At 33.7% G+C, this 114,052-nt stretch overlaps 8 protein-coding genes, 2 non-coding genes and 4 pseudogenes across 21 annotated transcripts; 5 read left to right on the top strand and 9 right to left on the bottom strand.

Moving 5' to 3' along the window:
* Positions 1-12,037: 12,037 nt before the first annotated feature.
* On the bottom strand, positions 12,038-15,783 carry LOC107936757 (uncharacterized). Of its 5 annotated transcripts, none has more exons than XM_016869519.2 (5): positions 14,997-15,783; positions 14,544-14,902; positions 14,420-14,467; positions 13,708-13,737; positions 12,038-13,072 (listed from the first exon to the last, which is right to left on the bottom strand). In XM_016869519.2, exons 2-5 carry the CDS (start codon positions 14,862-14,864, stop codon positions 12,278-12,280), a joined length of 1,194 nt encoding a protein of 397 aa, XP_016725008.1. In that variant the 5' UTR covers positions 14,865-14,902; positions 14,997-15,783; the 3' UTR covers positions 12,038-12,277. The 5 variants fall into 5 exon arrangements, with proteins under 5 accessions (XP_016725008.1, XP_016725007.1, XP_016725010.1 ...); XM_016869518.2 differs by having other exon boundaries at positions 14,544-14,889; XM_016869521.2 differs by having other exon boundaries at positions 15,421-15,783.
* A 1,746-nt stretch (positions 15,784-17,529) lies between these two features.
* LOC107936777 (cell division protein FtsZ homolog 2-1, chloroplastic) lies at positions 17,530-41,917 on the top strand. 3 transcript variants are annotated; one of them, XM_041080292.1, is made up of 8 exons: positions 17,530-17,793; positions 18,127-18,838; positions 19,496-19,795; positions 20,492-20,582; positions 20,848-20,972; positions 21,250-21,342; positions 22,359-22,399; positions 22,470-22,881. In XM_041080292.1, exons 2-8 carry the CDS (start codon positions 18,218-18,220, stop codon positions 22,480-22,482), a joined length of 1,284 nt encoding a protein of 427 aa, XP_040936226.1. In that variant the 5' UTR covers positions 17,530-17,793; positions 18,127-18,217; the 3' UTR covers positions 22,483-22,881. The 3 variants fall into 3 exon arrangements, with proteins under 3 accessions (XP_040936226.1, XP_016725023.1, XP_016725024.1); XM_016869534.2 differs by having other exon boundaries at positions 22,334-22,399; XM_016869535.2 differs by lacking the exons at positions 21,250-21,342; positions 22,359-22,399; positions 22,470-22,881 and adding exons at positions 40,783-40,875; positions 41,852-41,917 and having other exon boundaries at positions 17,568-17,793.
* LOC107936782 (replication protein A 14 kDa subunit B) lies at positions 25,724-28,028 on the bottom strand. The gene is made up of 4 exons (XM_016869541.2): positions 27,818-28,028; positions 27,662-27,726; positions 26,718-26,975; positions 25,724-25,930 (listed from the first exon to the last, which is right to left on the bottom strand). The coding sequence occupies exons 3-4, from the start codon at positions 26,971-26,973 to the stop codon at positions 25,866-25,868; spliced, it is 321 nt and encodes a 106-aa protein (XP_016725030.1). The 5' UTR covers positions 26,974-26,975; positions 27,662-27,726; positions 27,818-28,028; the 3' UTR covers positions 25,724-25,865.
* TRNAP-CGG (transfer RNA proline (anticodon CGG)) lies at positions 28,019-28,090 on the bottom strand. The gene has a single exon. It is a non-coding gene; the product is annotated as a tRNA-Pro (tRNA).
* Positions 28,720-31,873, bottom strand: LOC107936779 (ubiquitin-60S ribosomal protein L40). The gene is made up of 5 exons (XM_016869536.2): positions 31,654-31,873; positions 31,464-31,550; positions 31,263-31,365; positions 29,158-29,224; positions 28,720-29,078 (listed from the first exon to the last, which is right to left on the bottom strand). Exons 1-5 carry the CDS (start codon positions 31,754-31,756, stop codon positions 29,052-29,054), a joined length of 387 nt encoding a protein of 128 aa, XP_016725025.1. The 5' UTR covers positions 31,757-31,873; the 3' UTR covers positions 28,720-29,051.
* LOC107936776 (40S ribosomal protein S14-2-like) lies at positions 32,871-35,422 on the bottom strand (annotated as a pseudogene).
* LOC121209514 (probable endo-1,3(4)-beta-glucanase ARB_01444) lies at positions 35,437-37,598 on the bottom strand (annotated as a pseudogene).
* Positions 41,918-43,679: 1,762 nt separating the features above from the next.
* Positions 43,680-53,302, bottom strand: LOC107936781 (ubiquitin). Of its 5 annotated transcripts, XR_005904639.1 has the most exons (6): positions 52,944-53,301; positions 52,711-52,813; positions 52,520-52,606; positions 52,307-52,409; positions 44,541-44,661; positions 43,680-43,972 (listed from the first exon to the last, which is right to left on the bottom strand). XR_005904639.1 is itself a non-coding variant. In XM_016869539.2 (5 exons), the coding sequence occupies exons 2-5, from the start codon at positions 52,811-52,813 to the stop codon at positions 43,957-43,959; spliced, it is 309 nt and encodes a 102-aa protein (XP_016725028.1). In that variant the 5' UTR covers positions 52,944-53,287; the 3' UTR covers positions 43,680-43,956. The 5 variants fall into 5 exon arrangements, 4 of the variants coding, with proteins under 4 accessions (XP_016725028.1, XP_040936227.1, XP_016725026.1 ...); XM_016869539.2 differs by lacking the exon at positions 44,541-44,661 and having other exon boundaries at positions 52,944-53,287; XM_016869537.2 differs by lacking the exon at positions 43,680-43,972 and having other exon boundaries at positions 44,132-44,661; positions 52,944-53,300.
* Positions 53,303-53,460: 158 nt separating this feature from the next.
* Positions 53,461-55,670, bottom strand: LOC107936773 (probable endo-1,3(4)-beta-glucanase ARB_01444; annotated as a pseudogene).
* A 2,854-nt stretch (positions 55,671-58,524) lies between these two features.
* Positions 58,525-58,639, bottom strand: LOC121210255 (small nucleolar RNA Z266). The gene has a single exon (XR_005905376.1). It is a non-coding gene; the product is annotated as a small nucleolar RNA Z266 (small nucleolar RNA).
* A 691-nt stretch (positions 58,640-59,330) lies between these two features.
* On the top strand, positions 59,331-67,790 carry LOC107936788 (probable UDP-N-acetylglucosamine--peptide N-acetylglucosaminyltransferase SPINDLY). Of its 2 annotated transcripts, none has more exons than XM_016869555.2 (18): positions 59,331-59,647; positions 60,143-60,550; positions 60,648-60,809; positions 60,952-61,127; positions 61,246-61,321; positions 62,096-62,224; positions 62,660-62,779; positions 62,865-62,933; positions 63,014-63,095; positions 63,417-63,511; positions 63,603-63,664; positions 64,045-64,243; positions 64,573-64,767; positions 65,436-65,530; positions 65,624-65,759; positions 65,849-66,066; positions 66,252-66,379; positions 66,955-67,790. In XM_016869555.2, the coding sequence occupies exons 2-18, from the start codon at positions 60,143-60,145 to the stop codon at positions 67,383-67,385; spliced, it is 2,781 nt and encodes a 926-aa protein (XP_016725044.1). In that variant the 5' UTR covers positions 59,331-59,647; the 3' UTR covers positions 67,386-67,790. The 2 variants fall into 2 exon arrangements, with proteins under 2 accessions (XP_016725044.1, XP_016725045.1); XM_016869556.2 differs by having other exon boundaries at positions 60,115-60,550.
* Positions 67,791-71,161: 3,371 nt separating this feature from the next.
* Positions 71,162-73,246, top strand: LOC107936775 (casparian strip membrane protein 1). The gene is made up of 3 exons (XM_016869532.2): positions 71,162-71,497; positions 72,597-72,720; positions 72,825-73,246. The coding sequence occupies exons 1-3, from the start codon at positions 71,235-71,237 to the stop codon at positions 73,044-73,046; spliced, it is 609 nt and encodes a 202-aa protein (XP_016725021.2). The 5' UTR covers positions 71,162-71,234; the 3' UTR covers positions 73,047-73,246.
* A 2,066-nt stretch (positions 73,247-75,312) lies between these two features.
* Positions 75,313-79,871, top strand: LOC107936789 (mRNA-decapping enzyme-like protein). Its single transcript, XM_016869557.2, has 8 exons — positions 75,313-75,643; positions 75,762-75,802; positions 75,943-75,992; positions 76,086-76,230; positions 76,799-76,855; positions 77,724-77,847; positions 77,936-78,397; positions 78,961-79,871. The coding sequence occupies exons 1-8, from the start codon at positions 75,485-75,487 to the stop codon at positions 79,015-79,017; spliced, it is 1,095 nt and encodes a 364-aa protein (XP_016725046.1). The 5' UTR covers positions 75,313-75,484; the 3' UTR covers positions 79,018-79,871.
* LOC107936769 (NDR1/HIN1-like protein 1) lies at positions 79,327-82,786 on the top strand (annotated as a pseudogene).
* The last annotated feature ends 31,266 nt before the right edge of the window (positions 82,787-114,052 follow it).

Genomic DNA, 114,052 nt, shown 5'->3' with positions numbered 1-114,052 from the left:
CATATATTACAAGAAATCTCAAAGGTCTTATTCTAAACCAATGTTCAAACATGTGTCCAACACTAATGTTTCAAGCAAAATGAAGAGTTTGAATAACATAGATTTCAGTATGATCAGACCAGAAAATCTAATGTTTGGTATTCTCTCCCATGGTTATTTGCATTAAAAACGATATATACAGTGTTATTTTCTAAGCTTTGAAGATACTATAAGTGGTTGAAGCTATACATTTGGTATATACTTGGAAAGAAAAAAATTGCATACCTTTCTTGATTAATTTGTTCTATATTTGTATATCTCAGGTTTTTTTTTTACATGAACTCTAGGTGGTGAACAGTAACAATTCATCCGAATTGCATTTGAAAACTTAAATTTCAAAAATAGTGTAATATATAAATGTAACTATTTCTCAATTCTATAATATGATTTTATTAAATAGTTGTTTAGAGATGAATTTAAAATTTCATGTTTTATATTTTTCAAGTACAAAATCTCATATTAAATCTCAGTCAATTCTTAGATAATTATATAAACAACAATATTATGACAATTTATATAGTTATTGGAACCCACCCATTGTTTGAAAAGTCAAAAAGGGTGGGCACCGAAAGTAGAAAGTAAAATTGGTTGGCAAGTTGGGTTAAAAGTTGGCATGGGATAATTGCAATTTTGGTCCCTAATTGTATAGGGACATTGCAAGTTGATCCTTGAACCTCAACTATAAATAGGCCTAACCATTTCTTACTTTCTTCATCCCACACTTGCCATTCTCTACTTAAGGCAATTGTTCTCTCTCCCTATTTGTAAACTTTCACTTGTATTTTTGGAGTGAAATATATTTGGTAGTGCCCGAGGACGTAGGCAAAATTTGCTGAACCTCGTTAAAATTCTAGTGTTCTTTATTTTTTTGTTCTGCATATTTTGCAAGTGTCATTGTAGTAATTTATTGTGCTATTAAATTACGATAGAGGGATATTCTGGCTAGGAAAGATCTGGTATGTAAGCGATCCTCGTGATCCACCTCTCTTTCCTGGGAATTGAACTTAGTGTGATTTTTCAGTACAATAATTTTACTCTTTCACACGCTTCCGCGCAACAATTGGTACCAGAGCCAGGTTCGTACTTGGGGAATACGACCGTTTACGGCACTATTCACGTATACGGCACTATTCACGTATATAGTACTATTCACGTATACATCACTATTCACGTATACAGTACTGTTCACGTATACAGTAGTTGGGATTGAGGAGAAAAATGGCAGCAGCATCGTCATCAGCAAGGACTACTGTGACAAATGCAAAATTTGAAGTAGAGAAATTTGACGGTACCAATAATTTTGGTATGTGGCAGTGTGAGATCCTGGATGTCTTATGTCAGCAAGAGCTGGATATAGCCCTTGAAGAAAAACCTGACAAGATGGATGACAAGGAGTGGGCCAAGATCAATAGACAAGCGTGTGGTACAATCCGCCTATGTTTGGCCAAAGAGCAGAAGTACTCCGTCATGAGGGAGACATCAGCGAAGAAGCCGTGGGATACATTGGAAGAAAAGTTTCTAACGAAAAGTCTTGAAAATAGGCTTTATATGAAAAAGAAACTTTTTCGGTTCACGTATGCACCCGGTATGTCGATGAATGACCATGTGAACTCATTCAATAAAATTTTAGCAGACTTGCTAAATTTGGATGAGAAATTTGAAGATGAAGACAAGGCATTATTGTTGTTGAATTCCCTTCCTGATGAATATGATCATCTTACCACCACATTGCTTCATGGGAAAGATTCAATCACATTTGATGCAGTCTGTAGTGCGTTGTATAGATCTGAGACTCGAAAGAAAGATAAAAGAGATCACAGAGATACAACTGCAGAAGTCTTAACAGTAAGAGGTCGTTCACACAGCAGCAAACCTGGTAGAAGGGGTAAGTCCAAAGGGAGACCCGCCAAAGATGAATGTGCCTTTTGTCGTGAGAAAGGGCATTGGAAAAAGAATTGTCCTAAGTTACAAAAGGGCAAGTCTATTTCTAATGCATGTGTAGCGGAGCATGATGAGGAGTCAGACTTTAGCTTGGTTGGCATGGCAATGGCATGTCAAACGGATGAGTGGATATTGGATTCGGGATGTACTTACCATATGTGTCCTAATAAGGACTGGTTTTCTAGTCTTGAAGAACTAGAAGGTGGAGTTGTTTTTATGGGCAATGATAGTGCCTGTAAGACAATGGGTGTAGGTACAATCCAATTGAAGAACCATGACGGCTCAATCCAAGTTCTGACAGATGTTCGCTATGTACCCAGCTTGAAGAAAAATCTCATCTCATTAGGGGCCCTAGAATCTAAAGGGCTCACAATCACTTTGAGAGATGGATTACTAAAGGTAGTAGCTGGGGTATTGACGGTGATGAAAGGCACTAGAAGAAATAACTTGTACTATTTAAATGGAAGTACAGTTATTGGATTAACATCAACAGCTTCTGCGAAAGATGCAGATTCAGAGGCTACCAGGTTATGGCATAGGCGATTGGGACATGCTGGTGAAAAAGCTTTGCAGACTTTGGCGAAGCAAGGCTTGTTGAAAGGTGCAAATTCTTGCAAATTGGAATTCTGTGAACATTGTGTTCTGGGCAAGCAGACGAGGGTAAAATTTGGTTCAGCAATTCACAATACGAAAGGAATTCTGGACTATGTTCACAGTGATGTGTGGGGACCTACCAAAGTGGCTTCTTTGGGAGGTATGCACTATTTTGTCACTTTTCTTGATGATTATTCAAGAAAAGTATGGGTGTATCTAATGAAAAGAAAAAATGAAGTCTTGGATGCATTTCTGAAGTGGAAGAAGATGGTGGAGACTCAGACAGGTCGAAAGGTCAAACGACTTCGATCAGATAATGGTACTGAGTACAAAAATGATCCATTTCTACAAGTATGTCAAGATGAGGGCATTGTGCGACACTTCACTGTTCGAGATACACCACAGCAGAATGGGATGGCAGAACGCATGAATCGGACTATACTGGAGAAAGTTCGATGTATGTTGTCCAATGCTGGATTGGGCAAGGAATTTTGGGCTGAGGCAGTTACATATGCGTGCCATCTAATTAACCGATTGCCATCAGCTGCAATAAATGGAAAAACTCCTATGGAGATGTGGAATGGTAAACCTGCTACTGATTATGATTCTTTACATGTTTTTGGTTCCACTGCATATTATCATGTAAAAGAATCTAAGTTAGACCCAAGAGCAAAGAAAGCATTATTCATGGGTATAACTGGTGGTGTAAAAGGATACCGTCTCTGGTGTCCTGATACAAGGAAGATTGTTTTCAGTAGAGATGTAACTTTTGATGAATCAACCATGATGAAGAACGAGGATTCACAAAAGGATGACAAAACCAGTAGTACTTTGCAGCAGGTGGAGTTTGAAAAGGTTAATGATGATCCAACTAATATTGAAAGAACAAATGATGAAGAAGTTTCGACCCAAGAACTTCTACAGCAACAAGATTCAATTGCATATAGGAGGCCAAGAAGAGAGATTCGTAAGCCTGCTCGCTTTGACGATATGGTGGCCTATGCACTTCCAATTGCAGATGATGATGTTCCTTCCACTTACACAGAAGCAATAAGTAACTCTGATGGTGTAAAGTGGAAGCAAGCTATGAATGAAGAAATGCAGTCTCTTCATAAAAATAGGACTTGGGAGTTGGTGAGACTGCCCAAGGGAAAGAAGGCAATTGGATGCAAATGGATATATGCAAAGAAGGAAGGATTTCCTGGAAAAAATGAAATTCGATACAAGGCTAGATTGGTAGCAAAGGGTTACGCTCAGAAAGAAGGAATAGACTATAATGAAGTGTTTTCTCCAGTTGTAAAGCATTCGTCTATTCGGATTTTGCTAGCCTTGGTTGCGCAATATGATCTTGAACTAGTTCAGCTTGATGTGAAAACCGCGTTTTTACACGGTGATTTGGAAGAGGAAATCTATATGACTCAGCCAGATGGATTCAAGGTTGCTGGAAAAGAAAATTAGGTTTGCAAACTGACAAAGTCGCTTTATGGATTGAAGCAATCTCCGAGGCAGTGGTACAAGCGATTTGATCAGTTCATGAAAGGGCAAAGGTACACAAGAAGTAAATTTGATCATTGCGTATATTTTCAGAAGCTACAAGAAGGAACTTTCATATACTTGCTCTTATATGTTGATGATATGCTGATAGCATCTAAGAGCAAAGTTGAGATTGAGAGATTGAAGACTCAACTCAATCTCGAGTTTGAGATGAAAGATCTAGGAGAAGCTAAAAAGATTCTCGGCATGGAAATATGTAGAGATAGAGCTCATGGCAGAGTTAGCTTGTCTCAGAAGCAGTATTTGAAGAAAGTACTACAGCAGTTTGGCATGAACGAGCAGACCAAACCTGTAAGTACCCCGTTGGCTTCTCATTTCAAGCTTTCTGCACAACTATCTCCTTCGACGAATACGGAACGAGAATACATGTTGCAAGTTCCGTATTCTAATGCAGTGGGTAGCTTGATGTATGCAATGGTGTGTACAAGACCCGACATTTCACAGGCAGTTAGTATAGTGAGCAGGTATATGCATAATCCTGGAAAAGGACATTGGCAAGCTGTGAAATGGATTCTACGGTATATTCAGAAGACCGTGGATGTTGGATTACTGTTCAAGCAGGATAATACACTTGGTAAAGGTGTTATTGGGTACGTTGATTCTGACTATGCCGGTGATTTGGACAAGCGAAGATCAACCACCGGTTATGTGTTTACACTTGCTGGAGGACCAATAAGTTGGAAGTCTACACTACAGTCTACAGTTGCATTGTCAACCACAGAAGCCGAGTACATGGCTGTAACAGAGGCTGTAAAGGAGGCTATTTGGTTACAAGGTATGGCTAAAACCTTGGGGTTGGTTCAGGAGCATATTAACGTGTATTGTGATAGTCAAAGTGCTATTCATTTAGCAAAGAATCAAGTCTATCATGCACGTACAAAACATATCGACGTACGATTCCATTTTGTGCGGGAAATTATTGAAGAGGGGAAAATTTGTCTTCAGAAGATCAAGACTGCAGATAATCCCGCAGATATGATGACCAAGGTGGTAACATCAACCAAGTTCGAACATTGTTTGAACTTGATTAATATCCTGCAAGTTTAACAGTTGAAGAAGGCACTATCAAGTATTGTTGTCAAAGGTAGAAAGAATTGTGTGAAGATAAGATTATCCTAATCAAATCTTCAAGGTGGAGATTATTGGAACCCACCCATTGTTTGAAAAGTCAAAAAGGGTGGGCACCGAAAGTAGAAAGTAAAATTGGTTGGCAAGTTGGGTTAAAAGTTGGCATGGGATAATTGCAATTTTGGTCCCTAATTGTATAGGGACATTGCAAGTTGATCCTTGAACCTCAACTATAAATAGGCCTAACCATTTCTTACTTTCTTCATCCCACACTTGCCATTCTCTACTTAAGGCAATTGTTCTCTCTCCCTATTTGTAAACTTTCACTTGTATTTTTGGAGTGAAATATATTTGGTAGTGCCCGAGGACGTAGGCAAAATTTGCTGAACCTCGTTAAAATTCTAGTGTTCTTTATTTTTTTGTTCTGCATATTTTGCAAGTGTCATTGTAGTAATTTATTGTGCTATTAAATTACGATAGAGGGATATTCTGGCTAGGAAAGATCTGGTATGTAAGCGATCCTCGTGATCCACCTCTCTTTCCTGGGAATTGAACTTAGTGTGATTTTTCAGTACAATAATTTTACTCTTTCACACGCTTCCGCGCAACAATAGTAAATGAAATCGAAACTTCAAAATCCATGTTTTGAAAAGATAGCACTAATATTATTGTATTTCTCAAATTTTGACTTTGTTTTTCTTGTTTGTTGTTTTAGCTTTATTCTGCGGTGCCATGTGAGAGTGAGATGTTTGAAACACAATACAGTGCGAACCGACTACCATGTTTGCTCAATGATGATCAGATGGGAGAATTGGTTTTTGGTAACTTTTCAAAAGTCGGAGGACAATGTACTGAAATGAATGATGTTACTATTCCTGTTGATCAAGACGACGGAAGTTTGCTGGCTAAGGCGATGTTGGAGTGTAATTATAATTCCTGGCAATCCATACTTTTTAACAAAGACAACAACAGTGTGGAAGTTGCACACTTCCATGGCTTACAAGAAGCATTGGACAAAGCTCGCTATGGGGAAACACCAGACTACCTCAAACGTATCGCGACCCTAATCGAAGTGGATCGTGGGAAAGCTACTAAGTTTGGCCATAAAAATATTGAAGTTCTGGTTTGTGCCGCAATCAAAGAGATGGAAGACTGGCGTACACTTAAGGACTCCGGCTGTAACCAGTTGAAAAAGTGGGCCACGACGCTCAATATGGGTAAGGAACAAGATTTTGAAGTGAAATTTGCTGATGACATGTTGAACAATATTTGTCTTGCCTGTTTTGCTTACTCAATGATTTTTGGAGAGGATGGTTCAGCTCATAAGGTTGCGAGTGGAAGGGTGTGATGCTCATATGGTATTTGGTATTTAAACTCAGTGAATGGTTTGGGTATTTCAACTTGATGAATTTATATGGTTATTTTTCTATATTTGGTTTTAGTCTTTGAACTCAGTAAATCGTTTTAGTATTTGGTATTTGAATCATATGTTTTGATATTTGGTATTTGAACTCAGTGAGTTTTTATTGTGTCAGGAATGTTGTCTTTTATATGAATTTTGATGAATTGGTATGTTTTATGTTTGTGTTATTTCCTCTATCTGGTTTAGGTTAGAAAATTTGAATGGTTGATTATAAAATTTATCATTTCCATTGGATCTGTAAGCATTGATAGCATGTTTGATCTTGGATTGTAACATTTGCTTTCTGGCACAATGGGTCAATATTTTGTCACAGAATTTATGGTGAAAGGTTTATAAACAACAACAAAATTACATAAAAAAAACTAAATTACACGATGAATAAATGTTGAATGTGAGATTTTTCAAAATCAAGACTAAATTGACATAATGTATAAATATTGAGGGTTAAAATTGCTATTATGTCAATTTTAAAAGTTGTCACCAAACAAGATAAAATGAATAGGTGAATGACCATTTTGTAAATTTTCATAATTAGGTGATCAAAAAAAGAAATTTACTAATAGTCGGGTGATAATGTTGTAACTTTTTATAGCTATCCTACAAAAAAGAACTACTAATAGTTGGATAACTACTAGTGTAGTTTACCTAATTTCAAAATTCCAAAAGCACATGACTAATCCATTTAAAAAGTCGAGAATTAAAATTAATGAAATTAAAGCATAAAGACTAAAGTCATAATTTTTACAAAGTACAAGGACTAATAACAGAGCTTTTACAAAGTCATAGTTGGATAACTACTAGTTTAGTCCACATGTACATATAGTGTGGAAAAAAAATTATGTGTCGTCTTTTAATTGAACGGGACCATGAATGATGTGGTGAAAAAGGTTCGTAAAATAATTTCTTAAAGAAAAGACTCCTCATTTGTTTTTAAGTTTTGAAGAGTTAATATAGATAAAAAATAATGTTTTGTTCAAATCTAATATAGCTTTGTTTGAAAAAAATCGATTAAACTTCCAAATTTAAAAAATTTAATTTAATTTTTAAAAATAATAGATAAAAACATTTATGTTGAAAAAAAATCTAAAAAAATATTTGAAATATTCAAACAACAGATTTAAAACTGACAAAAAAAATGAAATGAAAATTTGCTCAAATAATTTAAAAGAAAAATTATGCAAAATCAAAGCAAGATACGATCATGAATTAGTAATGCAGTAGTACTCACTATCACAGAACTCAGATCAAACTCAGATCAAAAGAAATTATTGAGCTGAAACGGTGAAACCTATCAAGAAAACACTAAAGAAAAAAAGAAAAAAAAGGAGAAAGTCAACGCTATATAGAACTTACAAAACTACATGAAAACGAAAATTTCCTCGTGTAACTAAAGAAAAAGAAACCTGCGTTATTAAATGAAACCTGTATATATATATATATAAAATCAAAGTAAGATATGATCATGAACTCACAAGTAAAGAACAGAAGAGAAGCGCCGCCAGCGTTAAACTGGAAGAAATGAAGGCATCATTTGCGGTGTGAGTTCATTATAAAGAGAAAAAAAAAAAAAAAACTAGCTGGTTTTCATCGACAAATACTCGAGCTTGCTGGAGTGAGATTGAGTGTGGCTGAACCAGTTTAAAAAACTGAATTAAATTTAACCAGGATTTAAGCAATTAAGCTACTGTTTGGTGGTGTTAAAATTTTAAGGATAAACTACGTAAAGTTGACCCAATTTTGGTTTTTTTCTTTTTTAGTTACCTCAACTATGAAAAATTATAAAATTGTCACCTAACTATTAGTAATTTGTTTTTGGTCATCAACTATAAAAAGTTACAAAATAGTCATCCAATAATTCAATTTTATCTTTTTGGTCACCAGTTGGTAGGGGTGTAAACGAGAAACTGATATTAACAAGCTACTTGAGTTCGACTAAAAAAAAATTCAAACTCGATTTGGTAATTTTCGAACAGCTCAAGTTCTTGATCAAACCGAATTTGAGCTTAATAATACTTTACTCAAATGACTCGTGAGCCTTATTAAACTTTTTATTTTTTTATATTATAAAATTATGTATATATTATTTCCCTTAATATATATTATTAACTTTAAGCTTAATTATTGAACCGAGCTCAAATTTGAGTTCAAGCATGAGTACAAAAATTGGTAATCGAGCTCGAGCTCGAGAAGCTCGATTATATCTTAAGCGAAGCTTAAGCTTAAAAATAGATGTTCGATCAAGCTTGAGTCGAGTATCGAGCTCCGAATTTCAAGTTCAGCTTGAGCTTGACAGTATTTGGAATCAGCTCAATTACTTCGTTACCAATTAGCTAACGTAAAAATGGAAACACCTAAAAATACAATATGACTGGGTGACAAAAAAGATAAAATTTAATAATTGACTAATCATTTTGTAACTTTTTATAGTTGGGTGACAAAAAAGAAAAAGAAAAACCATAGTTGGGTGATTACTAAAGTAGTTTACCCAAATTTTAAAATTCAAAAGGTATGGAGATTAAAATTGATCAATTGGAAAATTTAGGGACTAACCTGATCAAATTAAAGTAGAGTAAATTACACTAATAGTTATCCAATTATTAGTAAATTTCTTTTTTAGTCACTCAATTATGAAAAGTTGCACAATGATTACCCAACTATTAGTAAATTTCTTTTTTAGCCACCCAATTATGAAAAGTTGCACAATGATTACCCAACTATTAATTAATTTCTTTTTTGATCAATAGCGAGCTAACAGTGACATCTTTTAAAATTGACATGACAGTTTTAGCTATCAATATTTATAAATTAAGTCAATTTAGTCTTGCTTTTAAAAAATTTAACGCTCAACATTTACTCATTGTGCAATTTTATCCTTTTATAATAGTTATTTTTCTTTGTGATATTGAAGGTTAATTTTAAAAGTACGAGAAAAGATGAAAATTATTATCTTAGACTTTTGGGTGTTTCTATTTTTGTATATTTTCAAACATATTTAGTTGATATTTTTTTTTAACTTTTTAGGTGAAAGAGTTACAAAGTATCACAAAACTATATTAAGAAAAACTAAATTACACAATGAGTAAATGTTGAATGTGAGATTTTTCAAAATCAAGACTAAATTGACACAATGTATAAATATTGAGAGTTAAAATTGCTATTATGTCAATTTTAAACGTTGTCACCAAAAAATATAAAATTGAATAGGTGAATAACCATTTTGTAAATTTTCATAATTAGGTGATCAAAAAAAAAGAAATTTACTAATTGTCAAATAACAATATTGTAACTTTTTATAGTTGTCTGAAAAAAAAACTATTAATAGTTGGATAACTACTAGTGTAGTTTACTTAATTTCAAAATTCAAAAAGTATAAGGCTAACCCATTTGAAAAGTCGAGAATTAAAATTGATGAAATTAAAGCATAGAGACTAAAGTCATAATTTGAAAAGTCAAATAACAGAACTTTTACAAAGTCATAGTTGGATAACTACTAGTTTAGTCCAAATGTACATATGATATGGAAAAAAAAATTATGTGTCCTCTTTTAATTAGATAGGACCATGAATGATACGATGAAAAAAATTTATAAAATAATTTCTCAAAGACTCTTAATTTATTTTTAAGTTTTGGAGAATTCATATAGATAAAAAACAAGGTTTAGTTCAAATCTAACATAGCTTTGATTTTAAAAAATGTTAACCATTTAAAAAAAATCGATTAAACTTCCAAATTTTTAAAATTAAAACCAAAATTTAAAAATAATAGATAAAAACATTTATGTTAGAAAAAAAATCTATAAAAATATTTTTTTAAAAATATTTAAACACTGAAATAAAAAATTCACATTCATGATGTATTTTTAATATATTTATATTATGGTAGGTTAAGTTGAGTAACTGAGTGAACTGATCGAATTAAATTTGATTCAGTTATATCGATTATTTAACTCTAATTTAGTTGAGTCGAAATTTGTATATTATGATGGGTTAAGTTGGCTTAATAAAAAAAATCAATCGATTATTTTGATTTCGATTTAGTGGGGTGGAGCAGGTTGATTGGTTTCAACCTCGATTTAATTGGTTTGTCGATTGATTCTCGTTTTTTGAATCCTAAAACCAAACCGTAAAAAAAAACTCAATTATTTTATATCAATTTTCAATTATTTAAAATATATTTAGTTTTTAAATATATTACTGTATAAACACTAAACTCAACTTAAAAAATTTGGATTGATTAACTGAAAAAACCGGCCAAATCAATGTCGGTTCAGTTTGGTCTAACTTTTTACTTAAAAACGAGGAATTGATTTTTTTCATTTTAAAGTTAATTAAATCGGTTCAAGAAAAAAATAACCCATTAAACTAATTGCTCTGTTCAACTTCCAGCTTTCATCCATTGTTTCATGTTAGTCTTTTGATTTGAAGGGATAAGAATGGTCACAGGGTTGAGAAATGATTGGCAACCATTTGTTTATCATTCTTATGTGCAAGACAAACGAATATTGAAGAACAACAATCAGGCAGTAAACTCAGGTCGAATCTTGTACTTGAAAACAGTGACGAAGTCGAAAAATCTTTTAACGGTCAAAATTAAATTATAATTTTTAGGATATTAAAAACATAATTTTACTATTTAAATAATTTATATTTTTATAATTTTTAAAAGTTAAAATAAAAATTTTATTGTTTTTAGGGGAGACCATAGTATAATTTTACTTATACTAATTTGAATAGCCTATCAATTTTTTATTATTTTTAGAAGGATCAAAGTGTAATTTTACCTTTATTAATTTAAAACTTTAAAAAATTTAAAGAACATAAATGAAAATTTTTTTATTTTAAGGGAAGTTAGGCCCCTGCCAGCCCCCCTGACTATGCCCATGACGGAGGTCTTTGTACCTGAAGTTAGATTACATTTTGTCTTATTTACTTAAAAAATAGGTAAATTAATCTATATACGTTAAATTAAAAAGTAAATTAGCCATTCTGTTAAAAAATTTCATTCATTTTTTACTGTTAAAAAGTAGTCACTATAAGTTAATACGAGGTACACTTGGCACATCACATGTAATTGTCTGATTATTCCATCGTTATGTCAGTTTTTAATAATAAAAATAAATAGTTTTTTTATAGAAATGAGTAATTTATTTTTTGATCTAACTTATAAGTATTAATTTACTCATTTTTCGAGTAAAAATCACCGAGATACATTTACCCCCAAATAGCAATAGAGGTTTAGGAGTTGGTTGAAACAAGGATGGAAGTTCTGTGACAAAATAATTACCCATTGTGGGGTGACGAGCATCAAAGCCAGAACGCAAATGTTACAATCCAAGATCAAACATGCTATCAATGCTTGGAAATGATAAATTTTATAATCAACCATTCAAAATTTCTAATCTAAACCAGATAAAAGAAATAACACAAACATAAAACATACCAATTCATTAATACAACATACCTGACACAATACAAACTCACTGAGTTCGAACACCAAAACTATTCACTGAGTTCAAATAATATAACAAAATATAGAGATATAACCGTAGAAACCCCAAGTTCTTTGACTGAGTTCAAATACCAAATACCAAACCATATGAGTTGAAATACCAAATACCAAAACGATTCACTGAGTTTAAATACACTGAGCATATGAGCATCACACCCTTCCATTCGCAAACTTATGAGCTGAACCATCCTCTCCAAAAATCATTGAGTAAGCAAAACAGGCAAGAGAAATATTCATCAACATATCATCAGCAAATTTCACTTCAAAATCTTGTTCCTTACTCATATTGAGCATCGTGGCCCACTTTTTCAACTGCTTCCAGCCGGAATCCTTAGGTGTACGCCAGTCATACATCTCTTTAATTGCGGCACAAACCAGAACTTCAATATTTTTATGGCCAAACTTAGTAGCTTTTCCACGATCCACTTCGATTAGGGTCGCGATATGTTTGAGATAGTCTGGTGTTTCCCCATAGCAAGTTTTGTCCAATGCTTCTTGTAAGCCATGGAACTGTGCAACTTCCACACTGTTGTTGTCTTTGTTAAAAAGTCCGGATTGCCAGGAATTATAATTACACTTCAACATCTCCCTAGCCAGCAAACTTCCGTGGTCTTGATCAACAGTAATTTCAGTACCTTGTACTCCAGCGTCTGTAACCCCATCCCTTTTGTTGCTTCCACTGAGCATTAAGCTCATCTGATTATCACCGTGCAACAATGGTGGTGCATTCTTGTTGTATTGTGCTTCAGAAGCCTCACCCCCACCCTGTTGAAGCATGCCATTGGTAATAGTGTTCCCCAATGGTATGCCATGGAGACCTTTCTCGTTGTCATAAATTTGGAAATCCAAATCACTAGAAGTAGGGGGTAATGCTTCACGAGATGGCAAACGTGCATGATCATAAGTTGCAGCAACTTCTTTCATACCTGGCACTGCAGAATAAAGCTAAAACAGCAAACATGGAAAATAAATCAAAATTTCAAAGATATGATAATATTAATACTAAACTTTTCAAAACATGGATTTTGAAGTTTCAGATTCCATTTACTACATAAATTGTCATAAAGTTGTTGTGGATATGATTATGTAGAAATCAACTGAGATTCAATGTGTGATTGTGTACTTGAAAAAAAAAAAAGAAATATGAAATTTTAAATTCATTACTAAACAACCATTCTATAAATTCATATTATGGATTTGTTAAATAATTAAATTTATAGTGAAATAATTAAATTTATACTTGTGTGTAGAAACTCCTTACTTAAAACACAAATGTTTGTTTAAAAATAATATACAATAAATAACGAAATGTGTAGATATTAAAATGGAAAAAAGTAAATTAATTTGTGAGTAATTATTATTGGTTTTTTATTAATTTAGCGGTAAAATTAATATTTTATTGATTCTAATAGCATAGGATCAAATCCAACCACATTCATATATTTTGTTGTTTTTTTAAGTAAAAAAAACTAAAATATTCTCAAATAATATTACTTATTTTAATTACAAAAAGATATTTTTGTAATTTCTCTATTTGAGTAGTATCATATATATATATACACACACACACATATACATACCTCTTTTTCTAGAGTCACCGTGCTGAATTCCTGAAATTTAAGAAAAACATAAACAAATGATCAAAGATGTAAACAAGGGCAAGTCTAAGAATGACTTCAGACATTGAGACTTGAAAAAAAAATATGCATTTTGTTTCCTTAAAAGATGTAAACAAGGGCAAGTCTAAGAAATATTGTTTTCAATGCAAACGGCCATAGGAGAGATTCCTAAATATTAGGTTTTACTGGCTCCAGCTCTTCATTTTGCTTTTAAGTGTTCATGTTTGACATATGTTTGGACAGGCCTTTGAGGTTTCTTGAAATACATGAAAAACTTATTGAAAGTTGAATTTATTCGTGTTAGACATGTACGCACACCCGACACTCATACCCAAATCCAATTAACATAGTTGAAAATGGGCTTCTCGGTTGGTCTAAGAAAAAGTCTAGTGCATGAGAAAATACATTATATTGTGATTTATAAATGAGTAATGCACCGACACATATTTGAATATAATTATGCATATACCATCTAAGCTTCTTCCAAAATTGAGAGAACTTAAAAAAGTTTAAAATACTTGTGTTGGACACAACCACAAACCGGTATCAGGCTTTTTGCTATGTCTAAAAGCAAGTGTCTATTGCATCATAACAGACATTGTAATTATAATAATGTAATTTGCAAATGAGAAATGTTTAGTTGCTTAATATCAATGATAAGAAATCTGTGTACCTCATTTTTAAGGAAGATTTGATCAAGCTTTCTTGTTTTTTCACGGACCTGAAAAACCGAGTTAGATTAGAGATTTATATCAAGAAATCAAACTTAGTAATTAGATTAGTAAGAGTTGGCGTACCTCTGATTGTTGTCGGCGTACCTCCGATAGTTGTTGTTTGCATTCCTCCAAGTCCATTTCTACTTGGAGCAGTTTCTGCCTAGCCTCTAGTTCTGGCAAATTCGGGATAATTTTGATGTCTTCCTTTATAATTTTGAGTTTAGATTCCCTTGACTTTAGCTTTTCAATTTGCTCGGGCAAGCCATTAGCCTCTAGAAGCACCCTCGTAAGAGACTGTATGGCTACTAATTGTCTCAAGGTTCGATTCCTTAAAAGACTCACACCATACCTCACATTTTCCACCTCCGACATATTAACCTTTCTTTTCTTGCCCGTATCCATACCAGAAAGCCAACTGTTAATGAGGCTGAGAGGAAAATCTTTAAAAATGTTAGTAAAAACTGTCAACATATAAACCTGCATTAAAAGGAAACTATACAAAATCAAAGAAATTAGTGATTCAGTAGCACTCACTGGTAGAGAATTCAGATCAGAAGAAATCATTGAACCAAAAACAGTAAAAAAGCACAAACTAGTTTTTCCATTTCAGAACAAAAATATCCAAACAACAGACATAAAACTGACAAAAAAGAAATCAAATTTTGGATCAAGTAATTAAAGAAACCTGCGTTAAAAGGGAAACTATACAAAATCAGAGTAATCAGTGATTCAATAGCACTGATTGGTACAGAACTCAGACCAGAAGAAATCTTTGAACTGAAAACAGTCAAAAAGAACTAACCAGTTTTCCCAATTCCAAACAAAAATATTCAAACAACAGATATAAAACTGACAAAAAGAAAAAAGAAATGAAATTTTGCTCAAGTAATTAAAAGGAAAACAGTATGCAAAATCAAATCAAGATACCATCATCGATTAGTAATTCAGTAGTACTCACTAGTAAAGAACTCAGATCAAAAGAAATTTTTGAGCCGAAACCTATAAAAGACACTAACTAGTTTTCCGAACTCAGAACAATAAATAGAAAAAACCGACAATTTCCTCATGTAACTAAAGAAAAAGAAACCAGCATTATTGAAGGAACTGATACATGTGTGTGTATATATATATATATGCAAAATCAAAGTAAGATATAATCACAAATATAAAATAGAGAGAAGCCTCGTTTGTATCGAAGCTTTAAGTGGCAAGAATGAAGGAATGATCTGTTGTGAGAGTTCATATAAAGAAGAAAAAAACTCGAGCTGATTTCATCGACAAATGCTCGAGCTTGTGCGAGTGTGGCTGAACCAGTAAACAAAACTCCATTAAATTTAACCAGACGATTTAAGCTAATGGTTAAAATTTTAAGGATAAATTGCGTAGAGTTGACCCTGATTTTTTTTTCTTTCTTTTTTATCACCTCTATGAACAATTATAAAATTGCTTCGTAATTATTAATATTTTTTTCATTCAATCTAAAAAATTCAATTTTATCTTTTTGGTTATCAGTTGATAGGGTTATAAATGAAACATTAGTGCTTGCAAGTTATTCGAGTTTAACTTAAACAAAATTTAAATTTACTTCGATAATTTTCGAGCAGCTCGAGCTATTAATCAAATTGAATTCGAGCATAATAATACTCAACTCGAATGAATTGTGAGCCTAATTAAAATTTTTAATTTATTAAATTATGTATATGTACTTTTGCCATTAATATATATTATTAACCTTAAGCTTAATTACTGAACCAAGCTCAAGTTCGAGTTCAAGCATGAGTACAAAAATTGGTAATCGAGTAATCGAGCTTGAGCTCAATTATATCTTGAGTAGAGATCAAGTAAAAAAATAGATGTTCAATCAAGTTCAAGTCAAGTATCGAGCTCCAAATTTCAAGTTGAGCTCGAACTTGACAATACTGGGGCTCAACTCAATTACTCGTTGGCTAATGTAGAAATGGAAACACCTAAAAATACAATATAGACGAGTGACAAAAAAAAAGTTGAGTGACAATTTTATAACTTTTTATAGTTCAATGACAAAAAAAATCAAAGTAAAGTGACTACGGAGTTTACCCAATTTTAAAAATAAAAAAGTAGCATAATTAAAATTGATCAATTGAAAATTTTGGACTAAAATTGATCAACTTATAATAGAGTAAACTACACTAGTAGTCTTCCAATTATTAATAAATTTCTTTTTTAGTCACCTAAATATGAAAAGTTATAAAGTAATTACTCAACTATTAGTAAATTACTTTTTTATCACCAACAAGCTAACGTTGGCATCTTTTAAAATTGGCATAACAACTTTAACTCTCAATATTTATAAATTCAGTTAATTTAGTATTGGTTCTAAAGAATTTATTGCTCAACATTTACTCAATGTGTAATTTTTTCCTCTTTTTTTTTATAGTTTTTTTATATTGAAGATTAATTTTAAAATTTTGAGAAAAGGAGAAAACTATTATCTTTCACTTTTGAGTGTTTCTATTTTTTGTATTTTTCAATCAAATTTAGTTGATAAATTTATTTTTTTAGTTGTTTAGGTTAAAGGATAATAAAAAAAACAAAACTGGAAAAAAAACAAAGAGACTAAATTACACAATAAGTAAATGTTGAAGGTTAAATTTTTTTAAAATGAAGACTAAATTGACACAATGTATATATATTGACGATTAAATTACTATTATGTTAATTTTAAAAGCTACCACTAGTCAAAATGTCAAATTGTGACAAAAAAGAACCAAATTTGAATAGATGGATGATCATTTTATAACTTTTCATAATTAGGTAATAAAAAGAAATAGTTGAATGACGATGTTGTAGCTTTTTCAAGTTATATGACCAAAAAAAGTACTAATTGTTGGATAACTACTACTGTAGTTTATGCAATTTCACAATTCAAAAAGTCAAGGATTAAAATTGATGAAACTAAAGTATAGAGACTAAAGTCATCATTTTTACAAAGTACAAGGATTAATAACAGAATTTAACCAAAAATTTAAAGGGCCAGAAATTCACACCCAGGCTTAAACCCTGGTACTATTCCTAAATCTCATAAATTCAGTTTTCTTGAGTTTCTTTTTTATTTTCCGAAATACAACTTTATTTATTTTTATTTTTTTACTTTATTTATTTTTATCAACTACAACCTGACAAAGGAATTTCACCGGAGCTAAAGCCAAAAAGAGCTTCAATTTAAGCCCTGAAATATAAAAATTACAAAATAAAATTATATAAATATAAAAGAAAAACCCCTTTCCCCTTTCTCCCATTTCCAGTGGTAACTTCGTTTTTTCTATTATCTTGGACTTTGCATCTCTTTCAGGTATTTTCCTTTTCTTTTCCTCTTTCTCTTTTAAGACCCAGATTCCATTTTTTTTTCTAATTTCTATTTGCATTTCATGTAATTTATACATTTTTTTTTAATTTTCTTGTTCTGGGTTTTAGCTGCAATTTTTTATAAGCTCTTTTTGCTCTTCAATTTAGAGAAGTATAGCCTTTTTAGAATTTATCTTTGGGTTTAAGGTTTATTTTTTTATTTTAAGTTTGTAGTTTTAAGCTGATACTGCTAAGTGAGTTACAATTTGCGCTAATGGGTCTTTTTTTATTATGAATCTTTTTGAATATAGTTGTTTCTTTTATTCTATGTTTTATGCAGGCACTGAAAAGAGGACTTGACTGTGAAAAATTGAACTTCAAGCTATTTAGGACTCTTTAAATTTTCTAGTTTGTGTCATAGTGCTGGGAAAATGGCGAATGCTATATCGATATCGCCATATTTTAGACCTTCAGATACGAGATCAATGGGGGTACTTAATGTTCTTGGTGGGAGAATATTAATGGAGAATCCTTTAGGGAAACTTAGATGCGGGTCTTCGAGTCCGAGCCAAAGGTCTAATATGCCTCATTTTAGATGTTCCAACAACTCCCATAGCGTTAGTCCATATCAAAATAAGGACCCTTTTCTGAATATGCACCCAGAAGTTTCGATGCTTAGAGGTGAAGGGAATCCTATAGTAACAAACCCAAGAAAGGATAGCTCTAGTCCCGAGAGCTTAGGGGGCATGACGGGTTCAAGTAATTATAATGAGGCTAAGATCAAAGTCATTGGTGTCGGAGGCGGTGGGTCAAATGCTGTTAACCGTATGATAGAGAGTGCTTTGAAGGGTGTAGAGTTCTGGATTGTTAACACTGATATTCAAGCCATGAAATTGTCACCTGTCTTTCCTGAGCACCGTTTGCAAATTGGTCAGGAGCTAACTCGGGGTCTTGGTGCTGGTGGAAACCCAGAGATTGGTATGAATGCTGCCAAAGAAAGCAAGGAGTCAATAGAATCAGCTCTTTATGGTGCTGATATGGTTTTTGTTACTGTAAGTCTGCATCCTTATCATTTAGTTAGAATTTTAATTATTACTTGGACTGTTACAGTCTGATTTCATGAGTGGTTTCAATTTAAATTACCTCTTTTTTTAGGCTTTTAAAGAACTTACCATGAACTAGACCCCACTATGAAACTGGTCAAGAATATGTGTCAATGAAAATGTTTCAAGCTTCTTATTTATGGTGAATATTCATTGATCATATGGTAAATAAAACTAATCTTGCTACTTATATGCAATTTCTTGTTTCATAGAACTTATTCAATTGACTGAAATCTTAATGAAAGTCATGTCTTATCTCTGCAACTGCAAACTGTTATTACATGCTAAGCATCAGGTGTATGTTTATAGCCATATAAGTTAGCATTGTTTTATCTAATCATACCATTTCCTGGAATTTGATTCGTCTCGTATTTTGATGGTTCTTGAACTAATTTAATCCATGATTCATTCTTGCTTCTGATACTTTCATTCTTTAAATTGCCATTGGAAAATCCTTTTGTTCTGGTACTATTGCATGTGGCGTTTTCATAGATTGATATTTGCTGAGCTAAAAATTATGATGAACACATAACATCTTGTTGTTCTTTTGTCTTCTAGTGTCTTTCTTTAACATTTTTACTTAGGACTTAAAGCTTGCATTTGCAGGCCGGAATGGGCGGAGGGACTGGTACTGGTGGAGCTCCCGTAATAGCAGGGGTGGCAAAGTCCATGGGTATATTAACTATTGGTATTGTCACTACCCCTTTTTCTTTCGAGGGAAGAAGGAGGGCCGTTCAAGCACAGGAAGGCATTGCAGCTCTGAGAGAAAACGTTGACACACTAATTGTTATCCCGAACGACAAGTTGTTGACTGCAGTTTCACCGTCTACTCCAGTAACAGAAGCATTTAATCTGGCTGATGATATTCTTCGTCAAGGTGTTCGTGGAATTTCAGATATAATTACGGTATGGAATGCTTCAAGAAACTATTAAAAACCTCCTAATCTAACTATATAGTTTCGTGATAGAGATGAAACCCAAATTTTTAGATGAAAGCAACATAAATGTAATGCCATTTCTTCCTTTCTCCTGACTTGGTGCTTGAAAATCAAGACTGTCCTTCCATTTTTGTTGATGATCATATAGGAACGTTCTTATGATATATTACAATCAATTAGTGGAAAATTAGTGCACCTCCAAATTTGCGGCTAAATTTGTTTTAATTTAGTTACTGCCCTAGTTTATTAGATGGCGAGGATGAATTAGTAGTTTGGGGCTGATTTTTCCATAGGCTTTGGGGGGTTATACTTGTAGCGTGCACTTTTTGATGAAATATCTCGCGCTCTTTTTTCCAGTAAATAATTACTATGATTCGTTATCAAGCTCTTTATTCTAAGGTTACCGATATCTTCCGGTGTCTATATGTTATCACAACACAGCGGTAGTAAGTGTCTTTGTGTGTTATTTACTCATTGGTAATGCTAAATGTATCGATTCCCGAGTTCTAGAATGGAATCTCAGAGCCTGTAAAGTTCAGTATATCATCATTACTACCCATTCATATCTGTGATGTTGTGGACAGTAAATAACTTGAAGCATTATGAGCTCTGGGGGGGACCGTAATTCTGCGCTTTAATTTGGTTATGTGTTTCCTTATTGCAGATTCCGGGGCTAGTCAATGTGGATTTTGCTGATGTGCGAACTATAATGGCAAACGCAGGTTCTTCATTAATGGGGATCGGAACTGCAACTGGTAATCAAAGAGACGTTAGCATTTATATTTGAGGCTTTGACTTGGAACGCATAAAGTTTCTACCTCGTTTTTTTTTCTCCAACAGAAATAGAAATGATTGCAGTCTGTCTATTTTCTTTCCTTATATTGGAATTAAATATTGATGTTTTTTCTCGAAATAAAGAAATTTATACATGTCATATGGGCTTTTGATATCTTCTCATTGTTGAGAACTTGGTTCTGAAACGGTTATTATGTTCTAATTGTTTTTTTTTCTGATTTTCAGGGAAAACACGGGCAAGAGATGCTGCGCTAAATGCTATCCAGTCACCTTTGTTAGATCTTGGTATAGAAAGGGCTACCGGAATTGTTTGGAACATAACTGGTGGAAGTGATTTAACCTTGTTTGAGGTAACACGCCATCTCCGACTCTCTCAGTGTATAGTATCTTGATATTGAGCGTAAAATTGTTGATTATTCGAAAATGGAGCACTTCCCTATAGGAGAAGAGTTATTGAAGCCCGAGCGGCCCCACCATATCTGATATGTGCATTCTTGAGTAACAGACAAGTGAATAATTGGAAATAGTATAGTAATGAATACTACTTTGTCATTGAAATGTTATACATAGGAGACCTTTATTTCTCTTTTTGATATGCATGATTTGACATCTGATATTTTTGTGTAGGTTAATACTGCAGCTGAGGTTATATATGATCTTGTGGATCCAACTGCCAATTTAATATTTGGAGCAGTGATCGATCCGTCAATTAGTGGCCAAGTAAGTTAGTTTTTGTTCTAATGTTCTCGTGCCAAAGTTTAGACTCACAGTCATCCTCATACCCCTTATCCAAGGATGTTTGAACCGGACCGTTGGACTGGGAACCGGCTGGGGTACCGGTCTGGAGAAGGGCATTGAACTGGTTGGACCTAGAACCGGTACGGATCGGTTGAACCATTGGTTTTTTTGAATTTTTAATAATTTTTTAATAGAACCAGTCAGAGCAATGAACTGGTGGCCTGACCGGTTCGATCAACGGTCCAGTTCTAAAAACATTGCCCATATCTCGATTACCATACTTTTAATGGGCCTGGTATTTAACTGGAGTTTTAATCAACCATGTATTATAACATTCTGTGGATCATATATTCTGAAAAGTAGGATTAATACCTTCAATAGATGGACTTCATGAATGAACTTTACCATCTAGGCTACATGTTGGTCCGATAAGAGATGGTTTTGTGTTTATATTAGTGGATGGTTCTCGTGTATCAAATTTGTGGTATGGGATAAGCATCTGAGCTTTGTCTAGCAATGAGATTGGCGACGGGATCGTGTCTCTGCTTCGTATAGGCTTATTTTTGTTGTTCTTGAGTTCTTGGTATGGATAAAAATATGCCTATGTAGAATTAGGTCGAATTTAGATGAAGAATTCACATTGGTATTAATGATAACTTTTGAATTGATGATAAAAGCTTATGTTACTCGGACTCGGATGTGAGTCTTCGGTAAGGGTATGTATTTGATATAACATGCTCATTTTTTAATAAATTATTCCATATATTTAAAGAATCAAACTCCCATTCCCATGTCTGAATATAAGTAGGATATGGGTATTCAACACATACACTTTTATGGAGAATGAAGTCATTGCGATATAGCTGAAAGCCATATGGACCAGTCTTCTCTGTTGTATTTTTTCATTCACCAAAGGTCATGGTCCTCAATATGAAACATTAATTTGATGAAATCATTTTTGATCTTTATATAGGTAAGTATAACCCTAATTGCAACAGGATTTAAACGTCAAGAAGAAACCGAAGGAAGGCACCTTCAGGTATCGCCTCAACTCTCTCTTCCTCTCTCGTTCATACACCGATTTATACCAAATTCCGTTAAAAATGCAGGCAGGTCAGCTAGCACAGGGAGATACCGGTCTTGGAATCAATCAGCGACCTTCTTTCAACGAAGGCAGTTCATTTGACATCCCGGAGTTCTTGAAGAAGAAAGGACGTTCACGCTATCCGAGAGCTTAAATACTTCTCTGCATAGCGTCTCGGTTCCTGCTTGGTTCCCTTGTGGTTCTCTTTTCCGTTTCTTCCGTTCTGGGCTATTAACGTGTACAGAATATAGCATGTTAGTAGTTGGTTCCATAACAACTATCGTTGTCTTCTTTCAATAAGTTGGGAGTAAATTTTCTTGAAGTTTAGGTTAGTGAATGCTTTTTAAGTGACATGTTTGAATAAAACCTAAAGTAGCTTTGTATAGGGTGAAAATTTAATGAAAAAAGCAAAGATGAGATTATTCAGTGTGATTTAATCAGTGAAATACATCATATATTCGGGTTATTTCGAATTTAGATAAGACCATTTACTTTTAGTTCAACTGATTTGACCATTGATACAATAATAAATTTAAAAACATTTAAAAAAATTATAAATCGGTTTAATTGTTGATTTTTTTACAGTTTTGAATAATTCATATAAAGATTAATTTGATCCTTTTTTATTGATACCAATTAATTTATGGTCGAATAAGGAAAACATGGGTGGGAAGGGTTTCCATTAGCATTCAGCATAGGAAACTCTTAAGTACTCTATTATTTCAGCACTCTCAAACATTTGCACCCCCAGTGTTTGGATCTTCTAAATAAGGTACCTGTAATTGTCAAACAATGAATGTTAGAAAATTTGTTATGAAAAGTAGTAATCTACCTGAAAATGTCCGGCTTTCTCGTAAAGGATACGCCGTTTCGGGCTGCCTTGAGGACAACTGATAGAACATGGAAGAAGAATGGTTAGTAAGTGTCTCAGTTGCATGTCTTGGTGAGCCCCTTGAAACTCGAGTGAGCAAATGAAGACCGATAATGGCACACCGATGAATCAGATCACTGCAAAAAATGATGGAAATCGAACATGACGAAATGATCACAATTCATATTGCAAACAGTTGATACATCTAATCTTTCACAACTTCTTTTAGTGCATATGCAAATACTAGAGACTACGATGAGGATGACGATGATCATGGTTTCACATTTGCATGGATTTTCTTTTAACCTGAAGCATTTGTCGAACTAATGGCTCAAACTAGATTTGATTATTTAGACTATTTACCTGTGTTGATTGTGCAGTAACTCTAATTCAACCAGTACTTCTTGCACAATCCTACAGCACGGAGAGCCCTAAAATATAAAACTAAACATTTTAAGGTCGAAACTTGTATCTATATTCAAACTATAACAATACTTTTGTACATATATCATTGGGAAATCATAGTTGACTCGGATTTTGAAGAAGGAATCTAAATTGCTAAACATAAATATCTTTAAAATTCGAGATTTTTAATACTTTCGCACATATATCCTTGAAAAATCATAGTTGACTCGGATTTTGGAAAAAAAATCTAAAATGCTGAACATAAATATCTTTAAAAATCAAGATTTTTATTACTTCACTACCTCGAATTCCCATATCCCAAGTGGTTTGGGAGGCAATTTTGATGAAGTGTAGGAAGTTCCCTGCAAAAAAACATAAGCAAATATATGGAGTAAAACTCAGCACAATTGCTTTAGGTATAAACAAGCATTCTCAGATTCATTCAGGTGTGAGGTGTTGGATATGGATGTAACCCAACACGAGTATGTTATTTCTTTTTCTCTAAAAATTTTTCCATGCACAGGTGTAAATGAGACAATAGATGGAGTTTGAATAAAAAATTTTCAAACTTGATTTGACCAATTATCAAACCAAATTCGAACTTAGTAATATTTAACTTAAACAATTCACAAGTTTTATTAAATTTTTCATATTTTTATATTATTAAATTACATTATTATTCTTAATATATATTATTAAGTCTACACTTAATTATCGAGCCATGCTTAATTTTGAAAACAACAATTGATAAATAAGCTCGAGTGAAGTTCAAGCTTAAAAACAAATATTCAGTCGAATTCAAGTAAAGTAACAAGCTCCAAATTTCGAGTTGAGCTCGAGCTTGACAATTCTCGAGCTTAATTTAACTCGATTACACTCTTATCTATACATATGAAAAATCATATTTTCATACTCATAATTTGGAAACAATATCTTTGAAATTTAACAAAATAAGAATTTCGACGTCTGTTTTACCTCTCCCAAGCGAGCAATCATGGCAATAGCTTCGATCAATGTCTACAATAACTCACCTTACCATTAAAAGGTTAACATCACATGCACTCAAACTTAAAAAATTTTTACGAGTAAACATCCTTTAACCATCAAACCAATCATTAGAATTCTTAAAATATATTTTTAAAATTTAAAATTTCAACCTTATGATTTAAAAATTTGTTAACTTCATTACACTAAATTAAAATATTTTTAAAATTTTACATGACAAATAAATTATCAAATAAAAATATCACATCAAGTTACTTTTTCACATTTTACTTCCAAAAATAACCATTAATAAGATATAACAATTATCATTGAATAACATAAATTAAACCTATAATTTTACATAAAGTACAAAGTTAATAACCTATTATTATTAAAATTTTAAAATCCAAAAATTATTAAAATTAAAATTCATCAATTTAAAAAAATACAAAATTTAAAACTAATCAAATTAAAGAAAAAAAATTAAAATTTTTACATAACTAACAATACTCAGTATCCTATCTAATTAACCCGACCAATTAGCTAGCTAAGCCCAAATCAGAAAACATAAAATTTTAATATATTCTTTTTAATACTGAAACATGTTACAAGCTTCCAAACTTAACCTAGATTTAGGCTTCGTTTGGATGGGCGATTGACTGCGGTACGATGCGTTTAACTTACTTTTTGTCTCACGCTACAGTGTCGCTACAATATCTAATCTCACCGCCACTGCTGTTTTTATACTAGCCGCATCTAAATGCACCGCCCATCCAAACTCACCCTTAGGCAAAAAAAATTAAAGAAAACTCAAAGCACTACTCAATATGAGTCTGATTCAAAACCACACCTTTGAATAACAAGCACCATGAAATAACAAAAATAAAAAACCACATCAAATGAATATTTAACCACAAATTTGTTATGGCCAAATGTTCAATTCCACCTGTTGTTTATTTTAAAATATTCGACGTATAATTTAACACAAGTGTAATAAGATATTAAAATAGAGACATAACTCTTCAAAGATCCATTAAATATATATATAAAAAATTTAATATTTAAACATACCCGTATTAGAAACACACTAATGTCTGGTGCCATATAATACCTAGTACATTGTTAGCTAAAAGCACTTTGATAAAGACTATGTGAAAGAAACTACAGGAATAGGTGTTTCAACTCCCCATTTGCCAGCTGACAGAGCTGATCATAGTTGGATGCATCTGCCATTGTTGAAAATGTAACGGAAATATTTTTCAGAGACAAAAAATAAATTAAAAAACCACTAAAATGAATTGAAGGTTAAAAAAAATAAGGAACAATTAGCAAGATCATTTGCATAGTAAAACAATTATAAACAATTCAACTTCCACTGCTTCAAATAGACACAATGTAAACTTTCATTATAATACTTATCCATCGAACAGTTCATTTCCTGGCTAAAAATAACAGATTTTGTCAAGCAATGAAAACTTGGTATTTTAGTTCAGCATATTAGCTCTAAACCCATTTTCATGTTAATCAGCAAGCATTTACATTTTTGCAAGTTTACTATTTGGCTTAATACTTGTTTTGACCCCTTTACAATAGTGAAACTCTCACTTTGGCCTTTTTTACTATTTTTTTGGACTTTGCCCTTCTACTTTCATTCCATTCTATCACATTAGCCCACTGACCATGCGGGAATTTTCTTTAAAAAAAAATGATCAAGAGACTAATGTGATGGACAAAATGAAAATAGAGGGGGCAAAATGACCAAAAAAATAGTAAAAAGACCAAAGTGAAAGTTTCACTATAGTACAAGGGTCAAAACAAGTATCAAGCACTAGTATTTTGTTCTTCTAAATTGCATAGATAATAAATCCCATCAACATCGTGAAAAACAGGCAACTTTTGTCAGAAAGCTGAAGCAGAGACCTTTATGTAACACCCAAATCACAAAGTTTAAAACCTAAAATGCGTTGTTCAAAAAGATAATTAATTATTTTCATATGGAGTAGAAAGGCTTACCAAATGAGTCACCAAAGTTGGTCCATAGTTCAGCTCGGATGGAATTTTCATTCTCAGCAACACCAATAACCTCAACATAACTTGTAAGAGGAGCAGGAGGAGAGCCTCTTACAACAAGTTGGCAACCATCAGTAGACTTCCCCATCACAGATCCGGCATCAGATCGAGTAACCTGAATCACCGTTCGCACCTTACGTCCAACATGCATGCGTAGCAACCCTCCATTGACAAAAGCTGCAGGACTTGAAGTATCCATATCTTGCATAACAAATAAGAGAGCATCCAAAATACATTTATTTTACCAATGTGAAAAGTAATTTCCAATCACAATTGTTCTTTTTTCTAGATATAATAGCAAACCAGAAAACAAACAACTTTAATCCAAACCAAAAGCTAAAAACATGGATTTCTAATTGAAAGATGACCAAATTGTTATCACTGATTAAAAGGAGAAAAGTCAAAACATGATAGGCAATCTACAATCCTCTCACATTACAACCATTCGCAAATAGGGGCAAAGCAAGAAAATATTTTTAGGGACTGAGATAAAAATATAAATTGTCTGAGACAAAAATCAGAAACTTTATACTCAAAGGGTTTTAATTGAATTATAAATTTTAACGAGGCCAAAAGTGATATTTCACCATTTTCTACAAAAATGAAATACCCAGAAAGTTCATCGAAGGTCAAAGAAATCAAGGAAGGAAGCTAATTAACCATAACCTAAGGATGCTCAACAAAATCGACTCTTCATAAAACAATTTATAGGAAATAAAAAATAATTTAAATAATCTAAATATTAGTCAACGTTGGTGCGGATCTATTCATTTCATATAATCATAAGCGGGTATGAAAATTCTTTTTGTTCTTCAAAATTAATAGTATTAAACAAAATTATAGAAAAAAAAAGAAAAAGAAAAGAAAGGCTGTGATATAGGACGTACCGTATCAAACTACCAGTGAATTCAGTGAGGATTGAATTTGACTATGGTGAACAGTGAGGAAAAACCTAAAAGAAAATTGACATTTCAAAATAGATTTAATTGACTTTCTTAGGAAACAATCAAACAAACAGATCGCAATGTAGAAAAAAAAATTACCTGATTGAGCGTTAAGAGGATTCCTTTTTTTTAGATTTAGGGTTTTAGGAGAAGGCTTAAAAAGAGAACTACAGGTTTTTTATGGCGGCAAAATGAAATAATGGAGGGAAAAGTAATGTGAGCGCATTGCGCACCCCGTTTTCAAAACGACAACTTAAATTTGCCGTTTTTCCCTTTTAAAGGTAAAAAAGTTTTAATGCTGGGGTGCTCCGAGAATCGAACTCGGGACCTCTCGCACCCGAAGCGAGAATCATACCACTAGACCAAGCACCCACTTGTTGTTAGCTTCCTCGTAAAATTTTTTAACTTTAAAGTATTATAAGCTTCTCAAGCAGAAATATATTACAAATTATTGAAAGATATGGTATAGAAATTTAATTAGATTTTGCCTAAAATCATAAAATTAATATATTTTGAATTGGGATAAAAACCGAAGTTATACATTAATTTTGTTCTAACGTGCAATATCATACATGAACTTTGATATTGTGCAATTTTATACATAAAATTTTTATTTGATTCAACTTTTATAAATCACTAATAACGTTATTGAATTAGCACCATTTTACGTTAATATATTACATAAACAAACAATTATTTTAATCTAATATGAAAATTAATATATATATTTATTTCTTTAAATTTGTACTGTTAAATCAAAATCAAAATTTCATATATACACATGAACCAAAATTTAAGTTCCATGTGCATAATTGCACAAAATTAAAGGATATTTATCCTTTTTGAATTTAAATGAAATGTTGTGATATCTTTCTAGGTTTTATTATAAAATGAAAAAAAAGAAGATTTTATAATGATTTACAGTATCCAATTGATGGATTTGTTTGTTTAACCTTGCTTGTCTAGTTGTTGACTAGTTTTTCTCTTATAAGAACCGCCTGTATAAAAGCACTAAATATATTGCATGATAAAGCTGTTTCAACGGCATTACAGCTCTAATATTATAAAGGAAAAACATTGAAAGCATTATAACAACATTTTGTGCATATTACTGCAACTCAAAAGAAGAAAACTAGCCCAAACATTGTCAAAAAGTACAAATTTTAACCTCAATTATTACTAAAAAACTTCTCAACAACAGCGATATCCAGCTATGAAATTTCAAATAGAAATTAGAAAAGCAAAGAACCAAATGGGAAAAAAAATATTTGACAAGTCTGGTATTCAAGTTCTTTTGAAGCAAATGACATAAACCACCATCGTCAGTCATGGTTTACTTGATCTTCTTCTTGGGCCTCAACTGCAATAAGAAAAATGAACAATTAGTTCACTGCAACGAGCTCGAACCCGAAATACAGGTTCTATACACGAGCACATACCTGATTGCTATGACCACATTTCTTCTTGCGACAGTTCACTGCTCTCGGATGCAACCGAGCATAACACCTAGCACACAGAAAATAAGGAGATATATTATTTACAATGATGCACAATGCAAAGTTTGCATTTCAAGTTCGGGTTTTTTCAGCTTTTGGTCTAATCGGGTCTAGGGGAATTAGGAGTCTTGGGTTCATTTTGCCATCCATAAAGGAAATAAAGCAAAGCAGCAATCAGTGCATATCCGAGTTAAGTTAAGTAGTTCTTGCCACTAGGCCATTAAAGTTATATCAAACATGAGCACAGCATTTTCATGTCCCACACTAGAACATCTACTGCAAGTAAAGTTTAGATCAGTTGACATCGTTAAAAGAGTGGGAATTTTAGTTTTGGGAACTACGATGCGGGTTCTTTTAAATAATGTAAAAAATAATTAACTACAAAAATAGTATTGAATTTAAATTATTTATGAAAATGAGATGTTTTCTACAATAACTTTAAATGTCGACTGACACATTGGCAGAACAGGTGAATTTAAAAAAAAATAAAAATCTGATAGGAAAAGAAAAGGCTGAAAATGTAAAAAAACTGGCTTATGGTTCCAACAGCAGACAACAGCGAGATGGCAACTCAACATTCTTAAAATGCCACTCACCTCACTTTCCCTAAAACCATTTCTACTCTCAGGCTTTTAGTGCCTTTTCTCTGCATTTTCATTTACCAAACCAGACAAGGGGAAAAGAAAAAGAGAGGAAACCAACTTTTTTTTTATTTAATCAAGGAGGTGCCACCTGACACATTGGCGGCACCAATTAAAAAACATTTTTCTTTACTTTTTCAGCTTTTTTTTCCTCTCAGACTTTTTTTAAATTCACCAATGCCACCAATGTGTCAAGCAGCACCTAGAGTTAATGTAAAAAAAAACACCCCATTTTGATAAATAATCTAGACCCATTTATCATTTTCGTAATTAATAATTTTTATAAAAAAAAACCCCTAGAATGCCCTCCTCTTCATACTTTACACTTCAAAAGAGGGTTTAACTTGTAGTCCCATCGTTAACCAATACAAAACAGTAGAAAATCAAGGAATTAATTTCTTAAATCATTTCATTGTGCCATTCATGAAATTCAACTGCCTACAAAATTAGATCAGCTGGCAAAGTAGACGAATGGTTTAACAATCACTTTCGGGACCTCGTATGACCTCTATCCATTTGAAACAAATGGTAGAGGTTAAGTTAGGTCCCCCTTAACAGTTCATGTGTTCATATCACGTTCTGAGTTCTAGATATTGCCAAAGCACATTGACATCTAGTGTATTCAGGTCATGTCCTGTTCATATTGTTGTTATTCATTCACGTGTATTCATCTTGTGTTTGATATCGGCAGGCAAGGTCACTGACCCCCCAAAACTCTTAAGATCTTAATTTAATATATAATAAAATTATAATTTGCCCCCCCCAAATGTTTAGAGTTTCAATTTAGTCCTTTTAAAAACCTCAAAGATATAAGCCAATACAAAGATAAAATTACATTTTAATTCTTATAACAATATATAACTTAATCTTGCCCCCTCCAAAAAAAAATTCTAGCTTCACCCCCTACTTGCAATTAGTGTATCCATGTTCATTCACCAATACCAAACACAACAAATCATGGAATTAATTTTCTTGCATCATTTCATTGTCCCATTCGTGAAAATCAACTGCCTGCAAAATTAGATCAGCTGACAAAGTAGAGGAATGGTTTAACAATCACTTTAGGGACCTTGTATGACCTCTATCCCATTTCAAATAAACAGTAGAGGTTAAGTTAGGTCCCCTTAAAAATTCGTCTATTCACATCATGATCAGGTTCTACTCTAGTTACCATTTCCATTGCAATGTTCGATATCACCAGGCCCCATAGTTCCATTTGTGCATGTCCTGGTAGTATTTTAGCTATTCTTCGCCAGGTTCCCTCAACAATTAGTGCATTCATGTCATATTCCTACTTAACAATTAGTATATTCATAAACATGTGTGTATTCATGCCGTATTCATATGATCATGTAATTCCGATATTTACTAGCCACACCCATTAAAGAAAATAAAAAGGGGGCTTACTTGCGGCAAATCATTTTGTCTTGGTTGTATTTACGAGCCAAAGCCATTAAAGAAGGCTCAATAATTCCGCCTCTCAACCTTAAAACAAGATGAAGCGTTGATTCTACACCAAAAAGAACAAAAATCCAGTTAAAACATTGTAATCAAATATAAAAGAACAAAAAAATTACTAAAATTACAAAAAAAATCCAATAGAGAAACCTTTTTGAATGTTGTAATCAGCCAATCTACGGCCATCTTCAAGTTGTTTACCAGCAAAAATTAAACGTTGCTGGTCCGGGGGAATTCCTGTTAGTTCATCAGAGTTAGAACTTATTTAAAAAGATCATTTTGTGATTTTTAAGAAAGAAATGAAACAATTAGGAACGAACAGGCAATGTGTGAAACTTACCTTCTCTGTCTTGGATCTTGGCTTTGACATTATCGATGGTGTCGCTGCTCTCGACCTCGAGAGTTATGGTCTTGCCGGTTAGGGTTTTCACGAATATCTGCATCTTTTTTTCTTTATATTTAAGCTGTGCTTTAGTGGCGGATTGTTAGGGTTTTATACTGGTTTTCTACGGCTTTCGAAGTGATGAAGTATTAGGTTTTCCTTTTAGAAGTGATGATATAATGGGCTTTTAATGGGCTTAAAAAACCCAATTTTATGATTAGACTTATTTTATAATTGATTTTTTTGTTTGATGCAAGTTTTTTTTTAATGTTCATGTTAGGGATTTTTTGATTCGTTTTTTTTTTATTTTATTTTTATTTTATGTTGGTTTCACTATTTATGTTAAGAGTTATTTGATTTGATGTTCATTTCACGGTTCATATTAGAGGTTATTTAATTTAATTTTTGTTTTATCTTTTATGTCCATTTTATAATTAATATTTGAGATTCGTGATTATCTTTTATGTTCAAAATTCGTGATTGTTTATTTTAATAACTTCATCTTCAATATACAAATTCATAGTCTTTCTTGAAAGTGTAATATATTTTACTATTACACCATAGTTTGATTCGTATTAAATTTTATTTTAACTACAAATGGATGACAAAATATTTATCCTTAATTAACCTTAATATAAAATTCAATTTTTGAGCACTTTTTTTAGTAAAAAAGAGTCAAAATCTGATAAAATATTTTTCAAACTTGGAATGATATAGCTCAATCTAGATCACTTTTATTAATAAAAATATTTAAAATTAATTATAAAATAAAAATAATGTTATTTATATTAATTTTAAAGAACTTGTTTTGTTGACTTTACTTTTTTAATATAAATTTAAATTTAAGGTTAATACATTTAACTTCAATGTGTATCAGAATCAAATGACATCATGTGCTGTAATAAAAAAAAAGGACATAAATACTTAATTCCCTTAAAAAAGTACCAAATTGACATTTGAAGCAAATTCACGTACTTAATTAGGACAAAAAACTCTTAAGTATTAAATTGGAAAAAAAGACCTCTAAGTTTCAATGGTAATTTAAGACAAAAATTCGAGTACCAAATTGAACATAAAAACTAAACTTAAATACCAAATAGTATATTAACCCTTAAATTTAACTAAAGCCGCTTAAACTTGTATGTGTCAATAACTAAAGCCATAACCAAACTATATAAGCTTAATTTCAAATATGGATTAAAGAGTTCCAGAACTTTTGTATGTGTCAATTAAGATCAAAATCTATCAAGGAACTACTTTTAAAGTGTTCAACAAATAAATAAGAAAACCTCCGAGCGTTGAAACAGCCAGCCCCGGCGGCAACAACGGCAGATTCACAGCCGCCTTCCACGTCTGCCACCCTTTCTTCGGGTACTGTCAGTGGGAATGGGGGTAACGTCCTCTTCAGTAAACAAAAACGTTACATGTCAGTTTACATGAGTTTGAAGTGAATCGACAAAATAAAACCGAGAGAAATAAGACGAAAGAATTGTACCGATGCGACCGATTTTCATGCCGGATCGAGCAAGAGCTCTAAGTGCGGACTGGGCACCAGGACCAGGTGTTTTTGTCTTGTTCCCTCCGGTAGCTCAGAGCTTTATATGAAGGGCAGTAATACCCAATTCCTGCGGATAACAAACACGGAAACAACTAAGTTATCACGGCGTAGAACAGTATATTGCACCACAATACGAAGGTTGAGATAATAGGACCTTGCAGCGTTGAGAAACGTCTTGTGCTGCAAGCATCGCTGCGTAAGAGGACAATTCATCTCTATCGGCTTTCACCTTCATACCACCTGTGGCAGGAATAAGTTGGAACATTATTCTTTGTATATCAAAGCACTTTGCAATGTTTAATTAACAATTTTTAATAAAAGTTCCAAATGGCTTTCAAATTGCTAGTCGCAGTCTGTCATAAAAGCCTTCGGTGTTAGGCATTCGAAGTATTAAAACCGATTAAATCTAGAGATGCCGATAACACCAACAACCCAATGTAGCAAAAAGAAACCATACCCGTTATGCGAACCATTGTTTCCCTTCCAGACAAATCAGTTACATGCTGCGAAATCAATGATAGTGCATTAAACATAATGAAGCAGTGGGAAGAAAAATCAATGTAAGCAAAGGCGATTCGCTTACAATAAATGTGTCGTTAAAGGAAGCAAAACTGTGAGCCACCCCGAAAACATGCTCACCGTCTCGTACAGCAGGTCCAAGGGTAGTAGTCTCCTCCTTGGGCTCCCTAACCTTCCTCCTCGACTACAAAATACCACAAATCCATGAATCCCTCAAATATCACTACGTAAACTTATTTCGATCAAAAAAATATGTCTTACACTAATAAAAACTATTTAAAGAAAAACCGACCAATTGGATGGGTAGATTTGTTGCAGTCATTTCAGGTTTTGGCTAATTTGGGGTTGTATTGGGTTCAATCATTCAGAATTTCAGATATGGAGTTCAAGTTTTTCAAGTCCTTCATTATGAGCTCAGAACATTTCGGATTAGTCATTCAGGTCAGGTTGGATTGCTTTTTGGGTTTGGGAAATAATTGATAGCTCCACTCCATTTCAATCTCAAAAAAGAACACCTTCAGCAGCTAATACAAGTTTAAAACTAGTCGCTAATTAGTGAACAGTTCCAATTTGAAAATTATCCATTTAATACAAAGAAAAAGCATTGAACATTTCTTTTTTCTATTCCTTTAGCTTCAGTTTTTCAAGCATGGAAACATAATTTTTTTAAACAATAAAACACCCAGAGTTAATTACGTTACTACATTTGAACTGGAAAAATCCAACTTTTTTTTTTCAATTTACTCTAACAAAAACCTAAACTTTTTTTCTCAGCAACCAAACAAGATATAGCTTAAACATGACGAATCGAAATAGATGTTAAGAGAAACTTACCATGGCTTGTGAAATTAGGGGTTTTTCTGAGAGCGCTTTTGCTGAGAACAATTCAAGCCATCGAACTGAAGCTAAAAAATCAATTATATTAATTTATACTTAGGGTTTTTGAATTTGATAACCCTCCGGAATTAAATGACGAAAAGGAGCTTCTTTTTTTCACAACTGACCCACAACAAAATTAATTATTTACAAAAATAACTTAATTTAAAAATGTTTAATGAAAGTTACCTAAAATGAACAGCGTCGGGTAGTGCCCACACTCTAATGGCAGCCACCCAAATCTATCATCCTGTAATAATGACAGACTGATTGAGTGGGGAATAAAAATAATATGTTTTTGGTATATATTTTTCAGATATTTGTAGTGTCGACACAAAAAAGAAAAACATTCTCGACCCAATCAGACTATCATAATTACAAGATGATAGACTTGAGTATCAACCATCAGGGTGTCGGCACTGCTTGATACTGTTTATTCCAAGTCATTTCCGTTATACATTTTTGAACAGTATCATTTTCATAATTAATAAAATTTTTCAGGTGAAATAAAGCCTCCATTTTAAAACCTCCATTTTGATGCTTGAGATCATTTGGAAACATATTTCATCACATGAAGACATTTGATGTTACTGGTTAATTCGCTTAAATGGAAACACCAGGGTATATATCAATATTAAGAATTTTATATACATATAGATATACAGCTCCTTTCGGCTTGGATGTATACATAGCAAGCATCATACATACCATTAAGTAGCAATCACAGAAGAAAATGGCAGGAACTGAGTCCAGTAACATTTCCCTTCTGCGCCGTGTTGAATTTCAAGTTAATCACCTCTGCTATGAACCCACCACAAGAGATTAGTAAGTGAATTCCCATCATCATGGCCGGACAGGTTCCTTATCTTTTCCAAAGCACTCTCTTTGTCATAAATTGCTTCCAAGGCATATACAAACCCTTTCCATCCATCTCCTACAACATCCCTTCCCAGTGCTGCCAATGCCCAGTTCACAAGCTGTCTGGTATACTCAATGTCAGAGAACAATATCTCACTGATAGGCAACAGTGGTAGCAATTGGATTCCAAGCCTGCATTCTCTCCAGTCAGGAGGAGCAAACCAAAGACCACTGTCCCTTTTGTTGGCCCACAAAACGCTTACAACTCTGTTCTCTCTAGTGAATTCTTCTCCATATAGATTATCTCTTTCCTTAACATGCCACCATGTTTGTGCTGCTTGAATCACCAGTGCAGTAAGTGTTGAACCAGTTGCAACAAGATGGGTGTCTCCATAGGCTAACCCCATTAGTGCAGCAGAGTAAAATCCATTCACAGCTTCACTAGTGCTTTCTTGATTCCTTCCATCTGCAAATTCAGCCAACCCTCCAGCCCAAGAATGGAGCTTGTAGAAATCAAAACACCTCATTCGTGGATAATTCGAATTCGATCGGCTGCCTAAGTTCATAAAATCAGCCACAAGTGAATAAGCTTGGGGCTTATACCTCCTTCCCCATCCAGGGTCAATCTTGGTCAAGACAGCTATTCCATAAAGGAAATAACCAATATGACAATTGTGGTCATTGTAAACTCCAAACCCGAAATCTGCCTCTGAATCCGTTGACCCTTGTTTACTCACAATTCCACCCCATTTCGATTCATACAGAAAACCGTTCCCATTAAAAGTCCCATCCAGCCATGGCTCAATTGTATCCTTCAAGAACTTTCTTATAGCTGGAATCACATCAAGAAAGCACACTTCTTCAGCAATCAAAGCCAACCTTGCTGCTCTTGCAATCAACTTGCCATAAAAATATACTGATTTCGTCGTTATAGCCGATGAATCCAAGGCATCAACGTCCATAGCAAGAGAAGTTACAATCTCCGCATACGATTCTTCATTAACCCCTTTAATTGAATGCCAAGTTACTGAAACTTGGTGTGTTTCAACATCCAGCAATCACCAACAATACCAACAAGGTCCCTATCAATACTTTTATACTTAAAACTCTCTAAAACCTTAACATTACAGTAGTCCTTACATATAATATCAAGATGAAGTGGGTGTGCAAGCATAAGCAAATCACCCTGTCCCTCCTTTTCCCATTTATACTCTACAGAAAACGATTTGGTTAAAACTGCAACACCCGAGGTCGGGTAGCAAGAACAGAACTGATCGACGATTGATTCACATGTCGGGTCAGAATCGGACAATACAACTATCCGAAGAATACCCGAAAACGCACCAGAAGTAATCAAAGAAACCCTATGATTGAAACTGATGGATGACGATGCATATATAATCCAAGTTTGGCCATTGTTCAGCTTAATGGTATGCTTGGTGAGTGAACTATTGGAAGAAAACGAGAGAATTGCATGAACAGTGGAGATCGATATCCGTGTCTTGCGGGTTACAGAACAGGTTAAAAACGGACTACCTCGAACAAGAAAGAAACGGAGTTTGGAGGAAGGGATATCTAAAGTAAGACTGAGATCACTGTAAGAGGAAGGGATATCTAAAGTAAGACTGAGATCACTGTAAGAAGAGATAACATGGCTTTTATCAGAAGCTGAGGTGGTTTTATCGGTAGCAAAGATGGTTAAATCAGGGACGAAATTTTGGTAGATGAAAGAAGGGCTGTGAAAGAAGGATGGGTAACAAATAGAAAGGGAAGAGCCGGCTGATTTGATGAAATAAGGGTGGATGTATTCAGGCTGGTCGCCATTTTTGAGAGTGAAGTTTTGGAAGAAAGAGTTAGTAGGGAGAGGGGATGAGAGGAGGTTTCGGGAGAAGAAACGAGAAGGGTCGGAGAGAACAGAGGATTGTACTTTAGGGAAGAGAAAAGGGTAGTTTTTGGTAGGGATTTGAGGTATCGGCGGAGACATTGGTGGAGATGGTGGCGGTGGTGATGGTTAGTTAGAGGGTGGCCTTTTAGGCTTTTTAAAGGGTTTGGTGATTAAAGTATTGACTTTTCTCATAAGTCAACATGATTTGAATTTATAGGCGGCTGAGTGGAATGCTTGAATATGTCTTGTTTAATAGTGGTCAAATGAAGACTTTTTTTCGCAACTGCCCTAAAAAAAATAATTATTTATGAAAATTTAATATAATTACTGATAAAAAATTTGAATTATTTTTCTGTGTAACCCTTCTAGATGCCTGTACCTAATAAAAAATATTTTTTTAAGTAAGAAATGCTCGTATTTTTTAAAAATTAACCGAAAATATACATTCAAGTGTCGGACATTACATTATCGACACCAAAAAAATTAATCTTTTATTCCCAACCCAATCAGGCAGTCATGATTACACGATAATGGACTTGGATTACGGGCATCCCGAACCGTCACTGCCCGATTTCAGGTCATTTCCGTTATTTTTTAAGGAAAATAGCAGGATTTCGTTAAACAAGTAAGGCCCAAAGAGAAATAGGGGACTTATCCCTCGGGAGTCGGGACTCTTAACCTTTGGAAATTAAAAACCAGATTAATAACTGGTCTAACCAAACAGGCATAAAAATCAATTACAGTCAACGGCTCATTTAGAATAGGTCATTTTCGTAATTAACAAAAATGTTCAGGTTATTTGTGAAAAAAAAAAGCCTCCATTTAAAAACCACTATTTTGATGCTTCAGATGATTTGGAAACATGTTTCATCACATGAAGACATTTGATGTTACTGGTTAATTCGCTTAAATGGAAACAGCAGGGTTATATATTAATATTACGAATTTTATGTAGATAGATATATAGGTGCTTTCAGTTTGGATGTATACATCATTTTCAGCAAGCATAATACATACCATTAAGAAGCAATTACAGAAGAAAATGGTCCCTTCTGCACCATGTTGAATTTCAAGTTAATCACCTCTGCTATGAACCCACCACAAGAGATTAGTAAGTGAATTCCCATTATCATGACCAGACAGGTTCCTTATCTACTTCAAAGCACTCTCACTGTCATAAATTGCTTCCAAGGCATATACAAACCCTTTCCATCCGTCTCCTACACTTTCCCCCTTTCCAGTGCTGGCAATGTCCAGTTCACAAGCTGTCTGGTATACTCAATGTCAGAGAACAATAACTCACTGATAGGCAATATTGGTAGCAACTGGATTCCAAGCCTGCATTCTCTACAGACAGGAGAGGCAAACCAAAGACCACTGTCCCTCTTGTTGGCCCACAAAACACTTACATCTCTGTTCTCTCTAGTGAATTCTTCTCCATATAGATTATCTCCTTCCTTAACATGCCACCATTTTTTTCGATTCAGATTTTTTTAGTTCATTTCACTGTTTATGCTAGGGGTTATTTGATTTAATGTCATTTCACGGTCCATATTAAAGGCTATCTGATTTATTTTTTATTTTATTTTTTATGTCTGTTTCATGGTCAATATTCAAGATTCATGACTATTTATTTATGTTTAAAATTCGTAGCAAAAAGAAACCATACCCGTTATGCGAACCGCTGTATCCCTTCCAGACAGATCAGTTACATGCTGCAAAATCAATGATAGTGAATTAAACATAATGAAGTAGTGGGAAGAAAAATCGATGTAAACCCAGGTGATTTGTTGAAAATAATGCAGTCACTAACCATGTTCCAAATACAACCCACCCAAGCTCTGGAACTAAACATCCACGCCATGAGTTCAAGATTCCAAATTCAAAAGGTACTGATTGCATTGATCTTCCATTTGCTTTTGTGCTTGCAGTAGTTGGACAGGGTTCAGATGTTGGTGAAAGTTCTTAAAAAATGCAACGCTGTCCAATGACTTTAGCCCTTTTCTTCACCACAATGGAGCAGAAGCTGATGATTGACCTTAGTCGAAATATTTCGAAGACCAACCGCAAAGTTCACTGTTAAGAGAACTACATTTCACGAGACGAATAGTGAATCAGCCTGAATTCATGGCGTGGATGTTTAGCTCCAGGGTAGTATTTGGAACATGGTTAGTGACTGCAATCACTGCATTATTGCATTATTTTCAACCTCTGTATTTTATGATTCAGTCTGTTTGGATGATAAGTAACACACAGAAGATAGGAATATAAGGGAGAAATAGGAAGAAGAAGAGAACTTTAGAGAAGAAGATGGAGGATAGAGAAGCTAGAATTTCATTCTGTTCATTTATAACCATTTTCTGAGCCTCTCTGCTGCTTAAATAGAGAAAATTAGCATGGCTGATGGCGTGAAAAGAGGGGAAAATTAAATGGTGGCCAGGGATAGGGATAGGGATAGGTTACCCATTCATATCTGTGATGTTGTGGACAGTAAATAACTTGAAGCATTATGAGCTCTGGGGGGGACCATACTTCTGCACTTTAATTTGGTTATGTGTTTCCTTATTGCAGATTCCAGGGCTAGCCAATGTGGATTTTGCAGATGTGCGAACCATAATGGCAAATGCAGGTTCTTCATTAATGGGGATTGGAACTGCAACTGGTAATCAAAGAGATGTTAGCATTTATATTTGAGGCTTCGACTTGGAACGCATAAAGTTTCTACTTCTCCAACAGAAATAGAAATGATTGCAGTCTGTCTATTTTCTTTCCTTTTATTGGAATTAAATATTGATGTTTTTTCTCGAAATAAAGAAATTTATGCATGTCATATGGGCTTTGATATCTTCTCATTGTTGAGAACTTGGTTCTGAAATGGTTACTATGTTCTAATTGTTTTTTTTTTCTGATTTTTAGGGAAAACACGGGCAAGAGATGCTGCGCTAAATGCCATCCAGTCGCCTTTGTTAGATCTTGGTATAGAAAGGGCTACTGGAATTGTTTGGAACATAACTGGTGGAAGTCATTTAACCTTGTTTAAGGTAACGCGCCATCTCCGACTCTCTCAGTGTGTCTGCGTTTTCTTGCGGAGACTTTATATATTATCTTGATATTGAGCGCAAAATTGTTGATTATTCGTAAATGGAGCACTTCCCTGTAGGAGAAGAGTCATTGAAGCCCAAGCGGCCCCACCATATCTGATACCTGCATTCTTGAGTAACAGACAAGTGAATAATTGGAAATAGTATAGTAATGAATACTACTTTGTCATTGAAATGTTATACATGGGAGACCTTGATTATATTGACTGATCCACTTGTGTTCGAGCATGCCTTCATGTTTTATTTCTCTTTTTGATATGCATGATTTGACATCTAATATTTTTCTGTAGGTTAATACAGCAGCTGAGGTTATATATGATCTCGTGGATCCAACTGCCAATTTAATATTTGGAGCAGTGATCGATCCGTCAATTAGTGGCCAAGTAAGTTAGTTTTTGTTCTAACGTGCTCGTGCCAAAGTTTAGACTCACAGTCATCCGCATGCCCCTTATCCAAGGATGTTTAAACCAGACCGGATCGTTGGACTGGGAACCGGCTGAGGTACCGGTCCCGAGAAGGGCATTGAGCTGGTTGGACCTAGAACCGGTACTGACCGGTTGAACCATTGATTTTTTAAATTTTTAATAATTTTTTAATGGAACCTGTCAGAGCAATGAATTGGTGGCCTGACCGATTCGATCACCAGTCCGGTTCTAAAAACATCGCCCTTATCTCAATTACCATACTTTTAGAAGGCCTGCTATTTAACTGTAGTTTTAATCAACCATTTATATATTCTGAAAAGTAGGATTAATACCTTCAATAGATGGACTTTATGAATGAACTTTACTATCTAGGCTACATGTTGGTCCGATAAGAGATGCTTTTGTGTTTACATCAGTGGATGGTTCTCGTGTATCAAATTTGTGGTACGAGATAAGCATCTCAGCTTCGTCTAGCAATGAGATTGGTGACGGGATCGTGTCTCTGCTTCGTATAGGCTTATTTTTGTTGTTCTTGAGTTCTTGGTATGGATAAAAATATGCCTACGTAGAATTAGGTCGAATTTAGATGAAGAATGCACATTGACATTAATGATAACTTTTGAATTGATGATGAAAGCTTATGTTACTCAGATTCGGATGTGAGTCTTCGGTAAGAGTATGTATTTGATATAACATGCTCAATTTTTAATAAATTATTCCATATATTTAAAGAATCAAACTCCCATTCCCATGTCTGAATATACGTAGGATATGGGTATTCGGTACATATACTTTTACGGAGAATGAAGTCATTGCGATCTAACTGAAAGTCATATAGACCAGTCTTCTCTGTTGTATTTTTTTCATTCACCAAAGTTCATGGTCCTCAATATGAAACATTTATTTGATGAAATCATTTTTTATCTTTATATAGGTAAGTATAACCCTAATTGCGACAGGATTTAAACGTCAAGAAGAAACCTAAGGAAGGAGCCTTAGGTATCGCCTCAACTCTCTCTTCCTCTCTCGTTCATACACCGATTTATACCAAATTCCGTTAAAAATGCAGGCAGGTCGGCTAGCACAGGGAGATACCGGTCTTGGAAACAATCGACGACCTTCTTTCAACGAAGGCAATTCATTCGACATCCCGGAGTTCTTGAAGAAGAAAGGACGTTCACGCTATCCGAGAGCTTAAATACTTCTCTGCATAATGTTTCGGTTCCTACTTGGTTCCCTTGTGGTTCTCTTTTCCGTTTCTTCCGTTCCGGGCGCTATTAACGTGTACAGAATATAGCATTTAGTAGTTGGTTCCATAACAACTATCTTTGTTTTCTTCAATAAGTTGGGAGTAAAATTTCGTGAAGTTTAGGTTAGTGAATGCTTTTTAAGTAACATGTTCGAATAAAACCTAAGGTAGCTTTGTATATAGTGAAAATTTGATGAAAAAACCAAAGATTAGATTATTCAGTGTGGTTTAATCAGTGAAACATATTATATATTCGGGTTATTTCGAATTTAGATAAGACAATTTACTTTTATTTCAATTGATTTGACCGTTGGTATAATAATAAAATTTAAAACATTTAAAAAATTTATAAATCGGTTCAATCGTTAATTTTTTTACAGTTTCAAATAATTTATACAAAGATTAATTTAATCCTTTTTTATTGATACCAACTAATTTATGGTCAAATGAGGAAAACATGGGAAAGGTTTTCATTAGCATTCAGCGGCTATTTTATTAACATAATCTAAAAAATTTTAATATTTACAAAAATAACCTATGTTCAAAAACAATCACAAAAATAACTTAAAATGAAGAGTAAAATTAAATTTTAGCCTGCCGATGGCCGACACTAACTCGTATTTTACACTAATGATTGTCAAATGATTGTGTCAGACTTTAAAAAATTAATTTTTTTAATTTTAACCTATCAATGACAGGCACCAAAATATTTTTTTTTTAACCTGTCAATGAAACATGTTACAAGCTTCCCAACTTAACCTAGAAGTAGGAGTGTGCATAATTCGGGTAAAACCGAAAAAATTCGGTTAACCGACCGAATTCGGTTAATCGGTCGGTTAACCGAATTTTTTCGGTCGAGGGTCGGTTAATTTTTTTATGATTTTTCGGTTAACGGTTAATTTGGTTCGAAACCGGTCGGTTAACCGAAAATTTTCGGTTAACCGAAAAAATTAATAAATAAAATTATCCAACCCAACCCAAACTCAATTACCCAACCCAATAAAACTAAAACTAAAATTTACCCAATTACCCAATCCAATAAAACTAAAACTAAAAGACAACCCAATTTACTAAAGTCTAAAACCCAATTTACTTTAATAATTTATAAATTTTTTAAATTTTAAAAATAAAAAACAAAAAAAATTCGAGTATTTTTCGATAATTCGGTTAATTCGGGTAATTCGGGTAATTTTTAACCAAAAATAAAAAATACATAATTTTCGGTTAATTTGGTTAACCGACCTTATTAACCGAAAAAATTTCGGTTCGGTTAACGGTTAAAATTTTTGGAAGGTCGGTTAATTCAGTTATAGTAATTTCGGGTCGGTTAACCGGTTGGTTAACCGAATGAACACCCCTACCTGGAAGTAGGCAAGAGAACTAAAAAAAAACTCAAAGCACTACTCAATATGAGTGATTCAAGACCACACCTTTGAATAACAAGCACCATGAAATAACAAAAATAAAAAACCACACCAAATGAATCTTTAACCACAAATTTGTTATGGCCAAATGTTCAATTCCACCTGTTGTTTATCTTAAAATATTCGACATATAATTTAACACAAGTGTAATAAGATATTAAAATAGAGACATAACTCTTCAAAGATCCATTAAATATATATATAAAAAATTTAATATTTGAACATACCCGTATTAGAAACACACTAATGTCTGGTGCCATATAATACCTAGTACATTGTTAGCTAAAAGCACTTTGATAAAGACTATGTCAAAGAAACTACAGGAATAGGTGTTTCAACTCCCCATTTGCCAGCTGACAGAGCTGATCATAGTTGGATGCATCTGCCATTGTTGAAAATGTAATGGAAATATTTTTCAGAGACAAAAAAATAAATTAAAAAACCACTAGAATGATTTGAAGGTTAAAAATAAGGAACAATTAACAAGAACATTTGCATAGTAAAACAATTATAAACAATTCAACTTCCACTGCTTCAAATAGACACAATGTAAACTTTCATTATAATACTCATCCATCGAACAGTTCATTTCCTGGCTAAAAATAACAGCTTTTGTCAAGCAAAGAAAACTTGGTATTTTAGTTCAGCATATTAGCTCTAAACCCCGTTATGCGAACCACTGTATTCCTTCCAGCCAGATCAGTTACATCTAATTTATTCATCACTATTGCCATTCCCATTTTTCCCAACAATTTTTTCAAGAAAAATTCACAAAAAAAAGTAAAAATTAAATCAATCGAAGATTGTCTCCCGCCTGAAATAGTTGAGAGCATCTAAAATTATCGATTGGAATTTGATCTTTTTCTACCCTTATCTGATTCCAGAATTTTGAGAAAAAAAAAAGAACAAATCCAAAAGAAAGAAATGCCTCGAGGAAGGTCAATCATCACCTTCTGCTCCATTGTGGTGAAGAAAAGGGCTAAAGTCATTGGAGCAGAAACAATGATTGACCTTCGTCGAAATATTTCAAAGACCAACCGCTAAGTTCCGCAAAGTTCCCTGTAAAGAGACCTACATTTTACGAGAAGAATAGTGAATCAAAAACCTTAGTCGAATAATGGGGTTTGGATGATATGTAACACACAAAAGATAGGAAAATAAGGGAGAAATAGGAAGAAGAAGAGAACTTTAGAGAAAAAGATGAAGTATAGAGAAGCTAGAATTTCATTCTGTTCATTTATAACCATTTTCTGAGCCTCTCTGCTGCTTAAATAGAGAAAATTAGCATGGCTTGAAAAGAGGGGAAAATTAAACGGTGGCCAGGCTGTTAAGATGTGACTCGGGATAGGGATAGGTTTCCTTTTATTATTTCTTTTATGTTTGTCTATTTCAAATTTATTGTCGTTTTACAGGTTAGAAATTGAAGTTTTCATAAATGATTCAAAGCATCTGAGGAGGGGTTTCGAATCCTGTGATTTTCGATTTGCGCCCAGAGAGGAAAACCTTGCTCACATTCTTGCAAAAGAGGGTTTACAGAGGGGTGAAACAACTTATCTGCGGTCGTTGTTTACTGCTGGAGTGGAGGAAGCTCTGTCTGAGGATCGGCGATGGATGGATTCTTGAGAAGTTAAAACGCTGGGTGTGCTTCAGGAGGGTTTTGGGAAGAAACTTTGAAAAAGGAAGAGAGAAGCTCTTTTGAATTTCCGAGGAAAGTAATGGAAATTGAGTTTCAGTAAATGGTGTAATTCTGATAGTAAACGTTCCCCGGACACTTTTGCTGTTGTTGATGGGAAGGGTTGTAATGGTTAACAACTGGCTGTTAAGCAAGCTCCCCGTCCCGATCTTATTAGGTTTTTGGCCCTTTTTTATGGAAATAACCTTTTAATTTTATTTATGTTTCAAAATAAGTTATTTTTTTAATTAAACATCAAAATTATCTAAAATTTACAATAAAAATTAGTGAAGCTAAATTAAATAACGGTACCAACTTACCACGTTAACAGGAACCATAAAAATTTAATTTTTTAATAGAATCGTGTAGAATAACATCACCTGTATAAATATCAAGAAAATACTAAAATTTTTTAAAATATAAGAAAACTTAAAAAAATTACCTATTTTTCTATTAGAGCCAAAGTAAAAAAGGCCTAAAAAAACTGTTTTCGAGTCTCCCTTGATAAATAAAGACAAAAAAAAGGTAAGAAAGTTCAAAAGTAAAAAAAATACTAACATAAATAAATTTCGTGACGTCATTTAATTTAACGCCACAAAAAATAAATAAATTTTTTAAGTCTTTAAAAAATGAAGAGTCAAATATAGCAAGTACATGGAGATCTTAAAGAAAAGCTATCTTGGAAACAGGCATGGCTATTGATGTGAACGGTTACTTTAGTTTAATGCAGGCCAGGCTGTGACTGGGAATAGTAAATTAGGTTTCCTTTTTTCAATTTTTAGCTTCTGCAGTAATTATTATATTTTTTTTTCCTTTCAAGACCGGGCATTTTAAAAGTGTTAAATGGCTGCCCATTTTTTTTTCGTTTGTGTGTTTTCAAAATGGACCTGAGCCCAAAAGAAAATTTTGGGATTTATTTTTATTTTATTAAATAAAAGCCCAGTCATCACATTCAAAAATATATATATATTCACAATAAAAGGTCAAGCTTATTAGAATATGATTATGGTAGCTTTAGCAACAAATGTGGTATTTCTATATATTGACCTGGCAGTTCGGTCAAGTACAAAGGTGATACAATTCTCATATTTGTACCCTAAACTTGATAGTTATTTAAGCCCTTTTTTTTATTTTTTTAATAAGGGCATGATTGATTTTATTTGTTTTACAAGAGTGAAATTTATCCGATTCAACTCATCGGTCTATGCCAATTCATAAATCCACTAATCTAAATTCAACTCATCGGTCTATGCCAATTCATAAATCCACTAATCTAATGGCTATCTTCAAACCAATACCCAAGACAATTCTCAATCTGATCAAACAATAAAGTCCGACCAACCAATCTAATCTAATAAAAGCAACACTGGATTTGATCTTATTTGACTCCAATTTTAATCAGGGCTCATGCGTTTATCAAACAAAGAGATGTAAAGTATTTGAGGTAGTGTCATGTGGAAGAATTAGTACATAAGTATTCTAGGGTGCTCGTGTGCATAGGTAGTGTCATATATTTGAGTCTTATTTCATAATCCTTTTTAACTCCAACAAACATATAAAATTACAGTAACCTAAAAATCCAAGCAGCATAGCTGAATACAAATAAATAAAATAAAAAATGTGGAGATGAAAATCATGGAACATTAAAACTTTTTAATAATATTCCAAATCAGCATCTTTTATTTCTTATTTTCATTTTGTTTTAACAAAATGAAAAAAAACAAACATACGTGGTGATTCGTACAGATGAATAATTCTGCTCAGGGGAAAGAAATTTAAAACATGTGATGAAAAAAATCGTGCAACTTCAATTTAGTTCAGATGAATAAGTTTAGGATTACCTGCAATATACAAACACTCCCAACAATCAGACCAGACTGATATAAGATCTTTATGTACCAAGGGTCAGTTTTGCCTACTTCTGCCTCTATGACTTCAATCAAATCTATTGTAAATTTTAGTTATATGTTTCGCCTTAAGTTGAAGATCATCAGAAGCACGTAGCTTCTTTTCCTTTGAGACCGCAAGATTATGGAGAACTATTTTCTCTAAAGATACAAGTGATGTTAAAGCACGCTCCAGGAAAACTTGATCATTATATGGAGAAGGGAAGAAATTTTGTGGCAGTCGAGAATAGGGGGTCCACTCAACCTGTTTGAAACATTGAAATAGGAAAGACAAAAAAAACGAAATTCATTTGAAGAAGTTAATTAAATTATTAGAAAGAAGAAAATGACTTCACTTACTCTATTTAGGCTTAAATTATTGAAATACTCCTCAAATTCAGAAGTATTAAGGTATTTTTTGTGCTTCTTGGATGACTTGAACAGCCTTTCATGCCACCCAACCAGCAAAGGAAAGTCATTGGGACAATTTTCCTTGTCTTCAGCTATGACAATTTCATTTACTTCTTTATTGTCGAAATGAAGCAACCAAGATGCAAGCTCCAATATAAACACTTACAACAAAGAAAAATAAAATGTTAATCCACATGAAATAAAGAAAAACTATAAATATAACTTCTATCTTCACCGTCACAAAATGAAAATTGCCATAAAAACAATTAGAAGTGCATTTGTTGACGTTCTGGCGACAGCGGTGCAAACTTGCGAGCATGACTGCACCCCATACATAACTTCCAATTTTATCAATATTCTTCAAAAATTTTAGATAAATTGGAGACACTGTTTTAGCCGCACTAGGGAATACTACAGACCCTATGATGTAGAGCATTGTAGCTCGAACATATTGGTCAAGTTGCTGCCTTTCGAGGACATAATTTTCATTCAAGTGCCCGTAGTTGTCCTTCAACCAAGTGAGACAAATTCCACTTTTTAACTTTTCTGCTGTTTTTGATGGTTTTAGGCACTTGTCTGTGCTAAAACACTATATACACAAGTCTCTTACATTTACTTCTTTCTCATTTACTATAGTTGGCTAACCATCTATCAGAAGGCCAGTGATCCTTAGAACGTTTCCTAAACCTAAAAAAAGCCTAATTTTCTGATCCCTACTAAATTCAAACTATTAAATTTGAATAAGTGGTTTGAAATGACTTGAGGACCTTGAGAGCTTGATTAAATTTTCGAAGCCCGCTCCTTGCAATCTCAGCTGGGTAAAAACTGAAATGTTTGGGCGACAGATTTTCAACACTATGGACAAGAGTATAAGCATGTCTGCAAAACAACCAAAGTGCAGGTGAGCATCAACTCATCAACAAGATTAAAAAAAAAAGTCAAAAGTGCAAAACTTACCCCTCCATCTATTTTTCAATTGGCGAGTATCGACAACTGAAAATGTTGTTATATATAACTTGTTAGTAATGTTAAAAAAAAGTATAATATTTTAATCCAAAAAACATTGAGCAAAACATTGGTTTGAATACATCACAACGCATTTATATGCACATGATTCATAATTTGAATACATAACAATATAAATATAACATATGAAAATTCTCACATTTCAATAATCATCGATTAATCAACACATTAGTACAACATTTAATCATCAAAGTAACAACTCATAGACATCATAGGTTACAGCATTAGCACCTCAAATTTCAAACATGATAAATTACAGCATTTAATTACCTCAATTTTTAACTTTCGAACCTCATAATTTGCAGCATATAAATGCCTCAATTTTTCGCATTCGAGCAATATAAAATACAACATCTAATACTCCAAATTTCCAACATTAAAAATTGCAGCAAAACACCGAAGGAAGAAAAGTAAATAACTCACTAACACTTATTATATCAAGTAAATAGTATTTGCAATTGTAACATTTCCAGCGAGCTTAAAACAGAGAAATTAAATGTTGAAGATCCAGCATTCGGACAGTAGCCAAAATTGACATTTAACCTCCAATAATTTTCCTTTAATTCAACTCGTAGCAGTCCACATTTTCAACAAATTTAAACATTTTAAATTCAGCCATTTCATACTTGAAAATGAGCATTCACACAACTGTTAACGACAATTAACATTTTATCACTTAATTTCTTTCTTCATACCGAAAAGCCACAGTTTGATAATATAACTTACAATTTTAGCTATTAACGAGTTTTTTTTGTCTATCTAAAATAAAATAAGAGATCATATGAAAACTTCATTTCCTTGGGTCACTGGCCATTTGCCGAGAGTTCCAGGCTTAATACCAATATTTTAGCAACAAATCCAATAAATCTAAAAAAAAAAATTCATATGATCTCCTATTTTATTTTAAATAGACTAAAAAAACTCGTTAATAGCTAAAATTGTAAATTATATTATCAAACTGTGACTGTTCGGTATGAAGAAAAAAATTAAGTGATAAAATGTTAACTGTCGTTAACAATTGTGTGAATACTAATTTTCAATAATGAAATGACTGAATTTAAAATTTTTAAATTTGTTGAAAATGTGGACTCCTACGGGTTGAATTAAAAAAAAATTATTGGAGGTTAAATGCCAATTTGGACTACTGTCCGAATGTTGAATCTTCAACATTTAATTTCTTTATTTAGAGATGTTTTAAGCTCGCTGGAAATGCCACAATTGCAAACACTATTTACTTGATATAATAAGTGTTAGTGAATTATTTCCTTTTCTTCCTGTGGTGTTTTGCTACAATTTTTAATGTCTAAAAGCTAAAAATTTAGAGTGTTAGATATTGTATTTTATGTTGCCCGAATGCGAAAAATTGAGGCATTTAAATGCTGCAAATTATGAGGTTTGAAAGTTAAAAATTGAGATAATTAAATGCTGCAATTTATCATATCTGAGAGCTGAAATTTGATGTGCTAATGCTGTAACTTATGATGTTTAGGAGTTGTTACTTTGATAATTAAATGTTGTACTAATATGTTGATTAATCGATAATTATTGAAATGTGAGAAAGTTCGTATGTCATTTATATTGAAATTGTTATGTATTCAATTTATAAATCATGTGCATATAAATGCGTTGTGATACATTCAAACCAATATTTTGCTCAATATTTTTTGGATTAAATATTATACTTTTTTTAACACTACTAACAAGTTATATATAACAACCTTTTCAGTTACCGATACTCATCAATTGAAAAATAGATGGAGAGTAAGCTTTGCACTTTTGACTTGTTTCTTTTTTTTTTAATCTTGTTGATGACTTGATGCTCACATGCACTTTGGTTGTTTTGTAGACATGCTTATACTCTTATCGATAGTACTAAAAATCTGTTGCCAAAACATTTCAATTTTCACCCAGCTACAAAGCTGATATTGCAAGAAACGGGCTTCGAAAATTTAATCAAGCTCTCAAGGCCCTCAAGTCATTTCAAATCACTTATTCACGTAGTGGCAGATAAATATAACCGAGAGGAAAAATGCTTTAAATTTAGTAGGGATCAAAAAATTAAGCTTTTTATAGGTTTAGAAGACGTTTTAAGAATCACTGGCCTTCCGATAGATGGGTAGCCGGTTATAGTAAATGAGAAAAAAGTAAATGTAAGAGACTTGTATATACAGTGTTTTGGCACAGACAAGTAACTAAAACCATAAAAAACAACAGAAAAGCCAAAAAATAGAATTTGTCTCACTTGGCTGAAGGACAACTACGGGCACTTGAATGAAAATTATGTCCTCAAAGGGCAGCAACTTGACCAGTATGTTCGAGCTACAGTGCTCTACATCATAGGGTCTGTAGTACTCCTTAGTGCAACTAAAACAGTGTCTCTAATTTATCTAACATTTTTGAAGAATATTAATAAAATTGACAGTTATACATAGGGTACAGCCATGCTCGCAAGTCTACACCGTTGCCTCCAGAACGTCAACAAATGCACTTCCAATTGTTTCTATGGCAATTTTCATTTTGTGACGGTGAAGATAGAAGTTATATCTGTAGTTTTCTTTGTTTAGTAATTTCTCTTTATTTCATGTGGATTAACATTTTATTTTTCTTTATTGTAGGTGTTTATATTGGAGCACTTGTCAGAGCTTGCATCTTGGTTGCTTCATCTCGACAATAAAGAAATAAATGAAATTGTCATAGTTGAAGACAAGAAAAATCATTCCAATGACTTTACTTTGCTGGTTGGATGGCATGAAAGGCTGTTCAAGTCATCCAAGAAGCACAAAAAACACCTTAATACTTCTGAATTTGAAGAGTATTTCAATAATTTAAGTCTAAATAGAGTAAGTGAAGTCATTTTCTTCTTTCTAATAATTTAATTAACTTTTTCAAATGAATTTCGTTTTTTTTTGTCTTTCCTATTTTAATACTTCAAACATTTTAATGTTTCAAACAGGTTGAATGGACCCCCTATTCTCGACTGCTACAAAATTTTTTCCCTTCTCCATATAATGATCAAGTTTTCCTGAAACGTGCTTTGACATCACTTGTATCTTTGGAGAAAATAATTCTCCACAATCTTGCAGTCTCGAAGGAAAAGAAGCTACGTACTTCTGATGATCTTCAACTTAAGGCAAAACATATAACTAAAATTCACAATAGACTTGATCGAAATCATAGAGGCAGAAGGAAAGGAGGAAGTAAACAAGACTGACCCTTGATACATAAAGATTTCATATCAGTCTGGTCTGATCGTTGAGAGTGTTTGTATATTGCAGGTAATCCTAAACTTATTCATCTGAACTAAATTGAAGTTACACGATTTTTTTCATCACGTTTTAAATTTCTTTCCCCTGAGCAAAATTATTCATCTGTAGGAATATGTTTATTTTTTTTCATTTTGTTAAAACAAAATGAAAATAAAAAATACTGACTTGAAATATTATTAAAAAATTTTAATGTTCCATGAATTTGTGAGTCAAGAATCCGGAGATAACAATGGCAAGTCAGATTCCCTTAACAATTAGTGCATTCGTGTCATATTCCTACTTTAGTTACTATTTTCAGTGTCAGTGTCCAATAATCAAGCTGTGCTTGATATTGCCAGCTTTCTTAACAATTAGTACATTCATAAACATCTGTGTATTCATGCCGTATTCATATGATCAAGTAATTCCGATATTTACTAGCCAAATCCATTAAAGAAAATAAAAAGGGGGCTTACTTGCGGCAAATCATTTTGTCTTGGTTGAATTTACGAGCCAAAGCCATTAAAGAAGGCTCAATAATTCCACCTCTCAACCTGAAAACAAGATGAAGCGTTGATTCTACACACACACAAAAAAAAAAGGACAAAAGTCCAGTTAAAACATTGTAATCAAATATAAAAGAACAAAAAATTTACTAGAATTATAAAAAAAAATTCCAATAGAGAAACCTTTTTGAATGTTGTAATCAGCCAATGTACGGCCATCTTCAAGTTGTTTACCAGCAAAAATTAAACGTTGTTGGTCCGGGGGAATTCCTGTTAGTTCATCAAAGTTAGAACTTAATTAGAAAGACTAATTTGTGATTTTTAAGAAAAAAAATGAAACATTTGGGAACGAACAGGCAATGTGTGAAACTTACCTTCTTTGTCTTGGATCTTGGTTTTGACATTATCGATGGTGTCGCTGCTCTCGACCTCGAGAGTTATGGTCTTTCCGGTTAGGGTTTTCACGAATATCTGCATCTTTTTTCAATAGATCCAGAACAAAAAAACTTGTTTTCAAGAGATCATCTTTCAGCACACTCAAAGATCAGAAAATTCGCAAGCACATAGACTAGCAAAAGACGCATTAGCCAGAGGAAGGAACTCATACATGATAGGGGAAGAACTGAATCGCCACACATTAGAATCGGAGAGAAGATGGCCAAGAAACCCAGACTGAGGAAATGTTTGGGAGAAATGATTTCAAAAGAAGATAGCAAGAAAATTAAACCCTTGGAAACTGCCATCGTCAGAAGGGATTGGATATTGAAATGACAACTCAGGAGCTTTAATGGTATCCAGCCGTTTGAAATGATCGGGGTTTTCCGCCGTTTCATTTATTGCATTTAGTTACCATTATGTTTTTTAGTTTCAACAGCTAGTTAGAAGGCTTTCACCATTAACTGTGTAGTGAGGCCGGATTCGTTTCTTTTATAGTTTTTTTAGTTTTTTGGTTTTTTTTTATATGTATTTTTCGGATATTTGCATCACCCCAAGCTGTTCTTTTCAAGTCATTTTTGTTATACTTTTTTAAACAATATCATTTTTATTTGTTAAATAAAGCCTCAATTTGGAAGCCACTAATTTGATGCTTGAGATCCTTTGGACGCATATTTCATCACATGAAGACATTTGATATTTCATACTCAGCAAGCATCATACATACCATTAAGCAGCAATTACAAAAGAAAATGGCAAGACCCGAGTCCAGTAACATTTCCCTTCTGCACCATGTTGAATTTCAAGTTAATTTACCTCTGCTATGAACCCACCACAAGAGATTAGCAAGTGAATTCCCATTATCATGACCTGACAGTTTCCTTATCTTCTTCAAAGCACTCTCACTGTCATAAATTGCTTCCAAGGCATATACAAACCCTTTCCATCCGTCTCCTACACCTTCCCTTCCCAGTGCTGGCAATGTCCAGTTCACCAGCTGTCTGGTATACTCAATGTCAGAGAACAATACCTCACTGATTGGCGATATTGGTAGCAATTGGATTCCAAGCCTGCGTTCTCTACAGACAGGAGAGGCAAACCAAAGACCAATGTCCCTCTTGTTGGCCCACAAAACACTTACAACTCTGTTCTCTCTAGTGAATTCTTCTCCATATAGATTATCTCCTTCCTTAACATGCCACCATTTTTTTGCTGCTTGAATCTCCAGTGCTGCAAGTGTTGAACCAGTTGCAACAAGATGCGTGTCTCCATAGGCTAACCCCATTAGTGCAGCAGAGTAATAGGAATTAACAGCTTCGCTAGTGCTTTGTTGATACCTCCCATCTGCAAATTCAGTCAACCCTCCAGCCCAAGAATGGAGCTTGTAGAAATCAAAACACCTCATTCGTGGATAATTCGAATTCGATAGACTGTCTAAGTTCATAAAATCAGCCACAAGTGAATAGGCTTGGGGCTTATACCTCTTTCCCCATGTAGAGTCAATCTTGGTCAAGACAGCTATCCCATAAAGGAAGTAACCAATATGACAATTGTGGTCATTGTAAACTCCAAACCCGATATCTGCCTCTGAATCCGTTGACCCTTGTTTCGTAACAATTCCCCCCCATTTCGATTCATACAGAACCGTTCCCATTAAAAGTACCATCCAGCCATGGCTCAATTGTATTCTTCAAGAACTTTCTTATAGCTGGAAGCACAACAAGAAAGCACACTTCTTCAGCAATCAAAGCCAACCTTGCTGCTCTTGCAATCAACTTGCCATAAAAATATGATGATTTCGCCGTTATAGCCGATGAATCCAAGGAATCAACGTCCTTAGCAAGAGCAGTAACAATCTCAGCATACGATTCTTCATTAACCCATTTAATTGAATGCCAAGTTACTGAAACTTGGTGTGGTTTCAACATCCAGCAATCACCAACAATACCAACAAGGTCCCCATCAATACTTTTATACTTAAAATTCTCTAAAATCTTAACATTACAATAGTCCTTACATATAATATCAAGATGAAGTGGGTGTGCAAGCATAAGCAAATCACCCCATCCTTTCTTTTTCCATTTATACTCTACACAAGACGATTTGGTCAAAACTGCAACACCTGAGGTCGGGTAGCAATAAGAGAAGTGATCGACGATTGATTCACATGTCGGGTCAGAATCGGACAATACAACTATCCGAAGAATACCCGAAAACCCACCAGAAGTAATCAAAGAAACACTAGGATTCAAACTGACGGATGACGATGCATATATAATCCAAGTTTGGCCATTGTTCAGCTTAATGGTATGCTTGGTGAGTGAACTATTGGAAGAAACCGAGAGAATTGCATGAACACTGTAGATTGATATCCGTGTCTTGCGGGTTACAGAACAGGTTAAAAACGGACTACCTCGAACAAGAAAGAAACGGAGGTTGGAGGAAGGGATATCTAAAGTAACACTGAGATCACTGTGAGAAGTGATAACATGGCTTTTATCCGAAGCTGAGGTGGTTTTATCGGTAGCAAAGATGGTTAAATCACGAACGAACTTCTGGTAAATGGAAGGAGGATTGTGAAAGATGGATGGGTAAGAAATAGAAATGGAAGAGCAGGCTGATTTGATGAGATAAGGGTGGATGTATTCAGGATAGTCACCATTTTCGAGAGTGAAGTTTTGGAAGAAAGAGTTAGTAGGGAGAGGGGATGAGAGGAGATTTCGCGAGAAGAAAAGAGAAGGGTCAGAGAGAACAGACGATTGTACTTTAGGGAAGAGAAAATGGTCGTTATGAGACATGGTAGGAGATGGTGGCTTAGGGGGTGGCTTCTTAGGCTTTTTAAAGGGTCTGGTGATTCAAGAGATATAGAGAAATGAAAAGACTGGTATTAATCACTTGACTGACCACTAGCCAGTCCCATTGAATGCTTCCACATCCCATGTGTCGTTTGGATGCCCGGTTGCTTCCTGTGAAGCACGCTTGTTCTTCAAAATGGTGCAACTTATCTCAGTCATCTGTTTAGATGACATTAATTGTTGCCAGTGACAGAGATTTTATCGCGTGCTGGGCACTTGGTTTTGGCCTTTGATTGTGGCTTTTGTTTAGAAAGTTGGCGCCACAAAAGTTAATTATATTATAGTATGAAGTAATGGCATTAATAATTATGTTATTATATAAGATTTATTTTTATATAATAATATATAAAGTTTTTATTATGATAAATATATTTTAATTATTCAAAAGATACATATTTACCATTACAATTTGATATAAAATATTTAACCTTAACAAAAATATGATTTTAATTTTTTTAAAGTTAATATTTTATTAAATAAATTTTTAAATTCACGTATTTTTAATAATTTCTAATCAAATTTATTTAATATTAAACTGATAAACAATAAATGATTTGGTTTAAAATCATTTAATAGAAATTTGGGTTAATAGAGTAGAAATACAAAATGAAAAATTAATATACGAACAAGCATGAGAAATATAAATAAATTAGAAATTCAAGTAAAAAATTATTGAAATACAATTATCAAACTTTATTTGTTCAGGTACTTTAATTGATTTATTCGTAAATTTTCGATAATTATGTAACTTTGGTACGAATGGCATATGTATAAGGTTCGTTAAGAAGATATCATGTGTTCAATAAAAGAGTTGTTGGATAACGATCTTTAATGATAGATTTTATATTTGAAAATATTAGGTTATTTTAGAATAACTATGAAGGTGTAAACATGCAAATTGTCCCAAAAACTTGATATTTCTTATTCTTGAACTTCGAAACTCAAATTACCATCGATACTAGGACAAGGACATTGATACTTAAAGTAAAGGTATCGATACCTATAAAGCAGTAACGACACTTTTGTCCTGTTTTATAACTAGGTGTCGTAACAAATTTTTGTTAATAATTTTAATAGATTTTAGTCAAAATCAAGATGTTTCAAAATTTTCTTTGTTAAAAATTAAGCTTATTAGAGTATGATTTGCTCTGGCAACAAATGTAGTATTTCTATATCCTTACTTGATAGTTGGGTCGAGTATAGGGGTAACAATTGTCAAATTTAAGCCTTAATTTCAACAAAAGAAAAATACATGCCTCAATGTGAGAATAATTATCAAATTTAGAGTTCAACTTAGACAAAAAAACACAAATACAAGAATAAATTTCCACCTATCAATCCAACTAGTTCATCCACTTCAATTAAATAAATAATAAAAATTCAAAAAATATTTAAAAGATAAATTTAATTGCCCAATTCAATCATATACCCGCTTCAATCAATCTATCCCGATTTCTAACTCCACCAATCTAATCAAACAATCAATCCCACTGACCAATCCCGTTGATCAAATTTGACTCCAATTTTAATTGAGGCTTACTTGTATATCAAACAAAGAGATCTCAAGTATTTGGGGTAGTGTCATGTATGCATGTGTAAGAATATTAAAGAGATCTCAAGTATTTGGGGTAGTGTCATGTATGCATGTGTAAGAATATTGATAAGTATTCTAGTATTTCCTTTTCTCTTTTTTTCTCAAGCATTACGATGTGGCTTCTTTGAACAATAATGGAAAATTAAGTTTCCTATATATATTTGAGACAAAATTATTATTTTTTCCATTATTTCGATCCATGCTATATTGTTCGCGCATGTCATGCGTTAGTTACTCTAGTCCATTAAGGTCGAAGGTGGATCCAACGGCAAAGACCTCCGATTAGGTGCTATATTTTGAATACGAATGTGGCACAACGTGTGACAATGTGTTTGGCCTCTGCCGGGGGTCCATTGCAAGATGCCAATGGTGATTAGGTGCATGGCTTCATATTCAAGGCTAGGATGATGGATAGTGTATAAACAGAATTGTGGGAGATCCGGTAAGGCCTCCGACCGGCCAAGAGCGTTGATATTTCGAGTCTTATTGTCGAGCTCAATGCACCGCTAGTAGTTCGATTGTAATATCGTCCTCTTGATATTAACCATCCCATGTACATACGTTAGGAACTGTTAGCAAGACTCATCAACAGCCTTGCAAACTTGCCTAACCCATTATTACTCATAAACTACATTGCAAACTTGGCCCAGGTGTCATTGGATGAGTTGATGCTCCTAGGCTGCTAGCAAGACTCATCAACAACCTTGGTACCACTACAATAGGCAGAAATATCAAGCCACAGTTGTTTGCATGCATAATTTTGTTAACTGTTCCATAGTACCAAAAAGGTTTAAATTTTAACTTAAATACATATTAAATATTAAATATTTATTTAAAATTCAATTATATATTATTTTGAGATAAAGATATTAATTTTTTTAGCTTAAATTTTCACACCCAATTATTTATTATTTAATAAATTATATTAAATAATTTCAGTTAAAATCAAACCAATATAAATATATATGTTTTATGTACAACTATAATTTTTAAAATTATTAAAAAATCCAAAATTAATAATTACATTTTAATTTTAAAATAATTATATAAAAATTAATTTGCACAAATCTGAAAATTTAATTAAAACTAAAAAATAACTCCATTTTTAATAGTGATTAAGACCACAAAGTATCTATCCTTTTTAACTGCGGCAAACATGTAAAATTACAGTAACCTAGAAATCCAAGCAGCATAGTTGAATACAGATAAATAAAATCAAACGGGTATTTTAAATTTTGAAATATTTATTTTTTAAAATTAAAATCAAATGTTCTTATTATTTTTAAATGTGGAAATGAAGATAACAATGGCAAGTCAGACAACTGTTATGCCTCAAAAAATTAAGTTCAAAATGGGAAATTAAAAAAAACTTTTCAAACCCCATTCACACATCTAATTGATTCATCACTCTTGCCATTCCTATTTTTTCGAAACAAATTTTGCAAAAAAAAATCACGAAAACAAAAAAATCAAATCAATCGAAGATTGTCTCCCGCCTGAAATAGTTGAGAGCATCTAAAATTCTCGATTGGAATTTGATCTTTTTTATGCCCATATCTGATTCCAGAATTTGAGAAAAAAAAGGGAACAAATCCAAAAGAAAGAAATGCCTCGAGAATAAAAAAACACAGGAGGGATAAAAAGGGGAGAATCTCGATAGGAAAACCCTAAAGAGAAAAACCCTAAAACAGTTATTATTGCGCAGCTATGACTCGAAACGCTTCCACTGAATTTGAAAAGGAAGGCGATCTTAAGGGGCTGCGCTTTTGATTTTGTAATTTTTTGCTCGATTTATTTGTAAAAAAAGGGAACATTGGACAGAGGCGGCGAGGAAAGAAAACCCTAATTTGTAATTTGGAACAGCCACGGTCGAGTGAGAGAAGAAAAGGAGGGTATTTATAGACTTTTTTTGTTATTTTCTTGGGGGCGATATTTAGGGCTACTTAATAAGATGGGCTAGCCCATGATCTATAGGGAGCTTAACGTGGGCTTCATTATAACGCATCCACGTGAATGAAAGTCACCGAATCATGACCCGACCCGACCCGACCTATTACACCAATCCGGGTCTCGTTCTCTTTGGTAGACATCGAAACACCCCCTTTCAAACGCCTAAGGCCACTTTCCCACACTTCTCTTTCTGAGAAAAAAAAAAAGAAGAAAAAGAGAGGGTGCCCCGCCATTAAAGCTTCCATTTTTATTTCCCCCTTTCTTTTATGAATACACCATGAAGAAACACCTTTTCTTAATCTAAAGCTTACCCTTTTTATCCCTTTTTTCCTTAAACTCGACTAACCCATTATTATTCATAAACTACACCCACATTTTTCTCTTATCCTACACCCTTCTTTCTGTTTTCTTTTGAGTAGTTTATGGCATTAGATATGCAGTTTTAGCTTGGAGTTGGCGAAGTTTGGTTGCTTCAAAGTAAGTGTTAAATTTTTGTTCTTGTTCTTTTGCTTGTTGGGTTTATAAAGTTCTGTTTTTTTAATTAGAAAATGGTTTATTGTTCGGTTAAATGTTTAGGATTTTAGGGGGGTTTGGATTTTTTTAGTTTTTTTGTTAGGGTTTTAAGGTTTAATGGGATTTGATCAGTTTGCTAAAAGGGAATGGTTGCCTGGATTATTTTTTTATTTATCTAGGGTTTCAATTTATGTTCTTGAAGTGATCAAAAAGCTGAAAAGTCCTTTTTTTATAATTTAATTGATATTGTTTAATGCAAAGAATTGTTTTTATTTAATGGATATTTCCCTTCAAATTTCTTGTTATACATGTTTGATTTAATCAAATTCTTAGTAAGCATTAAAAGATTATATATACAATGTCAGTCGAGGTCTCACATTACTGGTTTTTTTGAAGATTAATTTTTTCTGTTTTTGATTATATTTGTATAGAAAAGTGAGAACATATAGTTCTATATAGATGGCCTGGACTGTAAAAGATGTAAATGAAAGAGACAAGGACCTGGTTGTAGAAAATGGTTTTGTAAAAGAACCAAAGTCCTCTCCTGGTTCAAGTGTCTCAACAGCTGATGTGATTCCATCACAAAAGGCATTAGAAGGGAAAGATTCTCTTTCTTATGCTAACATTCTTCGGTCCCGGAACAAATTTGCCGATGCTCTTGCTATATATAACGATGTCTTGGAGAAAGATGGTGGGTACATTGAAGCTCACATTGGTAAAGGGATATGCCTGCAAATGCAGAACATGGGAAGGCCGGCTTTTGAGAGCTTTTCAGAAGCCATTAAGTTGGACCCTCAGAATGCTTGTGCTCTTACTCATTGTGGTATACTGTACAAAGATGAAGGTCGTTTGGTAGATGCAGCTGAGGTATGCTCCTGAGGATTTTAATCATTAATTTTGTTTGGCTCAATGATAAGTGTTTCGTTTGGTAGATGCATTGAAGTTCACTTGTTTATTTGTGCAGTCTTATCAAAAAGCTCTGAGTGCAGACCCTTCATACAAACCAGCTGCAGAATGCTTAGCCATTGTTTTAACTGATCTTGGAACTAGCTTAAAGCTAGCTGGCAATACACATGAGGGAATCCAGAAGTATTATGAAGCTCTTAAAATAGATCCGCACTATGCTGTAAGCTATTCTCTCTCATCCTCCATGTTAAACTTTGTTGTAGCTTGGTCTTTCTAATTCCCGTTTTCCCATATTGTGGTGTTATATAGTCTTCCTTTTTAGGTTGAACTTATATTTATATCCTCATACCTCATTTATACAGCCTGCATATTATAACCTCGGTGTTGTCTATTCTGAGATGATGCAATATGATACCGCCCTTAGTTGCTATGAGAAGGCTGCACTAGAGAGACCCATGTATGCCGAAGCATATTGCAACATGGGTGTCATTTATAAAAACCGTGGTGACTTGGAATCTGCCATTGCCTGTTATGAGAGGTTATATGCTTTAAGTTGCTTAATATGGTTGCCCGTTGGGCCTCAATTGTAGTTGGTGTATTTGAGTGGCACCTTTATCTCTACTGATGCTCTATTTGCGTAACTATTGTATTGTCAGATGTCTAGCTGTGTCCCCTAACTTTGAGATTGCGAAAAACAATATGGCAATTGCATTGACAGATTTGGGAACAAAGGTGCTTTCTATCCCTCGTTACTGTAGTATCATTTGTTTATGAGATGCTTATTTTGTTGAAAATTGAATCGTGTTTGTATCCACATGTCCTATACCTGCATGGACGTTTATAGAAAGAACTTAGCTTTTTGCATGGCCAGTGCATTTTATTGATGAAATTTACATAAAATTATTAATTTTACTAACTTTATCATCATCTATGGTTTCAATTTAGACATTTGGTGGTTGCTGAAGATCGGTGTTTAACATGATAAGATTTAGTTACATAATATATAGTCTCAATATTCTACATTTTTGTAGTTTTCTTCAACATGTGTTATAGGTGTCTGCCGGAAGCTTAGTATGTAAAGCCTTGTTTTCAGCTTTATAACCATCAAGGCATCAAATACGTGTAGAGTCCATCAAAGTACATGGAGCTTAGAATGAGGATGCTCCATTACATATTTGTAACAGAACAATTGAGTGACTCTACGTTAAAATATTTCAACAGAGCCCTTCTAGTGATTGTTATTTCCTTCTACAATCAACAAGCTCGATTACCTTAGTGTACTATTTGCTCGTGACACAATACAATTGGTTGACATGCATAATTTTTTGTGGAATCTTTTATCATATTACCTTCATTCTTTAACCAACACCAACACTTGTATTAGATCAACAAACTTTTTCATGTATTGGTCAACTCTTATTTACTTGTTCGTGGAAGTCGCCTTGATTGTTCTTTGAAATAAGTTGTTCTGTCCCTGATCTTGCATTCAGTGATATGTCTGTTCAGGTTAAGTTGGAGGGAGACATTAACCAGGGTGTAGCATATTACAAGAAGGCTTTGTCTTATAATTGGCACTATGCTGATGCAATGTATAATCTTGGGGTTGCTTATGGTGAAATGCTGAAGTTTGATATGGTAAGTTATTATTTAGCTAAAAGCACCATGGTGGCCCCTATACTAGGAATCATATTGCATTTTTCCCTCTATACTAAAAAAAGGGCAAATTAGACCCTTTATGTTAGATCAAAGAGGAAACTGGTTCTTTTTGTTACGAATTCATATGGATGGGATTTTTAATAGAAGGACTAGATTTCTCTTTGATCTAATTTACAGGGACTAATTTTCCCATTTTTTGTGTAAAAAGGGTAAAATGCAATCCGACTCCTACTACAAGGGCCTCCATGGTACTTTTACTATTATTTAAGATGCATTTGCTTAGAAGTTCATAATTTTCTTTGAGGAACTCAAATTCTGTTTGTATGGTAAAAGATTTTTTAAACATTCTTTATACGTAGGTTCTGCAATGATGCTATCATATCGCGATTTAACTATCAATTTTTGTTTGTGCAGGCAGTTGTTTACTATGAACTCGCTTTCCACTTCAACCCCCATTGTGCCGAGGCCTGTAACAACTTAGGAGTAATATACAAAGATAGAGACAACCTTGATAAAGCCGTAGAGTGTTATCAAGTAACATTTGATGCTCGTATAATATTTTGAGCTTTCTTTATTTCTTTCCATGGTCTTCATTGCTTATTGTAATAGCTTCTTGCAGTTGGCTTTGTCAATCAAACCGAACTTCTCTCAGTCATTGAATAATCTTGGTGTTGTCTACACAGTTCAGGTTTGATGTTGATAATGAATCTAACTATTAGACTCAAGTTTGTCTCGAACAATGATTGACTATGTGCTTGCTATCGGCAGGGTAAAATGGATGCTGCTGCTAGCATGATCGAGAAAGCCATCATTGCCTGTCCCACATATGCCGAAGCATATAATAATTTAGGTATTTCCCTTTAATCTTTATGTTGTCTCCAAATCTATATTGTTGGGAGATAATTTGGCCGGCTTTGGCCAAATGGGAAAATATCATTAGTAGTCCCTCTCAAGTCTTAATTAGTCATTTTAAGTCCTTTAATCATTTGGATGAATGCAAATTTTTTAATTTTGGCCCCTCCTAAAAATTAATTACATAATCTAAGCCCTTTCAAAATAAAATTTTTAGCTTCGGGCTCCTCAAAAATTTAAAATTTTATCTAAGCCCTGTGTAATTTCTCTTTTCTTTTATGTATATTTTTTGTTTATTCTTTATATCCTTTTTCTTCAGGGGTTCTTTACAGAGATGCTGGCAATATATCCATGGCTATTACAGCTTATGAGCAATGCCTTAAGATAGATCCTGATTCTCGTAATGCAGGACAGGTACCATTCATAAATCGTGTATCAGATTAAATGGTAATTGCTTTTTTTGTTTTTGATCGATCTCTTTTGTTATTTCAAATTATTTTTGCAGAACCGACTGTTGGCAATGAACTACATAAATGAAGGAGATGATAAACTTTTTGACGCTCACAGGTTTAATTGAATTCGTACCACCCTAACTTGCATTTGAGGTCGATTTTCTATTAGCATCATGTTAATATCTGGCAGTCATTACAAATAATTTGTGGCATTTGTCTGAGCATCTAAGAACGATCAGAGGGATTTGCATCACCCAAATTTCCTTGTTATAATTTTGTCCTGACAAGTAAAACTTGTCTTGAAAGGCTTAAGTTGATATAGAATTTTGGAAAAGAAATGGATGATTAAAACAGTAGCTATTTTGAGAATTTGATCTTAAGGGTAGTGATGATATCTCCAATACCCTGAGATGTATGCTCTAAACAGATGCCGAAACAAAAGATATGGATACTCCTGTTTTGATTCTATGGTCTAATTTGGATTTTTTTTAACAGGGACTGGGGAAGGCGATTTATGAGGTTATATTCGCAATACAATTCATGGGACAATCCAACAGATCCGGAACGACCTCTAGTGATTGGATATATTTCTCCTGATTATTTCACTCATTCCGTGTCTTATTTTATTGAAGCCCCTCTTATTTATCATGACTATCAGAACTACCATGTGGTTGTTTATTCTGCGGTAGTGAAGGTACTAAATCTACAGCATCAAGGATACTATAGGATCGAGACTGTTTCGTTTAATTTACCCCTATCTTGTCAAGTATTGATAGTAATCACCTTGATTGAACCCGATGCGGGTTCATCTGTTGGGAGCCTTTCATTGGAATTATTTTCTTAACAGAGTTTGTGATTATCTTCAAATAATCGTGATTCTCTATTTGTTCTTTAATTATCACTAGGTGGTCCTCATCGATAATTATCGTGCCAAATATTAGGAGCTATGATTCGATGTTCTATTGCTATTATAAAACAACTCATTACCTTTCTTTCTGAACTCACATTCTTTTGACTTTGCAGGCCGATGCAAAAACTATTAGATTTAGAGAAAAAGTCTTGAAAAGGGGTGGGGTATGGAGAGATATATACGGTATTGATGAAAAGAAGGTTGCAAGCATGGTTAGAGAAGATAAAATTGACATCTTGGTAGAGCTTACTGGTCATACAGCCAACAACAAATTGGGAACAATGGCATGTCGACCTGCACCCGTCCAGGTATGCTTAGGGTACCATATTTTCGGGTTTTTAACTGTTTCTTCCTTTACTTTCTTCTGTCATCAATGGCACAAAAAGAATTTTTGTATATAGAAGAACTCTTTTAGAATGGATCTTGAGTTGATTTTTGCATGTCCGGTTTTGGGGATTTTGCTTTGGTTAAGTTCTGCTATTAGTCCCTGTACTTTGTAAAAGTTGTGGATGTAATCTTGTACTTTCCAAAAATTAAAATTTTATTCCTCATCATGATAAATGCCAAATTCATTAAGTTATGTTATTTCCAGAATCTAATGTGCCAAACTTATTATCATATATGTAATGCCATGCTAGCTTATTATTTTCACATATTAAAAATTCAGCTAATGGATTAACAATTGTAATTTGTGTTGAGACTAAAATTTCAAAATAAAAAAGTATAGGGACTTAAAATGACCCAGTTGGAGAATATGGACCAAATCTACAACTGTACACATGGTAGACGACTAGTAATTGAATTTAACCTAACGGATTTAATTTCAAAATTCAGAAAGTAAAGGGGCCAAAATTGATTAAATTAAAGTACAGGGACTAATAGAAGAATTTAATCTTTTGCTTTTTGTGGTAAGCTTCATTTGATAGACTAGGAATTTTCGAGTTGTCTTTGATTTCTTGAATGTCTTTTACTGTAGGTAACTTGGATTGGCTATCCCAATACTACCGGTTTGCCTACCATTGATTACCGAATCACTGATTCATTCGCAGATCCTCCCGATACAAAGCAGAAGTAGGTCTTGGTTTTACTTTAGCCATTTCCGTTTTCAATTAGATGACATACGATAAATGATTCTATACTGTCAATAATCATACCTAATGGCAGGCATGTTGAAGAGTTGGTTCGATTACCGGAATGTTTCCATTGTTATACTCCTTCACCTGAGGCTGGACCTGTATCACCAACTCCTGCTCTTGCCAACGGTTTTATTACATTTGGCAGCTTTAATAATCTGGCAAAGGTACTGTTTGGTAACCATGACCAAAAGTTAAAACTTGTGTTTTTACTAATGGCGTTGGTAGTAAACCTATTATTGGGACCTTTTATCAGATAACACCCAAGGTATTGCAAGTTTGGGCAAGGATATTATGTGCTGTTCCAAATTCCCGTCTCGTGGTAAAATGCAAGCCATTTTGTTGTGACAGTGTTCGGCAGAAATTTCTATCAACATTAGAGCAGCTCGGTTTAGAATCGCTTCGTGTCGATCTTCTCCCTCTAATTCTTCTTAACCACGACCATATGCAAGCTTATTCTCTTATGGATATTAGGTAAACTTTTATCATGTTCTTCATGTTGCAGATTCTTATGTTGCTCGGATTTTAATGCTTATTTTTTTTTGTAAAAGTTCCAAGTTTTGATATTTGAATGTACTCTAGATGTTTGACCCATCGGCTTTTATGAGTCGAGTTTACTTGTAAAAGTTCTAATGCTTGTTGCATATCTCTATGTATAGTTTGGACACATTTCCGTATGCTGGAACAACGACAACATGTGAATCTCTATACATGGGAGTACCATGCGTTACCATGGCTGGTTCAGTACATGCTCACAATGTCGGTGTCAGTCTTCTCAGCAAAGTTGGTAAGGAACTTTGTATTTACTTGTTAATCTATTATTCATGTCGTTTTTTCGTTGGCTTCTCTTAATCCCCTTTGGTCTTTGCATTTTTTTCTACTGGTTTTTCACTTTGATGTTTAAACATTTTGGGTAGGACGCGTCTCTTAATGTTTGTGAGGATGATTTTATGTTTGTTTTATCATGGAGGTCTTGTAATAGGAGTCAGATTGTATTTTTCTCTTTCTATTCAAAAAATGAGTAAAATAGTTTTTATATGTTAGATCAAAGAGCAAGATGGTTTTTTCTGTTAAAAATTTCATCCATTTTTACTGTTAAAAACTGGCGTAATTGACAGATAATCAGATACATGTGTATCTGAGGCTGACTTACGAAGATAAGTTTTTAACAGCGAAAATGGATGAAATTTTTAATAGAAAAGATGAATTTGCTGTTTGATCTAAATGACTACTTTGCTCATTTTTTGAGTAGTGGGAACAAAATGCAATTCGATTCCTAGTACAGAAGCTTCCATTGTACTTTTACCATGATTTTTCATACCATAGGCTAATTATTTAGCATTCCGGGTACTTACAATGTAGGGTTACAACATCTAATAGCTCGAAATGAAGACGAATACGTTCAGTTAGCACTAAAACTAGCGTCGGACATCACTGCTCTCCAGAACCTAAGAACGAGTCTTCGAGACCTTATGTCTAAATCACCTGTCTGTGACGGACAAAACTTTATCAGCGGTTTAGAGGCAACATATCGGAACATGTGGCGAAGGTACTGCAAGGGTGATGTCCCATCTTTACGATACATGGAAACACTACAAGAACAAGATATACCAGACGAGTTAACTACTAAAACCTCCGACCCGGAAAAGATCAGAGTCTCAGGCGACACTTTCCCTAGTACAATCAAGTGTAACGGATTTAATCAAGTCCCATTGCCAATGTCGAATCTCACTACTTCAGAAGAGAACGGTAATCAGTTGAACCAAACTACAAATTCAAGCAAGCCGAGCTGATATCAAAATTTCTGGTACTTATATAGCACTTTTCGGTGGTATGCTAAACCCTGAAACGAATTCGTTACCTTCGTGGGGGACAAACTAGTATTCGTATTATTTTCTGGGAGAAAGTAATGCCGGTGTAAGCTGGGTAAAACTATGATTTTATGGTGTTCTCGTTTCAGAAGAATAGCAGATTGGGAAAAAAGATGATGCTATGAGCTACTACCGATATCGAAATCGATTAGAAATTTAGCCTTGGTTTGTATATTACGAGGATGGTCATAGTTTTTTGGTTTAGCATCATTGCATGGCTTTTGATTTTTACTGGTTTTTTGATATTTTGTAGTTTTTGATGTATTAATGCCCATCCTTTGAACTCAAAATTTTAATGCAACAAAAACAATCAAATTTGATTTGTCATGTTTCTTTAGGAGTTCATTTTTTTGTTGATTATCGTTAGGGGAAATGATCAATTCGGTGGTTGAATTGGCCATATCATAATTTTTGTCTAGTTGTAGACTTGTTCATGGCATGAGTCGCTCGTTCCGACTCGAAGATTTGTCTGAAAAGTGAGAAAGTTCGGGTAAAAATATATACTTGAAAAATGGGTTTAGTCAAAACAAAATAAAGCCTGTTTAGAAAATGGATTGGCCCTTAGGTAAGCTTTTTTTGCTTGAGCTCGGCCAGGCCTGAATATGTTTTCAGTTTGTTGGGAAATATTTATTTTAATTTTTTTTATCTTTTTAATGTATTATATTTAGAAAAAATAATATAAAAATCAATACGGGCTAGGTTGAGTCTGAGTTTTAGCATTTTTATTTGAGTTAGACTTGGGTAAAATTTTAGGCCCATTTTTGGGTTGAGCATAATAAATGGGCTTAAAATTTTGGTTGAGTATGACCTGAACTCAGTTTGGCCAAGCACTTCTATCCAATTATTCTGTTTAGTTTAAATTAAATAAATTGTTAAAAATTAAAAAAAAATTGATTCAATTGATATGCTTGTATTGGTTTGCGGGTAGATTTTTTTTTAACACTTTGTTCCAGCTTAGTGTACAAGTTAATTCTTAGTTCGATTGGTTTATTTGGTCTGATTTTGAAAATATTGGAGATAATTGTTCAATTTAGAATAAAATATTGTGGTTATTATAATCAGGGATGGCGATAGCTCGTGAGCTTGATAAAGTTTTTTATTTTAATATATTTTTATATTATAAAATTATATTCTCACCTTCATTGTATAGATATAGTTCGAGCATAAAAATTGATATACTAACTTAATCAAGCTCGAACTTAAATAACTTGATGATGTCAAGCTTGAGCTTCAAAATTGATGCTGGTTAAGTTTAAGTCGAGCTCGTGTTCAAGTTTATTACTATTCGAATTCAACTCGATTTGATTAAACCCTTAATCAAAATGTTCATAAAAATTTTTCTTTACTAAAAACATCCTTTCAACTCATTAAGTTGACATGATATTTTTTTTGTTGAAACGTGTGTTCTTAATAAAAATCAATGTCAACATTTTAACAATAATTAAATTAAGGATTAAATTATACCAAATCAAATATAAGGACTAAATCCCAAATTAAAACATAATAAAGAGACAAAAGTTAGAATTTGACCATTATATGATGACAAAATACCGTACTAAAGTGTAAAAGATGCTGATAATTTAATGGAATTCCATTTTCAAAGGGTTGGTTTTAGGCAATGATCCATTTTTGAGCGTATTGTTGGATTTTGGGGGGTAAGTTGGGTTTTAGTTGACTCTTTATTTTTTTTAATTACGTATTTTAATAAAAAACAATTATTTTGGTATGTGTTGGTATTTTCTCATAATTTTTATTTTATTATTATTTGACTTTATAATTATAAAATTCCCTATTCAATCCCAATATTTTATGTCATATTTAAGTCAAAAAAGCTATAGTTGTAAGTGACCAAAATTCAATTTATGTAAAACTATCATAAAATTTTTATAAAAAAAATCGATTTTATTTCAAATCCTTTGCTCTCATTTTTTTATTATAAAAATATATATATTATTAGATTTGATAATTTTGATAGGGTAGAGATAAATAATTATTTTTTATATAACTTGAGAAAAAAAATAATATTATGTAGCTGATTGAGTTTTAATTTGATTGATATCGGTGTTTTTGTTAGCGTAAGAGGACATGTGTTCGAGTGTGTTAAAACGCATTATCCTATTATTTAAGAGTTGGGAAGAGGTTATAAGTAATTCTAGATATTATATAAAAAAATCGGATGTGATAATAACTTATAATAAAAATAATATTGTATAAAATATCAGATATAATATGAATTATTAAAATAAATATAAATACACAGACATCACGTGGAAATATGGATTACAAGCTGCTTTGACTAATAAAGAAAAAAAAAGATGGAAGGGAAACAAACATGATTACATTAAAAAAGAAAAGAAAAGAAAAGGCAAAAGCCTTTATTAGTATTTTAAAAAATTTCACAGTTGAATTTTAAATAAATTCGATATTTTTATAATATTAATTAAGTGATGGAAATTTTTAATTGTTTATTTTTAATAGTAGGTTGGATCAAATTAATATTTTTTATATTTTTTTATATTTTTATAAAATTTTAATTGTTTATTTAATTATTATTAGTCTAACGGTTGAACTGATTGAATAGGGAACCGATGGTCTGACTAGTTCAACCACCTCCCAATTTGTTAAAACACTCGTTATGACTAGAGGTGAGCATGGGCCGGGCCATGCTTAGCTAAAAATTTAGGCCCGTTTATTAGGCTCAGGCCTGGCCTGAAAAATAGGCCTAAAATTTTTCCCAAGCCCGATCCAACTCGCCCATATTAATTTTGATATTATTTTTATATAATTTTTAAAATATATAATACATCAAAAATACTAAAAATATCAAAATAAATATTTTCCAAAAATGAATTTTAAAAAATATGTATACTTAAATATAAATGCAACTTAACAAGCAAATATATCTAAAATAATAACAAAATTAACAATAAAATAAGTTTTATACAATATCTAAACAATAACAACAAAATGGTAGCAACATAATAGTAAAATGATAGCAAAATAGGGAGCATACAACAAAAAAATAATATTAAAAAAAGTAAATTTTTTTTTGTCATTTAGTGGATTCGGGCCAGGCCAAGCTAGGAGAAAAAATGTCTTACCCGAGGCCCAATTCATTTTTTAAAAGGGCTTTATTTTTTTGTCTAAACCCATATTTCGGGCCTATATTTTTGCCCAAGCCCTCCCACATTTTAGGCTGGCCCGACCCATGATCAAATCTAGTTATGACACTCTAAAATTGTATCGCATCAATATTTAAAAATTTATATATATATATAATTTTTAAGTGATGATGTGGCGTATTATCAAAGTACCACATAATCAAACTGTTATGTTTTTCAAGTTTAGGTACCAAAATAGATTTAGTCGTTAAATTTAAATGGTAAAATGGATAAAAAAAAGTACAAATATCAAAATAAGCCTAATTACCAAGTTAGGGGCCAAAAAATTATATTATTCATTTTTTTACTACAGCACATATGTTAAGTATCCATTAGATCATGCCATTTAGTCTAGGTACTAAATTGAATATAAAAATTAAAGTTAGGTACTAAATACATATTAATCCTGGTCTCTAATAATATTTGAAGAAAGTAGTCAACAAATTCCTAACCAACTATTCTCTCTTTTTTTTTCAAAACCCTCTATATAAACTTTCAATCATCCATTAATTATCACAAACAAAGCTTCAAGTTCTCTTCTTTAGCTCTACATATCTAAGAAAATTTTCTCTCCTTTTTTTTTTCTCTCCAACCAAACAAGAAAAAGAAAATGATGAAGAGCGATGATAATGGAAGCATTGATGTGGAGTCCAGTGCTGAATCGAAAGGCAAAGCACCTTTGATCGGTAATGGGAAAGAGAAACCGAATAAGTTGAAGAAAATAATGGGCGTTGTAGATTTTGTTCTGAGATTAGCCGCCATAATTGCAGCTCTGGCCGCCGCAGCAACCATGGGTACCAGCGATGAAACCGCAACTTTCTTCACTCAGGTCTTCCGGATCGAAGCTAGCTATGATGATGTTCCCACTTTCACGTACGTCATTATATATACACAAATACATATATATACATATATATATATATATATATATATATACACGCATATTCTAACTAGATCATGCACTTAAATTAGTCGTTATTTTGAGATTTCGGTTGATTCCGTTAATGTTGATATTTTCTTCGAAAGGATTCCAACAAGTAACTATCTAGTGATCAAAACTCAAAATGTAAATGCATAAATTTATAAATTAAAATTGAAATATAAATTTTTGAGAAGTAAAAATATAATTTTATAATGAACTAATTTATCATTTTATTATTTTTTAAAAGATTAAATATATTTTTTTTTTATTTTTAAGAGGTCAAAGCGAAATTTTACCAAATATTAATTTATATTTTTATCTTTTACGCAAAGATTTGAATTACAATTTTTCTATTTGAGAGGACCAAAGCCACTATCTATCATTCTTTAATTTGTTTTTGCCGAAATGATTTAAACTTTTATGAGTCCACCTGAAAAAAAATATACTCCTTGAACACGAATGGCCGAGCACAAAAAACCCTTAAACCTTCGTAACCCAAACCTAAATCAATCCAAATTCAAAATCATCTAAACTCAAAAAACCAATACTCAAACTTGAATGACATGACCCAAAAATCAAGTTTTTCAGAATTAGATTAGTGGTCGAGTTAATCAAACCACCAGTGATCATTAGTTCAACTGTTTCGAGTAAAAATCATAAAAATTAGAAATATATATAAAAATAAAACTTAATGTTTTAGTCTGATTCAGCCAATCCGTACTCATTTACAACTCGACCAGCGCAACTTTTTGTTCCGAATTAATATCTCAACCAATTACCAATTCAACTGAAGTCGAGTTTCAAAAACTATGCCAAAAACGATCTTAAAACCCTAATTCTCCAAACTTAAATTTGTCCAACCCAAAATAACCCACCAAACTTTAAATTAACTCAATCCAATTTTACCTATTCCTCAAAACACTTGGTAATATTTCACCTGTAGGGTTTTTTAACTCAACTGATAATGGACGGAATAATTTCTCTATATATGATTATTTTGCGGTCTCATACATACATATATACTTACATGTATATTAAATTTGTTTGCAGGTTCTTCGTCATAGCAATGGCAATAGTTGCCGGCTACCTCGTCCTTTCCCTCATGTTCTCTGTCATCACCATCATCCGCCCTAACTTCGCCATAGCCAGAATCCTCTTATTCATTTTCGACATCGTAAGCATTCCAACACGAATAAAAAACATTACATAAACACGATACGAATATACCAACATATTAAAAATACATATTAATTAACATTCTTTTTGTATAAATGACAGGTGGTGTTGGCACTAGCCGCGGGGTCTGCTGCAGCAGCGGCTGCCATAGTTTACTTGGCTCACAATGGCAACCGTAACACAAACTGGCAAGCCATTTGCCAACAATTTGGACATTTTTGCCAAAAAGTCAGCGGAGCTGTGGTGACATCTTTTGTGGCTGTTGTGCTCCTCATGTTGTTGGTTTTATTGTCTGGTTTTAATTTTATTTTAAAAAAGAAGTGAAAAAACAAAAAAAAAGAACAAAAATTATTTCTCAAAAGATCAGAGAAATAAAAAAGAAAAAAAGAAAAAAAGAAAGAGATATAGATATTGTTAATTGTTTCTTACAATTTTCATAAGTGTGTTGTCTTAATTTATGGTGTCTTTTTTATTTTTATTTTTTGTGTTAAGTTTATTCATAGTAATTGTTAAAATTATCATTGACATTGTGATTATGTTGTACTTTAGGAAATTGCAAATAATGGGAAAAAATGTTTAAAGGTGTTACGATGATTAGTAAATTTGTTTTTTAATGGATTAATTTTGGTTTTAATCCTTTTGATATGTTGAAATTTAAAAATTAATCCCGTGATAAAATTTTGGTGTCAATTAAACAAAAATCTTTTGTTATCGTATCACATGTTCAGTTAACATTGTAAACTACCATCATTGAAGTGATGATGTGAATTTTCATCAAACTATTAAAAATTAATAATGTTAATAGTGTTATAAATAGAACTGTTTATAGGTCGAGTTATTCACTCAAGCTTGAAGGTTTGTTCAAAATTTTAGAGGGTTCGGGCAAAAATAAATATTAGGTCGAAAAAATGGGTTTAACCAAAAAAAAATAGGCTTGTTTAAAATATGAGTCGAGCTCAAGCTTAAGCTTGAACATTCTGGGCTTGAGCGCGACCTGTTTTAATTTTATAATACTTTATATTATGTAATTTAGAACACATTAAAAAAATAAATCTATACTAAATATATAATACTGCTCTAATGTAAACATTAAAATAATGTTAAGATGACTATATAAAAAATTAAATGTATACAATTATTAAATATTAAAATAAAATAAAAAAATATATTTTTTAAAATAAAATAATATGGGATAGCCTAAAATGGGTTTGGGTTAGTCTTTTACAAATATGTGGACAAAATTTTAGGTCCAAATTTCGGGTCGAGCTAGGCTTGGGCAAACATAAAATATATTAATATTATGCTTAAGTTCGACTCGACCTGCTCCATGAGCACCTCAAGTTATAAATTTAGACCTACTAATAATATTATAAAGAGTCAACTTATTATTTAGGCTTGAATTTGGTAACAACTTTCACATTAGGGCCTAAATTTTGTTTTAGTCCAAGTTAATCCCTAAACTCAGTAATTGTTCTCGTATTAAAGCCTAAACTAGACAGTTGTTCCCACATTAGGGCTTGAAACCTTAAACTTGACAATTGTTCCCATATTGGGGCTTAGCTTGGACTATTAAAAAAGTTTAAGCTCTAATGTGGGAACAATTGTCAAGTTTAAGGACTATATTGGACCAAAAAAATTCAGACTCCAATGTGAAAGTAATTACCAAGTTCAGACCTCAAATAAATAATTTAACTCTATTATAAAATTAGAGGATTAAATTATACTAAATTAAGATTAGTAGTACAATATGTAAATACTAAATTTAAGTCATAAAATCTCTTACAAAATTATTGATTTTCTTTTCTTTTTTTTTTTTTGCAAAATTCGGCTTGCATCATTATTATTGTTATTTAGATTAACATATAATTTGATATTTAAGTTTGATTTCAATGTTCAATCTGTACTCAAATCAAATATATTATGGTTCAATAAATACTTGACACGTGTACTCTATTAAAAAATATAGGTACTTAAGTGGGATGAAAAAACTCATGTACTAAATTGAACAATAAAACTGAACTCAAGTGCTTAAATGAGATAAAGTAAAACTCAATTATCAAGCTGAAGTCATTGAAGCAAAACTCTTTTACCAAATCAAACATTGAAGTTAAAGTTAGGAACCATACAGTATATTAACCATTATTTTTTGGTTAAAATTTGCTATCAGTCCTCGTATTTTGCGGAACTTGTGAATTAATTTATATACTTTTGTTTGGTCATTTTAATCATCGTACTTTCCAAATTTTAAAGTTCTCACCAAACAATAATTGTTAAATTCATTAAGTTATGATATTTCCAAATTCTAATATGGCAAACATATTATAATATGTTTAATACCATGTCACGTTATTATTTCCATTGCTAAAAATCCAGTTAATAGATTAATGGCTATCATTTGAGTTAAAAAAGAATTCGATCAAACGGATTTGACTGCTATTCTTTGATAAAGACTAAAATTTCAAAATTTGAAAAGTACAAGGACAAGAATTGATCAAATAAAAGTACATGGTCTAAGTACATAACTTTCGAAAAGAACAGGGACTAATAGCAGAATTTAATATATAAATTTTCGCCTAAAATTCTGGAGGCTATTTTGGTCATTTTGGAATCAACATTCAGTAAAGTAAACTGGTAAGTGGCTAACTGCCGAATATTTAGAGAAAATCGATTGACGATTGTAATGTTCAGCATTTCCCGGGAAAATCATTAAGAAAAATTGGGATTTAGGGTTTGGGGATTTCACATATTTTGGATTGCGGAAAATGTCTCAGACTGGAAAATTGATGCCGAATATCGACCAACAAAGCACGAAGATGCTCAATCTCACTGTTCTCCAAAGAATTGATGCTTTCATTGAAGAGATCTTGATCACTGCTGCTCACGTCACCTTCTACGAATTCAACCTCGATAGTAATCAATGGGTTCGCTTTCTCGCAAATCTGATTTTTTTAAAAGTTTTTGGAATCTTACTTTTTTGCTTTTGATTTTGTTTTAAAGTTTGGATGATTAAAATATTTTAATTCTTTTTTGTTTGTTTAGAGTCGAAAAGATGTTGAAGGATCTCTCTTTGTTGTTAAGAGGTAAAAATAAGTAAATATTTTGTTATCTTTTTTTTTAACCATTAACGTTGTTAGAACTTAGAAGCAAGTGATTAACTTTGGGGATTTATTTAGCTTATTCAAATGATTGATGATGATTTTCCTTGGGTTTTTTTTTTAAGGAATACACAACCTCGTTTCCAGTTCATTGTAATGAATCGGCGAAACACAGGTCGAAATTGTTAATTTTAATGAAAGATCACACACTGCACACCCTTTTTTCCTTTTTGCCTGATTTGATGTGAAAGTTGTTTTTAACAAGCAGATAATTTAGTGGAGAATCTATTGGGAGATTTCGAGTATGAGGTTCAAGGTCCGTATTTGTTGTATCGAAATGCTGCGCAAGAAGTTAATGGTATTTGGTTCTATAATCCGCGTGAATGTGAGGATGTTGCAAACCTCTTTAGTAGGTATGTCTGTCTTGCTTTTTTCCATTTCGCTAGGTTGTAAATAATCAACTTTGAGCTTGGTTATCCCTAGTGATTTTGAACATGGAGCTTGAGGTCTTTCATATATTGTATTTTGTACCTTATTTGTTACAATTGATTTTCCCCGAGATGAAGGGTTTAGTAGTTGAAGGCATTCCTTTGTCATGTAGTTTTAATTCAAATACAATCTTATGGTTATTGAAGTTTCAAGTATTCATAATGGCAACAAGGTTCTAGATAAGATGGGTCAATGCGCTTTAATCTGTTGAACAGAGAATGAATGTGTTTTTAGCTCTACAACTATCAAGTGGTATTCTTGTTCATGATATGCATTATGGTATTTTGGTCACAGTATATGAAACAAAAGTTTCATTGCATTACAACAAAAGCTTTAAACTTTCGTAATTTAAGGAAAAAAAAACATGAAAGCACTCAAATAAGATTTATATCAGTGTGTTCTTTGAGATATTGTTTTGATAAAGAGAAGTTCTTGGTCTGTTTCTTCTGTTGTTTTTAAATTGTAACATTATATATGTTGTCCTCTTCTCAGAATACTTAATGCATACACAAAAGTTCCTGCAAAGCCAAAGGCATCTGCAAGCAAAAGGTAATTATTTTGATGAAGCATCTATAAGGAAGTTATTGCTTTTCTGAAGCCTTGGAACATAGTTAAATGTTAAATTTGCCCTGCAGTTTGTGAGAGGTTTCTATTATTAAACTGCTTTTTGGTACAGTTTGCCATTTTGAACAAAAAATGTCTTGTCAATTGACTTTGTTCAGTGTTTAGGGGGTCTTTTGGGTGTGGTTGAGGTAGCATCATAAAAGAGAAAAGGGTTGAGGCAAAAGGTGGTTGAGAGTTGGACTAGAGTGGATTGTAGGGTGCCATACTTGTGACATATTACTAAAATAGCTGGAAGTGGAGGGAACATTAAGTAAGAACTGTAGAACTGTAATTGGTAGTATACGCAAGGAGGAGGTGAGTGAGGCAGGAGCTTTATGTGCAAAAGTATATTGTGATAACAATTAGCCTAAACTCCCTAAACTCCCATATCTATAGGTTTTGAGCTGCTCCCATCAATAGATAATAATTTCGAGACCTGCTAATTCATATTGGTAAATTTGTATTAATGATTAGCCAAAAATAAAATGGTTAGTATTTGGTATACTAGCAATATACTTTTTTTATTCCACAAGCAGCCTTAAAATATTGTCACGTGTCTTTTTTTTTTTAAATATATTTTTTAATATTTTACTATATCTCTGTAGGATACTTGTCAACCCCTTGACCCTGCTTGTGGAGTCTAAAAACTCCATTGGCAGTATACCAAATATTATTCCAAAATAAAAAAGCAAACTGAATTTGATGATTTATTATGTTGATCCTTGGAAGTCGACGTCTACTAGAATTTCTTACTAATGCTGCTGTCTTCCTATTTTGTCCAAGTTTTCTAAGCTTTTGTGTTATTATGATGTAGTGAATTTGAGGAACTAGAAGCTGTTCCTAGCATGTCTGTAATAGAAGGCCCCTTGGAGCCACCAGCAACTGCCTCTCGTGCTACTGATGCTCCTCAAGATTCATCATTTGTTAACTTCTTTAGTGTATGTAGACTCCCAATACTTTCCTCTTGGCTTTTCAAGACCTAATAATGTCTCTCATCTCAAAGCTTATTTGGGTTACTGATTTCAGGCTGCTATGAATCTTGGAAGTAATGCTCCAAATGGTACAAAACCAACACAGCCTTACCATTCTATCTCGACCACCTCTCTGTCTTCTCATGCTCCAACTGCCATATCCTCTCCTACTCCTGCTCCATCAGTGTCATCCCTTCCACTTTCTGCTGCACCTTTGGTTGATTCAGCAATTAGCAGCAACCGAGTGACTAATCTCGTAAAGCCTTCATCATTTTTTGCACCCCCTTCCTCTTCTTCATCCTCATTGATGATGCCACCTCCCTCTTCATCAAATCCAACCGCCTCTGCTCTTCATCCACCCTTCAATCCGCAACATCCCTACGGCACTCCAATGCTTCAACCCTTTCCACCATCTACTCCACCTGCATCTCTCACTCCAGGTGCCCCATCTACTTTGCACAATGGATCTCTTATTAGCAGGGATAAAGTCCGTGATGCTCTACTAATGCTTGTTCAGGTATTTATATTATTTTTTGTCAGTAAAGGTGTTATGGAGGAGTCAGATTGCATTTTGCCTCTTTTACTCAAAAAATGAGTAAATTAGTCCATGTACATTAAATTAAAGAGTAAACTAGTTCTTTTAATTAAAGTTTTCATTCATTTTTACTATTAAAAACTGGTGTGCCAACGGAATAATTAGATAATTACATATGGCTTGCCATGTGTACCTCATGTTTATGAATAGGGACCAGTTTTTAATAGTAGAAATAGATGAAATTTTTATCAAAAAGATTAGTTTGTTTTTTAATCTAACTTACAGGGACTAATTTGCTCTTTTTTTAGTAAAGGGGCCAAAATGCAATCCAACTCTTAGTACAAGAGCGTCCATAGTACTTTTACCTTATTTGTCTCATTTTCACTTGGAATGTTAATTAATAACAGCTCATAATGGTTTGAGTATACTGGCTAATTAGCATTTGGCCAAAAGATGAGTGATGCTGGTTTTGCAGTTCCTCCTTTTGGTGAAGGCTTCTAGTTGTTGACTCGTTTTTTTTTTTTTTTTTTTTTTTCTTATTCCAGGATGATCAATTCATTGACATGTTCCACCAGGCATTGCAAAAGGTGCATCATACCTGAACGTGCTAAATTCGATCCTCAAAACTTCATTGCAATGTTCAATGTGCACTGCACACTTTTTTTTTCTTCAGTTTGGTATCTAAATCTAAACTTTGAAACTCGATTTGATCTACATGCCAATTGTTTATGGAGGACAAGGTGTTAATACATACAACATTCAAGCTTATATAGCCGGAGTTAGTACATAAAAAAAAGAAGGTGAATCAAGTTCATCGACATACATGAAAAGCTCTACACATGCATCAACAGAACATTGAATTTTAGGGTTGAGAGAAGAAAGAGTAAAAACCAACAACGATTCCTCAACCCATGTCTTTGCCTTCGCCTCCTATCGCCATTCTCTCTACACCTTTAAGTCGCACTTTCAGGAGGGAGAGATCTGTCATTGTTTGGCATCCGGAGAGTGTTTTCTTCCACTTTCTGAGACGTGCATTATATTACTACAGTAGTCTTGATCGTGAAATTCAGGTAAGTTCTTGGTATTGTTTTGTTGAGTCTAATTTGTTATGGTTTTCGTTGATCGAATCAGTTATAGACCATCAGATTTGGGATTCAACAAAGTACAAGTAGGACGTGCGCAATGGACATTGACACGGAGTTTGAGGGTCTGAATTTGTTGTTTAAGTCTTAAACTAGTAATGGATTTTCCTTTTGCCTGAGTTCTTTGTTAACTTAATTATTGTAAAATTGATGTAAACTTATATGAGAAGTTGCTGCTGTTAGCTCTTTCCATAAGCATTTTCCATAAGCATCGGAAGCTTAAAAGGTTACTTTTAACCTGTTTATCATCTTTTCTTTTGGACTGTAATTGTATGAATATAACTTTTCATCGTCTTTAAATGTTATTTTATGCATGATGTAAGCTCCTTTTAGATGTTTAGGATTATGCTGCCATATGGTAGACTCTGATAATGTGATTTTATTGCAATAACCCTGCCATTGTAGGCACTTGATAACTAAAAGCTTTGTTGTTCCGGTTCTTCAAATTAGTTACTTACGTTTGATATTTGTTAGATGAAAGTACCATGGAGGCTCTTGTACTAAGAGTCGGATTGCATTTTACTTTTTCTACTAAAAAAATAGTAAATTAATCTCTATATATTAGATTAAAGTACAAACTGATTTTTCTGTTAAAATTTTTATCCATTTCTATTATTAAAAATTGGTCCATGTATGTCAACATGAAGTACATGTGGTAGGCTAAGTGTAATTGTGTGGTTATTTCGTCAGTCGTGATAGTTTGTAATAGTAGATATAGATGAAAATTTTAACTAAAAGGTTTGATTTGCTTTTTGATTTATAATATAAGGGTTAATTTGTTATTTTTTGAGCAAAAGGGACTAAAAAACAATGACTTTTAGTATAGGGTGCTTTTACGTATTTAGGCTCCGTTTGTTTTATTGAAAATGATTTCCAGAAAATGATTTATTTTCCTAAAAAAGGTAATATTTTTCGGTGTTTGGATTAATCTGTGTAAAATATTTTCTGCTGTTTAGTAGATTTGTTAAAAATATTTCATAAAAGTTGTTTTCAATTAAACAAACATATATTTGAGATTTTTTTTATTGTTTAATTAAATTTATTTTTATCTATAATTTTATATTTTACATTGTTTTTGCATATATAAAAAATATTATGTTAAATTCGAATTTATTACAACGTCATTTTTTTAATTACATGATTACTAAGTGAGAATTTTTTATTTAAAAATGTGACATTAACAAAATTGACAAAAAAATTTAACGATATTAATAATTGGACTTGATTTTTAAATTTGAAAAGTAAAGGGACTAAATTCTTTTATTTTATTTTATTTTATTTTAAATTTTTTTATTTTATTTTTTTAAAAATAAAAGTATAAAGACTAAATTATAAATATGTGAAGTGTATATAGACTTATGACATATTTTAATATTTATACTACAAAACATTTATTATTAATATATTGTAATTGTAATAAATATTTATTATTAAAATATTAATATTGAATATTTTTAATAACATGTGAATAATATTATTTAAAATTATTATTTTTAAAATTTATTATTAAAATAAAATTGAAATATTAAATAATTTATTAAAATAAAAAATTATATTTATTATTTTAATAAATTATTAAATGACTAAATATAAATAATTAAATATGTATATTTAATAATGTTAAAAATATAATATTTTAAATATTTTAAAAATAAAAATAAAAATTATTATAAAAAATAATATTAAACTTGATTTAATTTAATTTTTATATAAAAATAAAATTATTTATAGATAAGCTTACGCTTTTCAAAATAGTAAGTTATTTTACAAAAAAAAATAACTTATTTTACTTTAATCTGAGAGTCATTTTTCGTTGATCAAACTATTTTCTGTAAAATAAAAACAAAAAATATAAAAAATATTTTCAATAAAACATTTTACATGTAAACAAATGAAATATTGGTTAAAATACTTGTTACACATATGTTCTATTATACCACCTTTGCTAGAACACCACACCGTTGAAACTGTTTCTCCATACTGTAGGGAACAGGCAAGTCACATACTTCAGACACATATCTTACAATTTATTCATCTCATCCCGCGTTGCAAACCTAAAAGGTTACCGTGGAAAAGACCTGCAACTTGTCAAGAGACCAATGTGTGGCTAGTCCATATAAATACTCTTTTTGACCCCTACAATACCTTCTTCCTCTGCTCTGTCCTCCCTCTCAGCTGCTCTGCTCCACTAAGAAATATATGGCTTTCCGCCCAAACAAAGTGAACAGACACTCGTGCCTTTTTCGCCACTTTTAGGATCAAAAGTACTAGCATTTTATACAAAGTGACACATCATTAAAATGATTAAAAACACCTTAAAAAAGAATCTTAAAAACCTATAAAATAATTAACGATTTTATTATTATATTTTTCTAATTTATTAAACATATATTTTCACAAGAAGCTAATAGCACACACTGAATACTATTCCATCACTAAATCCTCACACAATCACCAAAAAGAAACCCAATAACTTCCAAATCCACCATGTCTGGTAGCTAAGACTGCGGCGGCCACCACCACAAATCCCGCCAGAAATTTTTTCGCCGAGTCATCGCTTGTATTCTAATCCTCCTCATTCTCATCACAATCTTACTCATATGGGCAATCCTTCCTCCCAGCAAATCCAACTTCACTCTCCTCGACACCACCGTCTACGCCTTCAACGCCACCACCGTCAACTCCCTCACTTCAAACTTTCAAATCACAGTCCGTTCACGTAACCCAAACGACGATATCGGTGTTTATTACGACCGGCTCGACGTTTACGCTTCTAACGGGAACCAAGAAATAACACTCTGGACAAGGCCATATTGAGGTCAATATTTGGTCACCTATAATATATGGTACTATGGTACCGATCTCACCGGAATATTCCGTCGCATTGGGTGCTGAATAGATGGCCGGGAGTGTTTTTTTGATGATCAAGATTGATGGACGGTTGAGATGGAAAGTTGGGACTTTTGTAACTGGGAGGTATCATATTCATGTAAGGTGTCCGGCTTATATTACTTTGGGGGAGCAAAGCGATGGTGTTTTGGTCGGAGAAAATGCTGTTAAGTTTCAGTTGTTTAGTAGATGCAGTGTTAGCTTGTGAAGAAGAAGAAGAAGCAGCAAGTAACGCCGTTAAGTATATGGTTTTATTTATCTTTGTTTTAAATTTGTTTCCCTCGTTTTCTATTTGACGCCGTTAATTTTTTATTTGGGTAAATTACATTAATAGTCATCCATTTATTTTTCTTTTTTTTGTCATTTAACTATGAAAAATTACAAAATAATCACTCAATTATTAGAAAGTTTCTTTTTTTCAGCCAACTATGAAATTTACTAATAGTTGGATGATATTTTGTAATTTTTTATAATTAAATGGCCAAAAAAAAAAGTTAGATAACTACTAAAGTAGTTTCAAAAATTACTTAAGGCAAAACGTAATCCGAGGCTCTCTCCGCTTCCCCTCAAATTTGGAAAGTTTTCATCAAGCCTTCAATTTTTTAAAAACATTTTAATGACACTCCTCAAAGTTTTTTAAAAATTTTCTTTACGCCTTCTAATAGTTTTATAAATTTTAACTAGATCCTTTTTTTTTAAATTTCTTATTAATCACTTTAAATTTTTAAAAAAATTTAATTAAACCCTCAAAATTTTTGAAAAATTTAATGCGACCTTGGGCTACCTTTCTTCTCTTATAGTTAAAGTTTATATGAATGCTCGGAATTAGGCTTTCACATTGATGAAAATTAGTTGTATTTTGATGCTTGGAATTTTGGCTTGTGCCATGATAGACCTCTATTAAGTACTTTCGAGTATTAGAGTTTTGACAGATATGTAGCCAAAGAGTTGAACGGAAGAATAATAAATTAAAAAGAAAATTTAATTACCTAATTGAATACAAAAAAAAAAGGCTTAAATACTTTTTTTTTTTAAAATTTTGAGAGCTTTCTACATGCTTAAGCTTATATTATTTAATGTTAGATATGATATTTCGCATTATAAATATAATTTAACATCCTTAATAATCATTTTAAGGTGAGAACACCTATCTAGTCCCTTTCAATTTTCATATTGAACAAATTGGTCCTTCTCTAAAAATTAGAGCAATCTAATTTTTGTCAATTTCAAAAGTGAGTAACTAAGGATAATTAATCACAACATTAATATTTTTGTCATTTATACACATTTTTATTCGTACAATAACAACTTTAGCCCTCAAAGTTTACACATTAATTTAACAAATTTAGCTCACAACGGTTACACATTCTATCAATTTGGTTCTAGTTTAACAAATTTAGCTTGCAAAGTTTACACATTATGCCTAACATCTACACAAAATATGTAAACATCAAGAGCCAAATTTGTTATAATACCAATCAAAATTATGTTCGAGTGACGGGAAATATTAATATTGTGGTTAAATGTCCTTAGCTCACTTTCGAAATTGATAGGAATTAAATTATTCCGTTTTTTTAAAGGGACTAATTTGTACAATATTGAATTTGAGAGGGACCAAAGAGGTGTTTTTACATATTTTAACCTCACCTCACTATTACACCCGTTATTGAATCCAAACATATATTCTATAACACTCCAAACCTGATTGGATCCAAGAATGTCGTATCATATTTTAAAATTATTATCTTGAAAATTATTTCTGTCGCACGCTAAATTAAACTATAATTTGAATTTATATAAAATATAAATCATTTCTCGTTCGATACTAAATAAAATAGAACGGTTTAAAACTATAAAAATTTCACTGTAATTTCATTAGAATCATAGTTTCAAAAACTTAAGTTTAGATACAAATTCATTCTTCAAAATTAAACATATTGACATCACCCATGTCATGCATAATACAAAATACTAGGAACCTCACAACAACAATTGTTCTTTGGCGTAATTCAACAGCAATTCTTCCAGAGTGGCTTCAACATCAAACAAATCCGGAACAACTTTATCTCGTTGATTTGCCCAATTTAACATTGCTTCCGGACGAGATCTGTAGCCTAACCAGTTTGGATGAGTTATGCATACGACAAGTGTTAACATTAATGGAAGACAATTAATAATGGTTGCCATTAACATTAATGGGAGACAATCAATAATGACAACCACCAACTTTGGAAAAGTGGCAAGGGATAATTTTTTTTTGGTCCTTGAGATAATGGGCTATTTATTGTTTGGTCCTTGAACCTCAACTATAAATAGGCCTTCTCATTTCTCATTTCAATTCATCCCAACCAATCTTTCTCTCTTAGTTTTCTCTCTTCTCCCATTTGAGAATTCTTAAGGAATTCTATTTGTTTGTAATACTTTGGAGATAGTAAAGTTATCATCTGGTGTTAGTGCCCGAGGACGTAGGTATAATTTACCGAACCTCGTTAAAACGCTTGTGTTCTTTATTGTCCTATTTTTCTTTCAATATTTGAGGGTATAATAGTAGTATTTAATTGTGCTATTAAATTACTATAGAAGGGATATTCTGTCTAAGGAAAGACTTGGTATTTAAGAGATCCATGTGATCCACCTCTCTTCCCTGGGAATTGAACTTTGTGTGATTTTTTAGTACAATAATTTACACGCTTCCGACCCTATTGGAACAACAACAAGCTCCCCAGTTGGAGGAAAGATGTTGGAAGGACATTGGTGCGGATTGGCATAAGATTGCTCATATAGCTACAGGTTGGTATATTTACATATTTTATAAATTGAAGTTACTTTGTTACTTCACGTATCGTTTTCTTTTGCTAATTTGTGCAGTAACCATCGAAGATTTTTAGTGAAACGAATTTGGCAAATTCATGAATCTAAACGAATTTGGTAATTTATCTAATTGCTTTACACTTGGAATTTATAATAATCTGATGTGCTTACTTTTGTCAGCATGAGTTAAACGGAAGATGCAAAATGAGACGTGCATTCTTCAATCCATCCATCGCACTCTACTCTATTTCTTGAGTTGACACATATTATACAACAAATAAAAATAAAGAACACAACCAAGATGTTTACGTAGTTCGGAACTTGTCTTACGTCTGCGGGGCCTTACCCAGAGATGAATATATTATGAACTTCATAGTACAAAAAAGTGATTTCGGCCTAACCCCTCAAACACTTGATGTAACCTCACCCTTGAACAATTAAGTAAACTCTCTCCCAACTCATTTTAGCAATGTAAGTGAAAATCAACACTCGGCACTCAGATGGTGCACACAATGGCACTCAATAATAGTTCCTACCATGAACAAGTGTTTACTTTAAATTTACACATCACCCATGAAATAAATCTTCTTTATATAAGCTTCAAGATCAGTCAAGCTCTTCATAAGCTCCGTGTAAAGTGGAATAATAAATTTCCAAATGCAATATCTCCGACAGTTGTCATGCTTGAACAAGGATTGTTCCAAAAGCAACAATGAACCTGGAAATTATAAATGCCAAAATAGAATAAGTTAAAATTGATCTCATTTAGACTGAGCAGTGCCCAAGTGTAGAAACACTTACCAAAAGGCTGCCCTGCATCAATGAATATTGTGAATCTGAGCGCCTCGAGGAGCCTGTCAATAGCATAGGTCCCATCTAAGATGGTAATCAGTTGACATACATATATATTACAACTCTTAAACTACACTATTTATATAATCTTTATTTTAAGAGTACAACCATTTTGAAGGGTAGCATGCAAGCTTCATAGGCTTCTCTACATCAATGATTTTTTAGAATTAAATTATTAGAAGCCTGAAGCCTATGAAATGACAGATACGAAAAGAAGGACTAACCTCTATTTATGCATATAAATTATTATAGTTGACAAATGCCTTTCCCCGATGGGTTACTGCAAAAAATAAGTAAAATATTATGAAAGATGGTAAGTAAAAAGTACGATTAAAACAAAGGAATTTCAAATGAATAATATTTTACCAAAGAAATAGTAAGCATCCAACTTGAATGATATTAGAATGAAAAATAGCATGAGACACCAGAGTTAACAAACCTGATTACAACCGAATGTCCGGGATGTGACCAATCGGCACCTATGTCCTTCTGACACCTTTCCTTTAACTGAGGAACTATATGTATATTTAACTCTTGAATCCACTCCGGAAGCTGATGAAGAATGCATCCTGTTTTTTTGGCTCTTCCGTTGAACACATGCTGAAAAAGAAGAAGCTTAGTTAGGGGTTTATATTAGATCATTTGAAATTGTGAGATTATTATGATTTATAAATGTAAAGCAATTAAGTCATTACCTCCTCCTTTTCTGCATCTAATTTCTTAAGTTGTCAAACGCCTTTCATAAAAATTCACGCCAATGGGTTACTGCACAAATTAGCAAAATATTATGAAAAATGATAATTAAAGAATTAGTAGTAGTAGGAGTAGGACTAGTATTTCAACAAGGAAATTAATGAAAAGACCAACCTGAAGGGATGTGAGCAATCTTGTACCAATCCGCACCAATGTCCTTCTGATACCTTTCCTCCAACTGAGGAACATATGTATTTAACTTTCGCAAATTGGTTAGGCAACGCATCTCATCCGGAAGTGATGTTAACTTGGGAAAATTAATGAGCGAAAGCCATCGCAGATTTTTTAGATCTTGAATCCACTCCGGAAGCGATGTTAAATTGGGAAAATTAGCGAGAGAAAGACTTTGCAGATTTTTTAGATATTCCCCTTTCATGCCCTCTAAATCAACCTCCTTCCAATTTTCTATTCTTAATTTTTTGAGTCCGGTGAAAGATTTCAAATTGGAGAGAGGAAGAGAAGAGGTTGAAGTTGATGGGGTCTTAGCGTTGATGTTCATCTTGATGGTCTGCTTAAACGGCCTTGAACTGGTATTCACCAACTTTAGCTCCTCAAGTGATGGATACAAAGGGCAATTTACAATCCATAAAGTGGAAAGACGACGAAATGCCATGGTTGATGTTCCCATAACTCTTGTGTCATCCTCGTTGGAATCATCATCGATTGGTTTTGTCGTCCTCCACCAACTCTTCATCTTCGGGCAATTCTGGAGCCAAAGAAACTTAAGCGATGGGAAAAATGATTGTGGTTCTCCTTGACTTCCTTTTGGGCTAGTATCATCCATGTACTCTACCTTAGTTAAATCAATAATTGACAGTTCTTGAATACAAGGCAATTGAGCAAAGGACGGGAGATGCTTGAATTTACTCCCACCCTTTATTTCAATTTTGACGAGATTTGTGAGGAAAGAAACCCAATTTGGAAAGTTGGCATCACCCCTCCATCCTACAATACGGAGCTCCTCGAGATTAGGATGGGGTTGGAGGTTCTCAAGTGACTTCTCATCATCATTAGCAGCAGCACGATGCCATTGTAAAACTAACGATCTCAAATGTTGCTTCTCTTTCAAATTAGTAGCCTTAAACTGCTCTCGTGCATTTTTTACGAATCCCAAATTTCTTATTATTAGCTCTCCCCTTAAGTTGTTAAGCCCACTCAATTCACTTAGATCTGCACCGCCATGGGAACCATCTTTATCCACTACAAACAAGCTTAACGTTTCAAGGGAACTCAGCTTTCCTATTCCACGTGGCATATGTGTTAAACCACAATTTTTACACCCAAGATGGGTAAGATTTCCCCATTTTTCAATATTCTTCGGTAATTCTTTAAGCCCACTACAAAAGTCAAGTTTCAGCACTTGCAAATTTTGTATCTCACAAATACTTTCTCGGAGAGTTTTAATACGGCGATTGCGAGAAAGATCAAGGTATCTCAAATATTTTAACTTATGAATGAGGCATGGAATCATTTCAAGATTTAAATTATATAATTCTAATACACGCAAGTGTCTACAATTTGAAATTATAAAATCCCAAGTTTCGTGGTGAAAGTTTTGAACTCCCTTGTTTGAAGACCGTAACAAGGTTCGCAACTTCTTTCCCCTAAATTGAGGAATTAATGAAGCATTAATTGATATGTGGCGACATTTTTCACCAACCTCACTTGTAATGTTATTTGAATCTACAATACTGCTCTCTGCCCCTGCTATTGATACAGCTAGATCATGCATTAAATCATGCATTTTACATTTTAGTCCTTCCCCCACATATCTTTCTCCTACTACCTCTTAAAAGAAACTTTTTTCAACTAAATCTTTAAAATACCCAAACCCGATATCCTCAAGAGATTGACTTGGATTCAATTGCTTTACGAAACCTTGTAAATCCAAATTTGGACAAGAGTTTGTACATGAATTTCATAATCTTTTGGATACAGTCGACAAAAGGCAAAGCAATGCTTTAAATGGGATGGGAGATGATCGTAGCTCAGCTTAAGTGTTGGTAGAATTTTACTTTCGTTTTGAAATATTATTCTAACAAGTTCATTATCTTTGAAAGAACGCCACTCTTTTTCAGTTTTTTTGCAGTATAACGTACTTGTTATCTTCCTTATGACTAAGGGAACCCCACCACACCTTTCCAAAATCCGTTTTCCTATTTGCACAAAGGCTAAATCTGTTGAGTCCATAGATCTTTGCTCAAATGCTATCTCTCTGAACAAAGACCAAGCATCATCACCAGACAAGCCTTTTAGAACATGAGGTTGACCTTTACTAGTGATTTTGGCTACCTTAAAAGAGCGAGTAGTTACTATTATCTTACTTCCTTTAGCCCCATCTATCAATAACTCTTCTAAACTAACCCATTCTTCCTAGTCTTCATTCCAAATGTCATCTAAAACAAGCAAATATTTTTTCCCACCAATTTTTTCTCGAAGTTGGTCTTGCAACTGGTCCATTTCGAGATTTTTCTTTGGTGCCTTGCCAGTGGCAGATTTGATAATGTTTTCTACAATTATTTTGACATCAAAAACATATGAAACATACACCCACATCTTCAATTCAAAATGATCACGGACCATTTTATCATTATAAACAAACTGCGCCAAAGCAGTCTTCCTGTTGGAGTTTGAGTGTACTTTAACCGGGTAAAGTAAGAGTTGCAAACAGAGCACCAGCAACAACGTATTATACCCGGATAAAATATGAAGGAAAAATGCTTGGAGTTCAAGCTTTTAGCTACAGTCAAGAATGAAGAACAGAACTTAGAAGTTTTTAGAAGGCAAAGAAAGATGGAGCATATAGAAGAAAATCTAATGATTTCATTCATAAGAAACGTTGGCTTAAAGCCATTACATATACCAGTCATTGGCTGGTCAAAAAATCAACAAATTCATCACCTAAACACTACCTAACTCCACTAGTTACATAGGGACTAGGTGATTTTGCTTGCAAACATAAACAAAGCTGGTGATCAGCTCTATCACCATCAAATTACATCAAGCATAAACTAAACTAAGTTCAAAATGAACTAGATTACAAAAGCATAGTTAAACGGTAACAAAATGTAACTGAGACAGAAAAAAAAGCATCAACCCCTTCAGTTGCATGTATTTTACCCGGGTAACTTGTGTGTATGAATTCTTGCACATACTTTACCCGGATAACATAAGTGCATTAATTTTCACGTGCGCTTGAATCTGCATGGGCTGCATGGGAACTAACTTCAACACTCCTCCTTAGTTTCTATGCTGCAAACTCCAAGCTGCTTTCTCAATTTTACGAACCTTGACACACAAAGGGCCTTTGTGAAGATATCAGCAACTTGTTCCTCTGAATTGCAATGAATCAGCTCCACCTCTCAAGCTAGTTCCATCTCCCTTATCACATGTAACTTGATGCTGAAGTGCTTCGTTCTGCCATAGAAGACAGGATTCTTTGCAATTGCAACAGCAGACTTGTTGTCACAAAAGATCTCTATTGCCTCCCTTTGATGTAGGTTAAGATCAGCTAGAATTTTTTTTAGCCATATGGCTTGATTTACAGCATTTGCAGCTGCAACATATTCAGCTTCTGCTGTTGATTGAGCCACAATCGATTGTTTCTTTGAGCTCCAACAAAACATGGTTGAGCCAAGGGTAAAAGCATATCCAGAGGTGCTTTTCATATCATCACTTGAACCAGCCCAGTCACTATCGGTATAGCCTTTCAACTTCAAGGTTTCAGCTTTGTTGAATAACACACCATAGTCAAGAGTGCCTTTGATGTACCTTAACACTCTCTTTGCTGCTTGAAAGTGTTGGACATTACAGCAATGCATAAACCTTGATAACATACTCACAGTAAACAAGATATCTGGCCTAGTTGCTGTCAAATATAACAAACAGCCAACTAGGCTCCTATAAGTAAACTCATTGACTGGTTCATGATCTCCTTGGCTTGACAGCTTCATTCCAACAGCAATAGGAGTGCTTGTTGGCTTACAATTCTCCATCGAGAACTTGGACAAAACCTTCAAGGCAAATGTTCTCTGTCCCAAGAAGATTTTTCCTTCTATTTGGCGCACCTCCATTCCCAAAAAGTATGTCATTAGCCCCAAGTCAGACATTTCAAACATGTCCATCATTTTGGCTTTGAATTCAGCCAACATATCTTGATCTCCTCCAGTCACCAAAAGGTCATCGACATAGAGGGATACAATAAGTTGTATTTCAGCTTCATTCTTCTTGACATATAGTGTTGGCTCATTAACACTTCTGTTAAATCCCAAACTGACCAAGTAGCTGTCAATTCGAGCATACCAGGCTCTAGGAGCCTGTTTTAGGCCATATAATGCCTTCTTAAGCCTGTACACCATCTTTTCTTTGCCAGACACAACAAATCCTTGTGGCTGATCAATGTAGATCTCTTCTTCAAGGAAGCCATTAAGAAATGCAGACTTTACATCAAGCTGGTAGATTTTCCACTGTTTCTGAGCTGCCAAGGCAATCAGCAATCTAATGGTGTCTAGCCTGGCCACTGGTGCAAATGTTTCTAGGTAGTCCAGACCATATTTCTGGCTGAATCCTTTGACTACAAGCCTGGCCTTCAGTTTGTTCAAGCTCCCATCAGCATTTTGCTTGGCTCGATAGACCCACTTTACTCCAATAACCTTCCTCTTGGCTGGTCTAGGAACCAATTCCCATGTCTGGTTCTTCTCAATCATGGAAATTTCATCAACCATTGCCTGTTTCCAGCCTTCATCAGCTTCAGCTTCTTCAAAACTGCATGGCTCCACTATGGCAACTTGAGCCCTTTCATAGATTTCAGCCAAAGGTCTAGTGCCTCTGACTGGCATGTCATCAATGTCCATATCAGGACTATTTTCATCTGACTCTGTTTGATCAACCACAAGTTCTTCAGAGAAAGCTTTAGGTTCATTCTTGTCCCAATTCCAACAAGCCTTCTCATCAAACACTACATCTCTACTCACTTGGATTTTGTTGGTTAAAGGATCCAGGATCCTATAACCCTTTTTTACCATACTATACCCGGTTAAAATACCAGGAACAACCCTTTTGGACAACTTGTCCCTCTTAACAGCTGGTACTTGGCTGTAACATAGGCAACCAAAGGCTCTCATATGAGCCAATGATGGCTTGAACCCGAACCAGGCTTCAAAAAGTGTTTTGTGAGCGAGTGCTTTGGTTGGAAGCCTATTCTGAATGTAGACAGCAGTATTGACAGCTTCAGCCCACATTGTCTTGGGTAGATTTTTCTCAAACAATAAGCATCTGGCCATATCCATCAAACTCCTGTTTTTCCTTTCACTAACCCCATTTTGCTAGGGTGTGTAGACATTGGTTAGCTGGTGTTTGATGCCAGCATCTTTGCATAAAGTTTGGAACTGAGCTGAAGTGTATTCAGTTCCATTATCTGACCTAATGGTCTTTATCTTGCAGCCTGTTTCTGTTTCCACTGCAGCTTTGAACTTTATAAACACTTGAGCAACCTCAGACTTATGCTTAAAAAAATAAACCCAGCAGTATCTGGTAAAATCATCAACGAAGAGAATAAAGTACTTGTTGCCACTAAGTGACTCAGTTCTCATGGGGCCACAAACATCAGTGTGCACTAATTCCAGCTTACTTGATGCTCTCCAGGTGGTGTTTGTAGGAAATGGAAGCCTAGCTTGCTTTCCCATCTAACAGACTTCACAAACATCTTCACTCTGAACTGTCTTGGTGAAGTTTTCAACCATTTCCTTACTGACCATCCGAGCCATAGATTTAAAGTTGGCATGACCAAGTCTTTGATGCCAAAGCTTGGTATCTTCAGTTGAAGCAACATGAGCTGAGTGTGAGTCACCTGACCAGTTGACTTCAAAACATTTGTCACTCATGGTGACTGTCATAAGTATGAACCCTTTTTGGTCACTAATTTGGCACTCCTTTCCTTTAAAGACCACTGCATATCCTTTTTCCAGCAACTGAGCTATGCTCAACAAATTTCTATCAATTTCAGGTACAAACAGTACATTTGGGATGAGTTTGTTACCTGATGGAGTGCATATTATCACATCACCTATGCCTTCTGCCTGAATACAATGTCCATCTCCAATTTTTACTCTAGTCTTACAACTTCTATCTAGAGTTTTGAAGATAGTTGCATCTGGTGACATGTGGTTGGTGCAGCCACTATCAAGGAGCCATCCCTTTTTAACCTTGCATTTTGCAGCTAAACATGAGACTGCAAACACTTGTTCTTCACTGTCACTACCTTGTTCAGCTACTCGAGCCTCTTCATTCTTGTGTTGAGGTTGGTTTTGGCCAGGTCTGCCTTTTTCTTTGCAGACTCTTTCAACATGGCCCTTCTTCTTGCAATGTTGACATATGGCATCTGGTCTGAACCAGCATTTGGCCTCTGGATGACCAGGTCTTTTACAAAATCTGCAGAGTCGATCTCCTCCTCTTGCAGCATCAGGCTTAGGCCTGTTTTTCCAGTTCTTCTTGCCCTTATAGACAGTGGTGCTTGAGGTTGCTTTGGCTTTGGCTTGAAAAGCTCCCTCCTAGTGCTCCTCCATTCTACTGGCTCTCCTTTGTTCCTGAGCATAGAGGGCATTAATGAGCTCAGTTAGGGAGATTGTTGCCAGGTCTCTCGAATCCTCCAAGGATGAGATCTTTGCCTCATATCTTTCAGGCAATGTTGAGAGCACCTTCTCCACGATCCTTGCCTCACTGAACTGTTCTCCTAGCAATCTTATGCTGTTGACCATAGCCATTATCCTGTCTGAGTACTGCTTCACTGTCTCTTCTTCCTTCATCTTGAGATTTTCAAAATCTCTTCTCAAGTTTATTAGCTGCTGCTGCCTAGTTCTTTCAGTGCCTTGGAACTCCTCCTTGAGTTTGTCCCAGGCCTGCTTGGGAGTCTCACAAGCCATGATTCTAGTGAAGATAACATCAGAAACAAAGTTCTGAATGCATGACATGGCCTTGTGCCTTTTGGTCCTCTCATCTGCATGCTGACGAATTTGAGCCACAGTGGGGTTGGCCCTCAGTGGAGCTGGCTCGATGTCTGTGTTAACAACTTCCCACAGATCAAAGGCCTGTAGGTAAGTCCTCATCTTGACAACCCATATGTGGAACCCTTCACCATTAAAAACTGGTGGTGCTGCAGGAGAAAAACCTGATAAAGCCATTTAATTTTTAACAACAGGTCCTCTAAGATGAAAGCTCTTGATACCAATTGTTGGAGTTTGAGTGTACTTTAACCGGGTAAAGTAAGAGTTGCAAACAGAGCACCAGTAGCAACGTATTATACCCGGATAAAATATGAAGGAAAAATGCTTGGACTTCAATCTTTTAGCTACTATCAAGAATGAAGAACAAAACTTAGAAGTTTTTAGAAGGCAAAGAAAGATGGAGCATATGGAAAAAAATCTAATGATTTCATTCATAAGAAACGTTGGCTTAAAGCCATTACATATACCAGTCATTGGCTGGTCAAAAAATCAACAAATTCATCACCTAAACACTACCTAACTCCACTAGTTACATAGGGACTAGGTGATTTTGCTTGCAAACATAAACAAAGCTGGTGATCTGCTCTATCACCATCAAATTACATCAAACATAAACTAAACTAAGTTCAAAATGAACTAGATTACAAAAGCATAGTTAAACGGTAACAAAATGTAACTGAGACAGAAAAAAAAGTATCAACCCCTTCAGTTGCATGTATTTTACCCGGGTAACTTGTGTGTATGAATTCTTGCACATACTTTACCCGGATAGCATAAGTGCATTAATTTTCACATGCACTTGAATCTGCATGGGCTGCATGGGAACTAACTTCAACACTTCCCTAACCCTCCAAACCCCACAATTGGAATGATGTAAACATTCTCTTCACTTTCAAACTCTAACACGAGTTTTCGAAGAGCTGTTTTATCATCGTCCCTCCCTATTATTTTATCTTTAGGCACAAAAGAGTGCGTTTGCTGCCTCTTTGTAGTCTCGAAAGAGGTTTCCACGGGGCTGCCACGCACCATGAAGCCATAAGTGTTGGCCTTACTTTCAATTGAAGCTAATCTGGCCTTAATGGCCTTAATTTTCTGACCTATTTTGAGACCGTAAGCAAACTGGTTTGAGCTTGAGAAGAAAAGGCGTACCTCTTTCATCAGCTTTTTCCCACCCATTAGATCTTTCCGCAAAGCTTCGGTAGAGAAATCATCAAGCAAGTCGTCGGCATCATAAAGTACATCTTTCAGCTTCTCAAGCCAAACTTTGACGAGATTGTTGGTCACCGATTTCTCTTCTGCATCAAGGAGCACAGCTTTGATGGTGGGGACAGTGGTTTTGAGGTCATCGATGTAACACCCCGTACCCGAGACCGTTGCTGGAGTCGAACACAAGGTGTAAACGGGTTTAATTTATTACTTAAACAACTCATACAATTCATTTTAAAATTTTCTAGACAAGCTGGCTAACTGCATCACAGTTGCTTTAAAAATCATATCTCGAGTTTTGAAACTCAAAATCCAATTCCGTAAATTTTTCCTGAAACTAGACTCATATATATATCTACTAAAATTTTTCCAGAATTTTTTGGTTGGTCCAATTAGTACAGTTTATTAGTTAAATTCTCCCCTGTTTCAGGGTTTGACTACTCTGACCTCTGTGTATTACGATTCAGATATCTCCCTGTACAGAGATTCAATGACTATACCGTTTGTCTCTAATAAAACTAGACTCAATAATGAATCTGTACATATAAAGCATGACTTCTAATTATCTTTGTAAAATTTATGGTGAATTTCCAAAGTCTGAACAGGGGATCTAGAAATCGTTCTGGCCCTGTTTCACAAAATTTTAAATATCTCATACAATATAACTCATATATCTATTTTACTTCTTCCATATGAAAATAGACTCATCAAGATTCGATTCCATAATTTATTCATTATTTAATTCCATTTCTACTATTTTTAGTGATTTTTCAAATTCACACCACTACTGCTGTCTAAATCTATTTTATGGTTTCCATGGATTAGCTAGTAATTTGACATACATAACACCAAATATGATCAGCCATGGCATACGGCATAATAATCAAATAGACTGAGACTACTACTCCATCAAACCGAATTATCAAGGCCAAATCTACTGAACCTTATAACTAAGCACCCATAAGGCTAAATTCAAACTTAGCATTTAAGCCATATTCGCATGGCTAAAAGTTTACATATTGGGGTTCAAACAAAACATAATAGCCTATACATGCCACATAACCAATTCTCAAAACACTTATTTACCGAAATGAAAACTGGATAGTGTGAAGACGTCTCCCAGACTTCCAACCTGAGCAAATCTCCGAAGCTCTATAGACATAGTAAAAACACACAGAGTAAGCTTTGAAAGCTTAGTAAGCCATAAGCAAATAAATCATTTCAATGATAATTATAATTCCATAACACTAAACTGAATTTAAACAATCTCAATCACATGTACATCCATTGTACTCTTAAGTTCATATAACCTCATTAATAGCTTCACTTATTTTATTTATCAATAACATATAACTATGCTTTTAAATTCGAATAATAATCGTTATCTCAATTATATAAATCAAACTTGTACATATTCATTACGTAACCGACCAAACCGTTGTCATTGCTTCACTAGCTGATTTATAAACATAAAAACCATGCATCATAATATCACCATCTTAATATCCATTTCATGTCCAGATTTCAAATTAAGACCTAGTCATGTCTCAAAACCATTTTTCTTATTTCATATTTCCCATGTTCAAATCATAGGACCACAAGGCCATATCGTAATCACATATATCATATATTCATCTGCGTACCTTTCTTTCACTCATGGTAACATCTTTCACATATCATTATTAAATACATAATCACTTTACATTTATGAGTTTCAAAAATAATTCACATGTACCAGAATCATATATTTACGAATACGGTTACCATATCACGTTTCCTATATAATTTATTTGATTATAGTCACTCGCCATTAATCATATCTCATTTCCACATAGACCATATATTATCGGATCATAATCATATCCACTTCCAATCCAAATAATCATAATCATCATGCATACATTTATCCATATAAACAAATCTAAAATTCATAGTATAATATCACTCATATGTATACATAGCCTACATGGCCGATGATACCAAATCATGTAAATGTCATTATACATTCAACTATAATTCCACTCATTTATGCAAGCTCACAAGACAAGATTTAACTTCATATACAAGCATCACTTAATTGGCCGAAAAATACCATTGGGAACATACTTTATCTTAGCTAAGTGAACTTGGCTGAATCTATTTAGTTAATTTCAACATCACATGATTTCTTACTCATAAGATCAAATGTATAAAATTCATTACATGGTTTATATCCCGAAATGATGAATAGATATACATGTACGAATTCAATATATATCATCACATGACATTTAATAATTCACTTCAATAGATTATTGCACAAGGCCGAATATACAAACCCTGTATAATCTCATGTATATATATATACAATCGAATATGTCACTTCATTATAAGTTCATACCTAATCACTTATACCAAATCACTTTAAAATCACATATAACCAATTATACCAAATGTTCATTGACAATTTAATTCGTATACGTACTGTTTTCACAAATATACACATTTTGACAATAGATATCGAAACAGATACGTACCTTATTTCAGATAATTAATAATCCAATTTCTCCAAACCTTTAGGGCTCGTTTACCACATTTGATCTCACATCAGTGTATAGCCTTCTAGACTTATACTTAATACAATTCACCGGCTCAAGGCCTGCTAGGCACGGAGCCCGATTTTATTCACTGGCACGATAGCCTGCTAGGCCTAAAGGCCCGAATATAATACCAGCACTAGGCCTGCGGGATTTAACCCGGATATAAGACCAGCACGAAGCTTGTGGGATTTAACCTGAAATCTTACACCGGCACTAGGCCTGCTAGACTCGGAGCCTGAATATCTCAATCACATGTCTTACGCTACCGATCATTAACAGAACACTATCAAAGTCTTTGAATTATCATTTCCAACTCAAAATCACATCGGCCCATCACATTTAACTCATCACAATATTATTCACCCTTATAAATCACATTCGGCATTCACATTGAAACATAACAATTATCCTTCATATCATAAGACACATTCGACTTTCACATTGAAACATAGCATATATATTATTCACATTATTAATCATATTTGACTACCTCAATATGCATCCATTAAAACCATTCGTCACTTTAGATCACCTTCGGCATTCACTTTTTACACCATAATAATATCATTCACCTTACAAAATCATTCAGCAGTGGTATAACAATTTCTAACAATTCAATTTGGCACTTATATTTAACATTTATTTAAATTTAGTACATAACATAGCTTAAGGACTTACTAGACTCATTTTTTTTAGCATGAAATTAATTTGCTTCCTTAATGCTCAATAACTGACTTCGCACACTTAGTGCTCAGAAATTAATTCACACACATAGTGCTTAAATCCAACTCGCACATTTAATGGTCAGTATCAAATTCGCACACTTAGTGCATCCCTCAAACTTATTACTCATTTATACATATACACAATAAGTTTAAACATCAACCACATATTAACTTATTCATCTCTCTATTCAATATCTCATTTGTATATATTTAACTCACATATATATATGTATATATTTCAATCGGCTATATCAAACTACACCTAGATACACATTCCGTTATATCCAATCACACATATATAGACATTCACCTAAATATCACATTCGGCTATAATAATAGCCTTTATATATATATACTTTAAATAAATTCATAAACCTCATTAACGATAAATTCAATTTGACTTAATTGCTTAAAAACTTACCTCGAGTATTAGCTTTTGATAAAAACGATTATTCGACTAGCTTCGACTTCCCCCGATCCAAATCAGCTCTCTTTTGATCTTGAGCTAGTTAAAAGAAATTTAAACTTATTTAATTAATTAACCATTTTATTTTCACTCAAAAATCATATAATAAAATAATTTAAATAATACCTCTTTTAAAATTAGGCTTTGACATTTCGGTTCAAACATCCTTAATACATCAAAATAATTAAATTCTTCCCATGGCACACTAAAACCGAATATGTCTTATTCAAATATAAATTCTCATATTTCATTTATTTAACCATTTAACCCTCCTATTAAATAATTTTCACAAACTAATCTTAAACTCAAAATCACATAAAATCGTAACACAAAAGGCATTCATCTAACACTTGATTTCTAATTTCTAACATCAAACTCAAATTTCTTAGCTTATCAACTCATGGCCGAACATCAATTATTCACCAAAACAAAAATTAACTCATGGGTTTTAGAGAAAATTAAGTAATGAATTCAATGATACTAAAAATTAACAAAAACAACCTGATTTTTACCTGGAATTTTTGCTTCCAAATGGCCGAAACTTCAAAGCCACAAATTTTATTTTCTTTCTCCTTTGTTCGGCCTCCAAGATGAACTACATGCATGTTCTCTTTTTTTTTATGCTTTGTTTTATTACAACTTCACTTAATAATTTACTAGTTTAACCTTTGAAAAAAAAATAACATAGCTTTATTTTATTATTTTTTTATGCCCCATACCGTCCATATCAATTGTCTAAGGTTAAATATCATCACAAATACTCCACCTTACAAAAAACAACTTCAATTCGGCCCTGAAGATACAAACTTGCATGGCTTTCCATTTTATGTTTTATAATACTTATAAAAATAATTATCTCACAAATAACTTTAAAATAAACATATAAAGACATCATGCATTAAGCCATTACCGTCCATAATGATATAATTGCCATTCAAAACCTCAATATTTTCATGATAGCATGCTTATTAATCAATTGATGCATTTTAATCCTTTTTAATAATCAAGCACTCAAATCATCGAATCTAAACACGAAAATTTAGCACACCTAAATTCATACATTCAAAACATAGAAAATGATATTTAAATATTTTTCTGACTCTGATTCGTGGTCCACAAACCACCGTTCCGATTAGGGTCAAATTCGGACTGTTACAATCGAGGTCATCTTTGACATTCCACCACAGTCCAATTTGAGAGACAGCAAAGGAGCTCAATTTAGTAATAAGCTCTACGGCGATGTCGAAAGCAATTGATTCGGCCATTGTTGGTTCAATAAATGTTTGATTACTGCAAAAGGAGTAAAATGAAAATGATTGGAACAAGATGAAACACAGATGTGGATCCATACATGCAGAGACTTAAGTATTTATATATAGATGAAATTAATGTTGATTGGTGGGAAATGGTCCCACCATGTTTCATGTTTGACACAAATTTCTCAAATATTTTCAGTGTTTTCATATATATTATTTATAAATAAATCCAATATTCCTTTTATATTTTTCATTCCAATTACTTTCCCTATACTAATTACATGATGGACCGACGCAGGGGGAAGCCAAAAATTTTTTTTAGGGGCAGGATGAAATTTTAATTTTTTATAATTTATAAAGGATTAAATAGAATTTTTATAATTTTAGAGGAACCAAAGTGTAATTTTATCATTACTAATTTAAAATTTTAAAAAAATTTCAAAGGCCTAAAATGAAATTTTCCATTTTAGGGGGTGCCGGGGCCCATGCCAACCCCCCTGGCTACGCCTCTGGACTTACAAATTTTGGTTGCTCGTAAGTTTATTAGCTAATTTCTTTAACAAACTAAGAGTCTAAGTATTTATATATATTTTTGTTGCTGCTAATAATACTAACAGACGCGTTTGTTGTTTAACCTTTACTTTATTATTGTAATTCAGAAAAAAATAAAATCTTAGCACCCACTTATTAAAAAATAATTAAATAAAAATCTTAATATCTGTTGAGTAAAAATCTCAGCTTGGTTGGTGCTGAAATTACTCCCATCACATCCTAAAGCTTTGAGTTTGACTTTTGAGTGGCAATTAAAATCGTGTCTATATTTTATGACTATAATTATATTTTCATATTATTATTAGTTGGTGTTTATGAGTTGTTATGGTGAGATTATTGTTAATTAAATGTAAACAAATTTCATGGGTATCATTAGCTTATTATATACTATGTACCAACGTACGCTCATACATTATTGTCTTCTTGGGAAAAATAAATTAGACATGTGCTTGAGGGATGGTTTTTCTTTATTAATTTAGACACCTTTAAATGCATTTTATTTGGTCTTTATTGTAATGCAAACTTTGACAACCAATGAGACCCTCTTTTTCTTTTGTATAAATGCCCCTTAAAGTCCCTGTACTTTTTGCAACTGAACAAATTAGTCCCTCTCTGAAGAAAACAGATTAATGGGGACCGTGTACTCCATGTTAACAATTTCTACTAATACATATATGACACGTGTCTAATTATGATTAGTTAAACTTGAAAACAATTTAAATAAATTAATATATATAATATGAAAATTCTATAAAAATTTCTAAAATTTAATTATCGTAATATAAAATTTTCATATCTAAAAACCTTAAATTAAATTAAATTATTTCAATTGAATCGAATAAACAAATTGAATCGAAAACCAATTAATATGATTGGTTCGACCACCAATTTAGTTTTGAAAACTTTAACCAGGACAATAGTAGAATGTGAATAATGTATGCTTCGATGATAGTCACAATTAAGAAATTATCGCCTCTTTTGCTGCATCTAAATTCTTGAAGTTGTCAAATGCCTTTTAGAAAAATGGAGACCGATGGGTTACTGCACCAATTAGCAAAAATATTGTGAAAAGTGATAATTAAAGAAATTGTACTAGTAGGAGTAGGAGTAGTATTTCAATAAGGAAATTAATGAAAAGGCCAACCTAAAGGGATGTGAGCAATCTTATACCAGTCCGCACCAATGTCCTTCTCACACCTTTCCTCCAACTGAGAAACTCCATGTATATCTAACTCTTGCAAATTGGTTAGGCAACGCATCTCATCCGAAAGCGACCTTAAATTGGGCAAATCAACGAGAGAAAGAGTTTGCAGATTTGTTAGATGTTAGAAACCACTCCGGAAGATGCCCACACTTTGGAATGTCCACATTAATTAATGTCCATTTGGGTACCTTTAAAGGTTGTTTACATATGATCGATACTAGTGAATAATCAGTGATGCTTATTTTTTCTTCCCACAATACATATCTAACAAGTCCGGAAAACAAGCTCAGACACACCTTGCAATGATGTACATGGTGTTGAATATTGGCAATATCCCACATTAGGAAAAGATAGAAATGGAGGGGGTTTGGTTTGTTATATATAGAACCCCTCCCCCTTTGGTTGTATTATCCCAAAATCTTCTCCTTTGTAATATTTCTAGAGGAAATATTGATTTGGTAGTGTCCGAGGACGTAAGCTAAATTGGCCGAACCTCGTTAAATCTCTGGTATTTTATTTCTTATTTGTTTGCTTTTATTTAATAGCTTTATGTTGGTTATATTTATTTAGTTATTATTGCTATAAATATCTAAGTGAGTTCTGTCTAGTTGTTGGGTTTTAAGCGGGACCATTGTGACCCCTCCAATTTAACTGGGAATTTTCTTAGTATAATTGTTGGCATAATAATTATCTAAATATTTCTGATAATATTGTTATTAATATTATCGTCGCTTCCGCAACAATTGGTATCCGAGCCAAGGTTTTGTAGTATGCTCTGTGTTTGCAGCTTAGTCTGATCTTACACATCAGAAACATTTCCTAAAGCTTGTGGGTATTCTGCATTTGGTGGCTATTAAGTAGAAGCTATGGCAAAAATGACAGAAGAAAAACCATCGATATCAACAACTTCCACTTCGTACATTTTGCCGAGGATTGGAACTGCAAATACGAGATTTGTAGTGGAAATTTTTGATGGAACAGGTCATTTCGGCATGTGGCAAAGTGAGCTTCTAGATGCCCTCTTTCAACAGGGTCTAGATATTGCCATTGAGGAAGAAAAACCAGAAGGGGTTGATGATAAAGAATGGAAGACCATCAACCGATTGGCATGTGGTACAATTCGATCATGTCTTTCCAGAGAGCAGAAGTATACATTCAGTAAAGAGACTTCTGCAAGTAAATTGTGGAAAGCATTGGAGGAGAAATTTCTGAAGAAGAACAGTCAAAATAAGTTACATATGAAGAAAAGACTGTTTCGTTTCAGTTATGTTCCTGGTACCACGATGAACGAGCACATTACCAATTTTAATCAGCTGGTGGCTGATTTGTTGAATTTGGATGTGACTTTTGAAGACGAAGACTTGGCGTTAATGTTGTTGGGATCGCTTCCTGAGGAGTTTGAGTACCTTGAAACTACCCTACTTCATGGAAAATCGGAAGTAACTTTCAATGAAGTAACTGCTGCATTGTATAGCTATGAACTACGCCGAAAGGATAAGTTGAAAGGTTCAGGTGAAGCAGCAGTGGAAGCATTGGTAACAAGAGGTCGTCAGCAAAGTCAGTCTAAGGGGAAGAGAAGAAAGTCCAAAGGTCGAGCTGTTGCCAAAGATGAATGTTCTTTTTGCAAAGAAAAAGGACATTGGAAGAAAGATTGTCCAAAATTGAAGAAAAAAGGGAAGACTCCGCAAGATGCAAATGTTGCAGAATGCAATAGTGAAGCAGAGTCAGACTTTTCTCTTAGTATGACATCTTCAACATTATATGCAGATGAGTGGATCATGGATTCTGGTTGTTCCTATCATATGTGTCCCATTCGGGAATGGTTCTTTGAATTTCAAAAACTAGATGAAGGGGTTGTTTACATGGGTAATGATAACACGTGTAAAATAGCCGGGATAGGTTCAATTAAACTGAGGAGTCATGATGGATCTACTAGAATTTTGCGGGATGTACGATATGTCCCAAAGTTGAAGAAGAATCTCATCTCTTTGGGGTCGTTAGAATCTAAAGGCCTAGTTGTGACAATACGAGATGGAGTTCTTAAAGCAACTTCAGGAGCATTGGTGATGTTGAAAGGCATAAGAAAGAACAATCTGTATTACTACCAAGGTAGTACAGTGGTCGGGACAACAGCAGCAGCAATTACGAGTACCAAGAAGGACGCTGAGGCAACACAGCTGTGGCATATGCGTTTGGGCCATGCTGGTGAAAAATCCTTGCAAACTCTAGCCAAGCAAGGATTATTGAAAGGTACAAAGACTTGCAAACTTGAATTTTGCGAGCATTGTGTTCTGGGAAAACAACGAAGGGTGAAATTTGGCACTGGGATTCACAATACTAAAGGTATTCTGGATTATGTGCATTCTGATGTATGGGGACCGTCCAAGACTCCATCACTTGGAGGAAGACGTTATTTTGTCACCTTTATTGATGATTTTTCCAGACGAGTTTGGGTGTTCCCTATGAAGAACAAAGATGAGGTGCTTGAAGTTTTCCTTAAGTGGAAAACTAAAGTTGAAAATCAGACAGGAAGGAAGATTAAGGTTCTCCGATCAGACAACGGTGGAGAATATAAAAGCGATCCTTTCCTGAAGATATGCCAAGATTGTGGCATAGTAAGGCACTTCACCGTAGGTGGAACACCGCAACAGAATGGGGTGGCAGAGCGTATGAATCGAACGCTTGTGGAGAAAGTTCGATGTATGTTATCTAATGCTGGATTAGATAGAAAGTTTTGGACTGAGGCTGTGACGTACGCTCAACATCTCATCAATCATTTGCCATCATCTGCTATAAATGGCAAGACTCCTTTGGAGAAATGGTATGGAAAACCTGCTACTGATTATGACACCTTGCGCATTTTTGGTTTTATTGCATATTATCATGTGAAAGAATCAAAGTTAGATCCAAGAGCAAAGAAGGCTCTATTCATGGGCTTCAATGCTGGTGTTAAGGGATATCGTTTGTGGTGTCTAGAGGCAAAAAAGACGATAATCAGTAGGGATGTTACCTTTCATGAATCTGCCATGTTGAATAAGGTAAATCCAGAAGGAGTGAGTAGTACTTCGCAGCAGGTGGAGTGTACTCCGCAGCAGGTGGAGTTTGAGCAGAGTGTGGTAATTCCAGCAAAAGGTACCACTAGTGATTCTTCATTGGCAGATGCAGAGTCAGATGAGGAAGAGGTTTCTACCCAAGAACCTCAACAGCAATCAGAGCCAATTGCAGTCAGAAGGCAGAGACGAGAAATTCAGAAACCTGCTCGTTTCACTGACATGGTAGCTTATGCACTTCCAGTTGTTGATAATATTCCATCCACTTACACCGAAGCCATTCAGAGTTTAGAGAATAATAGATGGTTAGGTGCAATGGAAGAGGAAATGCAATCTCTAGAGAAAAACAAGATGTGGAAGCTGGCACAACTACCAAAAGGGAAGAAGGCGATTGGTTGCAAAATTGAAGACACTATTGAAGTTTGTGTTATGAGAAGATGTTCGAAGATGTGGAATATCGCCAAGGTGGAGATTTGTTGAATATTGGCAATATCCCACATTAGGAAAAGATAGAAATGGAGGGGGTTTGGTTTGTTATATATAGAACCCCTCCCCCTTTGGTTGTATTATCCCAAAATCTTCTCCTTTGTAATATTTCTAGAGGAAATATTGATTTGGTAGTGTCCGAGGACGTAAGCTAAATTGGCCGAACCTCGTTAAATCTCTGGTATTTTATTTCTTATTTGTTTGCTTTTATTTAATAGCTTTATGTTGGTTATATTTATTTAGTTATTATTGCTATAAATATCTAAGTGAGTTCTGTCTAGTTGTTGGGTTTTAAGCGGGACCATTGTGACCCCTCCAATTTAACTGGGAATTTTCTTAGTATAATTGTTGGCATAATAATTATCTAAATATTTCTGATAATATTGTTATTAATATTATCGTCGCTTCCGCAACACATGGACACAAAGCTAACAATTTTTTCCTTTGGCTTTTCTCAAAAGAAAAATAAATATTAAAGTTGAGTTGTCCACGTAAAGAAATGTAGCCTTAATGGTAGAGTAACCACTTTATATAAAACGATAACATAAGTGACTAAAATGTAATCTTAGACAAACAAAAGTGATTATTTTTGTAATTTACTCATATTCTTATTATTCTGTTATCATTTTAGGTATCAACCCTTAATCCTACCCTTACTCAATTTACATGTTGAACACTTAAACTCTCCAAGAACTTGTCAATAGCATAGGTACCATCTGAGCTTGGCATATATATATATATCTTATAACTCATAAATTACTCCATTTTTAACATTTGTTGGAATATTTTGGCAAATAAAAAACACAAAACTGTTGCTCCATGCATCGTCTAATGAAGAATGCATTTTTTGGTCTTCCACTTAACTCATGCGGCCTCTTTTTCAGGAAAAATTTTAATGATAGTATTACTATATTCTTGAAAATAAAAGGATTAAATTTTAAATGTACAAAATATATAAAGACTTAAAGTTTATTTTAACTTTTAAAATTTCACTCTACAAACAATTAAATTTTCTCTCTTTCTTCTATTATTTTGAGCTAACAATACATTTATTAAAACTTTATTGTTTCATTATATGTATTAAAGTTTGACTATGACACCTATCTATTAATTGAAAATTAAACCCCAACTATTGCTTTATCTTACATTTGATTTTTTTAATTTTAATAATGCAGGATAGGGTACATGATGCACCAACCTATTGGGACGAAATTTATTAGTTTGTCTTTCTTTAACAAACATATGGATATTGGGATATTTATTTGGTTTTTTTTTTAAATTGAGATAGGTTGAATTTTATATGGATATTGGGTATATATTTTATTTTGGACTTAGATATGAAAATCGACTTTTAGTTTAATAATTAAAAAATTTAATCCGTCTGGAATATTAAAATAAAAAATTCAACGAATAAATTAATTAAATTAAATAATAGAATAGATTAAATCGAAAAATTAAGATAAAAAATTAATTAATTTAGATTTGATTTTTATCTCGAATCAAGTTCTTTTTTTGAAAGTACACTTGATCAAGTTCAAATTGAGATTTTAGGTGTAAACACTAATGGGAATGTGAATTTGTTACTATTACAGATGATGATGATGTCCAATGTTTGGCCCTTTCTTAAACTTGCTATCAAAAAGCATAGACAACGGATTTGTGTTCTGCCACCAACAAAATATGGAGTTATGTTTTTAGTAACAGTAAGTGCTTCTTCTACATTTGGACAGTGCTCAATTTATACGAGATCAATTTTATCATATTGTATATTGATATTATCATTCCCAGGTTCATTGTTGCTATATAGAGGGAATTGTTGGGCTAGAATCCTCCTAGGAGACATTGATTTCCTTAGCTCACGAGAAACACCTGTCATTGGCCATGATCTTCCTTCTTTTGGAGGATTGCAGTATCTCGTCGCATCGAGATTCCAATGGAAAAGCTTTATGTTTTGTTTAAACGACAACAAATTACAAGGTTTTTTATTCAACTTGTAGTTTGATGTGTGACAACATAAGCATCAAAACACAAGTCATATGTATATAAAGCTAGGAAATCGACATCTTTGGGAAGAGTCCTAATCCATGATAATTGAACATAGCCTTGGAATACTGTGTAAGAAAATTGTTGTCTCATAATTGTGCATCCTTGCATTTGAATACTGTTTACAACACTAAAAAAATATAAATATATTTTTTTCCTGAGTTGGCCCGTATTATGCTGCAACAAGGAAAATAAAGAGTAGAATCAACTAATCAAGATGTTTACGCAGTTCGGAACTCGTTCTATGTCTGTGGGTCTTTGGCCAAATATGTATACACTATGAACTTCATAGTACAAAGAAATGATTTAAGCCTAGCCCCTCGAACACTTGATGCAATCTCACTTTTGTACAATTAAGTGAACTCTCTCCCAACTCATTTTAGCTATGCAAGTGAAAATCAACGTTCGACACTTAAATGATGTATAGCAATGACACTCAATAATAGTTCTTATTATGAACTATTGGAACCCACCCATTTGTTTGAAAAGTCAAAATGGGTGGGCACCGAAAGTAGAAAGTAATATTGGTTGGCAAGTTGGGTTAAAAGTTGGCATGGGATAATTGTAATTTTGGTCCCTAATTGTATAGGGACATTGCAAGTTGATCCTTGAACCTCAACTATAAATAGGCCTAACCATTTCTTACTTTCTTCATCCCATAATTGTCATTCTCTACTTAAGGCATTATTCTCTCTCTCTATTTGTAAATTTCACTTGTAATTTTTGGAGTGAAATATATTTGGTAGTGCCCGAGGACGTAGGCAAAATTTGCTGAACCTCGTTAAAATTCTGGTGTTCTTTATTATTTATTTTGCATATTTCGTGAATGTGATTGTAGTGATTTATTGTGCTATTAAATTACGATAGAGGGATATTCTGGCTAGGAAAGACTTGGTATTTAAGTGATCTTCGTGATCTACCTCTCTTTCCTGGGAATTGAACTTAGTGTGATTTTTCAGTACAATAATTTTACTCTTTCACACGCTTCCGCACAACAATTGGTACCAGAGCCAAATTCGTACTTGGGAAATATGACCGTTTATGGTACTATTCACATATACGGTACTATTCACGTATACAGTACTATTCACGTACGTATACGGTACTATTCACGTATACGGTACTGTTCACGTATACAGTAGTTGGGATTGAGGAGAAAAATGGCAGCAGCATCGTCATCAGCAAGGACTACTGTGACAAATACAAAATTTGAAGTAGAGAAATTTGACGGTACCAATAATTTTGGTATGTGGCAATGTGAGATCCTGGATGTCTTATGTCAGCAAGAGCTAGATATAGCCCTTGAAGAAAAACCTGACAAGATGGATGACAAGGAGTGGGCCAAGATCAATAGACAAGCGTGTGGTACAATCCGCCTATGTTTGGCCAAAGAGCAGAAGTACTCTGTCATGAGAGAGACATCAGCGAAGAAGTTATGGGATACACTGGAAGAAAAGTTTCTAACGAAAAGTCTTGAAAATAGGCTTTATATGAAAAAGAAACTTTATCGATTCACGTACGCACCCGGTATGTCGATGAATGACCATGTAAACTCATTCAATAAAATTTTAGCAGACTTGCTAAATTTGGATGAGAAATTTGAAGATGAAGACAAGGCATTATTGTTGTTGAATTCCCTTCCTGATGAATATGATCATCTTACCACCACATTGCTTCATGGGAAGGACACGATCACATTTGATGCAGTCTGTAGTGCGTTGTATAGATCTGAGACTCGAAAGAAAGATAAAAGAGATCACAGAGATACAACTGCAGAAGTCTTAACAGTAAGAGGTCGTTCACACAGCAGCAAATCTGGTAGAAGAGAAAAGTCCAAAGAGAGACCCGCCAAAGATGAATATGCCTTTTGCCGTGAAAAAGGGCATTGGAAAAAGAATTGTCCTAAGCTACAAAAGGGCAAGGCTATTTCTAATGCATGTGTAGCGGAGCATGATGAGGAGTCAGACTTTAGCTTGGTTGGCATGGCAATGGTATGTCAAACGGATGAGTGGATTTTGGATTCAGGATGTACTTACCATATGTGTCCTAATAAGGACTGGTTTTCTAGTCTTAAAGAGCTAGAAGGTGGAATTGTTCTTATGGGCAATGATAGTGCTTGTAAGGCAATGGGAGTAGGTACAGTCCAATTGAAGAATCACGACGGCTCAATCCAAGTCTTGATAGATGTTCGCTACGTACCTAGCCTGAAGAAAAATCTCATCTCATTAGGGGCTCTAGAATCTAAAGGGCTCACAATCACTTTGAGAGATGGATTACTAAAAGTAGTAGCTGGGCAATTGACGGTGATGAAAGGCACAAGAAGAAATAACTTGTATTTTTTAAATGGAAGTATAGTTATTGGATCAACATCAACAGTTTCTACAAAAGATGTAGACTCAGAGGCTACCAGATTATGGCATATGCGATTGGGACATGTTGGTGAAAAAGCTTTGCAGACATTGGCGAAGCAAGGCTTGTTGAAAGGTGCAAATTCTTGTAAAATGGAATTCTGTGAACATTGTGTTCTGGGCAAGCAGAAGAGGGTAAAATTTGGTCCAGCAATTCACAATACGAAAGGAATCCTGGACTATGTTCACAGTGATGTGTAGGGACCTACCAAAGTGGCTTCTTTGGGAGGTATGCACTATTTTGTTACTTTTGTTGATGATTATTCAAGAAAAGTATGGGTGTATCTAATGAAAAGAAAAAGTGAAGTTTTGGATGCATTTCTGAAATGGAAAAAGATGGTGGAGACTCAGACTGGTCGAAAGGTCAAACGACTTCGATCAGATAATGGCACTGAGTACAAAAATGATCCATTTCTACAAGTATGTCAAGATGAGGGCATTGTGCGACACTTCACTGTTCGGGATACACCACAGCAGAATGGGGTGGCAGAATGCATGAATCGAACTATACTGGAGAAAGTTCGATGTATGTTGTCCAATGTTGGATTGGGCAAAGAATTTTGGGCTGAGGCAGTTACATATGCGTGCCATCTAATTAACCGTTTGCCATCAGCTGCAATAAATGAAAAAACTCCTATGGAGATGTGGACTGGTAAATCTGCTACTGATTATGATTCTTTACATGTATTTGGTTCCACTGCATATTATCATGTAAAAGAATCTAAGTTAGACCCAAGAGCAAAGAAAGCATTATTCTTGGGTATAACTGATGGAGTAAAAGGATACCGTCTCTGGTGTCCTGATACAAAGAAAATTGTTTTCAGTAGAGATGTGACTTTTGATGAATCAACCATGTTGAAGTACAAGGATTCACAAAAGGATGACAAAACCAGTAGCACTTTGCAGCAGGTGGAGCTTGAAAAGGTTAACGATGATCCAGCTAATATTGAAGGGACAAATGATGAAGAGGTTCCTACCCAAGAACCTCTACAGCAACAAGATTCAATTGCATATAGAAGGCCAAGAAGAGAGATTCGCAAGCCTGCTCGCTTTGATGATATAGTGGCCTATGCACTTCCAATTGCAGATGATGATGTTCCTTCTACTTACACAGAAGCAATAAGTAACCCTGATGGTGTAAAGTGGAAGCAAGCAATGAATGAAGAAATGCAGTCTCTTCATAAAAATAAGACCTGGGAGTTGGTGACACTACCCAAGGGAAAGAAGGCAATTGGATGCAAATGGGTATATGCAAAGAAGGAAGGATTTCCTGATAAAAATGAAATTCGATACAAGGCTAGATTGGTAGCAAAGGGTTACGCTCAGAAAGAAGGAATAGACTACAATGAAGTGTTTTCTCCAGTTGTGAAGCATTCGTCTATTCGGATTTTGCTAGCCTTAGTTGCGCAATATGATCTTGAACTAGTTCAGCTTGATGTGAAGACCGCGTTTTTACACGGTGATTTGGAAGAGGAAATTTATATGACTCAGCCAGATGGATTTAAGGTTGCTGGAAAAGAAAATTGGGTTTGCAAACTGACAAAGTCGCTTTATGGATTGAAGCAATCTCCGAGGCAGTGGTACAAGCAATTTGATCAGTTCATGAAAGGGCAGAGGTACACAAAAAGCAAATTTGATCATTGCGTGTATTTTCAGAAGCTACAAGAAGGAACTTTCATATACTTGCTCTTATATGTTGATGATATGCTAATAGCATCTAAGAGCAAAGTTGAGATTGAAAGATTGAAGACTCAACTCAATCTCGAGTTTGAGATGAAAGATTTAGGAGAAGCTAAAAAGATTCTCGGCATGGAAATATGGAGAGATAGAGCTCATGATAGAGTTAGCTTATCTCAGAAGCAGTATTTGAAAAAGGTACTACAGCAGTTTGGCATGAACGAGCAGACAAAACCTGTAAGTACCCCGTTGGCTTCTCATTTCAAGCTTTCTGCACAACTATCTCCTTCGACGAATACGGAACGAGAATACATGTTGCAAGTTCCATATTCTAATGCAGTGGGTAGCTTGATGTATGCAATGGTGTGTACAAAACCCGACATTTCACAGGCAGTTAGTATAGTGAGCAGGTATATGCATAATCCTGGAAAAGGACATTGGCAAGCTGTGAAATGGATTCTACGGTATATTCAGAAGACCGTGGATGTTGGATTACTGTTCAAGCAGGATAATACACTTGGTAAAGGTGTTATTGGGTACGTTGATTCTGACTATGCCGGTGATTTGGACAAGCGAAGATCAACCACCGGTTATGTGCTTACACTTGCTGGAGGACCAATAAGTTGGAAGTCTACACTACAGTCTACAGTTGCGTTGTCAACCACAGAAGCCGAGTACATGGCTGTAACAGAGGCTGTAAATGAGGCTATTTGGTTACAAGGTATGGCTAAAACCTTGGGGTTGGTTCAGGAGCATATTAACGTGTATTGTGATAGTCAAAGTGCTATTCATTTAGCAAAGAATCAAGTCTATCATGCACGTACAAAGCATATCGACGTACGATTCCATTTTGTGCGGGAAATTATTGAAGAGAGGAAAATTTGTCTTCAGAAGATCAAGACTGCAGATAATCCCACAGATATGATAACCAAGGTGGTAACAGCAACCAAGTTCGAACATTGTTTGAACTTGATTAATATCCTGCAAGTTTAACAGTTGAAGAAGGCACTATCAAGTATTGTTGTCAAAGGCAGAAAGAATTGTGTGAAGATAAGATTATCCTAATCAAATCTTCAAGGTGGAGATTATTGGAACCCACCCATTTGTTTGAAAAGTCAAAATGGGTGGGCACCGAAAGTAGAAAGTAATATTGGTTGGCAAGTTGGGTTAAAAGTTGGCATGGGATAATTGCAATTTTGGTCCCTAATTGTATAGGGACATTGCAAGTTGATCCTTGGACCTCAACTATAAATAGGCCTAACCATTTCTTACTTTCTTCATCCCATAATTGCCATTCTCTACTTAAGGCATTATTCTCTCTCTCTATTTGTAAATTTCACTTGTAATTTTTGGAGTGAAATATATTTGGTAGTGCCCGAGGACGTAGGCAAAATTTGCTGAACCTCGTTAAAATTCTGGTGTTCTTTATTATTTATTTTGCATATTTTGTGAATGTGATTGTAGTGATTTATTGTGCTATTAAATTACGATAGAGGGATATTCTGGCTAGGAAAGACTTGGTATTTAAGTGATCTTCGTGATCACCTCTCTTTCCTGGGAATTGAACTTAGTGTGATTTTTCAGTACAATAATTTTACTCTTTCACGCTTCCGCACAACGTGAACATATGTACTTCTTTAAATTCACACATCACCCATGAGATAAATCATCTATATATAAGCTTCAGGATCTTGGAATAATAAATTTCTAAATGCAATATCTCTAACAATTGTCATGCTTGAAGGACTCTTTTAAAAGCAACAATGAACCTGGAAATTATAAATTTCAACATAGAATATGTTACAATTCCCCTAATTATTGTTTTACTAAAGTGCTCACCATTACCAGTCTTATATTTGCACATATGTGTGTTTGGTATAACGATGTTCATATATAAATAATCAAACATTTTATCCACTTCAACCTCACCACCAAATATTCTGAAGCATCTTCCCTTTTTTCCTGTTTGGAACTTCAATAACAAATTTGGCTGGAATTCCAAACAGCTAAAAGGGTGCCCTGCATCAATGAATATTGTAATTTGAACGCCTTCAATAGCCTGTCAATAGCATAGGTAAGTGCTTAAACGAACAAAGCAGAGCATATAGTACAACCATTTTGAAGGGTAGCATGCAAGCTTCATAGGCTTCTCTCTCCACATCAATGATTTTTTAGAATTGAATTATTAGAAACCTTAAATTGAAGTCTATGAAATGACAGATATGAAAAAAGCACTAATCATAGCAACTGTGAAATTATTATGATTTAAAAGTATAAAGCAATTAGATAAATTAGTGCTCCTTTTATGCATATAAATTATTGAAGTTGACAAATGCCTTCCCTCAATGGCTTACTGCACAAATTAAACAACTCTAGTTTGGACCATTAAATAACATCCAAGAGGGTTATAAGGTATTTTTATAGAGAACTAAAGATTACGTGCTCACATATCAGACATCAAATCAGTTAGAGATCATCAGGTGTATAGACTCAGATTTTGATGGAATATGGGTACAAGATTTTGTCACTAAGTTGCA

Source organism: Gossypium hirsutum, chromosome A11 (genome assembly GCF_007990345.1).
Source record: "Gossypium hirsutum isolate 1008001.06 chromosome A11, Gossypium_hirsutum_v2.1, whole genome shotgun sequence".
In the NCBI taxonomy this organism is placed as follows: Eukaryota; Viridiplantae; Streptophyta; class Magnoliopsida; order Malvales; family Malvaceae; genus Gossypium; species Gossypium hirsutum.
The sequence above is the reverse complement of the archived record's forward strand: the minus strand, read 5'-3'. Positions and strand labels throughout refer to the sequence as shown.

Coding starts and splice junctions, on each gene's coding strand:
- LOC107936757 (XM_016869517.2), bottom strand. CDS start 15,026: ATGATTTCTTCTGATCTGAATTCTCTACCAGTGAGTGCTACTGAATCA. Junction 14,468..14,543: donor TACGCCGACAACAATCAGAG/GTACGCCAACTC, acceptor TCGGTTTTTCAG/GTCCGTGAAAAAACAAGAAA. Junction 13,073..13,707: donor CGGTGACTCTAGAAAAAGAG/GTATGTATATGT, acceptor TTGCTGTTTTAG/CTTTATTCTGCAGTGCCAGG.
- LOC107936777 (XM_016869534.2), top strand. CDS start 18,218: ATGGCGAATGCTATATCGATATCGCCATATTTTAGACCTTCAGATACG. Junction 21,343..22,333: donor ATCCGTCAATTAGTGGCCAA/GTAAGTTAGTTT, acceptor ATCTTTATATAG/GTAAGTATAACCCTAATTGC. Junction 22,400..22,469: donor CCGAAGGAAGGCACCTTCAG/GTATCGCCTCAA, acceptor TTAAAAATGCAG/GCAGGTCAGCTAGCACAGGG.
- LOC107936782 (XM_016869541.2), bottom strand. CDS start 26,973: ATGGATACTTCAAGTCCTGCAGCTTTTGTCAATGGAGGGTTGCTACGC. Junction 25,931..26,717: donor CAACTTTGGTGACTCATTTG/GTAAGCCTTTCT, acceptor CAACAATGGCAG/ATGCATCCAACTATGATCAG.
- LOC107936779 (XM_016869536.2), bottom strand. CDS start 31,756: ATGCAGATATTCGTGAAAACCCTAACCGGCAAGACCATAACTCTCGAG. Junction 31,366..31,463: donor TGATTACAACATTCAAAAAG/GTTTCTCTATTG, acceptor TTTTTGGTGTAG/AATCAACGCTTCATCTTGTT. Junction 29,225..31,262: donor GACAAAATGATTTGCCGCAA/GTAAGCCCCCTT, acceptor TCTGTGTGCTAG/GTGTTATGCTCGGTTGCATC.
- LOC107936781 (XM_016869538.2), bottom strand. CDS start 52,813: ATGCAGATATTCGTGAAAACCCTAACCGGAAAGACCATAACTCTCGAG. Junction 52,410..52,519: donor TGATTACAACATTCAAAAAG/GTTTCTCTATTG, acceptor GTGTGTGTGTAG/AATCAACGCTTCATCTTGTT. Junction 44,662..52,306: donor GACAAAATGATTTGCCGCAA/GTAAGCCCCCTT, acceptor CGTAAAATGTAG/GTCTCTTTACAGGGAACTTT.
- LOC107936788 (XM_016869555.2), top strand. CDS start 60,143: ATGGCCTGGACTGTAAAAGATGTAAATGAAAGAGACAAGGACCTGGTT. Junction 62,934..63,013: donor GTGTTGTCTACACAGTTCAG/GTTTGATGTTGA, acceptor TGCTATCGGCAG/GGTAAAATGGATGCTGCTGC. Junction 65,531..65,623: donor CCTCCCGATACAAAGCAGAA/GTAGGTCTTGGT, acceptor ACCTAATGGCAG/GCATGTTGAAGAGTTGGTTC.
- LOC107936775 (XM_016869532.2), top strand. CDS start 71,235: ATGATGAAGAGCGATGATAATGGAAGCATTGATGTGGAGTCCAGTGCT. Junction 71,498..72,596: donor GATGATGTTCCCACTTTCAC/GTACGTCATTAT, acceptor ATTTGTTTGCAG/GTTCTTCGTCATAGCAATGG. Junction 72,721..72,824: donor TCTTATTCATTTTCGACATC/GTAAGCATTCCA, acceptor TATAAATGACAG/GTGGTGTTGGCACTAGCCGC.
- LOC107936789 (XM_016869557.2), top strand. CDS start 75,485: ATGTCTCAGACTGGAAAATTGATGCCGAATATCGACCAACAAAGCACG. Junction 76,856..77,723: donor AAGGCATCTGCAAGCAAAAG/GTAATTATTTTG, acceptor ATTATGATGTAG/TGAATTTGAGGAACTAGAAG. Junction 78,398..78,960: donor CTCTACTAATGCTTGTTCAG/GTATTTATATTA, acceptor TTCTTATTCCAG/GATGATCAATTCATTGACAT.